The sequence below is a fragment of the Haemaphysalis longicornis genome, unplaced genomic scaffold (assembly GCF_048455015.1).
Source record: "Haemaphysalis longicornis isolate Haplotype H1 unplaced genomic scaffold, Haemaphysalis longicornis Haplotype H1 scaffold_2, whole genome shotgun sequence".
In the NCBI taxonomy this organism is placed as follows: domain Eukaryota; kingdom Metazoa; phylum Arthropoda; class Arachnida; order Ixodida; family Ixodidae; genus Haemaphysalis; species Haemaphysalis longicornis.
In genome coordinates this window covers 274974612-275118790 of record NW_027526295.1, presented here as the reverse complement: position 1 = coordinate 275118790, position 144179 = coordinate 274974612, and the positions used below count along the sequence as shown (strand labels likewise).

Below are 144179 nucleotides of genomic sequence, written 5' to 3'. Positions count from 1 at the left end.
TCCCGCCTTGAAGCTTGGTCTGTCACAAACGTTGAACTTCTTGGACATGAGAAACGTGTTACGCGTGCTGAAATTTTGTCCGCGCGGAAATTTGTTAGAAGTGCCTGTGTTTTTCTTTGGTTCCTGTTGCCCTTCAGTTGTCTCGGTTATTTTTTTATTTTTTTTTATACTCCCCTTAACATGACCACCAACCCACGTGCTCGATTCACTCGAATACGCACTCGAATTCACTCGAATAATTCACTCGAATAAGTTAGCAATAGTAGTTCCCTTTTTACGGACTTACAATGCATTCAAATGCTGACGGAAAAGACGTAACTAAGTGTTTTTGTCGATACAAAGTTGTAGACAGGACTGGGCGTCGCGTAACCAGGAGGGCCCTTCCCGCAAACCACGGCGTCTGACGCCGACGAGCCAATGCCGCGGAGAAAGGAGACGCAGACACAGTGCCGGCGTTCAAGCCTGCCAGCCGACTTCGTTCTCTTTTTCCCTGATCAGAAAGCCTGGCGATGACAATGCATCTGCTGCGGATACTTCTACAAAATATTAAAATAAGAAAATGAGAAGATAATTGAGTCTACAGGGCACCATCACACAGCCCCAAGATTTGTAATTAGATAGTATCGACACTATGATAGATGGTTTCCGCCTGATTTTACGTACCAAGAAAACCAGCGGCACGTTTGAAGACGAAAGCCTTGGATCTCTACGTTTCAAGCACGCTCATGGTGATCTACAGAAGATCGCTGGTACAAAAAAATTAAAGCCGTTCCACTCCATGGGAAAGCTGTCGGAAGTGCAGAGCAGTGATTCGCCATAATGGGCTGTAGCGCCGTTATCCCGTCACTGCTACAACCCGATGGAATTCAAGTTTCCCGCCTTCGCAGTGTTCGCTTGCTCCGCGCCAGAAACTGCGCAAGAGGGAGTTCTCTTCCTTTTGTGTTTGCTTTTCCTCCTGCAAGTGCCGGCGTTGCACTGCCACTTTTTTCGCTTACTATGTTAAAAACCAACCCAACGACTAAATGAACACGGGCGCTACCGGTTAATTACGTATATTTTGCCTCAAGAGTACCTACAGTTTTCTTTGCACTAAACAACGGGGAGATGTATGACAAGCGCCAGCGGTTCACGAGTTTCGAACGTTTATGCTTTTGAAGCTTATATTTCGAAGCTTGGCTTTTGAATCCTCTGGGTTACGCCGCGACGGCGGAACACCATGCGGGTCTACTTGGGTCCACCGAGCGAGCTACGACGACAAGGCGAGCCCCTGAAATGCTCTGCACTTAAAACTTGAAGCTCTGGCTGAAGCGAGCGCGACGGTAGGAGTGATCACGCACAGGGAACGGGAAATATCAGTGCCAGAAGAGGGTAGGTCGCTGCCGCAGGTGCTACACCAGTCGTCTCGAGAAGCGGAGGTAGCGAGGGAGGCGAACAAAAGGCTCCTGGTGATGACTCGAGAGCGACACGAGCTTGCGAGGGTGCTGTCTAGGGTGCTGGTCAAGTGCTGACTGGTGCGGCCGCAAAGTTCAGTAGAAAGTTCAACAACAATGGATGGTCCGAACAGGCTTTCGCCTTTGTATTGTTAGAAAGTTCTAAGCATCACCACCATCACCATCACCACCAGCCTACCTACGCCCACTGCAGGGCAAAGGCCTCTCCCATTATTCTCCAATTACCTCGGTCCTGTGCCAACTGTGACCAATTTATCCCCGCAAACTTCTTGATCTCATCTGCCCATCTAACTTTCTGCCGCCCCCTGCAACGCTTGCCTTCTCTAGGGATCCACTCTGTTACCCTTAATGACCAGCGGTTATCTTGCCTTCGCATTACATGCCCTGCCCACGTCCATTTCTTCTTCTTAATTTCTACTTATATGTCTTTAACGCCAGTTTGCTCCCTGATCCACTCCGCTCTCTTCTTGTCCCTTAATGTTAAACCTATCATTTTCCGCTCCATTGCCCGCTGAGTCGTTCTCAATTTAAAGGGGCACTGACACAAAAATTTAGCATCTTGATTTTTTCGTTGCGATAAGTAGCTAGTGACCTACTTATAACCTGTAGAAACCTCATTTGCTTCAGCGTGCGACGGTTGTTTAATTAGAGGGATTTTAAATGCGGCCAGTCGCAGTTTCGGTTTCAGCGAGTGCCGCGAAACGATGGATTTTGTGGATTTTGTGTGAACAAAGCTGACCACGTGACCGTCGGAGGGATATCACAGAGCAGAGCCGCCGTAGCACTGTCGAATCCGCATCGACGGCACTTTCTGCGAATGTCCCCACGTACTGATCTCGTGAGGCGCTTAATTAAAAAGCGACCGTGGATGTGACGCAGGCGCTGCGAGTGCAAATGCTACCGCGGCTAAAGAACGACGCGCGACGCTCGAGACGGTGGGTGGCAAGACGCGCGCTGGGAGCAGCCGGCCGGTCTGCCTACAGGTCCGCCTACAGATGTGTTCGGCTCAGCACTGCGGCGGATATTCGAGTGCCGCTCTCGTAAGCGGTGCAGATGACAATTTTTAGTGCAACCCGCCATCGCATCATTAACTCCTTTCTCATTTAAGCCACTATGGTCGGGACTTGGGGACAATTTCGTGCAGCGGTAACAAGCTATCACTCGAGCTACCTGCGCCGGCCTGGGCCACTTCGCGGCCGTGGCCGCCGCCTGCACAGCGACCGTGCGGCTAGCTCAGTGGGCTTTTCGTGCCTCCGGCGCGTTTTCGCATCCAATGGTAATAAACAGTAATAGAAACAGAGTGCCTGGAATCGCTGTAGAACTTTGGTCGCGGCCAGCTGCCCGATTAGCTGACGAAATCACGGCGCCTCCGCCGCCAACGATCGGGTCGTTCGTTCTCGAGAGCAGAAGCTCCGCCCTCCGGCCCTCCGATTGGAGCGGCGAGCCGGGCGAGCCCGCGTAAAACGCCGGTAGTGCGGAAGCGGCAAACACAAACTCGTGACGTGTTTGGATGTTGTTTATTTACAATTGCGCGTGGTCCTCTGCTTGCTGCTCGGTTGCGTTTCGCACACTTCAAAATTGATTTTAAATATGTTCTAGGCTGTATTCGCCGCTGATATTTTGCAGATGATGTATATGTGTTCCCACCAATCTATCTCCGACGTTATCTCGCCTTCAAAATTTTGTGTCAGTGCCCCTTTAAGTTGAACCCTCTTAGTGAGCCTCCAAGTTTCTGCCCGTAGGTGAGTACCGGTAAGATGCAGCTGTCGGACACTTTCTTCTTCAGCGACAATGGTAGGCTGCTATTCATTATCTGAGAATGTCTGCCATATGCACCCCACCCCATTCTGATCCTCCTAATTATCTCTGCCTCATGGTTGGGATCTGGGGTCACAACTTGGCCTAAGTAGATATATTCGCTTACCACTTCTACCGCCTCGCCACCTATCTCAAACTGCTGTGCTATCCCGAGGTTATTGATCATTACTTGAGTTTTCTGCATATTAATTTTCAGGCCCACGTGGAGTGGAAGTTCTAAGCAATTCCACTCCATATTTTTTGTGCGCGAAGTGGTTCTGCTTTATCAGCTGAATTTTATACTAGTTCCTCGAGCCCTCTCATGGGCGGTTGCTATGCGGCAAAGACGAGGAAGAAAGGAAACGGGCCCAGAAATCAATCCTTTTGCTTGAACATGCCCTGAGGCCCCAGTTCTCTCAGGGTACACCACCATACTTGGCAGAAAACTTTCCAGCCTCGATGCGGAGCTGTACGCTATTAACCATGCAGTGTGAACTATCGCCTTTGACTGTGACCCACCTCTACCGCCCTCCATACGCATACTCACAGACTCTTACGAGGCCCTCACAGCTTTGCGATCGTATGATTCCACCCACCCTGTCGTACACGAAATTCTGTTTCAAATTCAACTCCTCCAACGGAACAACACCAACATCCGTGTCGACTAGGTACCTGGCCACGAACCATTTTCTTCAGGCAACCAGGCGGCCCATGAGGCCGCTTAGGAGAGTTCCCCCTTCCATCCTCCACTGGTGCCTGGGGTAAGGCCGTCGCGGTTCTCCTCGCCCTCCCCAGCGATGCGTATTCATCAGCACAAGAAGGACCGACGCACACGTCTAAAAGCCCTAACTCCAGCTGGCTACCTCAGCCGCCTACCTCCTATTCCCCGCTCAGGCGAAATTTTTCTTAACAAATATATTGCAAATTCAGCGTACACACCTGAAACACTTCGCAAGTGGCCATACTGCCATACCACCACTCCATCAAACCTCACACGCCTAGTTTGGTGGTGGCCAGCTTTCGCCAGGCACCGTATTCAAATCACCCCAACCACATCCCGATCCACAACAAACTGATGCCCAATTATTATCTGAAACAGCAGTTTATTCAATTGAAAGTGGTCTATCACCGGTTGTCTGAGTGGCTCCTCCCCCGAACGAACACGCACACCTGCACGAACTCTGGACTCTAATGCGATCCCTATTACGATCTTCACGGACTGAACGAACAGCATTTGTTTATTTTCTTTTACCCTTCCTCTCTGTTCATTTAGTCCATCGTGACCAGTGGTCATCCTTTTCTAATAAAAGTTCTCTCTCTCTCTCTCTTTTCGTCCTCGTGTTTGAAGTGCTGAGTGGTCGTTATAGACTACGAACCTGTTTAATCCTGCACTTAGACTCACAAGGGGCATGCTAAGTAGCTAAAGACGCTCATAAAACCTCGTGAAGCTTCTCGCCATCAGAATATCAGGACGAAGACGAAAAAAATCAGCTTGGAATGAAGAACCATTTACCAACGCCTCACACCCCCCCGGAGACCTCCCACAAATAGTACAATCCCCTCGCAACATCCCAATGCCCCTACTGTCTGCCCTAAACTCCTGCAGATCTCCAACATCTCACCAAGCACTGCTTTAAAGTAGTGTGCTATCGACGGTCTTTCCAACCAAACACCAATTACACCGCACTTATCGACCTGTGGGGCACGAAAGATTTAATCCCGGGGTAGGAGCCGCTCCGCAAAAATGGGCAGAGAACATAAAAGGAGGAAAAGTAAAATCAACTAAAGAAAGACAAGGGAACAAGAATGTCTGGACAAGAAACCAATTAAATTTAAAAAAACTGCGGGATCCCATGCTCGCGCCCTACATCATCTTCCCATTGTTTTGTTCATTTTTGTTCTTTCAGAGGCATTGCAAAATGTCTGATCGTCGTGACGGTACCAGGCATCAGAGCCGCATAAGTTGATTCGCAGACTGCAAAAGACGAATCCTTATACATACATCGTTGTTAATTTATTATAGACCAAGTTCATTGCCTCGCGAAGAAGTACAGCTTCACGGCTGAACCCAAATCTTTCAGAAGTGGTTGCTAAGGAGTTATTTGGTGTAATTTAAAGTATTTTCGCATAGCTAATATTCCACCTATCAGCTTTCTGAGTCACCTGTTTCAGGTTTAGCGCGCTGCTGTGCCGGATTTCAGTGCTATGGAAACTGGCCCAGTTAAATATATGAGCAGTAACTTTAGACAACAAATTACACAACAACCTTTCCAGAGTTCTGCAAAGCATACAGTGTATACAGTGTTCATATCCAAGTTGATTTCTTGCTCTATGCGATATAATCACTTTGCTGTAATCGCTTGACTACGTTCGTGGCTCGTCAAAAGTCTTACCGAGAAAGCTGGGATGAAATAGACTAACTCACAACAGCCTTAATGTGCAGACTCCTTTTATAAAACAGAACTAAAGGCACTCCCCGAAGGAGTTTTTGCAAGATTAAGTAATTAGCGCCTCGCATTTCTTTAGCAAGCCTCGCTGGGACCTCTCGTATTTTTTGCAGTCTATCCAAATGCACGTGTGAGAGATTGTATTATAATGAACAGCATGCTTAATCCTAATGTTATACCGTATGCTCAGTGGCCGAATGCATTATTTTTGTTGCACCACAAATAAACCGCAACCAGGCATAATCTCCTTAAATTGGTACGACGGAAAAAAAATATATTAGATGTTGAGAAAACGGCGTCATTTTAAAAGGAGAACAGCGTGGTGGTATGCGCCGCTGTTTTGAGGGCACGTCCTTGCAAAAAAAGGATGCGGAAAATGCGGGCCGTAAAAAACCAGCGCTTGCCGCATGATGCTGACTCAGTTTTTCGGATGAACATATCTAAATTAACGCATACTGTGAACATTGCTTGTGATATAAATCCGTTGTTTTCATAGGCTACCTTGAACAACCTGACAAAACTTTTTGCCTAAGGCTGAGTCTCTAGAACAGAAGAGTGACCGGAAAGCCTACTTCCAATTCTGCCGAGTTGAGACTATCGTGCTGTAGGGAGGTAAGTCGCGAAAGTTTTACTAAGAACGGGCATTAAAGATCATTCCCGGTCATTCAAATTCCTATAGACGCACAAATAAATAATTGGAGCTAGCACAGAAGCCTCCGGGATAATATACTTGTCACCTGTGTACCGGTAATACATGTGAAAAATCGTACATGCGAGGCTATTTTTGTTTTGTAACGGAGCTGTCTGGGCTAGTCTTTCGCCATTTTCCGTAATTTTTTGCAGTTTTCTTATTTTTTGGTTTTTCAAAATCCTTGACGACCAATTATCTCCATTTACGTTATCATAATGATTACATTTGTAACTTTCCCGAAATCGGCAATTTTGTGGATATGCAAGGCGTTACACGGTTCACCAGCTCCGTTAATTATTTTATGCTTTTTTCATCATTTTTCTTAGTTTTTCAAAATGCCTTTACACCAATCATGTACATTTACGGTATTATAACGATTGCAGGTGGAACATTCGCGAAATCTGCATTATTGTGGAAATGCCATGCGTTATACGATTTGCCATTTTCCGTATTTTTTAATATTTTTTCTTATTTTTTAGTTTTTCAACATTCGTCCGACCAGTTATCTCCATTTACGCGATTCTAAAGGTTACATTTGGAACTTTTTCGAAATCTGCATTATTGTGGAAATGCAGGTCGTTACACGGTTCGTCAGTTTCCGTAATTATTTTATATTTCTCATATTTTTTGGTTTTTCCAAAATTTCGCTCCACCAATTGTCTCCATTTACGTTATTATAACGATTGCAGGTGCAACTTTCGCGAAATCTGCTTTATTGTGAAAATGCGTGGCGTAACACGTTTCGCCATTTTCCGTAATTTTTTGTATTTTTCTTATTTTTTAATTTTTCCGGATTTCGTGGGACCAGTTATGTCCATTCACGTTACTGCAGCGATTACAGGTGGAACTTTTGCAATATCTGCAATTTTGTACAAATGCAGGGCGTTACACGTTTCTGGTTGTGGGGGCACCTCGGCAAACAATGCTACGCATTAGAATTGTGCAAGGTTATTTTTGTCAGCTGGCTTTCCCACAATGCGTGTCGCACGGTGAAGCCTACTCCAAATCACTCTGAAAGCTTCCCAGGCGCGTCGCCGCGGTTTGATGGCGAGTTCGTGGTCAACCACCAATAGCCCACAAACAGCAGGTCATCATCATCCGCCATCAGAGAGTGGAATCGCGCTGAATTTTTCTAGCGCCTGCATCTCAAAACCAGCCGCCTGGACCTCGCACTTACACCTTAGCGCGTCAGCCCCTGCCGATCAGCAAGCACAAATATCAGGCGCAAACGTGAGGCACCACGATACATAACATTGCAGCCGGAAAAGAAATATTCATGCTTCATGATGACGCCTGTATCATTTTGAGCTCTTGCCAATCAATCAACAACATGCGTTTGTGCGCCATTAGCGAACATCTGACGAAAACCGCCATTAAACTTGAGTCGAAGACAGCGCGAACCTTAGGAACAACAAAAAAAGGATCTGTAAAACTTGAACGGCCCAACAAATATGTGGGGCCATAGCATTTCCCGAATGTTTTCAATGGCTTCGCTCGCAGAAAAGTAAATTATCTCGAAGACTTACGATGTACGAAGCTACAAATTACGGCCCACTGAGAAGATCTAAAAGAAGGGAACCAACAGGACGTAATGTTTTGAGAAATAAATAAAACTGAGGAGCAAAGAAAGATAACGAAAACGAAACTGAAAATATCACATGGCCGTATTTTTACGGCAAGGACACCCCATTTTAAGCTGCGACTTTTTTTTACCTTTGATATCTTCTAGAAACGCATCTATCCTCCAGCAGCGTATATCAATCTGTTTCAAAGCGATTTGGTGTGATGTATTGAAGCCTATGTATATTTCCATGTGAAGATAACCGCGGTGGTGTGTTTGGCCAGAGTAGGAAGAAGAGGAAGGACTAAAAATGCACTGAAAACTTAGTCGTTCTGCAAGGAGAACATGATACCTGAATATAGGCACGATACTGGTACATGATGGTCGTCGCCATTACAACTGCAAATTGTTGTAAAGCAGCAAATATGTGCGTTAATGTGTCTTAGATATCCATGTAGGCATAGTTATAAGGAGCTCGATGGATGCAGACGAAGCAAGTGATGGCAAAATTATGCTATATTTGTTTCTCCCAAATGTTTGCATGAGTCCTGATTTATCTCAGCGCCAACCCCTGTTAGTGTCCCTCAATCTTTCCGCAAAATCGTTACCTGCCTGGAATTTCGGATGCTAATTGTTTGTTTTCGCTGGCCTATAGGAGGGCTAGAAGACGCACGTATACCGATAAATGAAAAACCAGGGTCTGTATATGGCGACAACGCTTAAGGTATTCATTATAATAGTATGTGGTTTCTTCACTTGTATATGTGGCGTTTCAGTTGATGTTTTAAATGCATCCGCCTTGCTAGAATCGCGAAAGCCCGTTCGGTTAATCGACCTAATGGTGGCCCAGGTCAGAAGGATGGTACGTCTTTCGGTTTGGAAATGATAACCCGAGGCTATTCCAGTACTTTGGCCTGTGCAGGACGGAAGACCAAGGACGACACGCGAAGTAGTGCACAACTCCCTCACCCCCGTACTCTTCATAATTGCTTAAAATATCTCGTCACCCGTCCGGCCCCTTCGAAACAACTACGACAATTACCCGTGCGTGACAACGCGAGCGCATTTAACTTATTTCAATCATGAAAACCGACCGAAATAAAAAGTGACGAGTTCGTTTCTATTCGCTTATAACACCATAAAGTGCTTTAGTGCAGGCATTCACAACGTACAAACAGGCAAAAAACTCCCCTATTTTGAAAGGACAGACGTCCAAGATTTCGAAAACTGTTTTTTGAGAGCTACAATGTCGGTGTGCTCTGGCTCTCGATCACTGTCCAATACCCTTATCTCGAAGTTACAAATAAGCTATGCCACCGTTTTGTCACCAATTAACAAGATATTGGACTTGGCGTGTTACTGCTTTAATGTACATACGCGCGTTTATTTGCGAATAACAATACCTTAAGTACAGAGCAGGTGGAGATTGCCTGTAGGAATTATGGACAAGAGCTTTCGCTGTTTTAGGAAAGCCGTGGAGTGAAAATACTGTAGAAAGGGATCGTGCGATTTAGCGTCCACCAAAAAGAAGGAGCAACACTTAAATGCAGGCTTAGTAACTTACACGCGATCCATTTGTTAAGCTCTGACAGCCTCTGAAAAATCGGCTGTAAAATGTGCATCCAGCTATCTTCTGCCATCCCATTTAGGGGACGTCTGTCCCATTCCGGTTTCCGGTCATAAAGGTTTACTGCTGAATGAAGAGGTTGACTCTTTGGCCCAATCATCATAAAATGATCTAGTGGTTCACCTATACCCTGTTTCATCTATACACTCTTAATCTGCCGAGGGTGCAAGGTGCCGTACCTATAAACGTCTATCAAGAATGAAGGAAGGAGTTACCACTAATTTCGATATTGTTTTGAATTTGTACCAAATAGAGGTCACTTTAACCAGCTTCCGAGAAACTTATCAACAAACGCTCTCATTCATTCCTTGCAAGCCCCGGTATGGTTGTCTGACATATGTTTGTGTGCTTGGGCGCACGGCAGCTTCCTTGATTGAAACCAGATAAACCGACATATCTTTCCGGTAACGGCCTCAGTTTATATTTGTATTCACTACTGCCTCTGCTACTGCTAAAAGTTTCCAAAATGGCTTATTTCCGCCTTACTGATTGTAAATAGCACAAAAGGCTTACAGTAGTTCCCGTCAAGGGTTTTTCACAAGCTGCCGATCACACCATAATTCAATCGCACAAAGAAACTTGTGGGCAATCGTTCTGGTCGTTTTTGAAAACAAACATACGTGGAATAGGAATAGTATGAGTTTATGTTCACGAACGTCAGCGAAACACTCAGGCATCTTTGTACCAACAGAATGACAACGCTTGGGCAAAGGGACGGCATGGCCCGCCACTTTACAGGCGTAGGCACTTTTTCGTGGGAAAATATAAGCAAAGGTGCATGTCAAGTTTGAAAGGCAGAGGAAGGCATTGCTAACACATTACAAAGGATCCACGAACGGATCCCATTATTTCAGCCCAAATTTGGTCAACCTGTCCACACGCGCACGCATGAGTCTTGAAGTCAAGTTCAGTACTGTTAAAGGCGTTTCATGTCTCGTATTTCATTGCTTAACCCCATTTTATACGTTTTCGTGCTCTTCTGAACGAAAGCTGTTAGAGTATTTGGTATTAGGTTTAAACAGCTGAAAAGTACTTTTGGAAAGCAGTTCAAAATGGCGTGAATTGTACCGATGTGCACTGCAGCTGGGGACATGTGGTGAATGAAGGCCGTTACCATGAACTACTAGGAAGCAGGAGTTGGCAGAACAGGGCTACGTGGCTGAAGTTATTACGTCGTCTCTTTTCAGGGCCCTGCGGTCAATAGTCGTCCGTAAATGAGCCGTCACCATTGAAACGAAGGAAGTGTCGCACTATGGCGGCAAGGCTCGGTAAAGCTTAAAGACGACTCGGGTAAAGGCATTACCCCAAAGCCAAAGCACGCCGACTTTCTGCAAATGAAGGATGCGTGTTGCCCGACGCGAACGGCTGCGGCCTAACGTCGGCAGTTCCGCGGTCCGTAGACGACACGCAACTCCTACAAGGCAGCCCGACATAGAACCCCGAGAAGGAACCACGGCCGCCTCGACAGCCGCATGCCGTGAAAGACATCGGAAACGTGGCGCCGGCATGTCGTCTACGCCAATGACGAATCGAATTGCTCTGCCAGTCAATACAATGGTCCGCTTCCCTAAACGACGTCGTCTTTCATGGCTTGGTGGTGCGCCGGCTGGCTGGTGATGGAGGACTCGGGGCACGCCCCATTGTTACGCATGACCCGCACTTACTGGCTAGCTTCTGAGCCCCGTACACATAAGTTTTCTCCTTTCTCAATCCATGAGCAATAGTCGTGTGACAGCAACGTCACTTCACCGTCTGTATGGCCTAGCCATGAGGGTGAATGTGATCTGGAAACTTTTTTTGTACAAATATAGTCGGCAATGGTTCAGGAAAATAAATAAAGCGGTGCTCTTGAGCAACCTAACGCGTGTTTCTTCGACATTCTTTTTGCTTGCCGATTTATGGTAGCAGCACAAACCAAATGAAAAGAAAGGCAAGGAAAATCATGAAGGGGGACTTACAAAGTCAATGTCTCTTTAAAAGAGATAAAGACTCCGAGTGGGAAGGCAAGAGGGTGGTATTTAATTCAAAACAGTGCTGTGACTTTGACACCCGACTTGCTTTTATAGCTTCGCGCTGCATACGCTGCTTTCAAACAATGACAACCCGATTATCTGCAACGGCTAAAAATACACCAATTTAGAGTGCTGTATGCAAATAGTGGCATGTTGCAGTTCTACAACTAGAAGTACGAACAGTTGAAATCCACAGCGTGCCTCACGTGAAACAGATTTCACATAAATACATAATTACTTTGGCGTGGGCACGTGTCAGCAACACAGACCTGGCAACAAATAGCTGCGTTGTGTTAGTAGTGATGTTAAAGCGGAAGCCAATTTCTTCCTCACTCAAGCCATTGTTTCTGGATCAGAGAGTTTGCGAAAGCGGACGAACACAGAACATCTGCCAGTTCAGTAATTAATCAACCTTACGCCTTGACTGCTTATACCGGCAAAGCCCTACCTACCTTTTCGCAGTTTTCGCACGCGTGTTAATTGCTAAAAAAAAAAGAAGCAAAACGAATAGGGTTGCGGGAATACTAATCTTTTTTACTTGCAGCATACTTGCATTTTCTTTCTGCTGAACTTTTATTTTACTTTCACTGCTACGATTCGGTAGCTCCTCTTTTCCTGTGCTTAGTTTCGCCTTCACTGGAATCATAACGTTGTGCAGCAGTTGGGGGTGGTTGCCAAGGCGCTGATTTTGCTGAGTACCCCGTTGTCTCATGCAAGGCGCTTTAATTAACTAAGTTCGATGCCTAACAAGGCCAGTTACGCTAGATTATCATGACCCGAGAGTAAGAAAGAAGGCCCATTTGGGAAGAGCTTTAGGGACCAGCAATTCTTTGAGCGCTCGACAGCGTAATTAAAAGCCCGCTCTACCTTTCTGCCTCTAACTGCATTTCTGATTAATTATATGCTCATTTGCTTGCTGCTGAATATGCACTCGGAAGAAGCATTTTACAGACGTATCTGCGAACAGACCCGCTGCTGATTTGCAGCCTCTTCTATTTATTTTTTACTCTGCGTTAACTCGGTGCATAACTCTGACCCGCAGTTGACTTAATGTGTGTTGGCACTTCCACGCTGTGTACGACTTATGACTTAACGGTTCATATTCCATAGTTTAGAATGCAGACGCCTGAACATTGCTCTAGCTTTCCAGCATCGGGTGCAGAGCACTTTTGTGTAAACTTGAGATGTGAAACTACAGCACGCTACATATTACTACTAAACTCTTTTATTGGCAAGGAAGGTCAAGCGACTAAATAAAGTAAGGAACAGGTGGGAAGAAAGTTAAATCACTGATGTTAGCGGAACAGTTGCTGGGTTTAACTGCAACCATTCTGGTTCAGCAGTGATGACTTGAGACCGGAACTTTAGGCCAAATGCTTTTTTTTTCTTGGGTCCGTATCAAGCCAATTTAACATATAAGCATGAACTAATGGAAGGGGAGCATATTAAGCAATATTTTATTGTGCCTATAATGCCTATTTTGACTATATGGGCTTTTTAGTGCCTATTTAGACTATATCGGCATATATGGCCTTTTTAGCCCCTAAAAATTCCTTTTTGTGTTACATGAGCTTTTATTTGGTTTTTCGAGCCGCTACCCGCCACGAAGTGTTTGTCGCAACCGGTTCGCAAAAAAACATTGGCAGCGTATCTGCTCCTTTAGTTGCAAATGTCGTCGAAAGACGATAGTCTTTATCGACTTTTGCCAAGTAAATGCCTCCCTTCGCTTTCCCGCTCACCTCTCATGTGGTTCCTCTTGCGTCGCGCTCCTCCCAAGGTAAAGACGCCAAAGGTTTGCTTAAATCATTTTAAATTTCCCGCGTTCCACTGCTCCAAACCGGGTGTCTCGATGCCAATGCTGCCGTACGGAGAGGACGCGTGTGAATCGAGGCGCCCTACTTCAACGTTTATAGAACCACGTTTCTCTAGTCTACGTGCGTTCCCAGCAGAACGTGGAACCTATCTAGTGGAACCTCTCGTAACTCTTGCCACTTGATTTCTTCAAATGCCGCCAGAAGCTATATGGCGCGGACGACAGCAGGAGACGGCGGAGTGATATTTTTTTCTTAAGTTCATGAAGTATTTAATCTCGCCAAAATCAAACATGTACGATTTTTTATGAAGGAACGCTGCAAATATCACTTCTGTATTAATTTGTTGTCTTATATATGCGTAATGCCTTGTTGTTCTTCAACAATATTGACAAGTATGAACATTACACCGGACTTAGACGGGCACATTTAGCTGTGACTATAAAGACTATTGCGCAGGCATTGTTTTACTTTGGCCGGGTGGCTGAATCGAGTCACAGACAGACAGGCAGACGGACAGACAGACAGACAGACAGACAGACAGACAGACAGACAGACAGACAGACCAAAATTTTTGGGTTTAAGTAGCCCAAGAAAGACTATCGTCTTTAAAAAAAAAAAAAAAAGAAACCCGCCACCGCTACCTAGGCGTCGTCACATCGGCCGAGCTGCCAGAGGTCCGTACGCAGCGAACCGCAGCCAACCTTACCCCGACGTCACCCTTGTCCACACGAGCTGTTTTGTTGTATGTCCTTCTGACGCGTTGTGTCCGCGGACCAACGGCGAGATCTTTTGCCCATGTGCCCCGCCCATTGCTAACGCTATAAAAACCACGGCACCGATGAATCTATGGGATTCAACGGTGCTCTGAAAAGCTGAGCAGGTCGTTCTGCTCTGTCAACGAATAAATACCTGCAGTTAAGACCTTTCTTCAGTTTGCATTGTGTTTTCAAGTAGCAGTCACCGATTGTGCCTCTTCCACCACATGTCCTATTGCTACGGCTTAAAAATTCGGCTGAGGGCGGAAATTTACTACAAATACACTCTCCGGTGCTACTAACACAACTGCAGACGACAAAAGCGTCGCAGCCGAAATTGTTTACACCACACTACACTTGAACGTGACTTGTCATATTTGTGTGCTTATTTCACACTCTTAGCAAAAATCATTTCCGCAGCTTAGAGCTTTTGCGCCAATCTGACTAAGAATGCTGAGCTCGTTTAATAGGTCCGGGAATTACCGCAACAACCCCCAAAGGACCGGTTTCCCATAGAGTCATTCCTGTCTGACAATCTGCCATTCGGTCTAACATAAAATACCTGGATTCCCTCCGCTAAAAGAGCTGCCGAAGGTTCTGAGCACCAAACATAATTATATTCCAGATGGAATCATGAAACATCCCGAAGAACAAGCCCGCTCCTCGAAATTCAGTGAACGTTGAGTGTTGCTTTTTCACACAAAATTATCGACCGAAATGAGCTACAACTTCAGGCCGCAAATAATTGAGATGGGTGTGCCTTGTTATTGCTTTTAAGCTTTTCTTTTGTTGTCGAATCACCCAGCATTTCGCGTAAATCTGTTAAAATAGCAACTCTTGTGTGGTTGATTTTCACGAATAAAATAAACTTACTTTTCCGCTGCACAAGACTTAAATTGTCTGCTGTTTTTGCTGCAAGTCATAAATTTGTCGTAAATATGCTGCTGAAGTGAATACGAGTTGAGCCTATATGTGCCCTAAACAACAGTATTTGGTGCCTATAAATGCCTAAATGGCACTTTTCAGTCCCTACTACAGGCGCCTAAAAACGTAATTTTTTGTGCCTAAAATTCCGGTCTCTAGTGATGATGGTTCAGTTCTTTTCCCCTACACCCGTGGCGTGAGGCCACTAGGAATGGTTGTCCTCGCCAAATGGTCCGCCCCAACTAGAAGCGGTGAGGTCCCCACTCAGGTGGTTTGTGCCAGATCGCTGTTAGGTAAATTAAGTGCTATTTAATGCAGCATAACGTGTGTAAAATTGTTACAAGCGCGTCAAGGTGTTCTTGTGGTACCAAGGTGTTCTTGTGGTACCTCTGAGTTTTACCACTTGGTAAATCTCAGAGAGAGCAATACCATATAAGTATGGTTTCCTGAGGCAAGTTTTGGACAGAATCAGCATCTTATGGACAAATGGGGTCTATACGTTTTACGATACACGTCAGGAAAGTAGGCCACGTTGGCGAGAAATCTGTTGACAGAGATCTTCCCGAAGCGTGGAAGCGGGGGTAAAGCGCTCAAATATCCGTCGTGACAGGCCTGGCCGTTCCTCCTTATAACGAAGTCATAAGGAGGATCTGTTGTTTTAAGAGGAGCGTAGTTGCATTAGTCGAGACTTGGCTAACCGCAAAAGTGCGCAGCAACAAAATTTTCATGGGCGATAAAACTTATGAGGTATATCGATGTGACAGAGAAGGCAGACACGGAGGTGGAACACTCGTAGCTGTATCTCGTAACATACCGTCGTTTCGTATTAATGTGGCCTCGCAGTCAGAAACAGTATGGGTGTGCATTACCCTCAAATGTACAAAGTTAATACTGGGTGCCTGTTACCGCCCTCCTGACGCGGCACCGACATTTATCGATGATCTACATGATGTTCTTAACACGGTTGTGTGCCGTTACCCTTCCCTGCCGATTCTCTTGCTTGGCGATTTTAATTTCCCTAACAATGTCTGGTCCTCCAATGGTCCGACTCTTGAGCCTTTTTCTTCGCAGTCGCAAGGTTTTGTAGAATTATGTATCTGTTTCAACTTAACGCACCTTGTGTCAAAACGAACCAGATCTACTGCTCAATCTGCCAACACTTTAGATTTAATTCTAACTACACACCCAGATCTTCTATCCGCTATCACGCACCTTCCCGGCCTAAGCGACCACTCTCTGTTGCACTTTACAATGAAAGTTTCTCCTCCACGCAACCCCTGCACTGTGAAACTAATCCGGGACTACAAAAACGCTGACTTTGATGGTATAAACGAAAAATTATGTGCTTACTTGGAGCCTTTTCTAACAAATTTTGATCAGCGCACTGTACAAGAAAACTGGGAATTGTTTTGTGCATATGTGGATGAGCTAACTAACACGTATATTCCAATTAGACGTATTCGATCCTGCGCTCACACGCCCTGGTACAATAATAATCTCAAGAGGCTAAACAATAAAAAGAAACGCCTTTTCCGCACCGCGAAAAAGCGCGACACGAACGATAGCTGGACTGCTTATCAGGCCGCCGAAGAAGATTATTTGAAAGCCGTTTCTGACAGGAAAAAACATTTTTTTTATAATACCCTGCCCAGCTTGTTAGCACGGGATCCTAAGAAGTTTTGGAACATAGTAAATGCTAAGGAAGACAGTTCAATTTCTTTTAACGATGAATCGGGTCAACCCATACATCTCGCCGAATGCCCGTCAGTGCTGACCATTGTCTTTTCAAATTTCTTTTCGCCCGCATGTTCCACAAATGAATGCCCCAGCTTTCCACAGGCTGATTTTATTCCAATGCTTCCTATCCTCATTGAACCGGCCGGAATAGTGAAGCTGATTGAATCCATAACTTTGTCATCGTCCTGCGGACCAGATAAAATTACCTCAAAATTCCTAAAACAAACTAAAATGTAATCATCCATCTTCTTAGCAAATATTTTTCAGAAATCATTAGAATCAGGTTCGCTTCCGACGCATTGGAAAATCGGAAAGGTGGACCCTCTGTTGAAATCAGGTGACAAACATTCTTCATTTAACTACCGCCCCATTTCGTTAACAAGCGTACCTTGCAAACTGTTGGAGCACGTATTGTACACCCAACTTTTCAGTTTTCTCGAATCCAATTCGTTTTTTGTCTGATCTCAACATGGTTTCCGGCGTTCATATTCATGCGAAACACAGTTGCTGCTCTCTACTCACAATTTACATACCATACTAGACAAACGATCCAGAGTAGACTGCGTTTTTCTAGATTTCTCGAAAGCCTTTGATAAAGTTGATCATCGTTTATTATTGTTGAAACTTTCCACCCTGAAAATAGATCCAAAATTATTAACCTCACTGACCGCTTTCAATACGTTACCCTAAACAACTACGATTCCTCTTTGATTTCTGTAACCTCAGGCGTGCCACAAGGCTCCGTTTTAGGTCCACTACTGTTTTTAATATATATTAATGACCTTCCGAAGTGCGTTTCATCTTGCATCCATCTCTATGCTGACGACTGCGTCCTTTATAGAGAAATAGAGAATGATACTGACCAGCTTTTGCTACAGTCGGATCTAGATGGTATCTCGCGGTGGTGCAAAACTTGGAAAATGAAACTAAACCCTGACAAATGCGAACTAATGCGGTTTTCTCGCCAAAATGAACCACCTTCAGTTTAAAATCTCAGTGGCACCCAGTTGGAAGCCGTTTCATCTTATCGCTATTTGGGTGTAATTATAACTTCAACTCTTTCATGGAAAGCACACATCGAATACATAACCAGTAATGCCAACCGCACATTAGGCTACCTCCGGCGAAATTTCCGCAAAGCAGCGGTTTCTTTAAAGCTGTTATTCTACAAAACTCTTGTAAGACCAAAATTAGAATATGCCGCCTCAATCTGGGATCCGAATCAAACTTCTTTGCAATACACACTTGAACTTGTTCAGAATAACGCCGCCCGTTTCATCCTTTCAAACTACAACAGAACTGCTAGCGCAACACAAATGAAATTAACTCTGCAACTGCCGGTGTTATCATTACGAAGAAAAGTTTTCCGTCTCTGCTTATTCACTAAAAGTTATCACCACCAGTGTTTAGCCAGTGAACTAATTGCCAGGCCATCTTATCGCTCTTCACGTGTCGACCACGCCTACAAAGTCGCGAACATTTTTTGCCACACAAACTCATTTTTTATTCTTTCTTGCCGCAAACCTCGACCGAATGGAACCACCTTCCCGGTGACATTTCATCAATAGCCGATTCATATCTTTTTCGCCGATCGTTGTTCGCCTTTTTCGGGTGTATTGATTCCACGTGACGTTCTTTCTTTTCGTGTTGTTGTTATATTGCTTGAATAACGGTTCTTGAGCGCATATTCTGCGCATTTCTTGTGTAGTACTGTGTAAAGTTTGTGTAGTTTGCTTTGTAGCCGGCAAATGCTTTCCGTTTGTTGTTTAGAACGCGAATTTTTCCACCCATTCGTCCAGAAGAACCACTAGCGTATTTTATTATGATCTTTTGTTGTCTGTACTACCAGCATATGTAGTCTCTTACATTCTTGCCGCTTTGTGACTTGCTACTTGTATTTTTTTGCGAAAACCCACTCCCCTCTTCAATGCTTGTGCGATTGAGGGTACTTGAAATAAATAAATAAATAAATAAATAAATAAATAAATAAATATGCTTCATGGTTATGTTCTCTGTTATGGCCGAAATGCTTTTTTGTGTTGGTGTGCGGTCTTCCTGAGTTGAATACGGCTTCAAGGAGCGGGGAAAAAAGACTTGCCGGAGCTTTGCATATGAAAAATAGAAGAAAGATTATGTTCCTGTTAAAACTACAAGGGAGAAGTTTTAAGAGAAAGGCGAATTCTTTTACGGGCATGTTTTTGTTCCTGAAGTTTTAAAATTTGCTTGACAACCACTAAATGTGATGTAGCCTAAAGTTATTGCGTAAGCCATCACTAGAACCCGCGCAAGACCGAGCGCAAACATGGCGTGTTAGCGAATCGGATGCCGGCTTTAATGAATGCATCGATGCAGAGGCCTCACGCTTTTGCCATCAACGGGAAAGCAGTGTCATTCTGGACCGCTTGGCGTGCTTATGAAAGCGGTGCTTCGGTCCCCGCAGCTGGCTTTGTTTGACTGTTGTCCTTTGCACTACTGCCAGGGCGCAATTTGTCTCTGCTTTCTGCCTTAAACATAAATACTGTAAGTAAACACGAACATTATACAATCCCCCTCGAGTGTCATCTGAAAGAAGAGCAGCTGGCACCAGGTGGACGTTTACTCTCCATTTTTTGTTTCGCCTTCATTGTATTCCTTATCTTTACGTAGTGTAGCCCCCTGATCCATTAGCGTGCGCCGACCACCAGGGGGCATCACTGGTCTGAGCCGGCAGCAAAAGTAACAAAAAAAATGGAAGCCAAAACGTCGTTAGAGATGGACAGGGAAGAGAAATTGGACATCAAGAAGGAAAATTTCTACGATAATTCCAAGAGTAGTGCTCTGATTTTTGAGGCTACAACAGTGGGCTTAAGAAATAAGAGCTTTGAGGGGAAATATGCACAAAAGGATGGGGTATGCGTGGTCTGCGGAAAAGCAACAAACTAATGGCACATAGTGTTGGAATGGGAATTTATCCGTCCAAATATACCTGAGTGAAATATTCCTCTTCCGGAAGCCCTAGTAATTAAGGGTAGCATAGAGGGAATTAACTTCAAGGCTGTCGAGACGATCAAAACAAGATTAGAATGCCGGTGGACGAAAAGCCCCGAGGGGAGTATGGCCTTGGACAGCTGCCGCCTTTGACAGAAAAAAAAAGTATTTTTAGCCTGCCGCACGGGCAGCGGCAGAATTAAACGAAGAGTACAAAACATAGTTATATAAGTTTCTTTGGTAAGGTGATACGTCATTAGCTTGTTAATAATGGTATAGCTATTAACAATCAAAGGAATAATTACCGGCAAGTCGGTTGCTGACCACCGACCTCCCGATTCAAAGGGAAGGCCAGTAATGATCATCATCATCGTCATCATAATCTATGTCGAATACAGGAAAGAATACTGACCTCCATGCGCTGTCGTAAACAGCTCGGCCGCCCGAGACGAATAATACGCAATGCTTGGTATCTGCAGAAAATTAGGCCTTCCTGCAGTGCCGTCACAACTGCGACAGCGAGGGCTTGAAGTGAAAAAAAGCCCCACTTCTTCAAAAACCTGCCGCATTTCGAAGTTTCCATTTCTGCTGTAAGGTGCCGCTGCAGGCTTTGTTAGGAAGGAAGACTGCGCCTTCATTCCCTCGTGATGCTCAATGCCATACTTTTATCTCTAGGGCGCTGTTTCTTCGGTTTTATTTGAGGACCTTATGTTATCGTTTTTTCCGTCATCAACAGAAGCAATATTCACTATCGTGATTACATCGCTATTACATCACCAAAAAGCGTCCTGTTAGGCTAGCCACCTCAACGTGGTTTATCGCTTGCCCGCCATTGTTTTAGATGCGACGCTGAGAGCATCTATTGTCGGCGGCCCTGTCCTTCCTGTGTGCGTGCGTCCGTCGTCGTTGTTGTCCGCACCGCAGCGCCCCCTCTCTCGCCGTGATAGCGCGCCCTCTCCCCCAACATCTGCGGCGCGCGCAGTGCGGCGCGCTCTCTCACTCCGCCGGTGCGCGGCGCTGCGCTCGCTGTGCGCATGTGCAGCGCCCTCTCTCCGCGGTCTCCTCTCCTTCGGGCGCGCTGCGCATATAAGCGGAGTGCCGCGCTCCGGCCGGTCTCTCAGTCGACGGTCGTCCGTGCTACGTTTGCTCTCTCTCTCTCTCTCTCTCTCTCTCTCTCGCATTACCCGACGATTGCTCACGCAATTCGAGTAATCGATTTAACGGAAACGCACAATGGAACCCCCTTCAGCGTCGCATCACACCAGGGTTCCCGCGAGGGGAGGTGGGCGTAATTTTGATTGATTGATTGATTGATTGTAGGGATTAACGCGCTGACGCAATGCAGGCGATGAGGCGCGCCGTAGTGGAGGGCTCCGGATTAATTTGGACCACCTGGGGATCTTTAACGTGCGCTGAGATCTCGTACACACGGGTGTTCTTGCTTTTCGCCTCCATCAGAAAAGCGACCGCCGCGGCCGGGACTCGAACCCGCGACCTGGTGCTCAGCAGTGCAACGCCTTAGCCACTGAGACACCGCGGCGTAGTCTGCATCCTCGGCGCGGCAGCTGTGCGCTCCGCCGCTCTCACCGCAGCGCCATCTGTGCGTCAGCGCAGTCAGCTCGCTCCCGTCGCGGTGCCAGCTGTGCGTTAGCGCGCAGCTTGCGCTCGCGCTTGCGCTCGGTTAACACATGCGCATGCGCTGCTATGCGCTGCTATGCGCTGCTCTCTCTCATTCCGCTACATATAAACGCGGTAAGTGCGCCGCTCCGCTCAGTCGTTCCGCCGCCGGCGCTCCGATGACATCGTCCGATGATTTGAATAACGCAACGGCAACCCCCGATGCGTCGCATCTACCCCATGGTTCCCCTCGCGGGAAGATGGTGTAAATTTTTTTGCTTCTTCGCTGTTTTTTGTACCTGTTAAAACGTTTCCGCTACTAATTAGCAGATCGTTCTCGATATTCCAGTTGCAGCCCGACCTTTGTCAAGACAAAATTTTGTGGCCTCGGGTACGTATTTTATCATCGTCGTTCGATGAAGTGCGCCTTCTATGCTTACGTCCGAGTTTCAGGAAAAGAATAAGGAGAATTTAGCAAAGTACAACAGAAATGCACGCATGACCTCTACCCCTTTTTTATATGCCAAAACAGGTATCCCAGCTCTCAATAAATTTTTACATAATTTCAGCATTTGCGCACAGACCAAGTTGTGGGTACTAACTTTGATGGAAAAGTTTCTAAGAGGCCACGCTTCACAGCATTGTTAACGGGTTTGGTGATGTGTGACGGGGTATTGTGTCTTCCGCTTCTTTGTTTCCCACTCCGCGGGTTATCTTGTTTCCCTTCCGCAGTAATCACTGAAGACAGACATGAAAAGGGTAAGCGCAATTGTTAAGCGAAACGCGTACCTCCCAAGCTCCCTTTCAAACCCGCCGGGGCACGGACTGCTATGTAAGCAGCACGCATGTTTCTTAGCTTGTTTGGGTGCTCGGGTTTGCTGCAAAAGCGTGGAGTAAAATAAAAAAACACCACATGTTGAGGCAGTGCAGCTTTCTCAGCGGCCTTTACAAGAGAAACCGACAATGGGTTGTTCACGCAGCAGGTTTACTCAACAGAGGAGGCGTGGGAAAACAATAACTTATACGGCATTACCCCTGCTGTAAAGCGCACAGAGGAAAATGTCTTATTTCATTTATTGTTTCATAACTATGTTTAGCGCTTGTTTTCGATCCCCGTTTAGATGTTATCACAGCTTACGAATCCATTCATGCTACCAGGATACACTTGCAGCTAAAGAGAAAGACAAGATATGCAAGAGAAAATGTCCAAGACAAAGACAACGGTGCTAAGGTAGCGTCTGCGTACTCTTTTTCTTCTAATTGATATCATCAAGTGAGCAGGGAACACGGACGGGAAAAAAGTAGCTAACAACAGTTATGAAAATAAAGTTGCTTCCACGGGAAGCCTTGGAGCACTCATCATTACATTCCTTCCTTTCAATCACTTCCGATGCTTGAAGACTGCAGTGAAGAAAAATCTGTGCTTACCCTTCCTATGCAATGTGGTTGTCTTCCTCGTATACTTCTAGTGGTATATATGCATACTTGTTTACATACCGTTATGTTTTATAGTTTACCTTAGTTATGTTGTGATAGACAATAACGTAAATCAGCGGCCTTCGGCTCGGTTAGTTTCATGATGAGTTCGTTCTGCTACACGTTTAGAGTCACAGCACCCATCCTCTCCATGAAGGAGAACTAAGCGGTGCCGTTAGGGCTCCCGCTATGTCTGGCGCTTGATGACAGTGCTCCATAAATAACGCCGCTTATCTTACCCTCTCTACAGTGCGGCCAATGCTCTTCCACTGTCGCTTTCGACCTATCATTGCGCTTCAGAGTCACATGGTTGTATTTGGAAGTTTGTTGTGCTCTTCTCCCGGAGGTACCCATCCAACCCAGTCCAACAGTATTGCTTCCAAAAAAATTCCATCCGATACAATGCAACTGAATCTACCATCCCCCAGGCCTTTTCGTTGTCCCCCTTCAAACGCTTCCCCCTCTGGATTTACTTTGCTTGCTTTGGTCTGCGTTTTATTACAGACGACTGTGAATAGAAAGCGACGAAGCCTTGTCGATTTTTTTTCGTGATAGAATAAGTTGCTTGAAATTAAAATTTCAAAAATTTAGATAAAGAGTTCATTTGTCCTCCTCCTTCGCTGCGAGGGTTGCTCTGGCGATTAAAACACATATTTACTCCATACTGTAAAAAAATTGCGATTATTTTTCTTTTGCCTTTTTTGATGACAGGGGTCTGTGTGATAGTAGTACGTAATTATTTATTCATTTTTTTATTTACCTTCACGGTCAACAGATATTACAGAGGGAGTGGTTAGCGAGAATGGTAAAAAAAAAACACAAAACAAAACAAACAAACAACAACTACAGTAATAATTATACAGTCAGCATGTTCCTGGTCATACAATTAAACATATTTACAACATTTGCCTTTCAACTCTACTTACGTTCTCTACAGCAGTTTCCCGAAGGAATATGGAGTCTATCCTAATATTTTTTTTATTTCTTTTTATTCTGTGAGCCGTCGGCTATTACGTGAGCCACCGCTGGGCTATTTTGTATGCTGTATGACTGCCAGGGACATCGGATTACCCACCGATGGAGTTCCCTATTGCTTCCGCAATAAAACCATTCGAGCATCACTCTACAAATGAGGAGGCACTGAATAAATGTGGAACACTGCCGACGGTATTCCTCTGGCCTCTATCCTCTCTCCTCGCGTTCGGACTTGTGCGCACTCCTGTGCGCGGCGATCCATTTCTCGCTTCCAACACGTCGCCACCAGCGACAACATTGTGCGCGTTCATCGCATCGTTTCCTCGTGTGTGCCGGGCCTGAGAGTGTTCCGAATGGCGGCCAACCCGAATTTCGGCCGTCAGTGATGTTTTTGTGGCCGCTGGATTTTGTCACGCCCGGAACTCCTGTCGAGGCAGTCGGCAGCGAGGGCCGAGTAGCCTAACTTGCAGTGCGCAAGCGGACTAAGGGAAAGGGTGGACAGTGGCCAGCAAACTCTCCTCGAATGGCTTTCTCAGGAGAACAATAGCAAGGAGGTGGTTCTTACGAGCAGTTTTATATGCATGCACGGCTGGCCCTCGGTGAGTGGTCAGCTGTCTCTTTGAGGGTTGTACTGCGGGACGGAAGGTAATGAGAAGCAGCGCAAGAACATGACCTGACCGCGAACGCCCTACTTACGCTTCTGTTACTGGGCCCTTTGCTCGGCGCCCTAGTGCTCGATCTTATACGAGCGCTTACGTGAAAGTGCTGCTTTCTGACATTTTTTAGCTCGATGTATTAGACAGCTGTTTTCTATTTATACAGGAAACTGCCGCATGCCACATCGTCTGGATGAACTTTGTAAATTGCTCCTGGTATTCCATAAGAGGAGAATTAGGCACAGGGTAATGATCCCGAGGTGTACGAATTGTTTCTAGCGCTCCAGAGCGAAGGGTATCTTACAGTCATTCTAACTTCAGCGCTGTGACCCCAGTTAAGAATTTGAAGCAAATAGGCATCGCGTCCACTACAGAAATTAGGTAGGCAAAGGCATCACATAAACCTGCATACCGCGCAACTTCACAAAAAGGTGGCGTAGCCTCGGTAGCAATTACAGTTTATTGATTGCTTGATCAATCAATTGATTGAGTGATTGGTTGATTGACTGATTGATTGATTGATTGATTGATTGATTTGGAAATATTTATAACAAAAACCAAAAAATTGAATCTGTTCCACTCAACGTGAAAGCTGTCGGAAGTGCAGAGAAGTACTCTTTTCTACAACCCCTTACGCCCTTCCTTTTTCTGTCTCACTCCTTTCTTGATGAATTGAACAGAGGTTTGTTCAATGCAATTTAACTTTCCCGCCTTCGCAGTGCTCGCGCGCCTTTTCTTGCAGGACAGCTCGCGTCTTTTTCTTTATCTTTAGTTTCTTGCTCTGTCTGCAATGGCACAAGCGGGAGTTCTGTTCTTTTGTGCTTCCTTTCATCTCGCAAGTGCTGGAGCCTTTCGGCGCCTGTTTGAACCCGACACGTTTTTTTATGCAGCGTCCACGTTTTTCGCTTAAAAGACTAACCCAACGAGCATTCTTAACTAAGTAAACGCGGGGATTCCCGGTTAATTACATATATTTTGGCTTAAATGCACCTACAGTTTTCTTTGCACTAAATAAAGGGGATGTGTGTGACAAGTTCAAGCGGTTGCAACAGTTTGAAATTGTTTTGCTGATCTAAACCTCTTGATCAAGTATACTCTTAACTCTTTGCAGGAAGGCGGAATCGAGGGAAAAGCGGATATCTTTTCGAAGCCTCTGTCTGGGTGCGTGCGCCACGTGGCTACGGTGAGTAGACAACCTGACCGCGAACGAGACACGACGACAAGCCGGGCCCCTGAAGTGCTCCGCGCTTAAAACTAAACACACCGACTGTAACGGAAAGACGACCGAGAAAAGTAAGGTTTATTTACAAACAAATGGGGCGCTGTGCACCATGCCGTAGAGCAGGCGTCAGCTCCAGTTGTGGTGCTTCCACATCTGTAGCTTCCGCACTTCGTACATAAACGTTGAGTCTGTCTATGAAGAACTATCAGTCTTTGCACACGGCAAACTGTGCCTTGCGTTTATGCAATAAAGGTTGCGCCTACGCATAAATCGTTCCTCAAATCTCGCGCCACCCTTCCCCAGTGGAGGACTTGGAACTGCGTTTATATTGTTCTTAAAATTTCTTATTGGTCGATAGAAGCCGTGCTTTCCCGTGTACATCTTGTACAATTTATGTTACACAAAACTCAAGCTAGCTTCACTTAGAAAGCTGCATTGTCGCAATGACAAAACTGAGCAATTTAACGTGGAGTTAGAATAATATTGCGGGCAAAAGGAACAACAAAAGAATCGGTGACAACTCACCATCCACTTCTCGCCCAATTCTCATGACATCCCACAGCATTGTTTGTGAACTAACAGCCGCTGCGATTGTAGTGGTGGCTCTGGGATTGTAGTGGTGCATCAATTCAGTTCCGATTGATCGCACCACATCAAGGCCTACATGTACTGGCAGACGATAACTCTGTTTCTTCATTTCTTCAGTTACATTGGTGCTGACTTTGTATGGCGCGAAATACAATGTCTTATCAATACTTTATAATTCTCATTGGTGACAACAACGCTTGCCGGTTCCGGATGGGAGTTCAGTGAGTTACCAGGGAAGTTACCAGTGAAATACCAGAGTAAATGATGCCTTTGGGGACCTATTAAGTAATTTTATTGGGTTTGGTAGAAACAAAATCTCACCCCGTGTGGCTGCCTTCGAGGCATTTACGTATTTTTTTTTGGAACAACAGCAAATCAATCTGATTAGGAAGCTTAACGCGCCGACGCTGCACAGGAGAGGAGGCGCGCCGTTGTAGAGGGCTCCGGAATAATTTTGACCCCCTGGGCATGTTCAACGTGCGCCGAAATCTCGAACACACTGGCGTTTTCGCTTTTCGCGTCCATTAACAAAGCGGCCGTTGAGGCTGGAAATCGGACCCGCGTCCTCGGGCTCAACAGCACAGCGCCTTAGCGGCTGCGCCACCGCGGCGGGTAAAAAAAACAAATCCAGCAACCCCGCAGCAAACAAATACAAGATGGTCACAAGCTTTTTTCTTTACTAATCAAGAGAAAGACCAGATGGTAAGGCCAAGGAGTTACAAAAACTACCAAAATATAGTTTGTCATTATCCACCGGGACGTAAAAGGGCCGCGGTGCATGTCAGCCCATCTCTTTCATCTCAGATTCGTATTGGACATTCTATCACCCTTACCGCATCACAGCTCATCGCCAAGAGCGCAGCAATCTGTTCCGAAACGTCGAAGGTACTGAGGTAAATACTCGGTAGGGTTGACAAAATATTGATAATTTATTTTTCAATCATTGGAGATTAGGAAGTAAAAAATAACAGTATGAACAGTTTGACTATCTCCCGCCCCCTTCAAGGCGATATGAAACGTTCAAGTTAAGGACAGCGTAAAATTTCATGATCTCAGGGGATTCAAAACAGCTAGTTCTTTGAAATTCTGCTGAAGTCTGATCCAAACATATTTTAACATCCTAAACCATATGCACTTATTCAAAACAATACGTAGTATTGCTTTGTGACCACTCAGTTTATCTAAAATATGACCAACAGTTTAACAGCACGGAAAAAGAGAGAGAAAGAGAGAGAGAGAGACAGAGATACATCGTTAATAGGCAGGTCGGGTCAGCTAGGTCAGATATGCCATCGTTTTCCCGACCCATCGTTCTGCCCTAAGATGTAACGCGTGGAGTTTCTTGTACTCAACATCAGCGAGATAGTGTGGTTTTGTCAGCTGTACAACTCTGGTGAGGAATCTTCAAATACCTTTCATCTCATTTATGAGATTTTCGCACGACGTGAGAGAAGACTCCAACTCATCAATGGCGGCAGCATACAACCCCAAATTAGCGCAGCTGACTGCGTGGCTTCGATGGCTACCAGAGACATCATCGAGACCAATGTATTTTGGGACATGACCGCTCCTATGCGCATCCACCTCTACGTGGCAATAAGCCGCGAGCCGCAACTGGAGGGAAACAAAGGCAATATCAAGAGCACTTGTGTGGTCACTGCTGTTTATTACAGCAGTCCAGTCTGATGACAAAGATCAAAGAGGCGCCTTCCTTTCACTAACATTTTAAGGCTTCCTCTAGATGGATGATGTGCATTGAAGTCACCAGTCAGGATAAGTGGGAGCGGCGTAGCCTGGATGATGTCCTGAAGGCGGTAAATGTCGAAGCCTGCTCGAGAGAGAACGTACGCAGCGATGGCCGTAAATGAAAACAAACGGTATTCACAGTCACTGCCACGTACTCATTTGAGGCATCCGGAGGGAGAGAGAGAGAGGGAGACAGTGCTGTAAGAAGGTAAGGTCGTTTCTGCTAGGCGAGAAGAACTCTGGTGAGTGTTACTACAGCGGGCGACCGAAACACTGTGTAGCCGGAAAGCCGAATGTCCTCAAGAAGCCGTGATTTTAGAAATTGAAACCACTGGGAAGCGATGCTTTACACAAAGTGACGGAAGTCTGCAAGGCGCTGGCGGAGTCCACAAGTGTTCCACTGGAAAATGGTGGGCTTGTTTCCTATCTCTCGCGTTCTACCGCCACTGCGACAGAAGGGGAGCGGCAAAGACCAGGATTATAATCATGGCCTGAGCGGTAGGGGAAGAAGAAAAAGGGGGTAAGAAAGGCACGCAGACTGTCCACAAGTGACGATATAACTGAACAGAGATTTCCAGAGTTTGTTGCTGGCAGGCGCTCACGCTGCCGTTTCGCTGTTGGCCGGGAACGTGAAGCGATGGCTGCGGGTGCGGTTGCAGACGGAGAAACAGGTGTCGGCGTTGATTCATGAGAATCTACTGCCGCTACCAGTAGTGGGAAGTCCTTGTCCATGTTCGCGCAAGGAGAAGACTAGCCAGGCGTTTAAAAATGCCTGATAGAAGGCTTTTTTTACGATCCTATGTCCTTACATGAAAATACTTGTTCTCACGCTGTTCTTCGAAGGTAGCCTACGCACAGTTGTAATCAGTGTTATTGATGCTGTTCAGCTTGTAAACCGCTTTTTCCATCCGAAGAACCTTACAGTGTGCGAACTTGGACTCGCGCTTCTTTCCGCAATTTGGGCATTGCAGGTTTTCTGTTGTACAGCCTGAACCGTCATGACGACCACCACAATGGGGGCACCGCTCGGGAAGTTCGCATGTGCCAGCCACATGTCCATATCGCTGGCTCCTTGTGCAATGTCGTGGTTTTACAAGGTATGGAAAGACGCGGTATCGCGTATAACTCAAGTTGACGTGATCAGGGGCCGTATCCGTGGCGAAAATAACTCTCACATTACCAAAATTCCCCGTAGCCGCCGGTCAGATCTCACGGTATTCTTTAGAGTAGGGCATCCAAAATATCTACATCGGTGAGACCTGCCGGTATTCCTTTTATAACACCCACACAATAATTGGTAGGACGGGGTTCATAAGCTTTAATCGTTTGCCGGCAAGGCTAGAGACTTTCAGACGGCATTTGGTGGAGTCAATGTCCCGCGTGTCCTCGGCTGAGAGGTTGGGACGATGATTCGGGCGTTCCTGGAGGACTCGGTCAGGGGCGTGGGCTCCAGACCTCCTTTCATTGCAAGCGGATTGAACGTATATATGATTTGGGCTTCTTTAATGGGCTTGAAGATAACTGTAAGGGCATGCTTCGGAGGTTGTATTGCGGAGTGGCTTTCTCCAGCCACACATACCTTCTTAGATTTACGGCGGTGGTTGCGTGGAAGTACTAGCTGGTAGCCTGAGGAAGCCTCTGCACTCACTTCAGCTTCCTCAGTCGACAGAACTGTGGCAGCAGCCGTATCCGATATGTCAGAATGCATCATTCCCATCCGGCAGAGGGTGACTCGCTAGCGAACCGGCAGTTAGATGGACCGCCTGATCAGCAGGTATCGGCGCTGACGACGTATTACTGTGGTCCAGGGCATGTTCGGGAGCATTTCCGGAAACCACCGGTGTGGAGGAAGTCGTTGCCGAGAAAATCACAGGCAACACAGTCACTGACGGCACGGTAGTGGGTAAGAGGCCGGTGGCGGCTGGCAGTATCCTAGATGTTTGCCTATTGAAGAACCCGGCAGCGGTCCGGGCGGTACCACCCACGTCTCTTGCTTTCACGAACTTCAGAACTAAGCAAACTTCAAACAAACGTAAGAAAAGGCGAAAAATTTAGAGACGGGCAGAGTACAATAACGCCCTCCTGCTTTATCTTCTTCCTTCCTTAACACCACGTAAACACAGCACTGAAACACACTGCACGTAATCCATCCGCCGTATAATTACCTTTTTTTTTCGAACAAGTATAACCCATCACGTCGATAACTCTAGCTGAAGTGACGGGTGCGGCAATTAAGTATCTGACGTTGATCTGAATTAGCTACGCGGGACGGGCCTAACTTGGTCGAAAAATGCGGGGGCATTTTAATAAGATATACTATGAATTGAGGGAAAGGCAAAGATGTGTCCCTAAACAAATGTTTGAAGAATTGAAATTTTGAACATAAAAAACATTTGTACTGTAGGAAAGTCTGTTTTCGTGGAGGGTTTCAAAACCGCTTGTTTCTCTCAAATCTTCCTTCAAATTACCTTCATTCAAGATACGCTTTGCAGTGTTGCCATGATTGACAGATTTCTGTGCGCTTAGCAACAGTAACATTTGTGCAATTTATTCCACAGATAAAACTAGGCGTTCGCTCATAGCTGCGTGAGTTCAAACTAATGCGGTGTTACCTAACGGCACTTATAATGAAGATAAGCAACAAAGGCGACATCCAACAAGTAATTGGCTATCAATGAGACGGAGCTAAACTAAATACTCAGAGGATAAAAACGGTGAGCGCCCAGTGATGGCGTAGAGGCGATACGCAGTGCCCGGGTTATTCAATTCCCGCCCCTGGCCCGCACGCTGCACCTGAGCTGAGCGCTGTGGGCCTCTAAGTGCTTGATCAATCGCGTTCTCCTTACTGTAGACTTACCCAGACCGTTCGTACTTTCCCTGCACCACCGGCAGCCCCTGGTGCACGGACTGACCACAAAAGTTGCCGTGCTTGCTGTCAAATCGCGTAAAAGCTGACGCCACACCGATTGCCAAATATTGTTACGTACGCGACCACAGCTCTTGGTTGGGGTGAATCCACCAACTATTCCAGTTGAAAGTTTTTCTTCCCTCAAGCATTGACTTCACTTTTGCCTTCTGTAATATGCTATTCAATTATGATATTTAACAGCGGAGATGTTTAAGCTCGAGCTCGGTGCGGTGGCGTTAGCAAAAAATAATGCAAAAAAAAAAACTCCTCTACCTGGAGGAGCCGCCACGATCTTCACGCAGCTCCGAAGGCGGAGCCGAGCCTCGACTTCGAGATGTCTCTTCGACGACACACAGCGCCTCGTGACTCCGCGCCGAGCACATTGTTTAGACTCCTGCAAAACATGGGCCGGCCGTACAGGTATGTAACGCCCGATGAAGAACACACGCAGCGCGAGCACCGTCGTGTAGCTGCTGGAGAACATATGTGACAGCTATGATCCAACACCGACTATCGCGCTGACGCCGCTTCGTACGACAAGGAAAGGGAGGACGACGATTGTTACTGAATAGAACACTGTACATACTTTAATGGTTTTTGCTTTACATTGCAATCCAAAGCAACTTTTCACTGCTGGAAACCGGCTGCTCTCTTTCTCCTGGGATCCGCTGTCAGTCTGGTGGCCGATTGCAACGGTACGGTGAAAAGTTGTTTGACTTCACTTCGCCTCGCTCCGTTGTACCTTCAGCGTTGCACAACTAATGCAAGGTTCGACTATATTAAAATGTTCTGGGCAACAAAAAAGAAAGTGCTTTTTCTGTTGCAGTGATAGCTTCCGATGATTACAGGTGGTGTCGCCTTCGTCATCATGTGTACGAACGCGATTGCTAATTCATTTTTACCGTTTAGGTCGTTATTTGTTTTTATTAACAGCGGAGCTGCTGTAGCTGGCCGTAATGTGTGGCGCGTAATGCGTTAAAAATGCAAAAAAAAAAAATTCCTAGCGCTCGTGAACACGTGCCTCGCAGCGACCGCCTCGTGGCGACCACCGAGCGGTGACCGCGGAGTGTCCTCGGCTGGCGCAGTGGCTTTAGAAAAAAAAAAGAAAAAAAAATCCCGCGCCTTCCCGCGAGGGGAACACGAGTAAATGCAGAGCATTGGGGGTCGTTAACGCCGCGTAAAGTCGCGTTAGGGTGGGTAGTTGGGTCATAGTTGCGTTGGTGTTGGTTTGGGGTAGAGAGAGGAAAGTAAAGTCGCGTTAGGGTGGAGCGAGCGTCAACCAAGCAAGGAAGAAGCAACGCAGTGACTGAAGGACGAGCGACCGCTAGCCGCTTTATTTTTGCAGCGCGCGCAGTAGAGGGAGAGCAGTACGGGGGGGAGAGCGCGCATGCGCAAGCAGCGCGCGCCCTTTCACACCCAACCGCGCTGCTATCACGCACCTGTTACGCCGAGACCGCGACGGAGCGAATGGGCTGACTACGACGCATGCGCGCGCCAGCTGCTGTTGAGAGAGAGGAGGAAAGGAGGAGAGGCGCACCTGCTGCGGACGCGGAGATGTTGACGCCGTCCGACGCAGGAAGAGGCGAGGCTAAGAAATGCTCTGCATTTAAAAACTGCCGGAAACCGTGAGTAGCGCCTCGCGTTGCCTATAACAAACAACGCCAAAGCTGGCCCCACACCTGCTCCACGGAACCCCGACTCAACTCTAGGAACACCGCGCATGCGCCGTGCACGTACGCGCCGCCGCTGCGATTTGCTGTCGTCAAGTGCTACCGCACTTGTAATGCTTGGCAAGAGGAACCCGGTGCTATCAATGCATATAGCGATGAATACTATTAGCACAGTGCAAAGCCACGACAGAACGTGTAATTAGAAAATTGCAAACTTGTAGGAAGACGCGATGATGTGTCCTTCAGTGCTCAGGTATAAAGAAATACTGCAGCTTCGTTATAGTTCAAGCCTTGCTTGACTTAGTGCAAGATTCGCGTATTTGTTTTTTGTGAGCTACAGTAAACGGATGCTTACTTCCAGAACAAAGACTATTTAACCGTTACCACAGAAATAAGTCAAAACTGCAAGGGAGAGTTACCGGATATGAGGCAGAGACTGCTTCATAAACTGAAGGGAAGTGACGTTGTTCTCACTTTCGCGGAATATTTTTGTTACTTCCAGGCGGCTGTGTTGGCGGAAAACCAATGTCCTGGTTCATTTACTTTTATTTAACCAAACAGCCGCATACAACACTTTAGCCAGCGGTTGTATGATGTTACTGGCGTATGCGCACAGTAATAAGTGTTATGTCGAACTGGCAAAGGACGCCATTCAATCTATTTACACATGGGCAGTCGTTTCGCTTGGCTTGTTAACTAAAAGACACATTTGTCTTGAGTATTGTATCTTTTTTTTCTTCGAACATTCATGCCATAAATTTCACGCAAAAGGCTCGCCAAGGCCCAAAGCACGAAGCTGGCGCACTCGTTGTTCGGCACTTGCGTTAAAGCTTAGCACAGTTGTCACTCGTTATTACGAAATCATAACCTCCTATTGCACGTAAGAAAGCCGAATATTCACGTGGACCATGTTATCGACCATACAAATATATTTCTCTGCGAATGTAATTTCACCTTAAAGGAACTACACCTAGTTAATTCACTCCTGCCAACCGTTCTTTGCTGGACTTTATCCGGGAGGCTAACCTCGTTTTTTAAATGCGGAGCATTTCTTAGTCGCACGATGTCGCGCTTCGGCGTCGGCGCCGTCCACACGCTCACTGCGCATGCGCATCGCGTTGAGGCGCAGGTGCGCGTCTCTCCCCCGTACCCTCCTCGCTCTCAACAACAGCTGCGGCGGTGCGGGGGGAGCGCGTCTGTGCGCGCATGCGTCGTAGCTACCCGTGCGGTGCGTCGCGCTCAACAGTAACGGCGGCAGGGCGCGTACACGTGATAACGGCGTGGTGGGTGCGCGGAAAGTTCTCGTGCTTGTGTACGGAAGTGTGCGCATGCGCGTCTCTCCCCCGTACTCCTCTCCCTCGAACGCGGGCGGTGTGTATATAAGCGGCAGAGCGCGCGTTCGGAATTCAGCCACGAGCGTCTTTGCTTGGCTTTCGCTTGACTTGACGCTTTGCTTGACGGCACCAAGCAATAAAGACAGACTTTAACTTTACACTCCTTGCCTTCGCTTCTCCTTCATTCAATAAATAAGAATAATAAAGACGAAATAACAATTAAGCATTCCCAAACCATACCCAATTACGCAACATTCACGCGATACCCCTACCACTCTGCGACGCATTTACTCGAGTTCCCCCCGTGGGAAGATGCGGGCGGGTTTTTTGAATATACATCGGACTCGCTTAGTGTCTGTAAGACTTGAGGTTATTGAATAAACGACGATGCAACAATTTATCTCGCGGCCAAGAAAAAAAAAGACCAAGTGGCGTGCTTTACGCGCCACTTGGTCGCGCTTCCTGAGTTGAAATTGCGCATTTTCCACGATGGGTATTTAATGGAGATTAAAGCCGAAGCGTAAAGGCGTTTTGTTAACGAAGTGCATTTGGACGTTTTACGTGCTTGAAAAGTTATTTCTCATTTAGACATTTTGGTGTTCGTTGGTTCTTCACTTCTCTAACCATACATAGAACGATCTTTCATCACAACGCTCAGGCAACGCTAGCGATAATCGGTTTATAGACCTGATGTTCTCCCAAAATCTTCTACAGCTCAAGCAAACCAGCCAGCGTCGTCTACCTGATTCCCACTCGACACAATCCATCAACCTCATCTTTTCCCCACTTTTCTTACTTTTTAGACAATGAGAAACGAGTGTCATTCTCCCTAAAATGCGAAACATCGCTTTAAAAAAATCCGCCCGCATCTTCCCACGGGGAGAACTCGAGTAAATGCGTCGCAGAGGGGTGGCGGTATCGCGTGAATGTTGCGTAATTGGGTATAGTTTGGGAATGCTTAATTGTTATTTCGTCTTTATTATTCTTATTTATTAAATGAAGGAGAAGCGAAGGCAAGGAGTGTAAAGTTAAAGTCTGTCTTTATTGCTTGGTGCCGTCGTTGTATTGGACGGAGAGGATGACTGCTTTGTGGTCGCTAAAGTGCACTGTCAAGGGGTCCTTGAGGAGCGGTCGTGCGATTGCGTAACTGGTGAAGACGTTGCTTCCATCGCATCTACTCGAGTCAAGCAAAGCGTCAAGTCAAGCGAAAGCCAAGCAAAGACGCCCTTGACTGAAGTCCGACCCGCGTTCGAGGGAGAGGGCTACGGGGGAGAGACGCGCATGCGCACACTTACGTACACAAGCGCGCGAACTTTCCACGCACCGACCACGCCGTTATCACGTGTACACTCCCTGCCGCCGTTACTGTTGAGCGCGACGCAGCGCACGGGTAGCTGCGACACATGCGCGCACAGACGCGCTCCCCCCGCACCGCCGCAGCTGTTGTTGAGAGCGACGGAGCGCACGGGGTACACGCGCTCCTCCCGCACCGCCGCACCTGTTGTTGAGAGCGAGGAGGGTACGGGGGAGAGACGCGCACCTGCGCCTCGACGTGACGCGCATACGCAGTGAGCGTGTGGACGGCGCCGACGCCGAAGCGCGACAGCGTGCGACTAAGAAATGCTCCGCATTTAAAAGACAGGAATAGAAGACGCAGAGACGGTCGGCAATGATGAATCAACTAGCCCAAAGCCAAACGTTAGTTATTCCTTCTCCCCTTGTCAGCCTGCTTCCCTCTTCTCCAGTTGTCCCCTTTTTTGTCTTCATTAACGCTTTAACCAATAATCTTTGGAAGCTAATAATACCATGTGTAACGCTAAAGAGGCTGATTAAAAGAAACGTATTCTTTCATGGTCCATTATCCAGTGCCAACGAAATTTGTGGACATAGAACGTGACCGCTATCCCGTACGGCACAAGCATTTCCAAATAGTACGATATAGAAGGACGTGTAGTAGGGCTCACTCCCACGGCCCCTATATACCGATGAAAGCATGGGTTGATTTCTGGTACGGGAGAATAACTCATGACCTCTTTACCCGGCATTTGCACAAAAAGTTGCCCGAAATTTGTCCCGTTGGGAAACCAAAAACTGGAAATGTCCTTATTTTTTGAAACTTTTTTGTTGCCTATCAAAACAATATCAGCGCCAGTAATCGTGGTTTGTGTATGTGTGAAGTGGATAAAGTTTAGCAAAAGCAAACCCTTCGATTGAAATACTGTGGGCATGTGAGATTGAACCTTTGTGAGAAAATGTTGTGAAATGGATGGAACACTTTTGGAGAGACGCTCGTTATTTTGTAAACAGCAATACACCCCCTCCGGAACGAGGAATTTGGGAAGTCAGTAAAAGTTCACGACTAAAAAAATATCCGAGCCGAAAGAGACGAAACTGCCGAAAAGCAGAAAAGGTGAGACCTGGGTGAATAGGAGATTGTCGGACCCCGGCCTTTCTTCTGCATGTGTATATAGCGCTACTTTCCTTCCAAGACGAAATAGGTAGCGCCCGAAAGGATTTGGAATGCAGTTTCTTGCAAAAGAAAACAGTGCGTGCCATACGCTAACAGTTCTTCCTGCTATATCTCCTATTATCTGTTCAAAATCGTCATCTTGTCCGCTCCACCATTCTGAGAAACAGTCGGTTATGACAGACACTAGGGCACTCGCTTCCATTGCATTAATCATACGTTTGGTTGTGAAAGGTCGGAGTAAAAAAAGGATGTGTATAGAGCCATATTTCCTTTTGCTGTTTTGCTTATTCCATTTTGCTTTTTACTGCAAAGCAGTATATGTCTAACCCCCCCCCCCCTCCCCCCAATTGGCATTTCGCTGTCATCGATTTACTCGGCACCGCTCCGGGGCTCCTCGTCACCACCGCTGACACCTCTTTCGCAACTATTTTCCCCCTGGCCTCCACCGATGCCCCTTCGGCAAGTTGCGCAGTCGGCAGCTAGCGGAGGTAGGGCGGTTATCAATTATCAAATGATCGCGAAAAAAGACAGAAGCACGGATTGGCGTAAAAAATGCATTGACGATTACTACACTTCCCAATATGAAACTTGTGCGCAGCTCGAGCTGCAATCTTCTCGGTCACGGCGCATTTCTGCTGCCTCTCAGGAAGTGTTCTCGTGACCAGCGAACGTACGGCGGCGTGCGCTACTCTGCTGCTACCTCGCAGTGCACCGCCGCCGGCGGCCAGCATGTTGCAAATCCTGTTTGAACCTCGCGCGCAAATGTAACGTGGTTCGGATTAGCCCCGCACAAGAGAGCACCGAGCATGTTGTTGCACATCGTGTTTAACCTACCGCGCCAACGTCACATGGTTTCGATTAGCGGAGAATGGAACAACGTCTGGGGAAAGTGCCAGGTAGGGCGCTCCTTTGTGGCGATGCCTGAGACATGTGTGAAGGAAAGACCGTGAGACAGATGACGCCGTAGCCACACGGGTCGTACTCCACTTCACCCTTCGCTAGACGCTCCTCTCTGTTTTCTTTCTTTCGTCGCTGCTGCGTTCGATCACTCGGTAACACGGGCATAAACAACGCCGCTCCCGGGAAGCCCGGGTAACGGCTGCCAAAGGGCTGCCCCCAAAACGACGGAAACCCACCGTCAGCGTTTCCGCTGAAATTCCCTTCGCCAAGTAACTGCGAATACCTCCTGTTAGAAGAGAAACTTCCCCAGTTTGAATGCCGACTTGAGCCCATGTTTTTTTCAGCTTGGAAAGCCTTCCGAGTGACATTTTCGCCGGTGTCTTTCCCACCTAGGTATGCGCGATCACCGGTCACCGGTTTATGCGTGCGTGTAGAAAAAGGGGTCATGCACGCTCAGCTAGTCTTTATACCGCTACCGATGAGATGCCCGTTGTGCTGGTGGGAGATTTAGATGTCGAGATTACATGGCTCAATGCGGTTAGTCGGCTGTTCTTAATCGAGTCGTTCAGGTGTGGGTTGATGTGCTACACAGATATCTTACACACACACTAAGATGTATGCGAGGGGGAAGGGAAATGGACAGCCAAATGTTTTTACGCGAGAATAGAGCTCAAGGGTTTCCAGTTTTTAAATTGTTATGGGATAGATGCATGCCGTTCGTTTGGAGGAAGAAGATAAAGAATTGGCGCGTGTGCCCGAACAGAAACGCTAATGGGTGCAAAAACAACGGAAACGTGTCTGCGCAGCCATTGCCGCCTCAAATTCAGCTTGTCGAGTAGAGGCGAATCCCTCCCAGATGAACAGCGACTTGCCCGTTTGGAACGCCGGCGTGAGTCAATATCACTTCTTCAGAGGGCTTTCAGGGGGTATTTTCGACGGCGTATGTCACTTCTAAGTACGCGCACATCATTGATTGCTGGTTTATGCGTGCGCAGGTTTGTAGTGAAGCTATAGGTTTCATGCCCCGTTCAGATGGATCGCATGTTCGTTGTGCTGGTGCGAGGTTTAAACGCCTACGTTAAACGGCCCAATGGGATCTGTCCGGAGTTAGTCGTCGAGCGGATTGGGTTTGTGTGTTAGTCTATGTTCAGACTGCTGACGCTAAAGCCATATCGTGATCTATGGACGTAAAAAAAGGTATGTCATGCAGTTCGGTTGGCTGAGACGTGAAATGATGTCATTCTTTCAAGTTAGTACGACAGTTGCGGCAGCAGTCTGAACCCGGCCTTACACAAACAGTAAGGTGCTTACGGCGCGGGAAGGACACAGGCAGTTCCATGTTTATCTGCAAGAACAAAGCTTGGATCCGTCAGATGTTCATTCAGCTAATTGGCTATGAAATTTGGTGCATCGCAAATTACGATAAACGTGTTTTGTTTCGTGCTCTACGTGGACTGCGTCGAGCTTTTCAGGTCATCTTTCTTCACAGAGTGGAAATGCACTAATTTTGTTTCGCGTAATATTTTAAAACCACACGATGCACTTTTTTATTGCTGTTTTTAAGTGGAAAGACACTTCTAAAAAATATGGCGAGTTTGACGCCCCGATGACACCTCTGCTCCTATGAGCAGCTTATGTTGCAGGTTGACCAAGTAATTTAAACTACGCTGGATATGGATATTTAATGTGCGTGAGAATCTCGACGCATGTACGTTCTCGTTTTCTTCTACATCCAAAAAATGGTCACGGGAAATGCCGAGCGCACCCATGTAATTCTGGTCAGTAGGAAACGGTTTACCCACTGAGCACCTCCTGGGGGTTACACTTGTCCGGCATTTATACTTTTCAGGTGGGCAACCTTCTTCAAAACAAGTTATGAAAGCAAAAAGTTTGTGCACAGTGTGTGGAGCCCCCTTGCATCCTGATTGCTCCTATAAAGTCACAGCGTGGGAAGGGCAAAATCGTTTTATATCGCCTGCGAGCTGCCCAGCATGCCAATTCGTTTGGTCAGCCTTGCACCCTGCCTACCAGCAGCAACATATCATTGCTTCATTGCTGCGCATTACTTTCCTCTGTTGTGACTAAAAAGAGTGCATTGATAGTGATTTGATTGCGCTTGGAGGGTATGAATTTGATTTAACATGAAAGGAAAGGAAAAAAAGACTGAATGGCATTGTCTCCGCAATATCAATATCAGGTGGTTGAGTCGTTTCGTCGTGAACCGGTAGCCGTTATTTATTTTGTCAGTCCAGTTCCGGTTCGGGTTCGGCGTGCTCGAGAAATAAAGGTTCGGGTTCGGTTTCAGTTCCGCAAAAATACCGGTTCGGTTGCGGTTTTCGGTTTGGTTCGGTTCGGTTCCGGTTCGACACCCTGACATATACCGATTGTAACTTCCCCGTACATTGTTCATGTAGTTTAGGTTGTAGACCCTTGCGGTTGATTTTAAATCACTCTGCGTGTTTCCAACACACAATAACCATGTCGCATCGCCCCCCAGAATTGTGTGGTGGCTTCAGATAACTTGCCAAGTGACAGATAGTTATTCCAGAATGAGCATTTCTATGCTTCCAGCAAAACGTCATGAAATTCGGAGAAAATGCGCGTAATTCGTAAGTTACACGAGCGGAACGCCAAGAATAAAGAAGAATTCGCCATGCAATAGCAAAAAATCAACGGAACCAATACAAATACTGTTAAAACCCGATCTAACAAAGTCACCTGGAACCACGAAATATTTCGTTAAATCAATAACTTCGTAAAATCGGGTGTGCCCTATCACAAGTAGTTGATTCTATAAATTCTACGTCTAAAGGAGGCACATTCCCTACCATGCCACAGTAATTGCGGCGGTCGCTATGTTCGCCTGCGAGTAATTTAGGCATGCGCTAAATCTTCGTGGGGCAAATAATAAGCCAAACCGGGCTTGCCCTGAAGTCGTCGTACCTCGAGCAGACGCGCGGAAAACAGCGCTTTTTGTTATACCGCCTCCCTGCTAAGCGCAATGTTCTTGGCTCTCATATTGTCAAACTACCTGAACAGGGCTTCCTCGAACTTCTCGCGTGGGGTGGGGTTGACGTTGTTTTTCTTCGATGTAATTCAAGACGACTTGGCATGACTGCCGTAGTCCTTTTCCTTCATGATTGTGGAAAGCGTGCTGGCCGGAACCCCGTGGTCCGCGGCCACGGAACTGCTGAGTTTATCTTGTAGAGCTTAATTCCTAAAAATACAAACTAAATGCCTCGGTTATTTTATTTCTGAGGTGGCGCAGAAACCTTCGTGGCGTTCTGGAAGAGTAAATTTGAAATTGCTCCTTTTAAAAATGTCGTTTTCTCAAAGTATTTTGTTATATCGGGGATTGTGTTGAACATATTTCGTTAGTTCGAATTCATACAAGCATGGAGCCATATAGGCACCTGCGGGGGAATCCCAATCTGTTCGTGAGATTGTGTAATTCGTAAGATCTGGTTTCGTTAGATCGAGCTTTAGATGTAGCTTGAGGGTATATCGCAGCGTCCCACTGTGCCAAGTTAGTGAACAAAGCCGGCTCCTGAAAACACTCCGCAACGCGGAAGCCGGTGCGTGCTCGCGCATCGCGCAACCAGGCTCCGGGGAGAACAAACGAGCACAACATCGGGCAGTCATTTGTCTCACGCGTCGCGACAGCCGGAAAGCTAACACCTCGGGCGTCCTTTCGTTCTGTGTATCAGGGAATACAATGAACCCCACTTGTGACATCCCTTTCCGCCTTCCATACTTGTTTTGTCTTTTCCTCAGTCTTTCATTCGCTTCCACGTCGCTAATGTCTCCGGTGCAAGTGGCATTCCCCCACTTGCCCTAATTAGAAAGGTGTCGCAAAGAAGCGGGATTCGTGCCGCCGGAAAAAATACTTCATTTGTACCGCTCTGATCTCGAACAACGAAGTTGCATGCGAAATCTGGAGGCTGCGCTATGAAGGTGCCGCATCGGACTGCCTTTTGCTCTCAGGCAATATATTTTCACTTGAAAACGAAAAAGCGATGCTCAGCCGTCATAGCAGCGAGATACATTTTTAATGAGCGCGGCGGGAAGTCAGCCCATCTAAAGTTTCGTTTCCAGTCTCCCGAACTACTCACGGCATTGGGAAGTTCAGGCGATATTAACGTTCCTCCTCACCATCAGTGTTTTCTTCCATTTTGTTTTGTGAATTTGCATTTCCACCTAATACCACAGCTTAGAAGTTGCAGAATACGCCTACCGTTATCCGCCATCAGACACGACAGCGTTGCTTCGTGTCAAAGAGGGGAGCGGTGTGGAATAAAAGTGTACCATAGCCACTATTGGATCACCTTAAATAACATTATATTTTAATTTAAAACGTCCTTATGCTGCTCGAACATCACTGTCATGTCATGTGGGATGTGCGCGGTCGGTCCCCATGACTGGCAAGCAGGTTATTTTATGGATATAAAAAGGATGACGTATGAGGGAGAGAGACGCGCATCTAGTGCGACGTCACGTACTTAAAAATGGACGCCATCCCGCCCTGCAAAGGTGGATGCCCAGTGAAGCTGTTGTAAACTACTACGCATCCTAATTGGGGGAGGGTATGAAATGTTCCTCGTTGTCTCCGCGGTCTTGTCGCTTGTACTCGGCTTCTCTGGCGGCAAATTCTATGTCCTAACGCCGCATGCGCTCGGCGTCTCGGGGAGAACTGCTGGGTGTGCCTGCCTGACGCAAGCGCTCGCCCTCAAATGACGTCAACCCTTTTCCCCCTTTGAGAACAGCTGTAAACCGAATATTTATTCGAAAACATGGAGGTTTGGGGGGGGGGGGAGGCGGGGGGGGCTTTTGTTTACTGGCGCCTTATCATCCATCATGTGGTTTCGATGCTTGTTTTTTTTTATTTTTTCTTTACATGAATACTGAGCTCTATGCTGCACGCCTGATTAGGCTGACTCATGCGCTCGACGTCTTAGACAAGAACTGCTAGGTAATGCCTAAGTTTTTTTGCTTACGATACGAAAATTTCCGATCAATCAGTAGCTAGCAGCTTCGCTATGGGCCTCGTGCGCTGGTATGCAAGCGCAAGCGCCATCTTGCGGACAACGGAGGCATAACGTCTGAAGTCGGTGAGCAGACCATATCCCGGAGCATAGTATTCCGCGCAGTACGAATATTAGCAAGAGAAAGAAGAAATGGCCGCTATTCTGTTGCCATGCGATACGAACAGCCAAACGGTACTTTAATAAACAGAATATGGTCCGCAAAGGCGACAGGGAAGCGATTCATCACACAGAAACCAGTTTTGTACAAGCGAGGCATTGCCTCCGCGCAGCAGCGGCGCCCAAATTAAAGGTAAAATACAAAGACGAAAACCCGCGATCTTACGAAGAGAACGAGAGGAGTGCAGGAGTGTGAGTGTGTGTGTGCATCGCCTCCCGGAAGCGATAATGTATGTGGGAGGGAAGGCGCGATCGCTCCACCAATGGAAAACCTTTTGTGGGGCCGCCGGGCCCCCAGGAGCATGAAATATCGGCATAACCCCCAACGTCCCGAAGCCACCGCACGCCTTGGTTGCTTTGGTCGCTTTGGCCGATTTGATTTATTCAGCTTGTGATCGGGGCATCTGGCATAACGCAGCAACTGGCGGACAGATTATTGTGAGGAGAAGGCCGGCGACGCGACTTTATGGTGCTTGCAGAAGCTAATTTCTCCCGTCTAAGCTCCACTGTGCCTTGTACGTGTCAGGAAGTGTTTGATGTGTTGTGTGTGTGAAATCGCGGCGAAAGATTCGTGTGTATATTGCGACGACCAAGGATATGCGGCTTCAAGAGCCCGAAGATTCAGGTGTGTAGAGGCAGGTATTTGAAAATGCAACTGCTTGGCTAAACTCTACCTCAAACTGCTGAAACTACGATGACTTCGTTGGATGGGCTCGGAAAAATATTGCAATGCTTTTTGAAGTGCTTTCGTAAGTTTATAAACGCGTACTTAATATGCGAATATGTTTGGACGTAGGTGCGCTTGAGGAAGCTTTCATGAAAGCCTCTGAACGTTTATTTACCTTGTTCTTTATCGCTCGGCATAAACACGGGCACAGATATGGTAGATCGCAAAACAGGAGCTTTAATTGTGCACAAATGGTCCCTCTCGCATTCGCAGTGCCGATGAAAAATAGGACCAATTTTGAATAATGGAAATTGCTTCAAAGCTGACAGAGTTGTACGTGATGTTTGTGTAACTACATGCCAGCGTGAATAGTTGTGCTGGTGCATGTTATCTTTGCCAGCAAAAATATTTTGCTCACAAGCTCTACTTGTACTCGTTTTCTTTCACCTACTGTCGCAGAAACGCAACATACAAGTTGTACAGGAACACATGTTTGAGATATTTGAGAGTCGTTTCAATAAAAGTGTAGATGCGAGTCTCCGAATTGTGGCTGGTGTGTCCATCTGTGTACTGTTGTGTTGCTGTGTAGCGTAAACATAGCATTTACGTTTGTTTTCATACTTTCCTTATATTTTGCTTGTATGACTACGTACAATAGAATCATGCACATCCGTGGGATGTTCCATGTATTTTCTGATGCGTGCACAGATTATACTGACACCAAAGGCTATTTGAGGTGCCACAAAAATAAGCACTCTTCACGTTTTGTTGGATACACGGCATTTTTTCGCACCGGTCTTAAGCCAAGTAGCGTGCAGATACGCAAATGCACTAATGGATCTGTTCTTTTTATTTATTTTCAGGTAATATGTGCTCTGTGCACGTCGGCGTCGCAGGCAGCTGATCCGTGTATACTGTCGTCTGCTTTTATTGGAGAAGGGGCGCTTTCTCAATTATTTCAGCTTGTATTCCCGCACAAGTGCTCAGCGGAATATTTCTATGAATGTAACAAATGTGAACACAATAAAATGCGGCAATTGTTGTATAATCATTTTGCGGTTTTGCTTAAATTGAGCCGCGTAGCGAACTGCTGTATATGTTTACTTTGTTCTTCAGAAAAAATTCCGCCGCCGCTCCCAGGTGGCGCCACATGTTTACTTGAAACTGCAGTGCATGAGGCCCATAAAGACGTCCAGAACATTCTGAAGCATCATGAGAGCAACCACCTAGCATCCTGGCAACCACGGCATTACTGTGGACGTCGCGCATGCTAGAACGCTTTGCCCGCTGGAGTATAAGCGCGAAATTTGAAACCACGCGCAATAATTAGCCGTTGAGCTCCTGTAGCACCGCCATTGCTATATGAAGCATAACCACAATACACTGCATGCTGAGAGACAAGCGGGAACAGTCGAGTTCCTTTGAAGTCGGTTTCGCTTTGACAACTTCGTGTTGCTACACTCCAAGAATTCGCCGCAGGTGATCTTAACCACAACGCTACGTAAAGGAATACGTTGCCCAAACCACGCATCTCATTGGACGAATCGCCAGCAAACACCATGGCATCACGTAACGGGACCGCCTCCGTCTCGTACACAGTGATCTACTCAACCGTATCTTGTACCACCTACCATACCTTAACCTTACATCTACTCAACTCGACTCACTTGATCCGGAAGACGTATTGGCATGCACTCCTGCTTCCCCCATACGAACAAACGCATGGCTTACTCGACCTCGGCCTACACAACACCATACGGCAGCACCTAGACGGCCACCGCGTCTCCCAAATCACGCGCTTGGCGTCCTCCCCTACAGGGCACTGCATTCTCAACTCTATAAACGTACTACCACCTACCATCCCAATCCCCCCACTCCCCATTCCACCTCACATCCGTAACAGCATCCGAATTTGCCCAATTCTTCGCCACATGCACCCAAATTTCCACGCAGCCCGCCGACTAGCACGAGCCAACGCCAACACCAAACTATAGCTACCATCCTCATGCACACTATACACTGATGCCACCCCCTACCCTCACAAACCTGCACACTGTGTAGCTGTTGTTGGCCATCACACATCACGAAATGTCACAGCGGCTACCATCCTAACTAGCAACACAACCACGGCGGAGGAGGCAGCCATTGCCCTCGCGCTCACCCAGCGCCCTACCCCCGAATTCGTCCTCTGTGACTGTCAGCAGGCCATCCGCAATTTTATTCGCGGTAACATCTCTCCCATGGCATTGAAAATTCTCTTTAAAAATCCTCCATCCGACATCGTGACCCTGCTGTGGACACCAGCCCACACAGACGTAGGCGCTAATTAGGTGGTGCACGTACGTGCTCGCGAACTAATTCACCGGGTCGCCATTTTCACTACGCCTACTTGCGATGCCCCTGAAGGCAAGCCAACCTCCCTCCTGCAATACAGGGATATTGCCGTGCGTTATCGCCATCTCCGCCGCCGATACCCACCACCGCACCCACACCTCTCTCCGGAGGCAGGCTACATGCTGCGCATCCTACAAACGGACACCTTCCCACACAGAACACAATTGATACACAGTCATCCACACCTCTTTACTAAAGCTACCTGTCCAGCCTGCGGGGCACTCGACACTCACTACCCTTCCCTCTGCGAATGCCCCGCAGACCCGTACCCTCCCCCCCCCCCCCGGTTCCCTCCTCTCACCTCTGGGAGCAGATGCTGCGTGACCCGGGGAAGTCAGGCCAAGTCCTGCCCACCTCCCGGGCCCTGGCGGTCGCGGCGGCCCTGTGGACCTCCTCCACCCCCAATACCAGATCCCGATGGACGAGAAAAATGTATTCCTTCCTTCCTTACTTCCTTCCGGAACGACGAATCAGCGTGACCAAATGTTCGAAGTTGGCGAATAATGGCAGAGCATACGATCAAAAAAAGGAAAAAATCTGTGCAGAGACAAAAGCGCAAATTCACTCCTTGCGCTGTTTCACGAACTCAAATTCTATTTATTGCTCTAATCGCCTGCTGGACCTCGTCATTAGGCAAATTAACACATTCGGCGACGCTGATTAGTTGTTCAGTGGCATTGTGGTGAAGCCCACCTGCGGCAAGTTCTTGGAGTGTAGCGCATCGTGTGGCGTGTTTGGCCTGTATTTCGTTTATTTTTTAAATCTTTTTTATCAGTTATGACGGTACCAATAACCCACATTTGCTCCCCTATAGCGATTACACGTGCTTGGTTGAGCAATTATGTATTATTTCGTTGATATAAGGAGTCAAGGTGAACACATCAAGGTTTATGGTGGGGGCGGGGGGGGGGGGGGAGAATTCGCGAAACAATGATTTATAAGTAAGCGCTCATCCGTTATATTATATTCTTGTCTAATGAATATTCCTTGCTCACATTTGCCCTATGCTGCATATAATGCAGCTTACACCCGTGTCTTTCTGACGTTTTAGCCTTCTGTTTCGAAAAGCGTTCTGAGAAAATAATTGTTGCACCATGCGCTGTGCGACAATAAAGGCCATTGATGTGCGTGACACCATCTTCCTCGTGGGAGATAACGTTCCTAATTGATCTCCTTAGTGGGGTAGGTTCTTTCTGCTCATTTCTTTTTTAGTCCCAGCATTGCAATGAAGGTTTCGCTTGATTTAACTCCTTTCAAATCAACTCGCAATTGTTTGGCATTGCTATTCTGCTGTAAAAAAAAGCTATTTCAGTTTCACAACTTGTAAAGCGTCTTTTTATGATAGCAACATTTTTTTTCCCCCTTTCAAGAACAATTTTAAGCGGATTGAATATTTTTCTTCCGCTTCAGATGGCCGTTGAACCCCGGTTGACTACAGGTGCGTAATAATAACTGTACCTGCCTTTTATAGGTCCTAGACCCACTGCAAGGAATTCTTTAACGTTGTTTAGCAATCACTCGACGCTGTATTGAAGGATCCTGACTGGCATAATAAATCTCACCAGAAAGGGAGCGCGAACAAATGGCAAAAGGGCGTGCATATTAACCGGGGTCTCGGTTTTAACATCAGTCACACCTAGTGGCAGCCTGGTAACCAAGAATCATAGCTGCGTGCTAATGTACAAGTCGTTCGTTGCCAGATGGCATAGCTTGTGCTCTTCTGGCACATTGTCAAGGGAAATCCTGCCCTTAGGTATTTACTGTTCCCCTTAGGATTTTTAAGCTCTAAGACGCCTCTTTATACACGCCACACCCCCAAAGCACAATGTTTGTTCTTCATTCTTCGCACTCGGCTCCTTCCTACAGGAAATGGCTTCGGGCAGCACTTCGCCTACTCCTTGAACATAAAGGGCCCAGTGGGGCGTAGACGAAGGGTGAAAGCAAGCCGAATGGAAGAATTACGAAAGAAAGAAAAGACGCTGAGGATTGGCTTGTCAACTGACTCTAGGTTCTCTTCACCAAGGTTCTCTTCACAACGACATGTGTTCACCAAGGAAAACAAATGCAAGCAAGCCTGCGCTCTAGTGGTGGCCGCCTCGACCATTGTCGCTCCACGTACACCGTTCTCCACAGCCAGCGATCATTCGTAGCTATCGCACAACAACGTGTGCTTCGCTCGGGAAGCGGAAAAAGAAGAAAAAAAGTCGTCGACTAGCGGAAAGGCCCCGACGATTGGACGCTGATCACGCCACCGGCGCCTGGAAGGCCCATTTGACAGATGTGGCGATGTAATGAAAAGAAAGATGTAAGTAAAGCTCAGACACCAATAGAGCTCTAGGACTGGCGATTTTCCTTGTCTCCAGCATGTCTTTATGGTGATACACCGGCGCCAATTTTTTGAGGAAAGTTTTAACTGTGTACAGACAACAAAGTCGGTGCGCACGAGACAAATAAATTAAAAAAAAAAAAAGCAATGGAAAAAATTTGAGGCCTCGTTTTCTCTAGATCTTTCGGAGAGTCGCTGTATCCATTTAGGTCATTACAGAACACGTCACGATTACTGGTCTCTATGGGCCATTGCTCACCTACTCGCAGAAGATAAAGCGCCTTTGTACAAAATACTCTTCTTTAGGCTCTTTTACGCAGAGAGTATAAATTGTTTTCTAACTTGCTTTTTTTTTCTAGTAAGATTTGGAACCTGTACCGCTGTTACGTGACGAAATGATGGTATTGATATTTCGCTTTAACGTAATGGTGTAGAAAATATGACTTCATTCACAGCTTTCGCAGATTATTGTCGACGTGGGACTTTAAAATTCGGTCTTAAATTCTGCATTGGTATCGATCCAAATATGAGCACCTTTTGCACATCTGCTCAGTCATTCAGATTTTAGCGCAATTTCCTGAGTTATATTTTGGTGACGATAGTGACAATTTTAAGGCGAATAAATTAAATGTTCCCTTGAAAGAAAATAAGCATCGGCATTGTTGTCGTGACATGAAAGAGGGGTACAAGTATACGCAATGAAGTTTGCGTTGCAAACACGGAATGTGTGAGACTTAACAGAGTTACACAAAACCTGCTGGGTGAATTCGTCACAGGCTATGCGCTGGGAAAGAGTGAGCGTAGAAATTCAGCGGAAATATCAATTTCCCGTTCCCGTCCATGCGTTGTGTGAGTCCCGGAATTCTTGTAGTAAAAAAACTGCAGGGAAAACGCGTTTGTGAGTGAGAACTTCAAGTCGTCCTTCGGTGGGTTCGCGGTGGGTACAAATTCGTCCGTTTGTTTCACTAATGCAGCTGAGATATCAAGCTTCCCTAAGTTGTGAATCTGTCTGCAGCTTTAAGAACCTATACTTAGCAGCGAAGGCACTGTCTCCAGGATTGTCAGTGCTCTGGCGCTTCTGGTGCTCCAAGAAGCTATGCAGCGAGCATCTGTAATTGCATGATGGAAAGGGGGCTATAAAAGCCGTAGGAGCGGTTCGTTCTGGCCAAGTTGGACATTGTGTCTGGGCTCACAACGTATGCACGCCGGCGCCGTAGTGGGAGGGTACGGGCGGAGCGAGGCTTGCGGCATACGAGCCCGAGCTTCCGGAAGAAATTGTGCAACGGGTGTTTGGGGAGAAAACGGTACCAGATGGTTGGCTTGGAGAATTGGGAACACGTGCGGTTTCTCCGGTGAAGAGCTTCGATTCCAGCAGCAGAATTGATGGTTTTTGTCGGGTTGCACGAGTGGGGCTGAGGTGTAATGCACGGTGTGTTTGTATTCGTGGTGGCTAACGGGACACCGAAACACATAGGGGGGCTCAGATGTTCTTGTATTAGTGGACAGGGTCACATCAACCCTTTTTGTACCACCCTAATTCCACTATATGTCTGTCTGACTTGCTTTATTGCATCTTTAGTCGCAAAAGCCACTCGCTGAAAGCCTTTAAGACTACAGCACTTTTTATTTTCCTAATGGACTAATACGACTGCGTAAATATTGCCAAAACTGAGTATATGAATGGAGTACGCCATGTCTGGCTGTTATTTGTATGGTACATAGCCCGACAGCCACCCTCATTCTCTTTAAACAACCTTCGATGACAACATTTATTAGTGCATAAAAGGGCCATTAGTATACTTAACCTAAGTCCAGAAGGGGCAGGAGAGCAAAAGTTCGGGGAAGAAGTATCTTGTCCACACGGTATATAGGCCCTTGAAACTCAAATGCTATTGTGGAGCTTTATTTGGCGCTAGCACTTAAATGTGTACCTTTTACAAAAGCGTACGTTGATTCGGACGTTAGTTGATTGCTTCGCATTATTAATAAGTCTAACCCGTTGGCGTACATACATTTTTTGATGCGCCTGCCTCGACCGTTCTCGTTTTGATTATTCGTTAACAAAAGAGTCTGGAGAAAGGATGAGCAGCTGCGAGACGGTTGGTGGAAAAAATAAGGCGGATTTATGATGGCGTGGACATGACGACGAGAAAAATTGAGACGGCTCTTCGTCTAACAACAACAATGCTTGAAATACTCAGCTTTCTCTTGAGGGATTCGTTCACTGTGGTTGGGGTTGTGAACTTCGATTGTTGGTGTGGTGGATTTGAACTATGATTGACGGTTTGTACTTTGATCTTTGAGGTCTTTGCTTTGATTGTTGCGGCTGTGACTTTGGTTTCGTCATTTGTTTCGGTATTTACCGGGAAATATTCGCGTTGTAACCATCGTCGACGTTAGACGAAGGGGTGTTTCATACAAGCTTTGCTTTAAAATCCAAGCTGCTTCGACCATGTTGGAAAGGCGCAATCGCATAGACGTCGGCTCCATTACACCGAGAGAACCGCAGGTTCTATTCCGACCACGGGAAGCCTTTTTTTTCTTGAGGCGCTTGATGTACTTTCTCTTATCATCCTCATCGTTTTGCGAAACCCATTGCGTAAAGTTGGCTTTCCTGCAGTGCGTTTTGGGCACGGGACGGTCGCCTTCAGCGAGGCTTAGAATGATTCGCTTTGAACATTTATACTGCCCTTCTTAATGAAAGATTGTTTAAACGCGAAGCTTTCGTAGCGCTGCACTACGTTGTGCTTCCAGACGTCTGTCGACGAAGCATGCAGCTTTTCGGCTATCACGTGCTCCCTCGTCTTGCACACCCTAGTCCTCTCTACGGGTGGACACGTGGGTACGTTACTCCACGCCGTGACTCTACTCCCGCATGGGCTGCTTGAGTAGGAATGACGCTGCCTCCTGGGAGGATATCTCGACAGCATTGAGTATGTTCGTCCCGAGGAACCGCGGCACGAGCGAGTGGTTCATGTCCGCGTTCTCGGCGACTATCGCGACGACCGCCTCGTGCATATTGGACGCACGGTGGTCGGCCTTGTTCACGTAATCTACCACGTAAGCCGCACACGCGTATGGGTCAAGGATCACCTGCAAGTCCATGTTGGAATCCAGGACGGACGAGGTACACAGGTTGAATGGATTTGCCCATTTATTTTTTGTGTTTTAACCATCTTTCGCCACACTCACGATCATTATCATCGTCACAGATAGTTGGCGTTCCTAGGTTCTATTCCGACCACGGGTAGCGTTTTTTTTTTTTTTTTTTTTCTTGGGGCGCTTGATGTTTATTTGACGGGCATGATGTGATGGGACTGTGACTTTGGACTTTGAAGACATTCGCTTTCAACAAGAGAAAGCTTCGCGTTTGGACCACCTTTCACTTCACCCACCATCATTACTATCGTTAGAGAAAGTTAGCTTTTCTGGAGTGAGTTTTGGCGCTCCATCGAGCGGCATCTGTGAGGCATAGGAGGCTTTGCTTTCAAAAATGCTTCACCTGCGCGTCACAAAGCACACCCGTCGCGTCCACTGATAGGATCCAGTCAAGAAAACGTATGTTGATCACGTGCGCAAATACGTTTATTGATTGAAAAGAGAAAGTCAAGCTATTTTAGACAAATATCCTTACACCGAAATACTGAGATAAAAAAAAATCGCAAAGACAAGTTCACTTCACGACAGAAAGAGAAATTTCTGGACAATTTTAGGAGCGATACCATCCTTTACAAATAACCGCCTCCAGCTGTAAAGCGAGTCGTCAAAATTTCAATCTCTCTAAAAACCAAGAGGTGGGACTTTCGGAGCTGGGACGTTGTGAAATAGTACTGCTTTGTGGACCCATCGAACACAGGCTAAGTAAACATTTTTTTTTTTTTTTACGGCAAAACAGTCATAATAACCACAAAATGGAGTTTGCCGCAACTTAGTAACAGATTTTTTTAGGAGTTGTAAGGATGACCTAGTACTGCCCTAGTACTGCCATAGTACTCCAGGCAGTCCAGCAGGTCTCGGTGGCCCAAGGTTGGCAGCGACCGAGCGACCCCGCAGAGGGGAGGGGGAGCGGTGGTTCTCTCCGAACCGATCGGGGAAGCTAGGGCGCAGTTCCTAGGGTCCAGCCGGGACGACATCCAGGCCGCGCCACGGCTGGGATGAACCTCTCGTGAGAGGCTCGTCCGAAACCACTCTGCAGGCGACAAAATAAATTTGCTCTCTCTCTCTCTCTCTCTCTCTCTCTCTCTCTCTCTCTCTCTGACTTTTGAAAAACTTAAAAAAACACTGCCCGTTCGCGCAGCCATTTTGGGTGTGTCCCCACCGGTATACAAGTAAAACGGCTGCTAAAGTGTATGCTGGCCACCATGGCCTCTGATTGCTGTATGGCATACAGCATAAAGTTAGCTAACTCTGCACTCAGCGCAACGGCAGAACTCAATCAGGACGCAACAATATCGAGGAGGGGAGTACAACCATGTGCCGGTTGTCGCACAGTAATAGAATCTACACATGGCATTGACCGCGGAAACAACTGCTGTTTTTTCAGCCATTCATCAAGCAACAGGGGAGACGAAAAAGGAGGTGAGGGGAAGGGAAACTAGGGAGAGCTGGGCTCTGAAGTCGTACAAAGGGCCATGGGATTCTACCAGAGAAAAGGAACGCTGCGCAAGTTCTTGCCCTCTCCCCTCCGTCGCCCCACGAGGAAGTACGAGCACAGAACAAAAAACGAAGTTTTGTTCGTCGGCTAATCGGAAGTCAGCGCATGGAAGCTCCTCGCCCTGGCCATCAGGGGACAGATTCCCGAGGGCGAATGTAGTACGTGCCTGGGACCACAGCCCTAGCTAACGCGATTTCCTTTCGTGGCGCTCCTGTGCATCCCTAGCATGCTAGGGGCCGTCGAAGCACTCATCACAGCTTCTTTATTCGGCCCACCTTCTTACGCTAGCTTGATTGTCTCAGCCCAAGCCCACGCGCTCAACTTACAACTGCTGTGTTATAAACTACCTTACGTTCAATATTCCTTTCTGTGTCTATTTGCCGTACTATTGTATACATTACCGAAAAACTCGTCTCCTTGCTTACTGGGTTCAAGTTCGGTGACCAAGTGACTGGAGCGAAACAAAAATAAAAAATAGTGATGCTTGTAACCATCTAAGAATTAGTCTGGGGATTGGGGGGCAGCCTAACCCCGGCGACTATTGCAGGTAACGCACTCCCTCACCAGAGCAGGCTTGGCCACCCTGGTGTAGTAACGGCCACAACCTCCCATGAATACGCCAATTAACCCACGGCCCTCAGTCTCCAGTGGCTGCGAAGCAACTGACCACGGTGGCGGTCAGACCTGTGACGCTGCAAAGGGTGCTAAGAATCCCTGGACCCGGACAGGCCGCCATTGGAATCTGAACTTGGCCACGTTTAACACGAGAATCTTATGTAGTGAAGCGAGTCTAGACGTGTCGTTCAAGGAATTAAACGGGATTAAATGGGATGTCATAGGGCTTAGTGAGGTTAGGAGGACAGGTGAAGCCTTTACGGTGCTGAAAAATGGGCACGTCCTATGTTACCGTGGTCTAGTGGACAGAGGAGAACTGGGAGTGGGATTTCTAGTCAATAAAAGCATTGCTGGCACATAGAAGAATACTATAGAATTAACGAAAGGGCAGCAGCTCTTGTAATTCGGCTCAATAAGAGGTACAAGCTCAAGGTGGTACAGGGCTATGCGCCCACATCCAGCCACGACTACCAGGAAGTGGAACGAATCTATGAAGATGTGGAATCGGCAATGGTTAAAGTACAAACACAGTGTACCGTAGTTATGGGGGACTTCAATGCCAAAGAAGGCAAGAATCAGGCTGGAGACAAGGCAGTTGTGAACTATGGTCTGGGCTGTAGATATAGCAGGTGCGACCTACTAATAGAGTTTGCAGAACGGAATAACCTACGCATTATGAATACCTTCTTCTGTAAATGAGAGAGCTGGAAGTGGACGTGGAGGAGCCCGAATAGGGACCACAAAAATGAAATAGACTTCATATTATGCAAAAAACCTTGCGTCGTAAAGAATTTGGAAGTGCTCGGAAGGGTAAGGTGTAGTGAACACCGTATGGTAAGATCTCGAATTAGGCTAGAGTTGAGGAGGAACCGTAACAAGCTAGTAGGAAACAAGCCGATTAATGAGCTAACAGTAAGACGTAAGGTAGAAGAATTCAGGATTGCGCTGGAGAACCGATATTCAGCTCTTACCGAGGAAGCCGAGCTTACGACACAGGAAGTCAGCGACAACCTTACACGCATTATCACGGAGTGTGCAGTAGAAGTCGGGGGCACGATTGCTAGACAGGATAGTGGTAAACTTTCACAGAAGATGAAAGGCCTAATTAGGAAACGGCAAACCATGACAATCTTCACTCCAGCTGACAGAATAGTACTAGGGGAGCTTTGAAGTCAATCAATAAACGTACGACAGCTGACATACGCAAGTATAATATGGAGAAGTTCGAATACGCTGTAAAGAACGGAGGTAGCCTGAAAGCAGTGAAGAGGCGTCTTGGCGTGTGGAAAAATCAGATGCATGAACTTAAAGATAAGCAAGGCAGTGTCATCACAAATAGGGATAAAATAGTTACAGTGGCCGAGGAGTTCTATAGGAATCTGCACAGTAGCCGAGACATCCAGAATAATGCCGAACGAGAAAGTAGTTCAGAGCAGATAGACATCCCACCAGTAACGACCTAAGAAGTAAGGAAGGCTTTGAAAGAAATGAAAGGGGGCAAAGCACCTGGTGAGGATCAGATAACAGCAGACCTCTTGAAGGATGGCGGAGAAATTGTACTTGAAAAACTGGCAAATTTGTATACGCAATGCCTAATGACCGCAAGTGTACCGGAATCTTGGAAGAACGCGAACATAATCTTAATCCCTAAGCAATGTGACATGAAGGACTTGAAAAATTACAGGCCGATCAGCTTACTGTCAGTCGTCTACAAGTTCAATCGTCTACCAAGGTAATCGCTAACAGAATTTCTGCAGCCTTAGATTTCATTCAGCCTAAAGAACAAGCGGGGTTCCGTAAGTGTTATTCAACAATGGACCATATTCACACGATCAATCAGGTGATAGAGGAGTGCGCTGAGTATACTGAACCCCTATATATAACCTTCATAGATTATGAGAAAGCATTTGACTCGGCCGAAACCTCAGCAGTCATTCAGGCATTACGGAACCACGGGGTAGATGAGCATTATGTAAGTATACTAGAGGAGGTCTACAATGGGTCCACAGCTACCATCATCCTCCATAAGGAGAGCAGCAAAATACTTATAAGTAAGGGCGTCAGACAAGGAGACACAATCTTTCCAATGTTATTCACAGCATGTTTACAAGAAGTATTCAGAACATTAGACTTGGAATAGGTGAAAGTAAGGATTAATGGAGAATACGTCAGTCAACTCAGATTTGCTAATGACGTAGCCTTGCTAAGTAACTCGGGGGACGAATTGCAAAGCATGCTTTCCGCACTGTACGAACATAGTAGAGCCATGGGCCTGAAAATTAATATGCAGAAAACCAAAGTAATGATCAATAACCTCGGGACAGCACAGCAGTTTGGAATAGGGGGCGAGGTAGTTTAAGTGGTGAGCGAATATGTCTACTTAGGCCAAGTTGTGACCCCGGATCCCAACCATGAGGTAGAGATAATTAGAAGGATCAGAATGGCGTGGGGTGCATACGGCAGACATTCTCAGATAATGAATGGCAGCATACCATCGCCGCTGAAGAAGAAAGTGTATGACAGGTGCATCTTACCGGTACTCACCTACGGGGCAGAAACTTGGAGGCTCACTAACAGGGTTCAACTTAAATTGAGAACGACTCAGCGGGCAATGGAGCGGAAAATGATAGGTGTAACATTAAGGGACAAGAAGAGGGTGGAGTGGGTCAGAGAACAAACGCGTGTTAAGGACATATTAGTAGAGATTAAGAAGAAGAAATGGACGGGGTCAGGCCATGTAATGAGAAGGCAAGATAACCGCTGGTCATTAGGGGAACAGAGTGGATCCCTAGAGAAGGCATGCGTTGCAGGGGGCGGCAGAAAGTTTGATGGGCAGATGAGATCAAGACGTTTGCGGGTATAAATTGGTCACAGTTGGCACAGGACCGGGGTAATTGGAGAATAATAGGAGAGGCCTTTGCCATGCAGTGGGCGTAGATAGGCTGGTTATGAAGAATTATTCATTTATGCTGAGTCCTAGGGATGACATGATTATAAGAAAAAGTTTACTTGCCAATAAAACAGGTATTCATTTCCTTCAAGTATATCTGCAGCTTACTGAAGATAAGTGTTTAGTCATTTTATAGAGGCTCACAAATTCCGCTCCGTTTAGTCAAACCTTGAGCGCTGCACGTTCGTCTTTTTTGTGTTTTCAAATCCTCATCGTCCTCCTGTATCTTCTGAAAAGCTATTATTGCTCATAATTTCGACATACAGTAATCCCTCATTATAACGAAATGGCTTTACTCGAAATATCGCTTTATTCGAAATATCGTCTGGTCCCGACCCAAACGCATGCATTTTAGGCCGCATTACTCGAAGCGCAGGAAGAGCTGGACCCGCTTAGAACGATGTGGGGAGCGGAGGCGTCACCGAGTGACGGCGACCCAGCGGTGAGTCAGGCTGTCAACATGGCGAGTCAGCGCAAGCTGGTGTTTCCCCGGCGATTTTCTCGAGCCGGTCATCCTCGATTTGCGCCATCCGACTTAAGACAAACGGTCCAAATGCGTGGTAGGGTGATTGAATTTTGTTCCTAGACATTCGTCGATGGCGTGGAGGCGACGGTGCGTGAGCACTGACACTCGAAGCGTAGAATTAGAAGTGTTGCCGAAAGCGGGGCACCGAAAAAGGCGTTGTGCAAACTTCACGGCTGCACACCTCGAGAAAAAATTGTCCAGTAATCATGCAAAGCCCCCAGTGCAAGACCGGTCAGTATCCATGATTGTGCTGTGTACCCACAATGAGCGGTTAATTGTTTTTTGAGCTCAAGAAACATAACCTCAGGTTCGAGCCGTGGAATATGCGGCGCTTTCCAGCGGGAAACTCTCGTAGTATTCCGTGACGCCACCTCCCCCGCCCCCAATAAAAGTGGCCACTGCCTTTCCCTCGTCATTCGCTCTGCAGTCTGCGAGGCGTTCGGACGCCAGTCACTGCTTGGTCAAATGTAGAGGGAGTTGCTCGCGCCCGGCAACAACATGAAGCAGCCGAAGCTCACTGCCTTTTTTGCTCCTGAATAAAGTTTTGCTTCACTGAATACATTGTGTTTTGACTCCTCGTAGTTGAGGCGGAAATAAAGCTCAACTACCTTAGTTTTCTCTAGTGGTCGCTTATATCAAAATACTGCATATAACAAAAATTTTCGCCATCCCGCTGACTTCGTTATAACGAGGGCTTACTGTAGTCTGTGGAGGTTCTTATTATAGGCAATTTATTTCAGGCTGTAGCTATGTAGATTTTGTAGCTGCGTTTTGCTCATGCAAGATAGCTTTAAAGCAGGGCACTTTTTACAGACTGTTTGTACAAAGTCAGGTAACGTTCGCCAACGTCCCCAAGAATAGCGCCCAAGTGCCCTTATCGCAATCGCCGCAGCACAGAAATTGCCATAGTAACAAACATAAATGCACATGTAATTGTCACCGCTTACCTTCTTGAGATATTTATTGCTGCTGTATTCTATTCTTAACACATTCTACGATTGGGGAGAAACTAGATTCGAACTCTGTGATTTAGGAGTATGCAGACAAGATTTTGAGAGTCTACTTCTTTCTTGCCGCCCTGCCCTGACGAGTCCTCAATTAAAGTTTCAATAAATTAAACACTTGGAGTTCACAGTTTCAAGAAGAACCACCATAACAAAACTACTGCAGAAGCTCCCTTACTATACTTCTTCTGAAAGCAGTATTTTATCCGTTCTCTCTACAAACATCTCGCTGTACTATTTCGCTAAGAACAGCGGTTAATATTCCGTGCACTAAGCCAGCAGCATTTTTACGCCTCTTATGATGAACTATCAACAACTGTTCGCATCAAAACGATAACCTCCAGCTTTCTCTAGAAAATATCAGCGCGGTAAACGGTTTCCCTACTCTCAGTAGGTTGGGGAGTGCTGTGGTGGAGTTCCTTATAGACTAAACTAGCGCATCAACAAGTGAGTTATCTGCTTGTCGTCTGCAGCTCGGGTTACGACATGTAGTGCCCTGGCTACAGCGTCTACTGCGTGTCTGGCACTTGGGCAACATCTTCGAGATCGGGCAACATCGGGCAAACAAAGACGTAAAACGTTGGGGATATTGAAGATGTGGCAACCTCCAAAATAATTCTGCTTCTGAGGAGCTACTTGTTTTGCGCATATATTTGCCAATAAATATTTTGCATTAATGCACCGAAAGCAAGCAAAATGAACGTATTTAACATCAACTCGTTCAAACTTGCGCCTTGCTTTACAACGCATCACAAGGGTGGATCGTCGACGCCACACCATCACCCCATTGGATGGGGACTGGTTATGCCATGCCAGGAAAACCAGAAAATAGGAGAAGGCCTCCGCTAGCCGGAAATAAAGCGCCACAATACGCCTGCGAAACTTGCCACAATTTTTTTCCGGCAGTAGGCAGTTCCGACACGAATTAACGCGCCTTCAAACACTCAACCCATGCACGCATACTATGACGCCACCCATCCGCGCCATCTAGACCAAGCCCACCGTGGAACTCGCCCCACGTGCTAATTAATTGTCGTGCTGTACTAAGCCTACGAAATTTCTGTCGTCGGCTCCGTACCCGGACCGTGCAGTCGGCCCTTTTTCCACTTTTTGATGAACATGTCGGTAGCAGTCTACGGTCTCTCAGCCGTTTTATCCTCTCATTCTCCCCTTTGCTGCTTCCGCGTCTAATTATTCCTCCAACCCGTGCGTCCACAATAGTTGAGGAACTCCCTCGTGTAATTAACGCCTCGTTACGCGCGCGCTGCCACGCAGACGACCATTAATTAGACCACATTCGTGCCAGTGGCGCCCGAGTCCCTGATGAACCTGATTCAGCTTACCAATTGACAGATATTGTTGCGGCTTCCGTCGTGTTGCCGGAATACTGCTTCGTCGCTATTGTTCCTGCTTTTGCACCGGGTTGTACATGTCGAGACGGGAGCTGTTGTCATTCATCGCCCGTTCCTCCCAACGGTCCTAAAAAGTGCTAGAGTCGCGGTCTACCGCATTAGTGTAGAAGCCATAGTTAATCCTTGCCAATCATCGCAGCATAATCTATCTTTGATAAGGTGGCAAAATGGGCGAGTTAGATAGCATTCATTGGGGTCAGCGCGAACAGAAACAACACACGAAGAAGAGAATAGACGACACAGGCGCCTATCGCATAAATAGATGAGGAAGTAGATTTCCTACACAAGTCATGTGTGTAAGTGCGTACGTGATATGTGTGTGTTACTCGTGTATGGTCATCATTCTTTTTAATCTCTTCTTAGTTGCTTAAATAGCACGTGTTCTTTTATAAAATTTCAGTTGCTAGACAGCGCCTGTGTCGTCTATTCTCTTCTTCATGTGTTGTTTCCGTTCGCGCTGACCACCATGAATGTAATCTCTCTTTTTTGCTTGTGGCTTGATTTTTCTCCAAGGAAGCGGGGATATTGTTCATTCCTTCATTTCTTATGTTTTACCAGGAAAAACAAAATAGTAGTTTGGGAATTTGTGTAACAAAAAACAAACACTACTGTTTTAGTAAGATCGCGTTGGTCGAGTTTTAACTGGAGCATAAAGTCTACCTGTGACATCGTCCTGCTAGTTTGTCCTTGTACGAAGCGTTTTGTCGCCTTTATTTTCATAAAATTAATTATCATGCGCGGCGTGTACCCTGATACAGACGACAACGCCGTAAAAGGGATTGCAATGACGCCGCTAGTATAAGTATCCTGGGAAAGCTAATACTGACGCAGATAGCAGCATTGCATACCATTGCATTTAAAAAGCGGCAGAAAGAAATGTAAGTATAAATACACAGCATATCTGCGATATGTTTAGGCTCTCTCTTTCACCATGAGATGGTATTATCAACTTCGGGAATAATTTGTAAAAATACAAACAGTTTTACCGAAGGCCTTTTTTGATACGCTATGAGGTTTGTTATGCGCTTCGGGACGACAAACTATGGTATCTGTACATTCGGTACATTTACTTTGTTGAACGGCACTGGTTCTGAGGTATCGTAGTTACGTTTATTTATGCTGTTCATGTTTTAAATTTTGAACTGGCGTTGAAAAACTGGGCAAGAAGTACCGAAGGCAATTGTGTATTTTGTGCTTTCTCTCCATAAAAAATAATGTATCCGTGACCATAACACGCCCTGCTCTGTTTGTGGCTGGTCGCTAGGCTGTGGCATTAGCAACCTCCGTTTGTGCAAAGGCACATTTCATTTTAATTTATGGGAGGGCATACTTGATTACCATTGCCCCAAAACGCATCGACAAATTTTACAAGCCTCGGAGCCTTCAATTCTCTCAAAAGTTGCATCATCCGCCGTTTCGCACGGCCGGCGGAAGGAATTATAATTACGGCCACTTGTGCGTACCAGTATGAAGACAAAAAAAAAGGATCTTTATTGTTACATTTTAGCAAGTACCAGCAAAATGGCATTTATCGGTTTGTTGCACCAGCATCACCAGTACATGTATTTTCGAACAAGCAGTACAAGAAGTAGTACGTGCATTTCTCTTGCAATGAATCCAACACGCTGTATTTGTCCAAACTCTTTCTGAAGCAGGCTTGTGAGTCGCACGATATAGGACAAAAGAACAGTAAATATAAAAAGAAAATTCCAGTTTTTTTTATTTTCATGAGGACGGAGTTTCAAATTCAAGTAGCACTGCTGCGATTGTGTGTTATGGGTGGTGTTTATTTGTGTGTGCAATATAACTAAACGGGCACTGAAGGCTTCTACGGCAGGCGCCTCGAAGCAGACAACATCGTGGCGAAGAAACCGCCACGTTTGCACGTTGTGGGGGCAACGAACCAGATGGGTAGCGCTACCAGAACCGATAAAACAACAGCAAAAATAGTAATCTATACGGGCATTGCGCTGCGAGATGACAGCTTCAGCGCAAATGCCGTATAGAACTGAAACATATTACGTGCATATTATTACAGAAGAGCGTATCGTCGCATCGAATGAGAGCACCGCACCGGATTTACGTATGCACATCTGAAGAGCAGTGAAGAAAAAGACGAAGGAACTAGCGAGCCGACAGCAGCGTTCGTGAAAATGGTTAAAACTCCAAGGTCGCCTGACTTTTTCTGTTGCTAAAAACACAATAATCTCGCAGTTTCAACGTTTCGTGAGCAAAAAAAGGCGCAGCATCAAGTCAATGTCAGATGAAATCACGGCGCAACGTGAAGGAACAATGAAATAACTTATGCTGCTAATGCGCACCACATCGCCAGTGATTACACGACATTCGTTTGTATTTCGCATCCAGTGAAAACTAAACCAGCGTGAAAAGAAAATTAAAGGGCGAGCTTCGCCGCTGTACGAAAGTGTACGCAGTGAAGCACACTTGGAGTTTTCCGGCCCATATGAGCCGAAGACGGACAACCCGCCTAGTGTACTGACGGTGTACAATAGATCCGGATAGGTTATGTGATAGTGTCCAGTACAGTAACTGTCTTTGGCTCACAATTTTGGTAACATACTAGGTTGACTCCTGATAGTATACAAATTCTATTAACAAAATTGATTTGTATTTGTTGGAGCTAACTTTAGTTTAGTCTTTCTATTTAGAATACGTGGAAGCTGTTTTTTGTCCCTTTTGGGACCATTATTAAACGGCATCATGGGAATTCTTCACTAAGCGTCAGATTGTACGATTTCTCGTGAAGAAAATATTAGGGCAAGATATGTTTCATTATTAGCAACGAAGTACATAATACTTCAACGGGATGGCGACCATGGCAACCTATTTTTGCATTTTGGTGGGTTAGGAAATCATCTAATACGACGCATTGTCCTTCAAACAGTGCATAAAGCCAAAAAGTGTCAGATCAGAGAATAGTAGGGTGACGAGGAAAACACCGAAAGCAGCAGTGTTTGCGAGAAATTTGGGAGCTTAGAGAAAATTTGAATGCTTTAAAGAAAACGTGCCAACTTCGAAAAGCCAACCGGCGGAACATGCGTTGAAGTGCAGCGCGTCTGAGCACGCTCTCGCTCTGGCCAATCTTCGAGCTGGGCCCCCGTATGATGTCCCCGTAGTTATAAACCGGGGCAAGGGGTTGAAGAACCATGCCTTGCGAACATCTTTTTACATTTCGTTCAAGCGGCAATAATTCCCACCAGTTCCAGCAGTTCTGGCGAACCTTCTCTGCTCAGCCTTCTTTTGAGCTTAAGGAACGTTGTATTGCGCAAGGTTTGGTGAAATCAACTTATCAAAATTAAATTGTTTTATCTGTACCAATTCTCAAATATTCCAACCTTCAAGACAGGCTAAGATGGTTCATGCTTCCCTGAATTATTACAATTTACTTCGCTCCTAGAAATACAAAATCGCTGAATATAATCCTTAGCTGAAGTCACTCGAAACACCCTGCATAAATACACGGAAACGATTTTATTTGACAATCTGTGGTGACGTTAGTCGTTGTTCACCAGTATTTGGAATCTTTCCTGCATTTTTATGATTACGTGGTTTTCCCTGGGTCCTTTATTTGCCCCACCTAAGATGGCGTAATGTTTTCAACATGCTTAAAATCTCTTCATACCAGTTCGAATTTTGAAACCAAGATAAACAGTTGCAGGCGTGCATGCTGTATATAAGAATACTTCTTCCTCAAAGCCTTCAAGAGCCCCTTAACTATCAACAGGATACGCGAAGGCCAACATACTCTGTCCGAATTGCAAATGGTGGGGATCTCTCAAGACAAGCTCCCATTACACCCAGCACGATACTCTATGTAAACGACAAATTTATGCCGAGGCCCTACACGCACACACACAAAAAAAGGTATATATCAAAGTTTCTTTTCCCAAGATGCTTTTTTATGCAATTACGAAAACTCTGAGAAAGATGGCGTGGAATTATTTTGCGAGAGGCTATAAATTCGTCCTACAGGATTAACGACACGAATGAACCACGCTACCATATAGAAAGCTCATGTTTGCGCTCGCAGAGTAACCCGAACGTGAATAAACCCTCTTATCTCTAATAAACAACAGCAACAACAAAACAAAACACAGTCTTGCCGGGAAGTCTCGACACTCTAGAAAAAAAAAAGAAAACTGAGCATGCAACGAGAATACGTGTTTGCCACAGCCTCTCAAAACAGACTCAGTGAGGCTTCTAGATAACCGAAAATGACCTCTAGGAAAACTCCTTGCCGGAAGCAGCGACTATGAGAAAACAGCGGCAGACACTCCCCTTTCAGGCCACAGCCTCCCTCCCTACCTACAGCACCCCCTAATGGTCTTTATTTGCTTCTACATTTTTGTTGGTCAGTAGGTTTCCGGCCGCAAGCTAGAACTTTCGCCCATTGCGAGCCGCAGATAACGGTGCGTAGGTCGGTGTATAAGCCATAAAGGAGACATGTTCGCCTGTTCTCAGCCGCCCCGCTCACTTCCTAAGAGGCCTCGAGCTATGCTGGTGAGCTTCTAAATCACCCTCTTGCCGCAGGGTCACCCACATCACAGCTGCTTAGGGCATCAAGAGGGTGTGGCTCTCTTGGAGAGTTGCAAGCGGCTTGGGGTTATGTTGGGAAGGAGCCGCCGCTTGAAGTTTCGCAGAGAGCCTCACCGTCATCGACCGCCAAATCGGCAGGCCTCTTCATTTCGTAGCTGCTTTTAGACCATTTTTCAAGACCTGCCGTGATGTGAAAATAACTGAGCACCTGGAAATCCCCTTCCGTGTAGAGATGGTCACATTCTTTTAAAAGCGCTTTCTCTCGTCACGAGTTTGATCTTCTGCTCCACTGATGCAATCCCTTTTTACCATACCGCTCTACCTTTGCTACGTGGAGTCCACATTCTCAGTAAAGAAATTTTTGGGAACGTGTGGCCTTGGAATAGCTTTCACACCAGCGCGTCTTAAACGTAAAGAGGGTACTACTAACGTAATTAAATATATTCAAGGAGTAGTGCCACGAAATTTCAAAGTGAGATGACTATGTAAAATGATTCTTTTTTATCAGGAAATATATCACAACAAGTTTCAACACTAACCGTTCAGTATAACATATTTTTAAATACATTTTAACCTTTGCCGGCACGAGAAAGCTCAGAGCGGGCCAGCATGACATCATCCGCTCCTTGCCCCAAACTGCCGGCGTCGGGCTGCAATCGCGCAGTCGACGCGCTGGCTACGGTTAGCGCGCGCTACTACGGTAAGGTGGCTGCTGCGCAGTATGTACACGCTATGGTCTTGGGACTAACGTCATGCTGCCCGGGCGCATGGGGATGGTGAAGACGTAGCCGGTCTGGGCGCGCGCGTGCGCTCGTGCGCGCGTCCAGATTGGCAGCGGTGCGACAAGAATGCTGACCTCACGGGCGGCCTCCTGTCATGGCGGCCGTTCGGTGTTCGTCTTGTCGAAACCGAAACTGACACGAATAAGCGACACCGTAAATGGCTGTTTACGCTGCGATCTACCATCTAATGTGCCATTCTATGATTAGTGGGCTAGTGGGCACCCTTAGCAGCCAAAAAAATGTAATACGAAAATTTCGTGTCAGTACTCCTTTAAAAGCCTTCGTTTTTCCGAACAGGAAGACATCATATTTCGTCGGAAGTTTGGATAGCTGTTTTTTGCTGCTAGGTGGCGGAACGCCCCCAAAAAGACCGCACCGTGACTAATGTAAATCTGAGTGACTCTACGTGGCAATGCAGGTGACAGTAGACAGACGTGGAAACTAAAACTATTCGTCTGAAGTCTGGTCACAACGGCCAGTGTTGTGTCACATAGCTTGGATACAAACGTTTGAATTGCTGGTGGAAGACGCGTATTGCGAAATGCTGGAGAACAGCTTGTCTTAACATAGGCAAAAATGAGGCTGGCGAGTACGACGCAAGGGAAAGTAGAAGGTATCCAGCGCAACAGGAAATTCGTAACGAAGTACCATACACATGTGTGGAGTGTGGAGAAACATGGCGCTGCGGGTGTTCGGTTACTCTATCGGGCTGTGCCGTGTTGTTTTTGCCGGCGCTGCTATGCAAACGCCACCCAGGCAATGCAGAAAAAAACGTCACAGCAAGCCGGCCTAGTTGGAAACGATTCATGATTGGACTTGCGCAAAACAAACGGGGACGAGGAAGGAACGACAAGGACGAGCGTCCTTGTCGTTCGTCCTTGTCGTTCCTTCCTCGTCCCCGTTTGTTTTGCGCAAGTCCAATCATGAAAAAAAACGTACCTTTAGGAAGGAGCTGATGGAATAAAAAATGCTTATACAAGCGTCACATTGTACTCAAGCGCCGTTAGAGAAACCATCTTTGGAAGGCTTTTCAATGGCCTTGTTAAAAAAAGAGGTTATATTGATACAACAAAGACCTGAACCGGCCCGGAGAAATTTTTTGCTCTCTGGGGACGAAGGTTTTGTGGAAAGTACGCAGACACATATGCTTACCCGAGTGGCCCACAGGTTACGCTGCAAAAAAGGAGAAGGAGGAGGTAGCCTTTATTGTAGCAGGAAGACTCTACATACAGTGAGGGAAGTGCGAGTAGATGAAGAATGTAGTCAACAATATTAACAAAAATTATTGCTAGTTACAATTATCAAAGCTTTCAAAGGTTCAAAGTTCACAAAGATAGAAGGCGCAAAAATGCAATGTTAGGTATATACTTGTGAAAAATCATTCGTATGGAACTTAGTAAATCCCCGACCACTCTTCCTAAATGTAGGCCAAATGAATATTTAAGCTAGGCCACTAGTTGTAATCTCAAGTATAACAACATGAGGTTGAAGGTAGGAATGCTTAAATGTCAAGTTTATAACGTCATTGGTTACAAAACGTGCCTGTTACACAACATAGGAGCCAGCCAGCTCTCGTTCATTCGATGTCTTAGTGTATCGAAATGATTTCACTTGGATAATGGTCCGCACAAATAGGAATATGAGCTGTGCTGAATGATTGCTACTTGATGAATACGACTTTAAAAAGCTTCACACACAGGCGGCGACTATACTAGCGTACGAGCCCTGGAACAAAGCGTTTCAAATTATACAAAAAGGCACCCATTAGTACTAAATGTACCATAAATCATCTTTATTCATTCATTAGGCTCAGATCTCTCATCGTACATCGGAACCTCCCCCAAAGTGGAATAGGCTTGTTAAAAATATAAAATGTCTTTTCTGGAAAAAAACTTGTCGCTACCTTGTTGTGTCACGGTTGCCCCCTGTTTCTGCCCTTTGCCGCGTCCTTCGCCAGGTCGATTTGCAGCGGGATGTCGGGAGGCGCCGAAGCAGAGCAGGTAGAGAAGAGAATAATAGGACATGGATTTTGAGCAGCCCGGCGTGTCGGTCCGCTTTGATCTCTAGTAATAGCTTCCTGATGGTCCCACGTAAATTCTGCTCGCAGGAATTACGCGGTAAATCCCTACGATAGTCCCTGATTTCCCTGTTCATTCCATACGACCCGGCACTGCAGTGTTCTCTGCGAGCATATATATATATATATATATATATATATATATATATATATATAGTCATCGTCGTCATCTTGTTTGTGTTCATTGAAGGGGACGAAGGCCTCTCCCAAAGATTTCCAGCCACGTACATCAAGTGCAAGCTGAGTCCACTCTTAATAGTCATCCCTCCATCGCGTCTTTCGAAGACTCGTGGCGCGAGTGTATAAAGCTCGGCGGTAAAAGTTAGCGCAACCCTAAAAGAGCTCAGCGGGGCAGCTGTCACTACGTAATTGTTCGGTTGTAAATTGGGCTACAAATAAAAGAAATAGTTATCAGAGAACGAGTAAAAGAATAACACGAAACAGTAATCATCGAAATGAGAGCAGGCTCGTGCGGAACACATGTTCACTTTGTGTAACAACCCTCGAATGTTATATTTGTGGGAAAGCCAGATATTTCAGAAGTGTTTTGCTTCCTTTACCAAAAAAAATTTCTCTAAAACAGTAGCCTCGTGGAGCACATCGGAAACGATTTAGATCACGCGAAGTGTGGATAAAAAAATATAACTCAAAGACGTTTCTTCAAATCTGAGTAAGAAAGCTCGGTGTTGAAATAAAACCCGTTTCGTTGTTGTGCAGCACTAATATCACCGAGAGTTATAATACTGCTTGACCTAGGCAATATAAGAGGACGCCATTCAAAACACCGTGCTCAGCCTCGGGGTACTGCCGGTCTAAGCAAGGGTGGGTAATGTCCCGGAAAATGTAGTTAATGTTCTGGCTTCAGAATACAGCTGAAAACCAAGGAAAATGCATTAGGAAGGTAGAATAAGCAATTGCGGAATGCGTGACCATGTAGGGTCAGCATAAGAAATTTTAGCTTTGAACGAAGGAATAGAATACCCTGTAATGAGAAGAAAACGTTATTCTTGCGCCCTCCTTGCAACGTTCTACTCAACTTCCATAATTGAATCGAGGCTGTCTTCGGCTCCGTTTTTCAAGTCGGTCTGCCGCGAGTCTCAGTGAGAACAAATAGGTGGGGAGGTGGTGTGTGCTGCTTTCTTGGCGGGACGGAAGCCTTGCAATTCTTTTGGACAGCAAGGAGCGACTCTATCTGAAAGGGAGCAAAAAAAAGGAATAAAGGATGGAACCGTTTCTTGAGCGCGGGGTTTTAAATCTGGGTCACTGCCTCGCTATCTCCGAAAACGGCACGCGTGTCCAAACATCGGGTTTAAAATAGAGGGTTGTTTACAAAGCATACTTTTTCTGTCCAGTTGTGAGCATTTTGACTATACGTATGTACATGCAAGGATAGTTTTAAGCGCACTGATTGAAAAATTATTCTTTCGTATGTTTTCTGGTGGTTCCTACGTTTCTTCGACCAGAGAGTTTTAGATGACATAATGCATGAAAGGTATATCACATGGTCTTTAAATGTCCAAAGCGGAATGGTCTGAAATTTAGGGACACACAGCAGAGGTCTTTTTTTTAAATCGGTTCTTTTAAGTGCAGAGTCAGAATGTGCAGTACTGAACTTCCTTAACTAATTCGCATGGTGTCTGGTGCTCGTGTTCACATTACAATTTCTTGGAATAGAGAACCACATAGAAACATTTTACGCAATGCGCGAGTTACATTGGGCCTCCTGGATTATCAGCCCTGGACCATCCGCGGACCGCCCTAGGCGCGATCCCCCCCTCGATTTTCCCATGTAATCCTATACGACTTCCGGTCCGAACACAGTCCCAGGACTGCCCGCAGACCGACCGAGACTGGTAAATCGAGGAGACCCATTAATTGTGTGAAATTTGTGGGCTCAGGGATGTCAACAGGAAGACCAGAAAGCGATTCCAACCCGCTCAACTGATTTCACTTTGAATAAAACCGAAAAAAATCACCACAGCTGTATTGAAGCTGTACTATTGAACGGTATTAATTACTTTAGGGCAGCGAGATCATGTTCTCGTCCAGTCTAATAAAAAAGTGTTAGACAAGTTGTTTGAGTAGCTGCATCAATCAGTGGCGTTAGCTTAGAGCTTTTGGAGACGCGCACTTTAAATTTGAAATATACGTTTATGGGCGATCAGTGCGGCAGAGTTCATGCGATCCCGTTTTCTCTTTCATTGATAATCATGATGATGATATAATTGGTGCTGATATATTTACTTGTCTCTAGTACGGTGTGTCGACCCAGGGATGGGGGCGGGGAGGGAAAACGAGAGCTATTTATTTGGAACAAATTGTTTTACTAAGACATGCCAGGGAATGAGAAATGACTCTGGAGGATTTCCCTTGGGTGAGTGCTTTTTTTTTTTGAAACACCAATATCAGCATCGGGGTTGCACGCGTTGTATAGAAACGCATTCATCAAATTTGTAACTACGTAATAATAAATTAAAACAACCTCGTTTACTGCGCAACCACTAACGTAGCTGGCTCCAACAAACCTGTGCGCGGGCCCTCAACCGAGAACGAAGAAACGGGGAAGACGAACGGCAGTACAGCGCGAGCACCGACAGGGAGAAAACGAACGGTAGAATAGGGGAGAAGAGAGCGGAGTGGCGATGTCAGCAAGCACCGCGCCTGCGCTGTGGGGGAGTGCGGCGGAGTTATGGTGCCTGGCTAGCCGCGATCAGCAACGGCGCGTGATTATAGTTACCGCATTGACATGGGTAAAAAGAGATAGATTCTAAAAGATAAGTGTGTGTGGTAGGCGAGCCTGGGCTGTGTGAAAGAGACACAGAGCCCGTTTAAAGTCGCAATGAGGCGCCGATGGTTAATAATATTTAATGGTTGCTATTATTTTATATTGATATGATTGGAGGCACATTCAAAGGGGAGACATTCTATTCGCACTCATTCACTTGTTTCAACAGATTTTAACGACAGGCCATCAATGTAACAGCACTTAGAGCGCACTGTACGGTTTTTGCACTGCCAGGAGGACCATCAGCTACACTGTTAGTCTTGGGTTCGGCGCATCGCAAACGCGAGGCTTTGAAATTCTTCGATAATACAAACTCAATTTTTAGCTGCAAAGCCCAACAGCCTTTCTACTCTGTATAGCCAACACTTGCCAAGCAAAGCTTGTTCTCGTATACTAGTCAGGTTGAACCACATTTCAGATGCGGTGACCTGTCGTGTTCGTAATGTTCGTAATGCCATGATAGCCCTTTCTATTTCAACTTCTGTCTTCTTTGGAAATATATACTGCAGAAAGATATATGCAAACGTCTTGTGATGTGCATGAAGAATACTAAAAGTGAGAGGGAAGTTGTCGGTGCACAGGAAAAAAAAGTCACCACGTGGTTGGGGGGCAATAAATATCTTCCATTAAATCTTCAGTCAGTGGTAGTAGTTTGGGGTGAAGGAGGGAACCATTTCGGGTGAAGGGGTGAAAGGCACTGAACAATTCAAGAACCCGTATTAGACTTTTTATTTTCAAAATGAACGCGAACGGTATTGTCTTGCGGTCGGCGATTACAAACATATGTATGATTTGGTATAGCTGTCCCGGGAAATTCCAAACTATTTTTCTTCCTTTATCAAAATTTGAAGTTTTCAGCGTTTTCCCCAAATAAAAGTCAATCAGCACGGCAGCCAAGGAGCGTAAAAAACTCTGGCAAAGAAAAAACATTACGTAGGTGTAAGGGGGGGGGGGGGGGGGTTACCAACGACAGGACATGAGATAGCCAGATGCTGCATGAACGAAAAAAAAAAAAAACATCGCGAGAGGTGTTGTTAGTAGTAGCTAGGTGTCTTTCCTTGCAACGGTGCCCATGATGAACATGATGAAGTGTTGCCCCCGTTACCGCACGCTATATGTGTTCCCACCAGTCTTGCCAATCCACTTTATTAACGGTATTTCTTCCTCTTGGCAGCGCCGTGTAATTCCCGAGCCGCCTGTGCGTGCACTGCGCGTCTATCGTTCTTCGTTTAATTTATATGGCTTTGTCACCTGTCTTTGTGTTTTTATTTTATTGTGCCTCCTTAAACATTTTTATACTAAATGTATTGATCTGTTTACAGTGGTTGAAATGTCGGGAGCATTTGCAATAAGAGCTTCAGTTCCCCCATCTGTTGCATTCGTCTGGTTTTTCAGCAGATCCTTTCGTTACGAATTTTCGTTGAGGAAGTTGCCAACCATCAGTTATCCACTTTCTTGCTTTTGTACCCGTTGAAGAGATTGACCATGGAAACAAAAATTTTAAACAGGGTAATTCGATGTTTTAATGTGTCAACAAAACACCGCTATGCCGTATATAGACACTTGAAGCATTTATAAAGAATACAGGGAAAGCTCGTTAATTCGAACTTCATTACCACGAGGAGGTGGCGAACGAAGCACCAGTGCGACCATCGCTCAGAAATAATGAACGGATAGAATGCTACCCGTCTCTTCTTACGTTTTGGATTCCGCAAATAGACGGCATTCGGCTACATTCACTCTTTAGAGAATGGAGTTCTAGCTTTCGCATTCAAGCATAAAAGGCAGGTTTAAGACGCGGCCTATTTCCAGCATTCAGTTGCTGACATGTTCTACTGTTGCACAATCGCATTGCACGGCTTTTGTGCTTCGCTTTCGTTAGTTCGAACTTTCATTAACTCAAAATGAAGTGGCGTCCACGTGCAATTCGAATTAGCGAGGTTTTGCTGTATAAAGTACAGAATGGCGTTCTTGTATTCTCAGTTTATTTGCTAATTTACATGCATACATTGCAAGATAGAGGAAGATAGAGACTTTCTTTGTCCGAAACAGGGCTACTCTGGCCGTCTACTTCGCCGTCGCATCTGACTGTCAGTGACGATTTGAAGCACCAATGAAGGTAACAAGCTAAGCGAGTCGGTATGACTGCATCGTTCAAAAAGAACGCCGAAACGGTACACGAAAAGAAAGGAAGAGGGCGGGCACTGACTTACGATGAAGTTTTATTCTGCAAAAAACGAGGCATAAATATGCAACATCAGAACAGCCCCTATGTGGTAAAACATTCTCCAGAAATTCAGAGAATTCTCTACTAATGCGTAAAATTCTCATGTCACTTATCTTGACGGTGAGTTTTTTTCACGCAGTATTTTTGGTTTTTCTAAATCCTGTCCGAAAAATTATCGCCGTTTACGCTATTATAACGATTACAAGTGGAACTTTCCTGAAATCTGCATTATTGTGGCAATGCAGGGCGCTAAACGGTTCGCCATTTCCCGTATTTTTACATTTTCTTATTTTTTTTTTAGTTTTTCAAAATTTCGTTCGACCAATTGTCTCTATTTACGCTATTATAACGACTACAGGTGGAACTTTTGCGAAATCTGCATGAAAATACCATGCTTTATACATTTCGCCATTTTCCGTAATTTTTAATGTTTCTTATTTTATAGTTTTCCAAATTTCGTCCTATCAATTATCTCCATTTACGTTATTTCAACAATAAATTTTGGAACTTTCGGGAATTCTGCGTGATTGTGGAAATTCAGGGCATTGCATGGTTCACCATTTTTTCAGTCAAGTTGAAGTTTATTCATCAAAAGTAAACGGTTACACAGAAATGTGAAAGACAGAAATTTTTTTCCATAGTTATTTTATATTTATTTATTTATTTTAATTGCTCAAAATTTCTTTCCACAAAAAGATATATGCATTTGCGCTATAATACTGATTACAGTTAAAACTCTCGCGAAATCTGTAATATTGCGGAAATGCCATGCGATATGTTTTGCCTATTTCCTTATGTTTATGTTATTATGTTATTATGCTATTATGTTTTGCCTAATTTTGAAATATTTTTCTGAATTTTTTATTTTTCAAAATTTCGTCCGACCAATTATTTTTATTTACGTTGTAATAAGGATTACATTTGCAACTCTCGCGCAATCCGCATTATTGGGAAAATACGGGGCGTTACACGGTTCGCTATTTTCGGAAATTACGTTATATTTTTCTTATTTTTTAGTTTTCCAAAATTTCGTTCGACCAATTATCTCCATTTACGCTATGATAACGATTTAAGATGGAACTTTCGGGATATCTGGCTTTTTGCGGAAATGCAGGGCGTTACACGGTCCTTGCTGGGAGGGTACTTGGCAAACAATGCTACGGATTAAAATGAATTAAAAACAAATAAGTCAGCCTCATGACCGGCACGCAGTGGCTTCACCCGCGACACTGGGAGCATCTATATATTTTCTAGAAAAAGGATTCGAGGCACACTGAAACTCAGGGTCCCTTGTAGTAGATTGTACTTGTGACGGAAGGAACCATCAGTCGTCTGGGGACTTTACTTGAGTCTTCCAGATCTCCCACCAGAAGGCAGCGTTCTACTCAGTCCTATCAAACGTGCGTATCGCTGGAATACTGCTTTGCTGGTGCGAGGATTGCGTGTGCGTGTGTACCTCGGTTAATAGGGCGGCCTGCGCGAGGCAAAGCCCGGCGTTCGGGGCAGGGTACTTTTTTCTTACGGTGATTAGGACGCCACCACCACGTCGACTAGTACGCCGCCACCACGTCGATTGCTGTGGTCAAGACGATAAAGCTTCAAATTGAAATTACCGGAAAATATTTCGCTATCCTCTATGTTCTCGAGCAGCCAAGTTTCCGTTGATAGGATTTTATCTGCTGCGACGTCTTCAATGGAGCTGTAAACTGCATCGCGTTTTGGAATAACACTGCGCACGTTAGTAAAGGCGATGTTAAGGGTCATAGAAGGTAGGGTCGACTGGCGGAATGGAGGAGGTGGAAGATATGTCTTAACGTGACATTGGCCATCAGCTGCAGCACTTTCTGGTGAATGCTAAAGCGTGGTTTAATTAGAGCTATCGACGACTGTTTCTGAAAGAGGGTCATAAGAATAACACTTCGAGCCAACCAGGAGCTTAATAAGTTTTAGTTACGCACTTTTCCGGACGAATAATTTGATTAGCTTAGCACGTGCGACTCGTGTTGCCACAGCAAAGTCTTCTCTAATGGCAAAATCTGTTCACTTAAGTTTTCGGCCACACGCAAGAATGGTTTCTTTTATTTTGAAATGGGCAAGCTTTATGATTACAGGGCGCTTTTTGTTATCGCAATATCTGTCCAGGCCCGTTCAATGTCATTTGAGTTCAGCTGAAGTTCCAACTTCTTAGCCCAAAATTCTAGAACCTTTTCTGTCGATTCCTTCTGCGTTTCTTTTTCGCAGGCGTTAGGGGTAAGAACAGATGGTTATTGCAGCGCATACGGTTATTCGAGTCGATGTGAGCCCCTTTCAAAACCTCGAGTTCTTGTTTGATTTGGGAAGTTTCAGTTAGTTGAGTGGCAGACGTTGGCTGGGCCGGTTTTAATTCTAGCTTATTGATCCGCTTACTCAGTGATGATATCAGCTGTTCATGGGCGGCTTGTGCTGCCTTGACTTGAACTAGTTCGCATGAATACCTGCTTGCCCGTCTTCCAGTTTTTTGACAGCAGCAACCAGCGAGGCGATGTCAGGCTTGGGAGGCCCAGGGTTGACCTCTACGTGGCCAGAGAGTAATAGCAACAACTCAGAGAGCAAGTGGCATGCAAGAGCATCACTTAGCAGGCGAATAACGCTACTGCGCTGGAGGTCGCTGGGGCACGACACCGCAACAAGAAAACGGTTGCTGCTTCGATAGTGTTTAAAATAGTTAAGGTAAGAAAACTGAAACAATAGAAGGGCTGTGAACATGTCGCGAACGATGTCGTGCCCCAAGCATCCTGCGTGGCTGTCCAGCATATATGCACTATGATGTGGTCAGTGACAGATGACGTAGACGAAGGAACATGTTGCCAGGTGACGAGTTGAATCCGGACGAGAACTGGTGGTTTTGGTTTTGGAGTGTACGGGAATTTTCTACGAAGCCAAGTGACGAATGCCGGGGTCTTCGGGTCCTCTGGGGTTGGGAGTGGTCCAGGGAAAAGGCATGCTGTCGGGGAAATCCAGTAGGGCCGGGCCTGGAACATTCGAAGGGCGGTGAACATGTTATGTGGAACGATGTCGCCTGTAGCAGCGTTTCGGGAGAAGTCTGTCCAAAGATGCCGTTTTGCTGCAACTTCACGGCGAGACTATACATGCGGCAATCCCGCAACACTGATAAACGCCAAGATGGGCGCAGTTGCTGTCTAGCGTGCCTCAGTGGCGATACTCTAGTACGTTATCTACTGTCGTACGCTCGGCTTCTTTGGCGCCAAATGCTGGATCCTGCCTAGCCTGACGCATGCCCTCGGCGACTTAGCTCTTGGCGGCTTGGCGTTTTTGCAGATGAAACCGCTGGGGGTAGAGGTATACAGTTCGGTCGTAAAAAATTGATTGATTGTAGGGTTTAACGCGCCGACGCAACGCAGGCGATGAGGCGCGCCGTAGTGGAGGGCTCCGGATTAATTTTGACCACCTGGGGATCTTTAACGTGCGCCGAAATCTCGTACACACGGGCGTTTTTGCTTTTCGCCTCCATCAGAAAAGCGGCCGCCGCGGCCGGGAATCGAACCCGCGACCTCGTGCTCAGCAGCGCAACGCCTTAGCCACTGAGCCACCGCGGCGGGTTCGGTCGTAAAAAATTACCATTTCTTCCAAAAGAAAGTTAAGAGAAGCACGAAAGCTCGCTAACATCAAAGCGGCGTAAAAACAAGTGCTTCTGATCGATTGTCAAACCTTCAAAGCACCAAATCGCAAACGCTAAACAAACACAAGCGACGATTTTTTCCGCACTAACTGAACGCATCCACGGACGATTTCAATGTATACGGATACTTGGTTTACGACATATAGGTATGCTATATTACTCATTTCTTATGATCGATGCGTGTATTGTCTCTTCTAGAACCCGTTCCATTTCGCGGTTTTCAAGTAATCGTTTTCCCACTGTGGAAGTCCAGTTTCACGCACGCGCTGTGTGTCGTTCAGACATCATATCAGAGATTTTCCGGGAACCAACTGGTCCATAAGTAAATGCCTTGGTTTTTTGACGGGACGCCATCGGTCCCGCTAGGAAAGCTTTCGCTTTAAAAAGGGCCATGATGAGAGCCCTGCTCACCCGACAACGAAAAAAAATAATTTATTTCTTTTGACATTATTACACGCGGTGACGAGAGCTGCTCCAAGAGAAAGAATTTAAACTAACAGGAAGCGGGAAGTACAAGGCAGTATCCGAAAAAGAATATACCCCGACTATGTAATGTGTTTACTTTGGCAGTCGACAATCAACGAAGGCTTTTATCGTTTTGGCGAGCCAGCGTACCACTGCATGTGGAATTTTACATGAAAATTATGATCCGCACGTTAGCGCTCCGCATTTGCACATCAAAAACAAAAAAAAAAGCCTGAGGTCTGTGTTTTTCTTTGTAGGTTTACCAGGTATGCTGCAGTCCTATTTAATTTACCTAATAAGGTCACATCAATTGATTTCTGATAAAGTCCTAAAATATTATTCTAATATTGTGCAACAGGATTATGGCTCTTTGGAGATGAAAAAACAATTTGTGAAAATCACAACCCCGAAGTTAGTCGCGCAGAATGCGTGGGCATCGCGGTATACTGCTTTTGTTGGGGCAGGTTCGTACGAACCACTTTCGCACAACTGCGGCGCCGTACTTTTTCTGTGGAGTAGCGCCCTCTGCATTTGTGACTTCTAGGCTCAGGTCATCCGACTATGGAATGTGCTTGTCTCGCCATAAATAACGTGACCTGAGGGGTGACCTCTCCCGTCGTGACCTCTCCCGTCGTATTGATTTACGGGAGGAAGGCAACACATTCTGGCTCTCTGTAGTACAAAAAAAGTGCAGCCGGGTACAACCACCGCACAATCCGACAGTGCTGTTGGGATTCCGTGTTCGACGATGCTGTGGCGAGGTTGATGAATTCTAGGAGGTGCGAGTGTCAGTGCATATGTTTGCTCTGACTCGCTTTGGTGACATGGCAGTCAAATTACAGCACGTTGGCGTATCGTGGCTTGAGACTATAAATTCTTTGAACTGTTAAGATTAGAGTGCCAACGGATACGGGTTCAAGTATGTCAAGTATTAAGTACAGTGCAAAATAAAAAAACACCACTGCGTTCTTCTGCAGTAGAAGACCCGCCAGATGTAAGTTTTGCAAACTGAATGAATGGTTTCCTCATGAATTCTCCCCAAGAAAGGAATCCTTAGTAAAAGCTTTTCTCAGAAGACGGGAACTGTGTCCGTCTTTACTTTGTCCGTGTCTCCCCATTTTTGCGGAATCATTTTATTTAGCAATGGAGTACCAAAATTCGCTGGAGGCAACCCTTATTTACCCTCAAAACTGGCCCCGTGCACTCCACGAAGAAGGACAGAAGGGTGTTTTCAGCCTTCTGCCCTTGTGGGCGCCGGGGAAACGTTAGGCAGCGCGGCGAAATTTGTGATGGTTTGGCAATTTTGATGGCGACACTTTTGCGGCAAGGTTGTCAGAGACGCTTGACACCGCTATGGAAACTATTGAAAATGGTTTAATTTAATGCATACTGTACGAACTTGATTGTCTTGAAGTAACAAAGGCTTTTTGAGTGCCTAGTTGGTATTGTCTGGAACTCAATATTAGCGTGCCCTGCACATTTGAATGAGGGACAGGGAGAGTAAAGAAGACAGAACCAAGCGATGGACAAAAATGGATAACAAATGATGGACAACAAAACGAAGCTTTCTTGTCCATCGTTTGTGTTTTGTACTTTTTACTGTCGGTGTCCCTCGTCCAAATATGCAGCGCACGCTAATATTGAATTCATTGTACAGTGGGTGGAAGACATTCTGGGAACGGCATGGACGGTGTGTGCAAAGTCACTTGCAAAGTCGGAAGAAACACTGGCTATCAGAGTTTTGTTGTCCGAAACGTGTTTAGTCATTGTAGCTTCGCTTCAAGCACAGACGCAGTTGTTGCCGATCAAACCAAGGTCGATGCAGGGGTGTTTCGCGTTGTTGACCAATCGGGGCCACAGCATAAATGAAATACCTTGACTTACAAAGGTACTTCTGGGCCAGTTGAGGTTTCCGATAGACAAAATATAGCTCGTGCTCCCCACCCTTCTCCTGTATGGACTGTACTCCCAGCACCAAATCAAACCTTGCAACTCTCGCCTTTGATGCAACCCTCCAATCATTCCCACGGCACTTTTCTTGAGATGATAGACACGAAAGGAGAAGTAACTTCGCGGCCATGCCATCAAACACAACGGGATCTACGCACGGCATCTCATCCAAGCACCGCTGTACAAGCAAGAACAATCAAAAAGTTACAGCAGAAAAAAAGAACGAAGGTATAAGCGGACTCGGTGAAGCTCTCGCCCTCAACTTATATGATAGCAACAGTTGTCCACATCGATAAAATGGGTGAGTGAATGGAACAGTGGATAAAATGAAAAATGTAATGTCAGGAGAGCAGAACCGTACGTGAGAAAACTGGAAATGGCGGGACCAGAAAGGAACGTGAACAGAGCCAGCCACGGAAGTGCTAGCATTCTGGCGAGAATTCTCCGGAAAGAAATAGCTCCAATCTATAACGTGAGCCGGGGGATCATGGATGCGTGGCCTGTGGTATCGTCGCCCACAATTTGTCATTGACCGCTTGGAAAAACAAGCACACAGGCGACACATACAAATACCGCGCTTTACGCTATTGTTTTTGTTTCTATTCTGCCCTATTCACATGTTCTTATTGGCTGCCATATTTTTACCCGCTGCTTCATTTTACATAACTTTTTTTCAGAGCCCCGAGAGTGCAAACCAAAGGCTAGAATCCCGCTCGCAATTTTGTTTTCCTCTTCGTAGTTGGTACATATATTACTTGGCTGTTCTTTCGAAGATGTAATGGGGACAGTAGACGCCATATAAAAGAGGTGGTAAGAATTGCAGTAAGCCCGTTTTAAACCATCGCTTGCCAAAGAGGGTATGAAGAGGGGGGTATTCGCTTGACGCTGGAGCTGCCGGACCGTAAGGAGACGAACGGCCACTGCCGCCAAAGCTAAAGACTGATCAGCAATGGGCTTTCCTTGTAGGGCGCTTCTTTCTTATTCTTCCGATTCCTCTTCTTTTAGTATCCTCGTGTTAAGCTGCTTTACGCCGAGCATGCGGCCGCATTTCTTTAGATCGCAGCTCTTAAACAGCCGATCCAGTGGTTTCGCGTCGTCCCTCGATGTGGGCTTTGTTGTAACCGAGAAAACGAAGACGACATCGAAAATAGAACGACCAGGAAAGCGGATGCGAAAGTATGGCGAAAGTGTGAAGGGAAGGGCGCTATGTCGAGGGCGCAAGAGACATTCTCCGTGGCGGTAACGCGATACGAAATAGCGCCACAGTAGCGCGCGCCGCGGTCCGCTCGCTGATGCGTGATAGAATCACTCCCTGAGAAGCAGCCGCATCCGCCGTCACCGTGAAGACCGCAGGTAGTGCTGCACTCTAATTTCGCACTAGAGAGTGTCGTAATCGTCAGACATTTTTTTTTATTTCGTCTGTCTGTATGTCTGCCGTTTTGTGTATGGCTCGATTCAGCCACCCGGCCAAGGCGAAACAGAAACTGCGCAATAGTCTTATATACCCACAGCCAAATGGGAACGTCTAAGTCCTGTGTTAATGTTCATACTTGTCAACATTGTTAAACGAGAAAAAAAATATTACACTAACATCAGGCAGAAACTCAATAAATGAGTGATACTTGCAGTATTCCTTTATTAAGGAATTCACGGATGCTTGGTTTTTGCGATAGTAAATAAAATACTACATCAACTGCACAAAACCGTCGTCTGCTGTTGCCCGCGCTACCTGGCGGCATTTAAAAAGAATCAAACGGCAACAGCAACGATAGGTTGCACTAAATAGGTTCCACGTTCCGCTTGGAACGCTCGTGGAGTGGGGCAACGTGGTTCTATAAACGTTGTAATGGGGTGCCTCAATTCACGCGCGTCTCCGCCTTACAACAGCGCTTGCATCAAGGCAGCCGATTTGGAGCAGTGGAACGCGGTAAATTTAAACTGACTTGTGCAAACCTCTAGCGTGTTATCTTGGGAGGAACGACGCGGTAGAGGAACAGCTTAAGAGGTGGGCAGGAAAGAGGACGGAGGCATTTAATTGCCAGGGGCGCCAGTCGACTATCCTCGTTCGTCGATATTTGCAACGAAGTGAGCAGATACGCGGTCAATTATTTCTCTGGAGGATCTTGTTGGGATGACAATGTTCCCCTTGTAACTTTTGATGGATTGTTATTTTGGTTTTGTTTTTTCTTGGTTTTTTTTTTTTTGTCTCTCATGTTGCCTCCTGGCATGTGTATCGACAAATGGACTGGCATATTCTCATTTCCCCTACCCGTAGCTAGGGTTTCAATTTTAGGTTTTTATATTAGTCGCGCCCTTATTCTGAGAAGGGCGCGAAACTTATTCTGAGAAGCTTCCCATGAGGGTTCACAAATAAAAGGTACAATTGTCTGTTCAAATTCTTTTGGACTCCTGGTCGACTTTTTTCAAGATCCTTTTTGTCGAGTGGCTCAGGCTACGGGGGTAGTACCTTTGACTTGCTGTAGGTGGTTTAGCATGTAAGAAATTGGCTGCCTTCTTTTCGAGTGGCTCATATTAAATGGAAGATAAAGTAGCAAGTAACAACGAACCAACCTGGTGTTACTGGTGATGTCGCAAGTGATTTCTCAGCACTAAAAAAGAATTTGCGATCACATGCCACATCATGATTTCTGAGCTCATGGGGTATATTAGCTCCAAGTATATTAAAAATTAATGCATTTTTCTCAAGAGCAGTTTCATTGGTTCATTACTTGCGATACTTAATTCACTGAATAAGAAAGCCCCATGAAATCCCCTGATCTGGCAATTAATAATTTTTGTGATCAAACCGCGACAAAGCATTCCCGTTATCGCATTGTGCCTCTTGCAAAAGTTGATGTTTCACACCTCGCCGACTTATCTGTGTGGCTAAACGAGCAGGAATAAACTGTGTTTCATTTACTCAAAAAAGTGGTTAATGGAAAATAGATGCCCAAGATCTTGAACGGCAAGAGGAGCATGCAGAGTAGCCAGCAGTTTCAAAGACAGAGTCGTGGTCGTTAAGGAATATTATGTATGGAGTACGACAACAAAGAAAGTGGTACTTCACAACTTATAAACGTATATGAAAGCATGGAGAGTTGGGTGAAATTCTAAAAAGAGAGAAATGCCTTAAAACTGCCTTGTTCAATTGTCAGCAAAAAAAAAAAAACGAAGACCATTTTTTATTATTACACTGCCGGGTCCCCGTGTGCTTAAGATGATATACTAAGCACGTGCAGGGGTCGTTTCCCCGGAAAAAGGGGAAAAATACAGAACTCGTCCTTGCGAAATCTCCGCGACGTCAGGTTAAAGCGACAGGCGGTAATTTTTACGAATAAAGGCGTTAGATTGGGCTGGACAAATGCACGCTCTGGGATTGCTAAATAGGGCGAAGGAGAGCGGGAATCGTGTTCGAGCGGGGCTAACAATAGTCGTAAAAAAATAGCCGCCCCGACATTTATTTCTGCGCCTGGAACGGACCATCCTTTCTAAGCCATAAGTAAAGAGGGGATCGTTGCTTAAAAGTTAACACTATGCTTTTGCAACTTCAGGCCTTCTTTGTGATGGTGTTCCGATACGGGGAGGTTCAATCTTGCTTTCTGTCACAAACAATGCAACATATTACTTTTATATTAAACCCGCAAAACAGAAAGACAAGTGATTATCATACTGAATTCTGTCGTTCGACAAAAACTGTTTGAACGGGGTCACTGCTTTAAAAATTATGCAATATCCCATTTGTTGAGCCCTGTACAAGAAGAAACCAACACACCCACTGGTGTGGCTCAGCGACGAAAGCCTTGTGCTGGTGAGCCCAAGAACTTCGGTTGGGTCTGAGCAGCTGCGGCCGTTTTTCTCCTGGAGGCGAGAAATTTAAACGCCAGTGGGTCGAGATTTCGGCGCACGTTAAGGACCCCAGTTGGTCAGAATGAATCCGGAGCCCCCCAAGGGCTACGCGTGCTTCATTGCCCAGGTGTAACTTTGGCGGGTAAAGACGTCAAGACTATAAAAAAGGAAAATAACACCCGTTACAGGGACATTGAAGAGAATATGCCGAATCTTCATTTGACGCTGCGTTGCGCAGTTTAGTTCATTCAGTTTACTATTTGACGATTGAACAGAAACGTTGCCATTTGGTTAATTACTTGGCGGTATGTCTGAAAACTGCACGCGTCAGTTCCGGTCGCAGTGCCATCTGTTACTACAACTTCACACTGGTGTGCAACTCGTTCTTATGCTAACTCCAACATACAAATTTAGAATTCCAGTCATTATGTGGTAAATGTCTGCCTTTTGTTGGTGCGCCTTAAGGTCGTACACCTTATTCATGCTATAATTCCGCTAGATGTACCCCCGAAGACTTGCTAGTGCGTAGTAATAGCTGGCGTCAGAATGGGTGGGGTAATCGGTACAAGAACGACGGCACTTTAGAACGCCCTCTCGTTTTAAGAATTTGCGCAGAAATTGGCTTAAAGATCTCAAAATATGTCCTGCGAGTTGTAGACTTTGATCTGGTGAGGAAATTCGAGTGCATACTTGAGTAGGAACACACTATCTTAACTTCAAACAGACGAGACGGATAATAAAGCTTAAGGGCAGAACTATTTAGGCGATCTCCAGCTTTTGCTAAGAGCCGTCTCTTTAAAAAATGGTAGACTTCGATGAAGTAAGGTAAATAAATTAGGTTTACAACTGCATTGAGTATCGCTATAAGTGGGAATACAGTTTCTTTACGCTCCCAGTATACGACACGGAAGATCCCAGGTTTTGCGGCAATTTCTTTGTCTTACTAAGGGCGGTCTTTTCAACACGACGGTTGGCTGTTTTTAAATTTGCCTATTCCGTTTACCTCTGCGTATTCGAAGCTCCAGTGACATGGATAGACAGTTGCTTATTTTTCAGGCTTATGTTGCACTGATCGCCACAGCCGCTTCCATTATAACGTATGGTTGACGTTACAAATTATATATCCCGCTGGTTCACCCAGTAGACGTTTTGCCATGAAATTACTGCCTCCTACGCTTAGCCATAGCGGAACCATTTTTCAGGGGGAATTGTTTCGGGAGTTCACACAGGAGATATTAAAAAAAGAACTACAAGCATTGCGACATATCTACACTGAATATTTTCGTCGTCAGGTGGGGCAGTATGCACGCAACAACATACGGCTGTCCGGCTGTTTACGGAACAGCTGTAACGTTACATTCGAACAAGGCAGCGCACCGGCTGGGAGGGAAAAAATGGCACGCGAGACGATTGACCAGTGCGCTTCTACCCCGCGACTGGAATAGAGTTAACTGACGGGGAACAGTTACTGTGGCGTTGTCGTCGCAGAAACAGTGGCGGTCGTTTAAGGGCGAAGCACCTTAGGGGCTCGGGCGGTCGGCGTCTCCTGTCGTCGTCTCCTGCATTCACGGCACTAAAACGCCGGAACGCTCGTTTTCGAACACCTCGCGCTAGAACGTAACGCGTACTAAAAGAGCACACCGGGCGCTCGTTTTCCAACGCCTCCCGCTAGAACGCTACATCTCAGTTGGCAGGTACGCGTCTCAAAAAACACACTGAGACACTCGTTTTCCACGGCCTCACGCTTGAACGCTTCGTGTTTCAAAAACACTAATCTTTTACAGCAAAGCTGTATACCTCTACCCCCCAAAAGTTTCACCTCCGTTCGCAAAAATACGGCCAATCTGCCTCTCATTTAATTTCTTAATGTTCAACACAAGAAAGGGCGCCACCGCCTCAGCAAGCACGCGATTGCTCGTCCCACTGGCAATTCTCTGGCGCCCAATCAGTGCGTGCCGTTTGGCAAGAGAGAGACTTACAGTCTTTGAATACACACTGCGTGCTTCGCCCTTCCCTAGGTTTCACGTTAGCGGAGATGGCCCGGTATTTTTTATTGCTGTGTTTCATACAATAGGCACCGCGACCTCCGTCGAATGCTGTGTTAAAAGTTCACCTCGTAAAGCCTATGTTATACGTATGTTGACAATGTTCAGTCCAGTGAAAGTTATTGAGGAGAAAAAAGGGCAAGAAGGAACAAGCAAGAGAGCTTTTCTTCATTCATAAAAAAAAAAAACCCGCGAAGGTACAATTGGACAGCTATTCAAAATCAAGCTAATACTGCCTAAATAAAAGCCTTGTGGCTCCCATCCCCGATATATTCACCAAAAATGTCGTCGTACATTGCAAAGTTTTGTCAAAACACAGCATTCTAAAGTTACCTAGCCCTTTTAGGACCCCTACAATAGGTAGGTGAGAGTTTCCGCTTGTATATCATCCTCGTCATTATGCAAACATGAATATGAATATATTCTTTCTGAAAATGAAAAGTGCAATAATTGAATCACGAGATTTTTTTCCCATGACCGTAAGCTATTTTTCAGTATCAGGTGAGGCACTTCATGCGATGTTTATAAAATTATTCTCGGAAAACAAAATTACTTCGCTCACTTCTATGTGCAATCTTCATTGAATATAAACACGATTTTATATTCTTGATCCGAAAAGATTTAGTATAAATATTCTATAAAACACTCAAAAAGTTTTCAGCTTCTTTCTCATATTAAATACGGTTCCCAGCAATTAATCATGGGGCCACGCATTCTGGAAACTTATTTTCTCTGCCCCTTTGTTCTACGCAATAGGCGAGAGTGGTTTTCAACAAAATCTAAATAGGGGATACTTCCCATCTTTTCTAGTGTACCCGCGAGGAGTATTTTACTGCCAAGAGTCCTATTTTCCAAAATGAATAACATATGCAAAAAGAAAAGAGCAGTCAGATTTTCTCCCCGATGAATGTCACTAGACGCGAACCAAACTTTGTTATGCGACAATAGCTGCTCGGGATTACATCACAGGCATCAGAAAAGGAGGAACCCTGGGTTTTAGAGGAAAGGAATAAAGTTTTAGCACGTGTATACTGTTGCTGTAAGTAGTGCGACCAGTGTTAGTGGTGAGAATAGAAGGAGTATGCTTCGGCGGTGCTACTCGCTTCACGCGTACTTCCCCACCACAAAACCCTTTGGGCCGTGATGCACCCTTTACAGGCATGTCAGTGGCAGATGAATTGCCTCAGAGCCAGCCAGATACCGCAGTGTGGGAAAAATAGCCAATGAATGCTTCGCATAACAAAATTTCAAGAGATTCCCCCCAGGGTTTGCTCTCTGATGCGAGGCATATAATTAATCAATCGCATGAAGTCTGTTGCCGTTAGTCACCGTTAGTTTCCATTGACAACGCAACTCTGCATGTAATGACTCTAATGATTTATTTTGCCGACATCCAGCTTCCGTCGAGGGGTGCTTGGGCAGAGCGAAGAAGGACGCATGCGCCAGCAGAATACAGCCCAGCGCTGTAACGACCGTAGCTTCACAAACAGCCGACCTTTCTGCCCCACTCACTATCGCAAACGAGGGAGGCCACGTAACCCGAGCCATGACTCGGTGCTTGCGTTGTACTACCGTTCGTTCGCTCTTTTTGGGGCTTCAGAGTATTTTTTAGAACCGCAGTACACGCACTTTATAATTTCGGTCGACCCTCTTCGTGCTCGGACGCTAGAAATTTGTTCTAGGAAATTGTCACCAAAAAACTTTCTCTGGTTGGGCAAGGCGTGCGTTTTGCATAAAAAACTACTAGCGTGTGGCCACCGCTAGGGTTATAAATACTTTTTTTTTTATTTAAGGACACCTTACTTAGTCACACTAGCTACACCCAGTCAGGACACATCTTCAGGAGGCGATAATGGGCTATAAAAAGCGCTTTGTTTGTATGTCTGTGTGCGTGCGTGCATGTGTGCGTGTGTTTGTGTGTATGTGTGTGTGTGCGTGCGTGCGTGTGAGCGCGAACGCGTGTGTGTGGGTGCGTGTTGGTGCGTGTGCGTGTGTGCGTGTGTGTGCGTCTGCTTGTGCGTGCGTGCGAGTACGCGCGCATGCGAGCATCCGCGTGCGCGGGTGTGCGAGCATACGCGCCTGTGCATGTGTGTGTGTGCGTGTGCGTGTGTGCGTGTGGGCGTGTGCGTGTGTGTGTGCGTGCGTGTTTGAGTGTGCGCATGCGTGTGCGCGTGCTGCGTGTGCTCTCTCTCTCTGCGCGTGCCCGTGTGCGTGCGTGCGTGCGTGTGTGCGTGCGTGCGTGTGCGTGTGCGTGTGCGTGCGTGCGTGCGTGTGTGTGTGTGTGTGCGTGTGTGCGTGTGTGCGTGCGTGTGTGTGTGCGTGTGCGTGTGTGCGTGTGCATGTGCGTGCGCGTGCGTGTGCGTGTGTGCGTGCCTGTGTTCGTGCGTGTGTGTGTGCGTGTATGTGCGTGTGTGTGCTTGAGTGTGCGAGTGTGTCAGTGCACGTATTAGGGTGCATGCGTGTGTGTGTGCGTGTGTGCGTGTGCGTGTGAATTTGAGTGTGAGTGTGAGTGTGCGTATGCATGTGCGTGTGCGTCTGTGCGCGCGCGTGCTCGTGGCCAGCGTTAAGTTCAAGTGAGCAAGCCAAGTGTTACTCCAGAGAAGGGATGCAACCAAACAAACACATGGGCTTTCGCACCGTGCGAACGCTTATTCGGCCTGTTTTCTTTCGGTTACAAAACAAAATAATGGCAGTGAAAATAAAATCTTTGTACTTTATGTAAGACTTAATGTACATTTGGGTTACCGTCAGCTGCTCATTTGGAAAGACAGAATAAGGAAAAAGATAAGAGAATGAGGGGGCGGGGGGTGTACACGGAATGCCAATATTGTCTGTAGCGAAGCTCGGCCCGTGTAACGTAGGGTGATCAGGCATACGTAAGGGCCAAAAAGTGAATGAAAATGATTTGACAGCTGTTGTACCGAGGTACTAATTCACAGGAACGACATTATACCACCTTTACTTTGAGCTGTCCTTCAGACGCCTCCGCGAAAATTCCCGGACAGGCAGTGTGGTCTTAGCGTCAGTGGAGCTGTGCCCTGACTGTTCTTATTTACCCCAGTTGGCTGTCCACACATAAAAAGTCGTCCGGAGGTTTCAGTAATCGTTATCGGTGAAGCCTTCCTAGGCGTGCAGGTGGCGCCATAGACAATCGAACAGGAATGAGCATCGAACGGCCCTACGGTGTCATCGGTGGCAACCCACGAGCCTTCATGCCGTCTTTGGCCGCCTGTGAGGAGGTCGACAATTCTGGCACTAAAAGCTCTTCTTTTCACAGCTTCTCCGCGTGCGAATTTTAACCTGTTTTAATTAAACAATGGACATCATAAAGAGGTAGGCAGAGACCACTAGTGATTGAAGGTTGTGTAGATAAAAAATATGTGTAGAACCATGAACTAAGCACTTGTGGAGCAGCGTTTGTGTATTGTGCATGAATGCCGGGTTCTGAACTTCAGCATGTGGTTCTGGCCGCTGCGGAAAAGGCACCACTTAAATGCGTCTGGGGCCATCATAAGTTTCACTGTGCCGTTTCGTAGCGCACCTGTAAAAATAGCTTTATAAGAGACGTTCATAAAGCCCAGAATACCAACACAAGGAATACGGCGCTTCCATAGAGCTTTCCCAAAATGAGAAGGAGAAAGCCTTGTTGAACGATTTGTTCATCTCCTGTTAAACTTTCTGTTGACGTTTGCGGCCGCGCCCGTCGCCATTTCACCAACCCAGTGGACAGCACCCTGCGAAGCTAACGTGCTTCCGGTGGTTAGCTTTTTTCGCTCAGTAAGACACCAATTGCTTTCCCTTCAAAAAAGCTAGCGAGACAGGTCCCGTTTGACGGGGTAAAAAAGTAAAGCGAGCCCTAACGCTCGAAGCTGCATATAACGACGGTGTCTTTTGCAGGCGAGAAAAGAAAATCATGTTAGCAAGCACGCTCTCGTTGAAAACATATTAGAAACGGCGCTCACGCGCACTGCGATGTCTGTACAGCTGAGCCGCAACGTAAAACGGTGCGGAGAGGGACGAAAAGAGAAAGAGAGAGAGCGAGAGAATATTTATTCTGATTGGGAAGGGGGTGAGGGGGAGGCTAAGAGCCTCTTCGGTCTAGGGAGCTCCTGGTGGCCCCCATGATGAAGCCCACCAGACGCCTCTGCTCCTCCAACTTTGTTGAGGTAGTCAGCCACTCCCTAGCGTTGTGTGGTCTAATTGGCGGAGTGTTTGGGCAGTCCCACGTGCCGTGGGCTTTGTCCTGCGGTACTTTACAGAGTGCGCAGTTTGGGAGGGGTGTGTCTATATGGTTTCTTTCGCGGTGAAGTAGAGCTGGTGAGAGCACAGGGTTCGTCTGCGCTTGTAGAAGGGTTACCTCTTCTGCCAGGTCAGTCTGGGGTGAGGTGGCAGCAGAAGCCTCTTATCTGGCGAACCGGTCCTAAGAGTGAGTACGACGCGGAAGCGCGTGCCAGAACCGCTCGAGTGCAGCCTGGCTTTTGTTGCTGGTGGTTTTACCTTCTGCAGGTTTACGTTATACCAATGCAAACAGAATCACTTTGTGATATACCGAAGCTTGTACACGGTTGGTTTCCAGCTAAACACGATGAAACCGCCCAGGCTTTAACCACAAACCGTTCTTATGATATCTGAAGCGCGAACAGTTTCATGAATCTACGTCCAGTTGTTCTTCCGAGTGAAAGCTGCTCCCTTCTGCTGAACATTACCAAGTGTTTTTGGAACTTCCAGTGCGCGTGATTTGTATGTTTGTTCTACTACACTACCTGGTTTTTCTAGAATAAATTCATAGGTCGTTCTATCGGTATGTCATTATCATATCTCGGAAGTTATTGTTCGAATAAAAAACTATTAGTAAGAGGAAGGGAGATTTAAGTAAAGAAGCTTTGTCTGGGCTACACTGTCAAATGGTCTACATCTTTCTTGTCTACAAAAACAATATTGCACCCTTTGAAAGAGTGTAATCACTATAACAGCCGTTTAAAAGCATATATTCTTGATATTTTTTGCAAAGGTGTAATGGTGCTACAAACAAAACACCCTAACAGGGTGTTTTTATTTTTACTTTTTGCTTAAGTCTAACGGCGTTAATTATAGACCGTTACTTACAGTCTTGAGGGTGTAAATCTTTCTACAGTGTACAGGGCAGGCCATTGCGGGAAGCTACAGATAAAATTAGACCTCATACCAGTTTTTAATGCGAACCAAAATGTCGCACGCTGAGCCACCACGGGCGGCAAAATGTGTTCTCATGCTTGTTTTTCCTTCCGAATCAACTAAGGGCTAAGTAGATGTCCATCAGCTCTCAGTACTGATATTCCGTTGGCCTTGCTTAGGCCTGAAATAGAAACAAATGGGTTGAGAAATGCACATAAGTAAAATGCGAAGCAGCGGTAATTGGAGACGCGGATCATAAAAGTGGCTGACCAAATTCCTGCGCGTTGGTAAGGCCCGGGGCAATGGCTGTGCGAAATGCTTATTGGGCAACGAAGGAGCAGCTGGTCAAACGGAAGAGCCGTATATTGGCAAACATTACAGCCTGAAGAGCACCGGGCACCATGGGTACAGTACGCATGAAATGACAAAAAAAAAGCTGGATGACCACTAACAACTGAAAGAAAGCGTGAAGTATAAAATGAACAAAAATTAAACTACCGATAATCAACGGAAAGATCTTCCCAGACTCTAGGTGGCGTGGTCCATAAAAGAAATGACAAAAAAACTTTAGAAAAACGGGATATAAGGAGGCCAGATAGCCGAAAAAGTGATAGCACAGAAAAAGAAGATAAAAGGATAGTGCGAAATCAGCACATTTTCCGCTTCGCAGTTTACGACTGCGGACGGGAAGACTCCATTCCTTCCCAACAACTGAACACATCATGGGTTTTCTTTGTATGTGTGTGTGTGCGCGGTTCGATTGGAAGCCACAGCCGGTTTGGTCTCTCCAGTCGTCGTTAGCGAGCGGTGAACTGAACAGGCAAGTTTTCAGACATATTTCCTCCGTTATCCTTGCAGAAGACATTTTTTCCCCACTAGACTGCACGAAAAGTACACAGGGCAGGGGAAGGAGTGAAGGGTAAGGAACAAAAGTACGCTGCCTTTGTCGCTGTGATATAACAACCGTGAAGAAGGGAGAAAAAAAGACGTCAACCGTAAGAAAGAAAATGGCCACAAATGAAAGGTCGTGAATGGTAGAAAGAAGCCGAGCGCCATCACCTCAACGATGAGTGGTGCTCGCTTTTGTTTTCTTCGTCTCAAAGAAAAACAACGGAACGGCTGATAGAGTGACCGCCAGCGCAAACGAGGCTTAACTGTCCCTGTGCCGCCCGCTCTCTCCATTTCTGCAGTTTCACCTCCAGACTATGCGCTTCTCGTTATTTTTTGTCGCTGCTTCGTTTGCCGTTTTTTTTGTGCTGCCCCTGCGCCTGACCCTGCTATAATCTTTCTGCTGTCTCCTGCTCGGTGCGTGCGCCTTCACTTCCTTCTAAGGCAATTACCATTCCTTGCCGACTCAACCTTCTTTGCTGTTTGTCTGCCCTTTTCTAGCATTTCACCTTTAGTGGAGAAATACAGCAGCCGGAAGAAATTATCAGTGACGCACTGGTAGCAATGCAACCCACCGCTCAGGCGTTGGAAATGGTAGCACGTTTCATTTGGCAATCAAAGGGCGTTAAGAATAATGACAAGTGCTTGAGTTGAACGTCAGTGCGTAGACGCTTACGAAACGCGGGACGGCACTGGATTCGTTCTATGCGCAGATGCAGTGATGCTCCGGTAACTTAATTTTCGTGTGTATGCTTCTTATTCATGCAATTAGCATTGTTGGTTTACTTCCCCCATTGGCGAGCATGTCAGTCCTTGTATAGCCACTAAAGTCGAGCCACTGGAGGGAGAAGCGTCGGCGAAGGTGGACAGGAGAACAGAGCGGAGGGGAAGGAGCGGGGGAAAGGGAAGGGGCTGGGAAAGGACGGGAAAGGTGGGGTGGAGAGGATCCAGAGAAAGAGAACCAACGGCATGAAAGCATAATGTGGAAAAAACCTTCATTCCAATAGCCATTCGGATCTTATTGCCACTTCCTTGCGTACAATCAGCGGAAGCTGGTTCTCGCCATCGGGGCTGGTAAATTCTCCTTTCCACTGCTCAACCAACGGAGTGGAGGGCATCGAGTGGCGAACAGCGTGAGGGAGTAGAGGGGTGGTGAGATTTATAGGGAAAGGAGGGAAGATGAATGCGTAAAAAAACACAGAGATGGGGATGGCGAAGTTATTTCAGTCCGTCAATCCAAATCTGTCGCATAACCTGAACCACACTGCTGGCACCAACCATACCGAATTGGTCGGTATGATCGAGTAAAATCTGTTGTCCATCTAAGTGTCGCTATGTGGTAAGCGCGCCCTGCGAAAAGTCCCTTCGAAGGAGAGTGGTCGTGACACTTAGTAGTCAAGAAGGGGTGGCGCCATCTATCACGTTGCCACCACCACCAATACAAGGCCAAATTGCGTTGACGTAGACAATCATGACACAAACGATGGGTTCTTAGTAAATGTTTTAGAGCACGAGAGGGCTATTGATGCGGCATGAGTAAAAACTTCGGGGAAGCTTGCATTCACGCGCAGAACTCGAATGGCGAAGCCGTTGTAGGTGAGCATTGCCGGACACTTAGTTAAGTTTCGGTATCATTGTTTATTTGCATACTTGCGGTGCTATTAATCTTCGCCATATGCACCGAAGAAATTACCGCCTTAGCTGCGAGTCGTGGATGCAAAGTCATTCTCAGCATTGTAGACTTCCACCAGTTCTTCGCCGTCGACTCGAGGCAGCAGTGGCGGGATCTGCAAAAGACGTCTCGGGAAGGATTCCCACACTCGCAGCCACGTCCCCAATTATCCATAATGGCTTCGAGAAAACGCGGTGGCCGAGGTGACCTCACAAAAGCAGGGGGTCTTCTCATCTTTAACATCAGCGCTGAAGTGTTTTTTACGTTACCGGTAGTTCCTGACGACATCGATGGAGTTTTTGTTTATGCAAGCCACTGCGCGAGCCGGGGACTCGGCGGTCGCCCCGAGGCACGTACTCACGTTCGCTCGGAATTTTCGTGATATTTTTTCTTGCAACTAACGGCCAGTAACAACAGCGCTGCTGTGAAAAAAACCGTCTAATGTGTCAAGAGGCCTGAACAAAAAACTACCCAGCAACCAGAAAAGAGGAGCACATTTCGGTTCCTTTAAAATGCCTAGGCGCACAACGACCAGCTCGCGTGCTGAGGGAAAAAATCTTCAGGCAACAAGAAAGAGGATGGCACATTTTTCGGGCACAAACTTTCCAGGCCCTGTGCTGCCCCACCTTGTTGTGGGAAAATAATGTAACAACCATACCAAATTCTCTTCATCGGTATCAGCGATAACAAAAAGGTGATGACCGGTAGACTAGGTATGAGTTACGGTGCATCGCCAATGGTGTACAAATTAAGCACCCATTAGCTCCCGCACTAAGCTGAAATGGTCCAATTCAAATTTCATTGCATGCGCCCAAACTTTACCTTGGCTGTGATTGGCATCGCAGCGGGGGACACGGGTTAATTTAAACCACTAGGGGTGTTAAACGTACACAAAACTTGTAGACACGGAAATATTATTCGTCTTCAGATGATGGGTGCCATATCATGGGACCAGTTCCTAACCTCGTGCTCAGTGGTGTGTCCCTTTTCCTCCGAGCCAATGCGGCGAGAGCAAATGCTCGGACGTTCTACGAACTGTTTGCCTGAGAAAATAGAAAAACCACTGCTGTATGAAAAATTAAAAAATAAAAGCTTCTTTCCCGAGAGAAAGATGGTTAAAACGTGAAGCTGTCTACCTTGCAACCTGAATCGAAGTCGAAGTCCAAACTTCAAACTGCTTCGACATGTCGGAATGGCACGATCGGATAGACGTCGGACCGAGGTTCGATTCCGACTTCAGGAAGCGTTTCGTTTTTCTTGAGGTGCCTGATCTGTATTTGCTTATCAGAATTATTATAGTTTTCAGAAAATCAATGTAGAAAGTTGCCTTCGGTGCAGTGCGTTTTGGCGCGACAGCGAACGCCACCAGTGAGGCATGGATGGCTTCCCATAAAAAAAAAAGCTTGGTATACGTAAGGATGGTTTAAGAGACTAAGTATGGATGAGATGGCCCAACACGCCACAAAATAGTCGCATATTTTATTTTATTTAATAGGTAATACATACTGCAGACCGCAATTGTGGTCCCGGCCGGAAGAGCACTTCAATATCACAAGACGACAAAAAGAGCAAAAGGGACAGAAAGTGAAACAGCGGGCATAGCATTCAAATTTCCGATACCACGACACAAGCATAAAAAATAGGGTTGCACAGAATCTAACGAGTGTGGCCCACTGAGAGAATTCGGTAATCACCGTACGTGGGAAAAATGAAAACTTGTAGGTGTCAGTCTTTGCATTGTATTGTGTTAGCGATCTTGGGTGGTCGTGCCGCGTGTGTCTTGTAGTCAGGGCGGAAATATACAGGTAGGGACCGATAGCCAATTCATGTTTGTTAAGTGAGCAGACGAAATCCAGACGAAGTTTCTGTCTTCTTTACTGAAGCTTGGGAATGTTATTGACAATCATTATTTCAGATGAGTAATCCATGCGAAGAAATTTCAGAAATAAACCTAAAAGCTTTCCTATGAATCTTTTCCAATTTATCAATGTCATTTTAGTGTACGGGTCCCATAATACAGCAGCATACTCAAGTTTTTGTCTAATTTATGAATGTTAGCAAAGAAATGTACCAATTTGAGGCGAAATGCGAAGTTTGTGTCGCAGAAACACTGTTTTCGAAATGATGAAGAGCAGATGTTGATGTGGAAGTTCCTGTAAAGATTAGCAGTAAAAATTACGCTTTAGTTTTTGAACCTCTGACACGTGATCCCAGTGTGTTCTCGAATTCTAATTAAGATTTATGACGCGTTATGCGGGGGAAACAGTTTTGTCTGCGTTAACAACCATGTCCCATTCTTTGCACCAATAGTATATAGTGTCCAGGTTTGTGTTGAGTTCTCTTTAATCTTGCCTTGCGCCATTAAACACTAACCATCATCATCATCATTCTCTTTAATCTTGCATGCTTCTGATTTTATAGAACAAAATAAAGTCATCTGCAAACAGTCGGTCATTATTGGTTGGTGTAACTACAGTGACGATATAATTATTAGAAAAAGAAAAAAGCAACGGCCCCGGAACACTACCTCCGGGCACTCCGGATGGGACTGGAAGACAGCTCGAGCCATGACCATCAATCAAAGCATACTGCTCTCTATTCATCAGGTACCTAGACACTCGTGCAACTAAAGTTCCTGAAGATTTATAATCTTAATTAGGTTGTCCCGACGAACTATATCAAATCCTCTGCTAAGATGAAAAAAAGATGTGTTTACCTGAACGTTATTGTCAAAGGCCTTAACAAACTCGTGTGCGGCGGTGATCAGTTGAGAAACAGTCGCATAGGCTTTCTTAAAACCATTTTGGAAGCCTGTTAGAATCCTGTGTCTTTCAAGGAATTCAATAATGTGGTTGGCTATATTGTCTTCTATTAATTTTCAGCATGCTGATGTCAAAGGTATAGGACGGTAGCTATCCGGAATTAATAGGTCCCGTTTTTTGAAGATAGCCATCATCGTGTCCGCTCAGACGTTTCACCTCCTCTCGCATCAGGGTTATTTTTCCCTGCATCCCTTCATTCCATCCTTGCTTCCTCGACTCGCACCATCAAACATTACGTTATACTTCTTCCGATCAACGCCTATACAACACGCAGCCGCTGTTGAATGGAAAAGTTTAACTGAGCATAAGACAGACGTTATGCACGATATTTTTCAAACACCCATACATCTTATGGCCCTTTCACAGGCATGAATAACCCTTTTGACATTCGACAGCAGCTCGAACAAATTGTATTTTTACATGATGTTGTCCTGACAGGAATACTGCAATAAGATTTTGGTATTCTATTTGTGCAACTTACATACCCTTACTCAAATTCCGAGGTACAAAAAGCGCTCTGAGCTAATTCTGGTATCTTGCGAATACTTTTTCGTCTTCGTAGGTTGCTGGTAATACTAGTGTGTGCTGTCGCCCAACTATCGCGCATTCAGAGTGTGAGTAAAAAAGACACGGCGATGACCCGGATCTGGTGCCCAGGAGCATCGGCTACAAAGGGAGCAAGCCAAAGTACAAAGTGATTTCGTGGTGACCGTACTGCGTCAGGGCCGCAGTTCCAAAAGTTCGTGGGAAGGCCACTGTGGAGAGGCAAAATTCGGGTGCGCCTGGCTAATTCCATGACGGCTGTAAGCCACGGGAGGCAACATAGGTTGAGATATATCGATTCTGAGCTGCGCTTACACGCAGAAAACGAATAACAAACTTTTCCTCGGCTAAACAACGAGGCTGTGTGCCAACATGTGTTCACAGGCTGCCCATATCCATTTCTAAAGGAAAACGTCGACCACTTTTGACCAGATGCTTGTTGGAAACTAAAAATTTTTAAACTTCTGCCTTAAACTTGCCCTATCAGACGACAGGAGGCTCAAGCTTGCTGGGATTGCGGCAGCCATTTACCGTGCATGGTCTGAGGGTGAGGTGCTATGCATTTTCCTGCTCATGTGTTCCCTGCGTTTCTCCAACACGGTGGCCGCCGACGGGTTGGAGTGCCACACTTTTGTACTTTTAAGCTGTCTTACTATATTCTGGTGCTTTCTGCTTCACTGAATGACCCCAACATAAAGTAGAGTGAAGCTTCGTGCTTTTTAGGATCGCTCATGGCTCCTTAGGCACACCACCTAACTACCTCGGCGCCGACTTCTGCACCTCTATTGGTCGGCCGCACTTCGGTGTCGCGAAAACCGCCGGGGTCAGCCGCACAAATCGGTGCTTGTTCTGCGGTTTCTCGCGTTGTTGGTGGAAGCTTTTCAGATATTTTACAGCGCCTGTACCCGCCGCAACCACAGCTTGCCGCACTGTAGAGCGCCATTTCCGCGTAAATTTAGATTAGTCCGAGTTGCGAGACCTTTAAACGAATTCTTTGAAAGTCATTTTTCGGTCTACCTGAACGTCTGTGATTTCCTGACCGTAAATTTGTAAAACAGGGACGTTGAATTTCAGCCTGCTGTAGCAGGTTAGCATTTATTCATGCATTTACATAGGGATCGAAGGAACCCAGAGCAGGGTTATGCCGAGAACGCGCCTCATGTACAACGCGCACACACAGTGCCATCATTCTTCTTGACTTTTATCGAAGGGCTTTTATGAAGGTTGTGTGTTACGCATCAGCAAACACAAAAAGAAGAATTATTTTACCCTTACCTTCGCTATGTACAAAATGATAGGGAAACCAAAGCTCGCAATATAAGGTATTCGTTTTTGCGCGGAGAAATCCCGGAAACACTTCGGTCACAACCATCAGCAGCTCACACAAAAAAGCGAACAAGCAAACAATAGCTTCAGCACCCTCAGGCTATAAACGTCTGGCAGACATGTGCCGGCAACGGAAGACCGATAAGCTGGTGGAAAGAAAGGAGACAGGCTATGAACGTAATTATGAAAGCATAAAGCACCAGGCACCATTGTCCCGGTCGAAAGAGAAGGGCGCAACTCAAACGCCCATAGATACGTAACATACAAGGAGAAGGGAAATATAAAAACGTAGAGAACCGCACCAAGCGGGAACAACATACCCGAAGGGCAAACTCATGCATGACCTGCTACCGCTAAGGAACAAGAACATCTCTCAGTAAAAGTAATAGCAATGCTGTTACAGCCAAAGAATGTAACGGAAGAGGAAAGAGGTAAACTTCCGCAATGCGAGGTCAACGCCTCGCTGAAATGACGGATGTACTGCTCCTTCCAAATTTTCTGCGTAGCAGGAATCGAGGCCTCTGTCGGCTGCTGCGCTGTCATTGCCACCGGAGAGCGACGATATCTAGAGGTCTTAAGGCAGCTGTCCTGAGACATCTTGCTTTAAGAATATAATAAAAAAATTTGGCCCGGAATTCCCTATGGGGGAATTGGTAAATAGTGCGAACCAGTTATACCTATTCTTTACCTTTAGTTTTTCGTACTGAGTTTATTTTGCTGCTTATCAACGCCGTCTTTAACCCAAACAGCGTCTTCTGTTTTTTTAGCAATCGCGTGAAGATAGGCCTTTGGGATTTGGTTTAATTTTTTTTATTTTTTGCCTTTGGCGCAAGGGAACTGACTGACTTATGGGGCTTTTTCGTTTTCAGGCTTCTTTTATAGTTTTTTTTACGTTTAATGTAATAGAAAGCAGCATAATTAGAATAAGCAAAAGCTGCTGCTGCTGCTGCCACCGCCACCACTGTTTTGCACTTCCGCTATAGAAACACCCTTATTTTGTTCTCGTAAAGCTTATCTATGGCGTAATTTGCTCGTTGGGAGCAATATAAAATGCACAATCTTGAATAGAAGACATAACCTGCAAAAGAAGGTGGAAAATTATGTAGGTAAACTGTTCTAACGTATGCGCAACACTTTACCGATGCGACAATACTAAACATACGGCATAACATGCAACGCGACAGCTTTCCGTTAAAGGGTAATTCAGATTTCATTCGAAAGATTGTGTCGTTAGAATAACACTCACACCAGTTCCAACGCAAACTTCGCTCATATAAGCTATTCATTGGGAAAAAAGAGTATCGCCCTTCCACCCACTAGCTCATTTTCCGCCCTGGAGCCTATGACGTATTTGTACAGCTGTAAGATTGGCCGAGCCTGGCAAAAGCAAACGCAAGTAAGGCAGGGCTTATAAACTTGCAGAACAAGGTAAATGCGCTTACATTTAGTGCACACTCTTTTTATAACAGTAAGAATGGTGGGGAAATCAAGTTAAGCTACGAATGAAAACGAAAACAAGAAGCACTCATGCGTACGGCGTGCAGTTTGACAGCCGAAGCTGCACAGGCTGCGTGCGCGTTGGGCTCGCCTAACTCGACACTGACCAACTGGCATAAGCGACATTGCCACTTGCTTCACCCTGTTTGTCGAGCACAACCAAATTTTCACGAACGATTACCTTCAACCGTGACGAAAGTGCGCTAAGTAAAAATCGGTTTGACACAGAGCAAGTGTGGGCAGCGGCCACTTTGCGGAATAGCGGCGCCATCTGTGAACTGACACGGCATACGGAAAGACGTTTCCCTGTCCGCAGCAGTTCTTCAGCATTTTGCCGTGATACGTCGTAGCGGACGTCCCGAAATACACGATTTAGCGGCAAAATTAAAATTTTGGATTAAAACGTTTAATTTCTCAGTAAGTGAATCATCGTTTCCAGGTGGACAAGCTCTAGGAGCACTATGAAACATAAAATCTTTCGAATAAAAGAAACGTATTTTTCCTGCATAACCCATTTAGGACTGATGTTTCCCGTATAACAAACCAGCTTTCAAAATCTTCAAGTCAGGTTTCTATATTCTATTGGATTTTCAGTTTATTCTGCTATATCGTATTATATTCCATACTATTTCAACATAAAAACACAACGTTGCCAACGCAAAATATTTCAGGCGAAATCAAAAAAATATTTTTTGTCGCGGTTTGAAGCTCGCATACGCAAGTTTCTCGAAGACCGCATCACTCCACTTGGTTCTGGAACTTGGGTAGCGACTCGTTGGGGGTGACACGGTGACCGCCGCGTGTCCTGGAACAGATTCGGGCATGCTGCTCGGCGACAGCATGATTTTCCGATCGAAGACGATGACCACGTTCCTGGAGAGCACGCCCTATCGTTGACTGTTGATGCCTCTCCCAGAACGTATATGCTTGAACCTGGAAGGCAATAGGGGGCGTTATGTATTCGGTGGTATTCGATGGGGCTATGGTCCCCTATGGCTGCAGAAGCTGCGCTGTGCCCGGCCACTGCGAGCTTGCAGGTTTTCCTCCAATGTCAGCCATTGGAGCTTACATCTACATTGTTCACGCTGATCGGGTGCCCCTCCTTGCGGTCGGCATTAACGCAGCCTCCGCAGAGCCAGCTGCAATCATCGATGACAGCTCCACATGCGTACTTCCGGGGCTTCCCTAAAAGTTCACCCGTCATTCAGCTGCAGAAGAAACATTAAAAAAGAAAACTTTATTTAGGTGCTGCTTGTGGAAGGTCAAGGAATCTTGCCTGTTTTCTTGAGGCGAATACCGGAGAACGTCGGAGACAGCTGAGTTTTCGCCTTCAGACATGCCTTGCATCAACAGTACGTATCCCTCTTTAGCAACCACCGCCATTCCCATTCTTGGCTCCGACATAGAAATAAGAGGCCTCCACGTGTTCTTAGTGACGTCATATTCCTCGGCCGGGGCAAGCAGCCTACGAATAAAAAGGTATTTTAAGTTACGTGGACATAACCATTGGTTTGCCTTACTCTTCGGGCACTTGACAAGGGGCCTTGCCGTACCTTCCATGACGTGCTCAGCCACCAAACACGAAGACTTTGCCGCCTGTGGCAACCGAGCCATGATGGGCCTTGTGTATCAGCATGTCTGCTAGCCCCTCTCAGGCACCTGTTTCTACGTTCATATTTAAGGGGCTCTTTGTTGCCACCAGCTCACCATTTTTTCTGATAAGCGTTGAGTAGCCGCCTGCACGAATAATCGTCCATATTAGTCTCGAAGTCTTCTGATTAATTTCACGCCATTTAAACGGGTATCTAATCCAAGTACACAATACTTGCATACTCTACTCTCAAGAAGTAGGCCCAAACATATCTCCGTTACAACATACAAGTACAGAACGTTGGAAGGTTACAAGGTGGGCAGCCACTTTGAGGGGGCACAAGATACTGGCTTTGCTTCGTCTTGGAGCTGAAAGACGCATAGCGTCAAAACCAATGAACGTAACATCAGATCCACCCGAGGGTTGGTCATTCCACAAAACATAAAGGTTTAAAAGGGGCTCCAGTCACAATCGCGCAACGTTGATTGGCAGACAGACTGTTAAATAAAATGCTACCACGCATTTTGAAAAGAACGCTGATTTGGTGACGGTTGATATAATATGGTGAACGCCAGCTGTGCAGCACGTGGGGAACTAAGTAGCACACCAAGCCTTATTACACATGTTAATAAGACTTAGACTTTTGCCAGATGGGCCATTAAAAAAAATGCGTCTTGTGTGTCTGTCTGCAAGGCCAGCATCAGCAAGGAATGGTGACACAGCGAGACAGACAGCGAGACAGACAGACAGACAGACAGACAGACAGACAGAGAGAGAGAGAGAGAGAGAGAGAGAGTGGGGGGGGGGGAGCAGTGCCTACAACGCTCGGCAACGCCTGTCTGTGCGTAGAGCGCCTCGCTCTCTGAGCAAAAAAAAAATGCTGTGCCAGCAGGAAAGAGAATGGCACGTATTTTTTGCTCGCATGAACGTTCCTGACGCTCCGCCGCTCCGCCTCTTTCTGCTGTCGCTCTCCTTCGATACACCTTCAGTTCAGCCGGTTTTGATCCGGTTAGGCCTAGGAGTCTGGACAAGTTTCAGCCCGAGAGCGGTAGATGTGTCACTTACGAAATGTTGGCGCTAAAACTCCCGGAATTTCCGCTAACACCCAGTCGCAGCCCCTGATGGCTCCTTGTGCTGGTTTGCGAGGATGAGGAAACTTTGATTATACGCTTAACCTGAAATGACCAGGCGGAGCCACTCTCGTCCGAGCCCTACCACTCGCATTCATTACGTGAAACGAGCCTTTCTTTCTATCTAAATGACATGCGCAAAATTCCGTCGTGCGATCATGGTCGCTCTCCTACGGCTCCAAATTTGGGCTTTCTTTTTAATTTTTTTACTTCTAGTATGGGTGTTCCGAATGCTGCACCAAATTTTGTGCATGCTCTGTTTCTGCCGTTTCGTTTCTTGTCTCGGAGCTTCCGATGTGTCGGTCACAGGAATGGTCGCTTCGGGGTCGAGGGATGTTTCATTCCCTCAGCACAGACTCGAAGAACGTGGGGACATTGAGAAGCAAACGACTCTCTAGGGTGATATTTTCTGGTCGCCTACCCCTCGGGTTGGTTGTTCTTTCGGGCACTGTTCGCTGTTGAAACGCTCAACAGTGAGCTACTGCTCTGTTCATTACGTCCTATTTTCCCAGCTGGGAATGCAATACGTGGCAGACCGAAGGCCACCTCGTTCTGCTGCAGTTGCTGTGGTAGCTTCCATCGTGTGTTTCTGCTATCGGGACGTCAAAAAATACACGGCCACTGGTATTTCTCTTTATTATAGTCAACAGGTTTGTCATCCAGCCTTGCTTTTTCTCTGAATTCCTGCACGTCGTAAGCGCACATGAAAGTCGTATACGTGGACGAAACAATGGCTTTTAAACAAAGTCTGTTTTGATGAGTAGCCCAGGAATCTTTCGAAAATGTGGTTCCGAATGCTAGTTTACCAGGACGCGAGGGAAGAGGCAATAACAGTGGGCTATGTTGTCGCACTGTGTGGTATTTTATCTCCAACGTCCTCCCACAATAATTCTGCCTACTTTTCCAAGCTCCATCAGGAATTTATCCAACAATGTTTATTGCCAAAAAATAAAGATTGGGCTAAATAGCTTTTTCCCTTAGCGAATGAGTGCTTCTATACGCAAATGTGTTTCATGTTGGGATTGCCGAAGTAAACTTGGCAGTTACCTGGCCGTTTAACAAAGAAAGGGCATGAGAAAATGCCACGTCGAAAGCAGGTGAAACCAAACTCGAATTTGTGAAGGTACTTACTTTTAAGCGGTGCAACCCACTAACCTGAAATCACGGAGAAGGCCTACAGATACCGGTCTGTTCACCATGCCGAATATATTTATTTATATTTATATATATTTATATTTATTTATTATACTCTATATTTATTTCTGAAATTACACCAGTTAGTTCATGTAAATACCTTGGCTTTACCAGAACTTCAGATGTCACCTGGTCATCCCATGTCATGAATATTAGCAATGATGATAACCGTGTACTTGGCTATCTTCGAACAAACTTGCGCCTCGCTCCGCCTTCCGTTAAACTTCTTACTTATCTAACACTTGTCCGCCCAGAGCTGGAATACACACGTGCCGTTTGGGATCCCCATCAAATCACTCTTACTAACCCACTTGAATCGATCCAAAACCATGCGGCCAGATTTATTTACTCAGATTACTCCTATCTAACCAGCGTAACCGAACTTAAGTCTCGAGCTAATCTTGTTGACCTAGCGTAGCGGCGCAAAATTCCCAGACTGTGCCTTTTTCATCGTTTTTATCATTCCATACACCTAAACCAGACTTTCATTCCTGCTCATCGCCTTTCATGTCGCTAAGCCATTCGAAAGATGTTTATCCCGCTCGCGCGCATACTGCCACCCACCATTCTTCATTTTTTCTTAAAAGATCTAGGGACTGGAATGATCTGCCTTCTGACGCCATGCACCATGCCTGAATCGCTCATTTCAAAGAAGCCATCGCACAAATCATCCTTCAATGACTTGTTTACCCCCTCATGTAACGCCCTTTGAGTTATACTAAATGAAAATAAAATAGGAAATAAAATAAAATAAATTGCTGCTTAATCTAACGCAATCGCGTGGCAATTTTGCAAATTACCGATGTACCACAAGCAAGCAAAAGAGCCGTTCTAACTACGTAGAAAAAAAAAAAAAACATGAACCGAGCATTTTAGGCTATTTGTAGCAAAGTGAACGCGGAAGATGCATAAACTCCGGGTAATTAGAACACGCTTATCTTCTACTCAAAAATATTCGAGGAAAAAAGATGACAAGACGAAAATGCTGGGAACTTCATCTTTGAAACTTGAGGAAGTGCGGGGTTTTAAGGAATTATACACTCTCTGAGCTTAGGGGTAACAAGGCGTGCTCAGCAACTTCTTGGTCCCAAAAGACCTTGCGAGCAGAATAAACTGCTGCATAACGAAGTCTAAATAATAAAGGAACGAAAGATCGGAGACTAATCTTTCATACACGTGGCGCCCAAACTGCGCCCTTCAGTTGCAGGAATATGCGCGACCGCTAATTTGTCGTGCTGTAGCAGAATGCAGTGCAACATCAGGCGAACCTGAGGTATTATGCCTTCCTTCCTTAATTGGGCCCGTGATTAGAGTTCAGTTAAGTACTCGTTCTGCAAGGATCGGCCGAAAGCGGCAGAAATCAGGGAATGCGCCACAGCTCTCTCCGACCGCCGCATTTCCACGGAGTTACCAAAATGGCTAAGGAATGGCGCTGGAAATAATCAGAAGAGAGCGAATGATCGCTCAGTACCACTATAGAGTACATAAGAGGTTGTATATGAACACGACAGGTGAAAATTTTGTTTTCAATATTTTCCTTGAGGTATTTCTTATTACCGTTCCGAACCTTCCCCAGTAACCTAATATTTCCAACTTTTCGCAGGAATGGGGAAGGGGCGGGTGGTGTTGTGTACTAGGAGAGAAGGCAAGACGGTGCAACGTGAATTCTATCTAGTGGGGCAGCTATTGTATACATGCGCATCCATTATAGCCTCACAGGCTTCAGCTCGCCAATGCGCCACTGCAGTCAAGGCACACAATCGGACGAGGCGACTGTTGGTAGCTGTTGTATCCACCAAGTAATTCTACAAATAGCCATCATAATATTAGTACCGCTACGTCTGTGGGTAGCTCCAATCATAGTCGACTATCGAAGTCATTTTCGCAATGCAGATAGAACCTCTATCAAATTATTGACAATTACGGATTACAATCTAAGACGTCCTGTAGGGCGTCTCTACCACAATGCTCCAGAATGGCCAATCGAAGTGGCCTAGTGTGCAGATTCAACGAATGGCGTGGTCGAGCGTTCAATTCGAATAAAAAACTTCACCTGCACAGGTACATTGCTCAATGCAAAAAGCCATTCAATCCTTTGGTGTTGTCACTGCGCACATGCAGTTTTTAAAGCGAAGCTTTTCTAATCTCGTCAAGCGGTTTCGCGTTGCGGGGAATTTGATCTTCATTTGGCCGCAGCTGCACCGTATCTTTGGAAACGCATGACGTGACTCGCCAGAACGAGCTCCATCGACGGGCGCGTTCACTAGCCGGCTTGACACATGCGCTTTCCGCTGTTGGGTCGCGACCTGATTACGTGACTCGCCGAGCGCGTGCACGCTTTGCCTTGGATGAGAGCGACACCGGCCTCTGAGCATTGCGTGGGAGCTGGAGGCTTTAAGAAGGCGTCGGCAAGCAGAGTTTGCCCATCCCGCGGGTAGCGCCCAGTGAGCTGCTTCACTGAATAGTGTCCGGAATGTCAAGCGTGCGACGCTAGCGTCGAAGGCTGACGAAAAGCTAAGTGTTTGGCTCGGGAAAGCCTTCGACGCTAGCGTCGAAGGCTGACGAAAAGCTAAGTGTTTGGCTCGGGAAACGCCGGACGCGGGACCACAACTGAAGACAAAGGAAGGGTTTGGTCATAGAGTATAATAATTACAGCTAAATCAAAGGTTAACTAAGTGAAATCAAGACTTAAGCAGGCTAAGGAAAGCTTTCGCTTTGCGTATCCAAGGTTAGCTGAGCTTAGTCGCAGCAATTGTTTTACTGAAATCGTATGTTGGGCTTCGTCATTCGCCAAATTTGCGCACTTTCTCACTTCGATTGGACATTCTGAAGCGCTGTGATGAAGGCTGCCTGCGAGGACTGGACTTCTCAAACGGTGCTGCACATATTGCCCTAGCGTGCAGAGGGGGTTCAGGTGGAGTGTCACGTGATTTTAGAGCGCACCTCTTGAGCGCCAAACCAGAGAATGGGTTCTGTGGTTTGGCGGCGCCATCGGCCTCATAGTAACCGAGCTAACGAATGGGGCACTGCAGATAGACACGACAGGGCTAGCGAGCAGCACGAGGAGGAAAGTAAGGTGAAGAAGTGCCGCAGAAAGCGGTATGCCGAGGTCCCGTGAGCCGTTTTCGGCGGTGGCGACGCGCTGCGAGTTAACGCCACAGTAGCGCGTGCCGTCTTGCGCTCTACGATGAAGCTATCACTTGCAGAGACGAAGGAAATGATGCGTTGGGCACTACAGCTAAACAAGCCGCCGGAGGAGAGGCTCAGCGCCAGTGGCGTAAATCCAGAAAAATCACAAGGGGGACACACATCTTGCCAAGGCGGCCATTTTGTTTTGTGCTTTATTTTCATTTATATACAAATTACTATCGTGATTTGAATTAAAATAAGAAAAACTAGCATGCTTTCATACCCCACGTAATTGCACTGTGCTGTTGCAGACGTTAAAAAAAGATCAATAAGAAATACTCTGTAAATATGAGTACTGATCACCTATGACATGTTTCCTAGCTTTCGACACTTCTAGAGGGTCCAAAAACGAGAGCGCGGTTTTTGCACGCACTGACAAAGTTTTTCAACATCCCTGGCAACGTTATCAGGTCTATAATGTCTTGATGAACGTGTGCCAAAGCCATGCAGTTGAGGCGTTCCTCCCCCATCGTACTACGCAGCCATGTTTTCAGTCTTCTCAAGGCACTGAACGATCTCTCTGCTTCACAGGAAGAGACCGGCATCACTAAGATAATCCTGAGAACACTCTCCACTTCCTTGAAATACTGGCGGGTGGACGTGTGCATGTTCCGGAGTACTGCTGCCACGTCGTCGACGGACTTGAGGTTGCAGTGTTCTTCGTGCAACAAGCGCACGCGAGACACGACTTCACCGATATCGATGCTCTTGTGTCGTCGGATCACGTCCAAATCTGCTTCTGATGACCGATTCAGAAGGACAAGTTCCAGTGCCCTGTACGTCACGATTCCCCCAGAATCTGGATTAAACCTCTTCTCAATGCCCGCTACAGCTGCCTCAATTATTGAAAAAAAATATTCGTCGAAAGTAGGCCCTTGCTTCAACTGGGGCGTCACTGGCACTCCAGTTTTCGTACCGCGCTGGGCGCCGTCGGGACCTCGGCGGTTCCACAGGATGCACTTTTCCATCTTCGGCAGCTTTGGCAGTCTCATCCAACAGTTCACCGAACATCTCCACAGAGCGCAGATGGCGAAGCTCACGCTTGGATGTCTCCACGACCTGGAGCATTCCGTGGACGGTTGACGAACGTCCTTGCAGGTATGTGTTCAAGTCCTCCAGCACAGAGAACACTCTCAACGCTATTTTCAAGAGGAGACGCGTGTTTCCCGACTCCATGCTGAGCAAAATGCCAGATATCTTCGCAGACTGCTCGGCTGGTGCTTCCTTCATCATTTCGTCAAGAGCAGCAATTATGGTATCGTGTTCGTCCAACGCGGCAGATATAGCTGGCTTTCGGCACAAGAAGCGCGTTGGGCAAAGGGGTTTGATGTTTTTCTCCGACTTTCTTTCACAGAAAAGTTGCTTGAACTTTCCAGAGCGTGCTGCGAGCACACCTAATTCCATAACGGCCATGAGTGCATCGCGAAGTTCCGGACAGCAGTTGGAGACATCACCGGCTACACGGTTGGAGCTGTGAGCTCCGCAGTGAAAGTAAACTGCAAGCGGGTTTTCCGATTTTATAATCGCCTGACAGCCATTATACTCCCCGCTCATGTTGGCAGCGCCGTCGTACGTCTGCGCACGGCAGCCAGAGAGTAGCAGCCCCACCGTGCTCAAGAAATTAGTCATGGCTTCCGCAATGGTCGCTCCTCTGGCATTCGGCAGGGCACAAAGACCTAAAAACACCTCGACTGGTCGCAGATCTTCATCAACATAGCGCACACATAAGCTCTCTTGTTCGATGCCAGCAATGTCTCGCGTGCCATCTACGATGATAGCGTAGATGTCTGTTGGAATGTTGTTGCTCAGTTCATTTTGGATTGCCTTTCCGAATAGATCAATTATTGCATTTTGAATTAGTGGAGACGTGTACGTCGTGTTGCGTCTCATCCAGGCCGTGAATTCTGCATTGTCTTCTTCGCGTGACATGAGGTACTGGCAGAAGTTTCCTACCCTGTTTGAATGCCCACGAAATGGCAAGCCCTGACGTAAGAGATATTTAGACGCTTGAAAAATAATCTTTAAACACCGCCTGGCCACTTCTTGCTGCTTCGCAGTGTGTGTACTGATGTAATCATGAACCGACGTCGATTGAAGGCTGCTGTGCTGGTAGACGGCGTTCTTGTGGCCTTCTGAATTCTCATGCTTCGAAAATTTTTCTTTAGCCTTTTTGCAATTTGAAAATCCAGTTACAGTGAAAGAGTCCGGAGCTGGCTGTCTCGATGGCTTCAAAAAATTATGTTGTCTGGCTGCCGCACAGTAGTAGCTGACGACTCCGGAAATTTCTGTAGCGTAGTGAAGCCATGGGAATGCGTCGAACCACCTTTGTTGAAATGTAAGGCATTTCTTCTCGTTTGTCTTACTGCCATCCCCGGGTTTTGTGACAATCTGAGTCGGCATTAGATGGACGTCTGGATGAGAAGGCGCCCCCGCAAGCCTCACTGGGATCCTGCTTGGTTGTTGTGGGCCTGGGCTAGATAAGGAAGGTTTACCACATTCCGGGACGTTGCGATGAGCGGGAAATTGCCTGCTGGGTCCGGAAGCCTTCGCAATGGCGACATCTTCAAAAGGCTGGGATTCTAATCTTCCGCTCGATGTCCGTATGCCCAGGGATTCTTGACATTGTACCTGTGGTAAGAAGGCTACCTTAAACAAAGAAACAAGAAAACCGCCTCGATTAAACTTGAGTAGCTAACCGTGTGATACCTACACATAGCCTATTCCAGTTTAAATAACCAATATTTCGACGTACGAGGCGCACAATACATAAAATAATTCATGGCACCGGAATGTGTAGACTATTTAACATAAAAAACAATGTGAGATCGAGTACAATGTAAATAGTTTTTTCTATATGTGTGTACACACACGCACATTAGCGCACCTATACTTTTTGTCTGGGGGATCTGAAATTTTCATTTCTGCGCTTGTAATTGCTGCAGCTTATCTTGACCTGCACATCCGCAAACGCGGTCAACTTCGCGCTCGTTTTTTACGTAATCAGAACAGAATTTCGACTATACCGAATTGATCGCACTTACCGACTTTCCATCGTAGACCCCAACGTCGGTAGTGTTGACAGGCTCGGGGACTGGAGCAGGCCCGGAAAAAATGGATTTTCCACAGGACCCCTCTGGGTGTGATGGCACTTCCTGGATCGCGGAATCCTCGAAGATGGACGCCTCACATTCGGACGCTGAGGCCAAGTCCGTTCAATCTGTTTTCCGAGCCTTCTTTGAAAAGTAGGTTAGTAATGTATTTGACTGACGCTTCAATGAGGTAACGTTGGTCATGCGGCTCATTTTCACGTAATTAAGCGTGGACACGGCACCACTGCATCGTTGCCTTAAACGTGTCGAAATCTCCGATCGCAAAGAAAATCGGGCAGCAGCGAGCACAACTGCACCGGTCACCCCAAAGTAAGTGAATGAACAACCAGACGGTGTTTTCAGTGTTGCCAAATGTTGACGAGCAAAAGTAGCTAGATGGCAACGTGAAAGTAGCTAGAAGTAGCTAAAAAATCCAGCAAGGAGCTAAAAGTAGCTAAATATTTTCAAGTGCTTCTTTAACATATTCTGGGTGTTTAAAGTATTTATTGGCAGCTGTATTTTCTTAAAGGGACAGACAACCGATTTTTGTCGCGTATATGTTCTCTAGCTCATATGAAAGCCAGCGTTTTATATAGCCCGGTAACCGCAAGCAATTTCAAAACAAATTGGCGGAAATAATTTTAATTTATTTCGGCGAACCACAGCGGAAACAGGTTTTACCTGCTTTCAGTAATTCCGCTTGCACCTTGTACACGTCGCCGATTGTGGAAAACGAACCTTCTTTTTATTTAGCGGGAACGGGATGGTTATTTCAGCTCGTGCAGTACTTATTAGTGACAAAAACAACAGTTGTTTTAGCTTTCAAAGGTAAATGAAAGATGAATCTCAAGGGGGGGACACTTGCAGGGGGTGCAAGAACCCAGAGAGAGAGAGAGAGAGAATCCACTTTATTTGGAACTCTGGTTTTAGGGTGGGGGAGTGGCGGTGGCCCAGAGGGCCGCCACGACGTCGCGGGCCCGACCGGTGACCAGTTCTTGGCGGTCGCGGTCCGAGCCCCCCAGAACCTGTTCCTAGAGGGTGGGGAAGGGTAGAGAGGGGAAGAGGTCGCGCGGACATTCGCAGAGCGAGTGATAAAGCGTGTCCGGCGCGTCACACAAATGACAGTTGGGAGAGGAAAACACTTGTGCACTAACAGAGTGCGGTGAGGAAAGAAGTGCGTCTGAAGAAGGCGCCACATGTGGACAGCCTCGGCTGTAAAGGCGGGATGGGGAGGGGGAAGTTGTCTGCGAAAGAGGCAGTAATGTTTCGGTGATGTCCCGGTTGTTCGCGCCGCTGAATGAGCAGTTATGCGCCTCACAGAGACCGCAGCAGAGTGACGGGAGTGGTCATGTGCTTGCGTATGGGCCCGTCTGCAATGCCCGTCGGAATCTTCGGCACTTCTTATGAAGTTGGCGAGCTGTGAGCCGCAAAGTTGCGCACCGGCTTGATGCTATGTCTCAACACATCTCACTTACCGTGCTCACCGAAATACGTAGTGCACCTGCTGCGCCTTGCATTACCCGTCCATAGATCTATACCGATCGATGCTAGCAGTGCGGGACTTTAATGTAGATATCAAGACAACCATAAATTTCCTATTAGTTATATGCGACAACATCCCGTCCTCCCTGTCGTAGTGCCTACCAAAACTGGCATTACCTCGCGAAATACTTACATAGACACCGTCTTTGAGAACCAGGCTATGGTGCAGTAAATCGAAAATTTAACTGTCCATTTCTGCGATTCCAAGGGCTCCTTCGTATCAGTCAAGGCCTGAGAAAGGAGTGTTTCTTGGAGAAGGAGTAATATGAAGAAGAAAAGTGGTTGTGCTCTGTAACCATGGACTTATATTTCTCGGCAATTCAATCCATCAGCATATTTTACTCAGTCGAAATAGCTGAACAGCTGCGCTGAAGTTTCCCATTGGGAATTATCGTAATCGTCAGCCACTTTTTCTGGTGTGCATTTCTGATGATTTTGTTTCTTAGGACGACGACAGAATCACGTAAAATTTTGCGGACATACAACTAACACCTTGACTTTGAAAATTGAGGCCTCCACGCTGTTTTCTCGAGAGATGCGCCTGCCAGAGCTCCAACAATAACGGCCTTTAGCCGTTTTAGCCGCCCATATTTCAAGCCCACCATTATGCAGTTTTGTGTTTCTTTTCATCTTGTTTTAAACCGTACTTCCGCAGGCAACCATGATTCACTGCTGCGGCTGACGGGGAAGCTCTGGACTTTATCGAAGTACTTAGAGACGACGCTACTAGAAGAACCGTGTCCAGGGGTGTCATTGTGTCCTCTCAATACCGCTGCCCTGATCCTTTCGTTTTGGCATCGTTTTTTCCCGCCACTTTTTTTTTTCTTCCCCCTTGCTATCTCTGCACGAGCGCTTTAGCATGAACATGTTTCGCTACTTCTTGAAGGAGCATGCTCAAATGACTTCTGCAGGCATCAGTGCATATCTCCAACGGACGTTTCTGTTTCAAAGGCAACAACGCATTCACAAAGTCCACCCTAAACTTCCACCGAGTTGCAGAAAATGCTTTTGAACTCGTCTTGCGTATTCCGTCGTTTGAATTGTAGACATAAATTCCTCTGGTTGTCTTTTCTTTATTTTTTTCTATTTCCACCGTCAGATTTTTTAAAGACGATAGTCTTTCTTGGGCTACTTAAACCCAGACATTTTGGTCTGTCTGTATGTCTGCCTGTCAGTCTGTCTGCCCGTCTGTCTGTCTGTCTGCGACTCGATTCAGCCACCCGGCCAAAGTAAAATTGATATTGGGAAATAGTTTTTTATACTCACAGCCACATGTAAACGTGTGAGCCTTGTCAACTTTGTTGAACAAGAACAAGACATTACGCAAATATAAGACAGGAAATTAGCACACAGGGGATATTTACAGTGTTCCTTTATTAAAAAATTCATGGATGCTTGGTTTTTCGATAGCAAATGATATTCTACATCTACTGCAGAAAACCGCCGCCTCCTGGTGGCGTATGAAAAATCACGCGGCAACAGCAACGAAAGGTTCCACTAGCTAGGTTCCACGTTCTGCTTGGAACGCACGTGGAGCACGGCCACGTGGCTCTATAAACCTTCTAGTCGGCCGCCTCCATGCACGCGCGTCTCCGCCGTACTGTAGCGCTGGCATCGAGGAACCCGGCCTGTAGCAGTGGAACGCGGTAAATTCAAATCGCCTTGCGCAAACCTTTAGTGTGTTTACCTTGGAATGAGCGCGACGGTACAGGAACAGCATGAAAGGTGAGCGGGAAAGCAAAGGGGGGCATTTCCCTGGAAACTGTCTACAAAGACGTCGAGGGCCCGACCGGTGACCAGTTCTTGGCGGCCGCGGTCCGAGCACCCCAGCACCCGGACGACATTTGCAACGAAAGGAGCAGATACGCGGCCAATTTTTTTTTTTTTTGACCGTTGCTCGCTCACGCCGCCGCCGGCTGCCGCATTTTCTGCGTAATGCGGCATTTATTGCTTTCTCATCAGCAAGGCCAGGCCGCCAACAGTTGTTAAACAGCTGGCACGTGCATCACTTCGTTCACGGATCAGCCACCGATAACCATGTTTCACCGCACGTGCTTGCAATCCGCCTAACTCAGTGCCAGCTCGCCCATTTCCTTCTTTTTGTACGTGTGTCGCTGAATTCGCGTTACTCCAGCGAAGCATCGCTGTAAGCTGAGGCTTGTGGGGATAAACTCGTACTAGTCATGGCTTACGTACTCACTTTTTAAAACAAAAGAAATGGTTGTTTACTGGGAATATTCTAACGCTATTTAGAAGAGCTCCGCTTCTAAAATCCTTTGCCCCCTTTCGTATGAATCCGAATATTTTTTCACCTTCTGCTTCAAAATAAGCGAAATCCCTCACAGATTCCGGCTCCCAGTTTATAGAACTAGAAAAAATAGTTACGAAAAGGAAGTGGAAACTGACGCTGCGGGAAATGATGAGACAGGGAGAAGCAGAAAAAACACCACGTTTACCACTTATGTATTATGCATGAGCACTTGGCGTTCCTTGTTACGAAAGCTCTCTCTAGTCCGCACAGCCTTCTTTGTACCAAGCTCGTACTGTTTGGAAATTCGCGCCAGCAGGGTCCTGGTAACATGCATAAGTTGAAGCTTTTTTATTACTTCGAAAGATTTCTTTGAGTTTCTTTGCTGTTGTTGGTTTCGTGCCTAGTTACCCTACTTGCAACACACTTTGCCGTACGTATTTCTTGTTTAAGTTGACCGGCTTTTTTTCCCACTGGAAAAAAGAAAGATGTGTTTCTTTTCGCCCACACAGTGCTCACTGAGATGTGAAAATCATAAAGTTTAGAATTTCAACACATACAGCGTAGGTTGTAAGGCGAAACGTATTTTGCCTACAGCCACTCCGCCTGAGTGGTGCCGTGAGTTTCTTCTCTGATGGGCTTCATAGACTGTTTCAATTGCATCGGTGCTGTCTTGCGCACGTGCAATGGCATCCCTTTGCTAACGTCCGTGCCTTGCAGTTTCTTTCAACGCGCCAAATACACCATTCGCTCGTTAGCCCTGCTGAGTTCTCGCTGAATTCGGCCTACGTTTTCTGTAAAAAAAAAAAAAAAACCGTCGCGTGCGCAAGCCGACGTTGCGTTGGGCCATGGGGAACAATCGCCCATTCGTACGAAAGAGCGCTCTAATGAAAACGCTCACGTATTACCGAGAGCAGATGAAGTCGGGCAGCCACGTAGGTTTGTGCTGGCCGAACTACGCGGCATGAAAATTTGTTCGACTGTTTCAGCGGCAGATTTCTGTGCCATATGAAGCTAACAGATTCCATAATTAATGTTTTTCGGCCCAACATTCGAGAAAAAAATGAAACCATACTCTTTGATGGTGACGCAGGCTTGACTAGGAATAATTGTCAAACGAATGTTGAAAGTGGGAGAAAAATACATTGTCTTCGAGTTCTTGCGAATGGGCACCTTGTGGGGCATTTGCCTTCTTCGCGGCTGTGGCCCCATTCTCTCGACCTTTCCTTATGTAGCCCTGGAACAAGGGGCACCGGCACACTGCTCCGAGCCACTTTCTTTCCTTAAGTATAGCAGTCACTGCTCACCATTCCTTCGAATCTTAGGTTGGCGGGCGTGCTTTTAGCGCAAAGTAGCGCACCCCTTGACCAAATGGGACCACCGGCTTTTCCCCGCTTTGCTGGCTGGATCTTTGTTCTTGGGGGAGGTGGGAGAATGGGGTCTTAGATAGACAGACAGAGAGATGGACACACGGACCGACAGACGGACGGACGGATGGACAGGCAGACACAGACAGATGCGAACCGAACGAACGGGTAGATGGCGGGACGGGTGAGCAGGCATATACCAATAGGCGGACAGGCGGACTGATGTACGGACGGACGGACTTATAGAATACTTTCATTCGAAACTGGTGAAAAAATAACCACAGGAGCATGAGAATGTTGTATGGGCCTCAGTTATAAGAATCGATTATTAACCGACGAGACACTAGACTTGGAATTTAGTGTTCACGCGAAGGTATGCACGAACGAAACTGAAGAAAGCTCACACTAACGCGTAAGGCTTGTACGCAATCGTCACGACAATCACGACGGTCTAAATACACCATTGCAGCAGATTTGCTTCTCCTTCGCTGCGGCAACGACCTTTACTCCATCTTTGATGCCATAACCGTGGAGAAGAAGCGAATCGGCTGCAATCGTCAACGACTCGCAGATGGGGTCTTCTTCAGCGAACGAACTAACGGAACGTGCAAAGTTAAACTGGGCACCACAGCCGCACTGTATACGTCATCACGTGTTCTGGCTAGAGCAGGTGGCATGATTCCTCTTCCCTCAGATGCGGCCGAGTGAGTAACCCGTGTCTTTCTCGTTCCCAGCAAGTGTTGTTACGATACGGTGAGCATTGGAGTGTTTTTTTGGTGAATGTTGGCCAATCGCCGTAAATGGGCAATGCTTGGCTTGACGAACGCGCCCTCAAGGCACGCGTGCTCGGGAGCTGGGCATTTTCTTGGTATTTTTAACTGCGGACACCGTACAAACTATTTTCGTAACAGCTTCGCTGTTAAAAACAGAAAACAAGTTGGAGGATTTCCTATTATTTATTCAAATTAGAATATTCTTCTCTCGTCCAAAGCTCCCTCCGCCGAAATAACCGCTATTGTTAATCTCTGTTTCATTCATTCAAGTTTCACACTTACCCCTAAATCACCATTAAGTTTCATTCATTATTCATATTTATTTGCAAAGTAATAAAGGAAATCGTGAATTCTAGGTTTACATAGTATATGCCGGTTCTTTCTACTCGGTCTTGTGCAAATGCACCTGGTAAATACCTTAGTCTAAAAGTACAGCAAGGACAGCACTGCTTCACTATATGAGAAAGGTGCTTGCAACCTTCGGTGAATAATGTCAGTGATTCAAGGCGAGAATGCACCGGAATTTCTACTCAGAGTCCAATTTTTAACGCTGGAAAAGCGCAATAATGCACGAATAGAAATCAACTAAGCAAACTGTCGTTTCGCACGGATATACCGCTATTCGTATCCGCTGCATTCACTCACTGTTTGCACCCTTTCATTACATTACCAGTGTGCGTCATAGAAAAGCAGAGCATTATTCAACTTGTTTTGTGGGCATTGCGTTTCGCCCTCTCTAATCAACAAATGTTGTGGGAAGGTTGTTCTTTCACTCAAAACAATAGATCACGTCAGAACAGCGCTTACTCCTGTTTCCTGTTTTTGCAAAAAAAAAAAAAATTACGCAGCTTTACATTATTTGAGTAATATGTAACTGACTGCTCGAAGTTTGTGAGCACCGCCTTTGTTCACTATGTTCACGTTTTTTAATGTGGCAGCCGCCTCATTTCCTTGGCGCTACGTTTTAACAACAAACTTGTGTAGGCCAAGGCTTTTTCGACCGTCACACCAAAAAGCCTCAAAGACTGAAAAAAAAAAAAAAAATTCTGCATCTTCCCGTAGGGAAACATCCATGGGTTGTATGCGAACAGTATGCGAAGCAGCCATGGGGTCGACTCAAGTTTCAATTAGTTTTCAGTTCGATCTCGGCGTTGCGAGAGGAGAATGAGGGGAGCGGAGCGCGCGCGCGTCATTTATTCTGCGGAGCTACAGTGGCGCCCCCAGCGGAGTATGCAGCGGCTACCGTCGCGTCTCTAACCCTAAGCTGCTTCGCATTATCGCACGCGGAGCCGCAGGCGTTGCCATTCGTTTCGAAATCCCGGAGAGGAGAGGAGGAATGCCTCGCATACTACTCAGGGTTCCCCTACGGGAAGATGACGACGGTGGTTGAACGCCAAGCTATCTCGTGATGGATTCTTTGGTTCTCCAATCCCTAGGGGCATCCTGCCACAATCATCATCAGCGGTGCCTGGCCATGCATGCGCAGTGGGGATGTGGACGCGGCACAACGGCGCCCGCACAACGGCGGAGGGAACAGGCTCGACCATAAGCTCCTTCGCATCGAAAAAAAAGTGACAAAACAGATGCCTTGGGAATCGAATTTGGGACCTTTCCGCCGTGAAACCAGCAACCTAGCCACAACCTTAGCAGGGTTGGGGAACAAGAAAATGTGGAGCCAGTTGGAAAATTATTATACGCTTCTTCACCTCGCATTTGCACCTGTGGTCGGAATTGAAACTGGGTCCCTCGCGTTATGAAACCGCCTTTTACCATTTTGAGCATTTCCTTTGCCTTCTTAGTGCAGGCGCTGGCTTTGAATTTGGCCTCGCATTCTAGCGGGTGCTATCGCTTCCAACGTTTGGAGAGATGCGAAATCCCGCCGATGAAACGATCCGCGCCTGCCAGTCATCGAGAACTTTCAGCGGCAAGTTCAGAAATAAATGTGACGTGCAGCAGCTGGGTCTCCGAAGAAGGGAAAGGGGCAGCCAGCTCTCAGTTTCTCCAGCCGTGGACCACTAGTGCAAGCTGTGCCAATTTTTTCGTCTTCTTTTTTTTTCTAGGGAAAATAACGTTTCTTTGAATACTGAGGTGGGATAATCGAAGATTGAGCTCGCTCTGAAGTGAGAGAAAAAAATAATAATGTAAAAAGTTGGTTCCCTGGAGCTGGTGGCTAAAGTTTACAGTCCTTTATACAAAGTCTTTTAAAACTACAAAACTTTGCAGCTATTCTTGGTACACAACGTGTTGTAAAGGTGATCATGAGAGAAATCAAAACCACTGTGCGGGGAGCTTATGTGGTTTTCACGTTGTCTAAGCGCAGTTGCAAAAAAAGTTGAACTACTAATAAACAAGAACATGGTGTGGCTAGCGACACGGTAGTTTTGAACAATATTTGCTAGTATTTATTACCGTTATTCACCATATCGCATTTCGATGCGTCGTCATCCCCGATTTTCACATGCCCACTTAAGGAGATTGGCTACGACAATGGCATCAGCCGTGGGAACTGCACGGACAATTCACGACTTCCCTTTTGGCTGCGACGGCAACATAGTTGCCCACAAAAATAGGCTTCATAACTAAACAAGGAGTGATACTCACGCTGTCTGACACCACACGATAAATCTTAAATGAACCTGCAATTTATTAGGAAGACTTTCGATGCCTACTGTCGTTTGAGATTGTCGCAATTGCAAATTTCGCTTTCTAAATCTTAACAAAATGGCTTCTGAAAGCTGGTCACTTCGATCGTATGGACCAACTTTCTAATACAGAAGGAGCAAAACCAGTACAAAAAAACAGAAGGCAAACGTCCTTGTGTGTCGCCTTCAAAGGAGCCAAAACAGCCAACACAGCCGCTCGTGAAAGAGAGTTAAACGTTGCGTTGCCAACCCCACCAAGAGTCTGTTATCAATATTCGGGACGAGGGCATCCGTCAACCAAAAGCATGTTCATTGTCGATATAATTAATATTTTTTTGTAAAAATAGTATGGAATAGGAGGCAAAACAAGTTCCCTGCGGGAAGGGGGGAAACCACGACTTATGGACAGTCGCCGTCGGTAACGTACCGACATCTGAAGGGGAGTTGAAAACAGTCTTGTCATCAAACACGCTGCCTCGAGCTACTATGGTGCCACTTTCTGAAACTGGCTGACTTATGTTATCACATCTTTGTTGTTACAGCCCTGCGCCTGCGCCGAAAACTGGAGGAAAAAAATATTTCCCGTCTGAATGAACGTTTAGTAGAGGGACCTTTCCCAGCATTTCGGAATAATTCAACGCTTCGAACCTTTGGTTGTCCTCTGAACTCTCCATAGAACTTCAAAGCTGCGGGTACAAGCCGCAGAGGCTCAGTGGATTAGGCACTGTGATGCGGAGCAAAAAGACGCTAATTCGATTTCGACCGCTGAGGCCGTTTTTCTGATAAAGTCGAAAAACGGAAATGATTGGTTGTTCTGTTTTGGGGGAACGTAAAGGATCTCTAGGTGGCCATAACTAATCGGGAGCCTTCCACTAGAGTGCACCTTATTCAAAAGGGGCAGCTTTGATGCGCAAGATCCAAAATTTGAATTTTCTTATGCTGTTGGTTACGCTGAAAAAAATAAAATTTCAAGGATTTCAAGACAAGAGAGTGTTTTTGGAGGTTGAGTCTTCTTTACTTTTTTCACTATATATTGCAAGGCCAAATAATGATGGATCGCATCGTTGGATACGGTGAAATGCCCATATTATTCTGCGCAAAAAAGAAGAAGGAAGCTCACATTAACGCGTAAGATTTGAAGGTACCGAAGCTGTACGTAACCTCCACGACCATCGCGACGATTTAAATATACGATTACAGCGGATTTGCTTGGTCATCGCTGCCGCAACGACTTTTGCGCCTACAGCAGCTGCGACATTCTAGTCGCGGCTTTTCTACGGTACAGAGCGCATGCGCACGACGACACGAGTACGAACGAGCGAGGGGCGCACGCTATGACGCGTATTTCTCGTTCCGAGCAAGAGTGTTTCCAGGATACGGTGAGCGCTCGAGTGTTTTTTGCGGCAATGTTGACCGTTCTCCCTAAGTAGGTAGGCTTGGCTTGACGATAGTTCGATTGTTTTTTATGCGCTCATGAGTACGCTATGACGCGTGTTTCTCGTTCCGAGCAACTTTTTCCACGATGCGGAGAACCTTGGAGTATTTTTGTGGCCAATGCTGGTCAATCTCCCTCAGTGGGTATGCTTGGTTTGCCGATCGGGCGTTCGAGGCACGCGGCGAAAGCTGGAGTTTTCTTTTTGGGTAATATTGGCAAATCTCCCTAAGTTGGTTTTCTCAGCTTGACGAACATGCCCTTGAGGCACGCTTGCACGAGCACTAGTCATTTTCTTTGTATTTTTATCTGCGGACACCACACAGAAATCATATGCTGAACAGCGTCACTGTTACAACAAGAATGGAACCTTTCCACTTCGACAAAAGCGTTTTCAGCAGAAAATACAAAACGCGCAGTTGGCGGCTCTTTCGAACAAGGTTGCCGGTTGCCTTCATCCACTCTGTTGTCTAAAATTGCTGAGAGCGGGGTGCGCAATAGGCGAAGCTTGCTTTGAAAGCATAATCAGGTTCCGCCTGTAACTTCATGTGCGAAGGCAGCTATTTGGGTGCGCTATCGACGAAGTTTAACGCTTTTTTTATTGCGAATGATTCGTCATCCGATGAGTTAGGGTATTGCCAGCGGCCATCCAATGCCAACGGGAGCCTGCTTGGAGTTGGGCCGGGCGTGCCCAACGGTTCCCTAAAACGCGGAGGTTCAAAGCCACCAAAAGTAACGGCGGTGCTTGCGAACGTAGCGAGATGTTCGTGGAAAAGACCATTGCACACAAACGCCATGAAGCAGGCCTACTTGCCAAATTATTTTTTGCGAAAACAGCTTTTTTGTTGAAAACAGCACCATGCGGAGTGCCACATCACACAGCAACGTGCAAACAAACGGTCACAGCACACGCCCTACATCATAAGTTCATAGCATGAAAAAATGGAATGCGGGCAACAACAACGTAATAATACCTCAGTGGTTCCTAAAACTATTACAGCTAGCTAAAACAGCTGACACTCTCATTGCGCTCTTTCCACTTCCCTGACCCCTCCGTGAACATGTGTTGCAATCTGAGCACAATTGATGAAACACATTTCACTCTCTACATGCTTCCGATTTCTCGAGAGAGTCAGTGTTTATAGAGTTCGTTAGTTATGATGTACTGTCATACGAACAGGATCTCGACACGAGATAGCCATCAACGCTGACGTAGTAAAGAAAAGCAAAGCAAACAAGTGGGCGACTCGTCGAGAACGCAAGCAAGAAATCTCAATCAGTGAAATGCAGCCGCGAAATCAAGCACATACTCGAAAAAAAAGAAACGCTTTTCGCTCCTTTTGCAGCAAGAGCTTCTATGCTTTAAGTTGAATTTGGTTCTATAATACAACGGCAAGCACATTCAAGTAAAGAACCTGTGCCACGCGAAAAAAAAAGACACCGCACGAATTAGCTGTAACGGTATAAATGGCGAGATAAACTTCACCACATGTACTGCTATGACGGTGCGGTGACTAAAATTCTCTATGAGACCATGTGCACGGTAAATTTTTAGAAGGATGTCTAACTAAGCCCCTTCTCTTTAAGGAACTCCCAATTTATATCGCATTGTCACCCTGGTCGTAAAGAAACCGGCCAAAGCTCTCGCACATGCGAAAAAGTTCTACCCTTTTACTTACCCAACGATTTGAGAACTTCGCCAGTCAGACTCGGCTTTTATTTGAAACCATCGATTGTGCTTTCAGGCTGTGTCCAATTCAAAAGAATTACGACTCCTTGTACCCGCAAGTTCGATCTGGCTCTATAACTTACAACCCGTACGTGCACTATAAAAAGCACGAACGAAATTAACAGGCACTAAGTTAACACGAATTCTTTACGACCAGGGTGACATTGGGATGCGTACTTTTTGATTACTCCTGGTTACCTTCCACAATACCGCTTTACTACTTTGGGGCAGGGACAGTTGTGGCTGAATTCCATCTTCTACTGCAAATAACTTGCTCATTTGTGATTATTCGGTATGCGAAAGGGCGGTCATAAATGAAAAAGAGAATGTGAAATAAAATACAGGAAAAAGAAAGGTTATAGCTATGAACTTTTCATTTTATAGGCGAGCTGACCTTTTCTGTGCTTGCCTTGGGAATCGAAACAACGGCGGAAAGGGTTTTAAGATTTCATCCACAACTGGCAGGACTGTGCAGCCACACCTCCTGTTCGTTTTCTTGAGAGTTAACTCTGTAAAACAGCGCTTTGAAACAGCGTCCCACAGCCTGGCTTTTACTCGAGTACAAACGTGGGTATCATAAGCTGTGCATAAAAGAGGTGTGACATACACACAGCAACAAATTAGGTTCACGGCACGTGAAATGGCGTAAAAGGTATCTAATGGCTTAAGTGGCTGTATGCAACGCAAAAAGACCACAATTTCTTGTTGCTAATTTTCCATTGCGCATTGCAAGTGTACGAAGTTTTATTTCGCCCGTTTACACTCTAGCGATTGAACTATATCCACCTGTTTAAGTCAACGAGAATATTAGCCTACGCTACACTGGGACACAAAAAAATTGTTTCATTTACAGTTTATTTGCAAAACAGTTACTGTAAAACAGCAAACTGTAAAGCAGTAAGACAGAAACAGAGCGTTAGTTTCCCCTTACCTTGCTAATTTTCCCCTGAGCGATTCCAAGGGTTTCTCAGAGAATGCGAAGCCTGTGAATAATCAATCGCGTAGAGACACTGACCGCGAGTGATCATTAGTCTGTCTTCAATAAAAAAAGTATGTGTCCTATGACTAGTACGAGCTTCTTTTCACGAGCTTCAACTCACGCCGAGGCATCCTGTGACCAAGCCTATGAGGTCGCGTGGACAAGTAGAATGGAGGCAAATGGAGGAGGCAAATGGAGAATAGAGGCAAATGGAAATAGGGGAAACATTTTTTTTTCTCATCAGTTGTGATTCTGGTCTCTCCGGAATATTAAGGGATGTCCTCCCTCCAAGACACCCCGGCCGTAGCCAGCCATCCGTGCCCTGTTCACCAGCCGATACGTCGCCGCCCACTGTGAAGTGTTAGGGATGGGATTGGGAGGGAGATCTAGCTTGTTTGGGCAGGCGGAAAACGACCAGAGCTGTCTAAACCGCTGAACAGTCTGACTTCGGCATTAGCAACAGCAGTTATTCCACGTGGTGTGTGCCACGTCGGTAGTGCGGGTCATACAGGCAGCAGCAGCACAAGACTATCATTTCTTTCCTGAACTAAGCGTCGACCGGGAGGAATTGACCAAAGATATAGTTTGAACTACCCGAATGTAGTTATTGGCGCCACTCTAGAGGACAGCGCGTAACGGAGCCTCTTCCTTTGTAATATACAGTAAAGCTTTAGTGTCCTCAGTCATGCCGTTGTACTGTCGGGAGTAAAAGTCTGGATTCCACGCGAGCGGCGGCCGAAATGCATTGCAGCGCCACCCTGCGAAAGCTCGCCTGCTGCGAGACACCGGCTGTAGGGCCTATCTTAACTGCACGCATGTTCGTTCGATTCATTCGATAAAAGCAGTCGCGAAGCGACACGCTTCCTTAAACCACTTTGAGACTATTGTTTTGCGGTGCAGTCGCAGATAGCAACTACTTTCGATGTGCAACGCTCATAAAGAGTGACGAAAAACTACCCGTTCAACGCATCAGTGGCCGCTTACTGCCACTCACTGAGACCGTATCGCAAATGCTACACGCCGACGGAATTGCCCAGTCGTAAATGCTAGACACGGCCGAAGCAACACCGTTCGGTCTTTCCGTGAACAAAAAGCGTATCAGACTCGTGCGAGCAAACGAACATGCGTGCAGTTAAGATAGGCCCTACAGCCGGTGTCTCGACAGCAGGCGAGCTTTCGCAGGGTGGCGCTGCAATGCATTTCGGCCGCCGCTCGCGTGGAATCCAGACTTTTGCTCCCGACAGTACGTCAGTACGTCCTGCAGGGAAGCCAACTTTCTCTGATGGTGATGAATGATCGTGGGTGAAGTGAAAGAAAAACGCACTTCCCGTGGCCGGAATCCAACCTGGATCCCTCGCGTTATGAAGCTGGCTTTTATCCCATAGCTCGATTTCGAGATGGCCGAAGAGAACGCCAAGCAGCAGGTACCTTTTTGCGCCGTACACCCCTAACGCAAACGTTAGGGGTGTGCGCTTGTATACAAAAGCTTGTATTACTGGTTATCTACTCATGCACTGCTTCAAATCAGCAAAAAGGTTTCCATTCCTTCGAACGTTGGTGACATGTATGAGCTTTGCCATAAGTGCTGGTAGTTTGAAGCTCCCAACTATGGGCTTTGTTATGCTCTTCATGCTCTTTGTTATCGAATATGGGCTTTTTACGTCAGAATACCTGTCCTGGGAAGTGAAAAAGGCTCAAAATATGATGCCAATAAACATTCCGCAATTCTCGGAGATATAGTACGGCAAATAAAGTGTGAATAATACCATCCAACCAGCCATTTTTAATTTCAGCCGTATTAAGAATTAAATATTCTCAAGATAACACTGGTGATTGACAGTTGTCCATGCAGCGATAGTCTGCCAGACGACAATATACAAGAAACACCAGAGAAAAAAATTACCAACAGAAACATGGAAACGCTGTTCTCAATCGACAAGTTCACTTCTTGCGTCTGTGATAATTTTTTTGTTACGATTTCGTAGTTGTGAATGATAATCCTTAAATAGCAAGCAATTCACACTCGGGGTGGTGCGAGGCTGGATTTGTCGTTTTTCCTAACAAGACTCCTTGCAACTTTATTTCGAAAGGCCGGGCGGTTTTTCTACTATGCCTGCCCGCTCCAAATAGCTCAATAGTCCAGATAGCGCCTGGATGAACTCTCCTGCCTTCAGCTTCTGTGTCTGGACAAATGGCAGCATTCTCTATTAGATTGGTTGTGAACTAAACTGTCGGTTGATGTGCGAAGTTGTATGATCGCTTTCAATCCAGTGTCATGAGCTTGGAAGCTTACAGAGACACGTGGAATGTTTTTCTCTTGGTGGTGGTGTCCATTTCAATATCTTGTATGCCCCTATGAGAGAACAGGTAGAACGTTCTCATTCCGAAGCTGATTTGAAAGTAATCTTGCTGATTTATACTTCTGTAACGTACCGCTGTAAGAGTTTCATTGAAGTGCTGAAAATGGGGCGGCTGACCTCACTGCCACAAGCATGGCCTTGTAACCTTCCAACAAAAGCAGGAATTATATCGATTATTATACAGTGCATTTTGAGGGGGCTAAGCTTAAGAGGGTTTTGATAAAATCGGGTGATTTATCGATACACACTTGGCACAACTAGATGCGTGCTCAAATGGGGTATTAGGTCTACTATGCTACACTTAACTCAGTGCCACAGTCAGGGAGCAGTATTGGAGGGGCAAACCTTCGAAACTTGTAAAAAACTTTTTGAAGATTCACACTACGTACCTCTTTTTCTTTTATCAAAAAAGCTTACGGTGCAATTGTCAAAGGTTGGCTTCCATATACATAGACCATTTAGGCCTACAAGTTTCAAGCTATAGGGCCATTTCTAGTAAAATTTCGTCATTGATCTCTCTGTCAGACATAAAGTGGTATTGCTCCGAAAATAACTTCCTGCAGCAAAGTATAAGCAGTCAGTTTAGTCAAGCAAGTAATTTAAATACAGGGCGTTTGTCTTTTATTTTTTTATTGTAATTGCGTCATTAAATCGCTGAAAGAAAAATGCTTTGCGGTATATTTTCTATTCAGCCTTTAAACTCGTCTTTGCGAAAATGTCACTCTAGTCAAGGCAACTTTAGGCATTAAAATCAATCTTCATCCATTGTGCGCATACATGTGGCCTTCCAGCTCAGCATGCCAGGAGTGGTTTTTAGGCATGGTATTCAAACCTAGCTTTTATGCCCTTGTAGCTTCAAAACTTACAACGCTTCTTAGTTCATTACGCGTTACCTCAAATTTCATTACGATTCATGTGATATCGCCGTGGCGTAAGCACATCACCTTCAATGAAGTGAGCTTCTGCTTGCCCGAATCAGAGTAGATTTCATTCGACCGAGATCGAACAAAGTGCGGGTGCGCGCTTTGCAGGGAACGAACCGGACCGGGATCTTTCCCGGTTTCGCATGCGAAAGGAGGCTGCCTTTATGTTCTTTTGAAGTTGTAAAGCGCAGGCCTGGCCTTGTTGCCAACGAAAACTTCTCAGAACTCGGGCTCTGAATATTTCACTAGCTTTAAAAGGAAAAGAAAATAAAGTCACGGCTACATTTCTAAAAGGAGAGCGAAAAAGCGCTTCTCGTCTTTTTTCTTAGCAGCATACCTGAGTGGCCGCCTGTGAATATTGCAAAATGAGGCAAGGAGAGCACGCTGAGAATAGTTTAAAGAGCAAGACTGGAAACTATTCGTCGCAAAACAGAGCCGCGTTGAAAGGGGTGCCTTGTGCGCTGCTAGGAAAACGAGAGGAAGAGGACGACTTTACAGCCAGCGACCCGAGTGAAGTTTAATCTGTTTATTTCTTGTAGTTCCCATGAATGCCTTTGTGACGAAAGGTTCAGTTTGGGAAGTTGGTGGTTTTCCTCTGGCTGCTCAACTAAAGTGATCATTTTTTTCGGCAGCCATGTCCAGCGCCTACATGTTTGATGTAAAGGCAGGATAAACGAGACTTCTCTAAATTTATTCGGAAGCTTTCCTTTTCAAAACAAACGATATCCCAGCATGGGGCGTAATTTGCCGCCTGCTACTGACCTCCCCTGGGTGTAAAGCCGACCGCAACGGATTTTGTACTGGTTGTCAGTCACCATCAGCTGCGCAGCCAGTCATAGCTATGAAAGAGAACCGTTGAAGTATGACGCGTACTTATTTACTGCCTATCTCAAGCGAGTATACTACCGAGAAAAGCAAGTGATGAGCAGTAAAATACTTTAAGTTCTTTTTTTATGTCGTCGCATAAACGCATGGCGGTCAGGTGCAAATGGCTCTCCCATACCCAAAAAAGACGGGGATCGAGAAGCATCAGTAAAAACCATGCGCTTTCCCATATTTAAGAAATTCCAGTGGTGTGTTGTAACCAAATTTTAACCTCTTCAACGACGGTTCTAAATATTTTATGCAGGAAGAAGTGTGTTCTATATTATCCTGTTAAACAGCCGCCCAGCAATGCCCTTCACATGCTTTGTTGCCCTTACCTTCCCCTAAATAGTGCAGTGAAAACACCCGAAGTGGTTGCTTTGTATTTCAAATTAGTATATTGCGACCAAAACTTATAACTTTATTGTTGAACACACTGGTAGGTATTCTAGACATCAATCGCCAAGTTTCGCTGCCGTTCTGTTTCAGTTTTGTTTTCAACGTTTATGCCGGTTTCACCATTGAAAGGGCAGTCTTATCAAGCCGGAGCGCAAGATTGTGTGCGAGCGCACAGTCCCTTCCTTGTCAGTCTTCCCTTCAGGCTAGAAGCAAGCAGCGCCTGCGCTCCTCTTGCGGAACACCAAGTTCCGTTCATGCGCAATGATATAGTACGTGCGTCCTCGTCTTGCGTGCACTGTAGAGGGAATCGGTAGCTTGTGCTTTAACGGCCCAACATAGAAACAGACAAAAGAAAATTAGTTTTGCCACACTAAACTTTTTTACACCCTTTTGGGCCGAAAAGGGTGTAAAAATCTTGTCCCATGGCTAACACCCTTAAAAGGTGTTTTGGCAAAAAAAGGTGTATGGATGAAAAAAGGGTGATGAGCTCAACACCTTTAAAAAAGGGTGTTGAGGATTCTCAACACCCTAAAAAAAGGGTGTGGAGTCTCACACCCTTTTTTTGAGGTGATGGCATGCGCAGAGGCAATGTCAAACGGCGGAGCGCGCAGCATTCAACACAAACAGCCAATACGTACAAGTTACAGTTGGAACACGGGATGCAAGCGGTACAGGGAGTGCATACTTACTTAGCATTACATGTGCTGTTCTTGCTTTTATACCCAGCAGAGGAAAGCCCCCAGATGGAGTCGGTGGGCTTGTCGCAAAAACTGATATTTTAGCGCTAATTTTGTAAGTATGGATTTTACTACGAGAATATACAAATCAACACGTGGATTTGCAAAAACTTTTTAATTACGCGGTAGTTTTTCTGATCCGTAACTTAAAGAATTTTATTAAATATCATACAAATCTTCCCTGCCACCTCAACACCCTTCAAAAAGGGTGTTCATTATTTCAACACCATTTTTCCCAGAAGGGTGTAAAGCTACAAATTAGGGTGTTCGAAACTAAGAAACAGGGCGTAAAGAAAAAAAGGGTGTGAGAAAAGACCGCCAACGAAGAAAAAATGTGGAGAGACCTCCAATTTTGGAGGCATTTTGTACATGTTTACACGGGTGGACTGAACATTCTCTACAAGCGGGCGGGGGGGGGGTGTGCCTCACGATGTTTACAGCAATATGAATTGGCATAATTTATTACCAGTGAAGCTCTTTAAGCTTCAGGAGGTAGTTTCGGCAACATTAGCAAAAACATACAAAGAAAAAACTGGGGCGCTTGTAAAGGGTGCACCACCGCAGATAGGGTATTATGACAGTGAAGTCGGCTTTCGAGCTTGTTAGAGTGTGAGCACAAGGGGCGTATGCGTATCCGCACCTCTTACTGTACCATTTCAAAGGTACTAGTCTTTTTTGGATTCTAAAAGGTAAAAAAATTCGGGCAGCTTGCAATAGTGGTGCAAGACTGGAGAAACAGCAACGCTGGGGGCCGACCTACCTTGTTTCGCTCTTGGATCTCCTGGAAATGGGGAGGGGGGGGGAGGCGGGCACACTGGAACAGCCTTGTAAAATCTGGTTAAATTTGACCTCATCCCTGAGCGGTCATCCTGGCTTAGCAAGAACATTGTAAACCTTAGCAAACATAACAAAACCTAGCAACACCGGAAGAAACTAGGTCGACCCCCAGCTCCGCTGTTCTTTTTTTGCAACTGAACACCTATTTCACACCGTTTCAACAACCTACAGAAAGCCAAGCGTGTTGCAGTTCGTAAACATCCTTTTCGCCACACGACTACAGTCTTCTTAATTTTGAAGGTTCAAATTGGTGTTTCACGTGCCAAAGCTAAACTTGGGGCATGAGGTGCACCCAATAAGGAAACGAGCGATCATTGCATAACAGCAATTATTTTTTTTGTTGCGTTTGGAAATTTCTTGCGAGTAGAGGAGTATATGAGGGGATGTATTCTTCTTTACAGTGCTATTATGCATCCGAACATGGCCTTATTCAATGAACAGCTGAACACCTTTTCCACACCCTTTCAACACCCTAAGAAAAACCAAGGGTGTTGAAGTTGATCAACACCCTTATTTTCAAACAAAAAGGGCGTAGAGCTTGAAAAAGGGTGTTGAGACTCAAGAAAAAGGGCGTAAAGGCCTCCCAACACCCTTTTTCCACCTATGCTACGCCCTTTTTGGCTAAAAGGGTGTAAAAAAGTTTAGTGTGATATATACTGTATCCCGTTAAACAGGCACTCACTTGACCACCTCAAGGCGAGCACCCCATACCACAAACTTATACTTTCCTCCGATAACACCGGAAATCATCACCAATTCCACAGACGCATTTATTTATTTATTTATTGCTGTAGTGGAGCAGTTGTGGCGAAAAATGCCGACGGTACGATACCCATCCTGAAAGTACGCGGATGTCGAAAAAATCGGCATTTTCAGCTTGTTCGCGAACAATTTACCAAATGGGCCAAATTTAAGGCGGCAAGGGCCCCCACCTCACGCTGCCAAGCCTATTTTCGACGCTTTCGTTATTGAAATTTACAGAATGAAGAAATTCAACGTTTAACCTCCCTTCAGTTCTTTTTTAATTTGGAGATCTCCGGATAAGTACGGTTTAATGAACCAGCCCTATATTCTCAATGAAGAAAAGCAATACGCCTTACATTGGAAGGCTCCGGGCTCCCAGACGCCTATTGGGAAGGAAATGGCCAGTTGGCTGGGTGGAGGAAAGTAGGCTTTCGACAAAGATAAAAACGAAACTGCACAACGAAGTTCCTGGGCAGGAAGGGGCGAATGTCCAAAGGAAAACCGTACGAAGCTTCTACCAGACCAGTAGGCGCAAGAAAGGTATATGATCATAAAAAAAGAAGGGGGCAAAGCGCGAAAGAAATAACAAAGAATGAATGTCGAAGACCAAGCCTGGACACGAAAGTGTCCTCAAGTAAAGTCTGGTGGGGAGAAGCAAAATAAGAAGGGCCGGAAAGGGGAAGGGGTAGGAGTCTCGGGAGCTCACAAAGTGCGATCGAAGAAGGCTGGAAAGTTAGCACGGCAGATCTCAGCATGCTTTCGGGTCCACTTTTTATGGCGTTGTCGGCGCAGACGTGCGTTCGTACAGCCATTGTCCGGATCCGAAAAAATCGTGTGTTTGTTTGGCCGCGTTCATATATTCTACGGCTCCGGCGCTTTCAACCATCATTGGTCGGTGACGCGCTCACAAATTTTCCAGGCATCTGTCTCGGGTTCTGGTTGTTGATGTTTGCGATTTTCAAGCCCACTCTAAATAAAAAAAAGAAAGGGCCCATCTCCCCGCGAGGGGTACTCGAGTAAATGCGTCGCATAGGGGGTGGGTGTATTGCGTTAACGTTTAGTGTTTGGGGAGTTGATGGTAGTGAATGCGTTGTATCAGCAGCTTCTTGACGTAGTTTGAATGATTCAAGGATATAAGGCGCGTTCGTAGGCTTTCATTCTGTGTCGGTTTTGTGGCGCAGTGGGAAGAGCACCATGTACCTCGCGTTCCACCCACAGGTGGTGAATGCGTTGTATCAGCAGCTTCTTGACGTAGTTTGAATGAGTCAAGGATATAAGGCGCATTCGTAGCCTTCCATTCTGTGTCGGCTTTGTGGCGCAGTGGGTAGAGCACCATGTACCTTGCGTTCCGCTCGCAGGGTCGTGGGATCGAAACCAGGCGCCGGTAAGTATTATTTTTTTATATAGTGTAGGGGGAGGGGTGCGGACCTGTTGTTGAGAGCGAGGAGGGTAGCGTGATGCGGGAGAGTAGGAGTGGGGGAAAGGGCGCACCTGGAACGGCTGTTGCGGACGCCGAGGCACGCCAACGCCGACAACGCCGGGTGACGTCGTAAGTTAAAGAAATGCTCTGCATTTAAAAAATCCGAAGGCCGAATTGGAAAGAAGAAAAAAATTGTGGCAGCTTCGCACTAGTAGCCCAAAGACTGGCTAAAAAATGAACGAAGCTTGACGGTAAGACTTGAAGGTAGCGAAGCTGTGCGCAACCTTCACGACCATCACGACGGTTTAAGTCCGCGATAGCAGCCGATTTACTTCTTCTTCGCTGCAGCAACGACCTTTACTTATCATTGTTGCTACAAGTGCGAGCTTTCTTCACTTTTTTGGAAGTGATAATCATCGGACATCAATTTGGGAGGGCGGGGAGCGGGCGTACGCGGTGACGTGTCTTTCTCACTCCGAGCAAGTATTGCCACGATTGCCGCGAACGCTGGCGTTTGTTATTGCCAATCTCAGCCAAAATCTTTAGGTTGGTATGCTGGCCTTGACAAACGTGCGCCTGGGACGCTGGGCGGTCACTGCGAGGCACGCACACACGAGCGCTTGGAATTTTCATGGTTTTTTTTAACTGTCGGGTGGTCGCCGCCAGGCACGCGCTCACGTGCGCTCGACATTTTCTTTGTATTTGTAAAATTGCAGACCCCATACACAAATGATTTGCTTAACATCTTCGCTGTTAAAAAGCGACGCTGGTGACCATGCTTAGCTTATACTTGGTTCAGCTATGTTTATGCGTGATTGTGCTTAGAGCCTCAGCCAAGATCTCTGCGTGGTTATGGTTCGAGATTCCGTCAACGTTTCTGCGAGGGGTTGTAGTTAGACCCCCAAAAACAGCAATGAACACTTGGTCATTAAAGTATGTACTATGTACGCGTGCCTCCCGCCTTTGAGGTGACTCCCATACAGTAGCAGAGGGCGCAGCGGGACAATCATTTGGCTCAAAAGTTTTCAACTCGTTCGGTGGCCACCGTTCGGTTTGCGTGGTCTGGCGTGTAGGGCCCTAATTAAGAAGTTTATTAACGTTATCGCTTTTCGGCCTTCGGCATATTGCATTTTGACGTTAACTCACGTTATTGCACAGTTCAAACTGCACCACTCATCGCAACCAGCTATAAAGCGAACCACCGCACCACGCGTTTCCAAGGCTGTGCCTGTACCAGCTGTAACACGCCTCGGACAGGTTGCACCACAAGTCCCGCTCAAGCGCGGCAAGGCAAAGTTACGGTAAAGCTTCGGCCCCGTCGCAAGCGATGAAGTCATCTCTCTTCGAGGTTTTCTTGCGCACGTTTGCCGGCCCAACCGACAGCTGGAAGAGCTTCGCTGTTAAAAATACTTGTTTGAAGTTTTTGACAAAGCGTGACATTGCATGGCGTTGCGTAAACTAAACATAAAGAAGCAAGGAGATCGAGCACATTTGGTAAGAAGAGCTGGTGGAGGAGTAAACTTTATTCATGGGAGTCTTAGTTGCTGATGTCTGGGCACACTCCCGGTGGGGGGGGGGTTCCTCTAGTCCGGGATGCCTCGTCATGGGCTGGCCACCCGGGCCCCCTCAACGAGGCTGCACTGAAAGGAGAGGTCGGAGCTGGTCAGCCGTGGCACCCACTTTTCGTAAGCAGGTTGGAGATTAGGGACGGGGTTTGTGGACACTCCATACCAAATGGTATAGGCTACCAAGCTGGGGCAGTATTTGCAAGTGGTGGGGAGAGGGTGGCTATTGTGGACGTAAGAGTTTGTTTGTAGTCGTCAGAATATGCTCGCTTCGGTTCTGCATAGATGTGGTTGGCGTGCTCGGTATTGTTGGCGTCCGTGCCGGTAGTCGGCGAGTATGTCGGCGTACTTGCGCAGGGAAGGGAGGGAGTGGGAGGGCTTGAGGTTGTGTTCAGCTTCTACGTTATGTCGCTCTTGGGAAACGGCGTGGTGTGCGAATACGAGGACAGCTGCGTGTGCGAACTCATTGCCTTTGAACGATTCGTGCTAGAGGATCAGGCAAGAATACAGTTGTGGAAGTTTAATGCACTAAATGATAGCAAATGCTGGTAGGGATACTCTTCCGATCAGGAAACTGCGGCATTCAGCTTAGGAGTCGGTCAGTGTTACTATATTATTCGCAAGTGGTGGCGTTTAAAACGATAGTAACTTATTCGGCTGTTTCTATACGCCTCGAGCGTTGCCTGTAGGGGCGACACTAAAATCCCCCTAGCGGCCATTTTCGAAATAATCCACGGGAGGCTGCTGCCCGCTCCCTGTTGTCGACATGGTTTTTGCGGCACGCTCATCACCGAGATTGACCATTTGTATGCTCTGGAAAAACATATTTATGGTGGAGCTGTCACTCTGTTTGCAAATGTGGTGTGTTTACGAGAGTTTAATTGTTTCTGACGCTGTTTTAGTGTGGTGCAGTCGGTCTGTATAAGCGCCAGGGCTCGGTCACAGGCCGGCATCGGGAAACCTGCTAATGAATAGAGCTGATTGTCATTCCAGTGCCCTGAAATTTACTAACCATGTCTCCGTAAACAGCGTTTCATCAGATGGTCATGCTACGGCTATACAATACGATGTAAATTGCTTTTGTGCGTGTATGCTTACATGACTTAGCGGAGCACTTATACCTGACAGCATGCCATTACGCTTTCCAGTATCATACCTCAGATATTGATCACTACCCCTGACAAGCTAATCTGTCATAAATTTCACGACCACTCTACCACAGAAGTACGATGGATAATTCAAAATATAGTCGGAAGTCAGCACAAGACGAAAATTCAATGCTGGGTCGTCTCGACGTGAAGTGAGCGCTCACAAAAATCCATCTATTACATTTATCCTCTACGACCAGCGCGGAAACGGGCCCATCGAATAATCCCCGCCCGCGACTGAACTCTTCTTAGAAACATCGTCATATGACACAGAGAGCCTGCAAAATCTGGCACAAACTGAAATCAGAGGGCCTTATCAGATACCACCGTCTTCCAAAGACACCTTTCCTCGCTTGTGAACTGCCAACCTGGTATTCCTAAAAAAAATACATCCTTCGGGTGATCAGCCGTTCGTTGAACTCAAAAAATAAAAGGAAAAGATTACGCCCACCTCCCCTCGCGGGAACCCTGGTGTGCTGCGACGCTGAAGGGGGTTCCATTGTGCGTTTCCGTTGGGTCGGTTACTCGAATTGCGTGAGCAATCGTCGGGTAATGCGAGAGAGAGAGAGAGAGAGAGAGAGCAAGCGTAGCGCGGACGACCGTCGACTGAGAGACCGGCCGGAGCGCGGCACTCATATGCGCAGCGCTCCCGAAGGAGAGGAGACAGCGGAGAGAGAAGACGCTGCACACGTGCACAGCGCCGCCCACCGGCGGAGTGAGAGAGCGCGCAACACTGCACGCGCCACAGATGTTGGGGGAGGGGGCGAGCTATCACGGCGAGAGGAGGAGGGACGCAGTGGTGCGGACAACAACGGACGCACGCAGGAAGGACAGGGCCGCCGACAAGAGATGCTCTCAGCGTCGCATCTAAAAAGTGAACGCGCAGCTTGTGTGTGTGTGTGATTACAAAAAAACGTTAATTCCTTGATTTCGCTCCACATTTGAACACAATAGTTTAGCGTCCCCCCCCCCCGACTTCCCCCTTATGTCTTGTGAAATACCAGTGCATTCCGCATGTAGTTAGTCTTAACTGGATTAAGTTTAGATGAACGCCTTTAGCATTTCAGAAGCTTAACTGGTATTTTTGTTTCATTCCCGTACGAGCTATTCCATATTTTCTGCATTTGAAGACCATTTATTTTTCTGTGGATTCATTAAATTACCTTGGTTCTTGCTATAACGCGTGAGTGGACACATATTTAAATAGGCACAGCCTTTGTATATAATTAAAATTTTGGCGTGGCTTATAACTCCCCATAAATGGCACAAGCAGGATTTGGGTAATCAAATGCTCGAAACATTTTTTTCTCTGACGTACATATTTGAAATGAAGCCGCATTTGTTGTCCGCGCTGCAAGACGAAACGCACCCCTCATTGTGCCAGTATCAGGTCTGAGCAGAGCGACAAAAAAATTCACTTGTGCCCGACGTATTCGGAGGTGACGGTGGTGATATGCTGCTGCCGTCGCTGGCGCCCATTAGAGTGGTTTAGAAGTGAGCAGAATCGCTTCCCCTCGTAGCTTTTGTTGGCGTTCGAGCACTCTACGAAGCCGCAACTGTTTTTTAAAGTGCCCTCAATGTACTGTTCGCTTACAGACATTACCATAACACGTTTTCGAGGGCGCGGAAAGACAAAAAGGAGCGAAAAGGAACCAAAACACTGCATAAGCCCCTATCAGCCGCGCAGCGCTGCTCCCGTAGACGCCACGGAGAAGTGGCAGCAGGCAGCGCTGCAGCCATCGCGAAGCTCGATGCGTTTAGATATTGTAAGGGCCGTGATTGATGTTAAAAAAATAAATAACTCTACCGGCCACCATAGCTTTCTCTCATGACGTGAGAATTTCGTGAGCATGACTTCTCGCTGAGTTATGTCACTGTGGTTTTGGGCGGCTGAGTTTTGCATTGCTGATGTATCACGCAGCAAAACACGCAAGACGACGAAGCGGCCATATTTTGACCATATCACCAGCACCATTTTTTCTTGGACTATTTAAAGCTGATATATTTTATTGGCCAACCTGAATACCAAAATTTATTATCTCTCTCTCCCTCGAATAACCCAGTTGTCCCCTAATCACCGCCGAGGGAAGACTCACTGCGTGAGCGCCTGCGATATGACCTCCCGTTCTATCTTTGACGAGATATTGCTAACGCCTTAAATTCGCCAAACTGTGTCTTGTTTTATCAAAGCTAATCCCGTTCTTTTCTTTTCGACTACGCGAAGGCAATAATACTATTTTAAAGCAACGCTTTATATCAGTAGTCGAAAGGGAAATGTGGTGGTCCCATGTGCGAAGAAATCGTCTCTGCCGCAACCTTATGCGTGCAGAAAAAAGCCGGTATGCTGAGAATTTAAAAGTAAGGGGAGAGCGATTGGCTGCGTTTATATATGATGTAGCTACGCCCTCGCATCTACAGACAGTGTTAAGGGGAAGGAGCGCATCGGAAGGAACGAAAGAGACTTTTTTTCAGAAGGGCGCACACGTAGTGATCGACTCCATGAAGCACAGCTCAAATGACAACGGCAAACAGGGGCTGTGTGGTGTGGGCGGCGCAGCTTCGACATGATGATGCAAACACCGGCCGCACGTTACAGCTTCGCTAGTTAACCATCTCTACGGAGTGCATGGGCGCATTTCCAAATAGTTTATTTATTTTATTTACACATTACCCTGCAGCGCCGAGGCATTACAGCAGGGGAGTGGGTACCATAGTACAAATGGCAATAAAGTCACTAGCACAGTCACTGTTTGTCAATATATAATAACTAAAAGGGAGCACACAATAAAATAACATTTATACAACGACAGCATCGCACTTCGCTAAGCACGCGAGTAAACAGTGTAATACCTAAAAGAGAGCACACAACAGCATAATATTTATACAACTGAAGAATCACAATTCACTAAGCACGCGAGTGAACGTCTCAACACTATTCGAAACGATGTCGGCTGCCAATTCATTCCACTGAGATATAGTGAAAGGGAAAAAAGAAAACTTTTTATAATTGGTCCTGCATTTTATCTCTCGTATTTTGTTAATGTGGTCACGTCTTTGGGATACATAGTGGGGGGTTTGCAAATATATCTCCTTCATTATTCCTGTTAAATTGTTATATATACAATAGAGAAGTTTTAATCTATGCTTTCTACGTCGCTCCCTGAGAGGTTCTACGCCTATTGATGATTTCATTTCTGTGACGCTTGCCCCCCAAGTGTAATTACTGAGAATAAACCTGGCTCCGCGATTCTGTATTGCTTCAAGTTTTTGTATTAAATACTCTTGGTGAGGGTCCCATGCGACACTCGCATATTCTAGGATGGGTCTGACCAGTGAAAAATAAGCGGCTTTTTTCACAGATGAAGGAGCATTGCGAAGGTTCCGATGGAGCAAGTTTAGTACACTAACTGCTTTCTTTACGGTGTTATCAATGTGATGATTGAAAGTCAGATCCGCACTGAGTGTGACGCCAAGATATTTGACTTCAGATACTTTTTTTAGAGTTTCAGTACCAATATGGTAGGAAGAATCGACAATTTTTTTAATTTTACTGAAAGAAACATAGTAACACTTAGCTGTGTTTAGCCCCAATTCCCACGTGTGACACCACGAGTTAATTTTGTTCAAATCCTTTTGCAGGGTTGACACATCATTGAAGTCACTCACTGTGCGGTAGATGACGCAATCATCTGCTAACAGCCTGATGCAAGATGAAGTCGTAGATACAATGTCATTAATATAGACCAAAAATAATAGTGGCCCCAGAACCGATCCCTGAGGTACGCCGGACGTCACGGCTTCAGTTCCCGATTTTTTGCCCCCTACAACAACACATTGTTTTCTATCGGAAAGGTAATCCTCAATCCAAATTAAAACGTTATTATCAATTCTTAAGGCTCTCAATTTGTGCATCAGAAGGCTGTGTGAAACGCGGTCGAATGCCTTACGGAAATCAATGAAGATAGCGTCCGTCTGGAGCCTATCCTCAGCAGAAGTAACAAGGTCATGTAATAGTTCAATTAGTTGGGTTCCACAAGAGAGCCCCTGGCGAAATCCATGTTGATTAGGATAAAAAAAACTATTTTTTCAAGGTGCTTTGTGATGTTGCTATAAAGAATATGTTCAAATATCTTGCAACAGATACAGCAAAGGGAAATCGGCCTGTAATTCTCAACAACATTTGATTTTGGTCCATTTTTATGAATTGGCACAACATATGTCATTTTCCAGTCCTGCGGTAGCCGTCCGGATTCAAGAGACTTGCGGAATATGACATAAAGATATTGTGATATAACTAATATAACGAAATAAAACTAATATAACGAAATTTTAATTTTCGTAAAGTAAAGAAAACAACCTTCGTAATATTTCAACCCCGCCTTCCAACTCCGCTGTTTAGGTACAACTACTCGTTACAACGGCATAATTCTTAACATGAGTCCTAATATTCAAAATACTATAGGCCTAGAACGAAAACAACGTCCCAAATGTTTTCTTTCGCAACTTGGGCATCCAGACATAAAAGCTAGGCGTCAACACCCTGAACGCCCTAACTTCTAAGCAAATCAGTCTAAGCAGAAACAAATACCACCCCTATATCTTCTCTACTACGCGCACTTTACACCCTTCGGGCTACCCAGACATGGGTTTCTTCAACTAAACAATGCAATTAAAATTCCAGCAAAAACATGTGGTTACGCTCCGTGATACGTTCCGGGGTGGCATTTTTTGGGGGGAAACGACAAGAATCATTTGTGGCTCACACAATAGGTAAACTGGTACTAAGGGGTACTGATGATCGTAATACGTGCAGCTGACAGGTCACCAAGAGTAACACAGCAAACCAAGTGACTTCCGCGTTGACAAGAAAGCACTGGGGCCCCTTTCTGTTAACACTTATTATATCTCTACAAAACAATTGCTTATCGGTGCTATTACAGCGTATCTGTATATGCTTGGTTACCACATATGATGTACGTAAAAAAATCGGCGTAGTACTGCGATTTTTCTCTCTTAAGAGCTCGTGTTTTGTGTTTTGTTCTTCAAGGGCTCCCGGAGGGGCATTTCGGCAGGTGTATTGCCCCTTTATGCAGGCGCACATCACCGGTAGCCCTTTCTTACGTGCAGGAGTGGGGTGCTCGCGCAACCTGACTTCAGGCACTCATTGATGACATGCCAGTTGGGCTGGTGTGTGATTTCAACGTCGACGTCTCACGGCCCAATGCGACCTAACTACTGTCCTCGGTGGTCGAGCAGTTAAGCCTGGTTTGTTACACAAACATCAGATTCCTACGACACAGGAGGGAAATGTACAGCCCTATGTTTTATCAGATAGGATGAACCTGCAGTCCTTACAACCTTTATTCACTTAATTATCTAGAAGGTATGCGCAATTGCAAAATGCAAACAAACGCGTTTTCTTTTGTCCACTATATGAACTGCGCCCCACTTCGCTTGTCACTCTCCTCCCCAGAGTGGAAGGTTACTGAATTTTTTGGACTCTGCAATTTGAGCTATCTTCCCACAAATTGCGAAGTGGGAGAAAATTTGGCTAAGTTCGCGAAAAGAGGGACAGCGTGATTTTCCCAGTTGAGTTTAGTTTGCTATCTCTCTGTTACTTTCGCTCTTACGCCTCTTTGCGTAGTTTTGGGCTGAATAGCGCGACCACGACTATACTCACTTCTACTCTCTCTTTCTCTCCTTATTTCTCTCGCTGCAGTGTTTTGCGCTGGAAGAATATTCTGTCCATTAGGCACCAATATTTCCCAAACTACAGAATTTCAGAAATATATCAGAAATTAAATATCTCCAGGAAGTTTTGTTGAGCTCGAACGGTGCTTAATTTTACCCCGTGTCGGAGACAAATTGTTGCACCCATCGCCGTTACACAGATGTTTCATTCCGCTGTACTGTTGCCGTCTATGTGAACGTATGTCACATCCAATAACCACGGCAAGGAAATCTACTACGTAGTTGTTGCTAAGTACATGAGCCACACGGTATATCTTATTTGCAGCTCAGGTGGGCATACCTGGCGCGTAGCCTTTAATCTTACTTTTCGCGTTACTTGTGCTTGTGACGCTATGATCAAATGAACAAAGAAATTTTGAGGAATCAGAACCTTTATAGCAGATTGCGTGTGACATCCTTTCTATTTACGAAGTTTTTAAAAAAAAAAGAATAAAGGTAGTAAGCAGCCATAAAAACCGGAAAGGAGCATCAACTGTGATGCGTACCTGCCCTGCAATAATGCAGGTATTTTATTTCTGCAACTTCCGATGCCTACGTATGCTGCTTTGCAGACGCTGTCGGGCCAACAGGGCTTGTGGCACACCACAAGTGAAAGAGGAGAGCAATTTTTATCATATCTCATGTGGAAAGAAAGGTGGTATACTAAGTAGCAAAGCAATTCCCACCGTGAGAGAAATTATTACTCGCTGCTGAGCAAGAATACGTGGGTTCGATTCTCGGCCGCGGCGGTCGCTTTTCTGATGAAGACGAAAAGCGAAAACGCCACTGTGACGACGTTTCGGCACACGTTAAGGATCCCCAGGAGGTCAAAATTAATCCGGAGCCCTCCACTACGGCACGCCTCATCGCCTGGGTTGCGTCGGCGCGTTAAACCGTACAATCAATCAATCGATATTTCGCGCTACACCTATGGCTTCATGCTCTTGCCTTGTCGCGTTTCGCCCATATTCTTTTCCGTGGTGGCGAAACTTGTAACACCCGTTTTATAATGCATGATTTGCGTTTTGCATCAAAAGCTTGTGTGAAAACTGATAAATATTGGTATCAAGATGCGACATCCGCCGGTGCGACATTAGCATATTTTAGTCGCACGGTGGGAATATTCAGCACCACTCCTTCGGTGAGTGGGCAGACTACAAAGATCATTACGTAATCCCTATAGGTTCATCTTTAGTCAGGTAGTGCCATGGCGGCAGAAGTAACGCAGTTAATAAAGAAAGTAAGCATTTGTAATGCACAGGATGCAGGTTCGACTAGCATTTTGGAGGCCATGAGTTCGATTTCCCTCCCGTCCCTATTTTTCCTGATTTTGTTTGTGGCTTCTAGTCTCTTTGCTCAATAGCTCCTTTTTCGCTCAATGGGTCATTTGGTGATTTCCTGTTATAACATGCGGTGCCGTTGTAGTGGCACGCCAATTGAAAAAGAATAAAACAATTATTCAACACAGTTATATTACCGTACTACGCTAAGGGATTACATTAGGCGAGTTTTCTCCGTGCGTTTGAAAACAGATTCTGACGGATCAAAAAAAGTAAAAGTAGCGGAATATTGGCGGCGAGTTTAGGTTATTTCGTAAGTAAAGGCTTTATGCGAATAATGACCGAACCATTTTGCGCCTTGCGGAAAAAAACCCACTAGTAGAAAAAGCGTTTGTTCACAGCGAATATGTAATAAAGAAAGCTCGATAGTAACACACAAAGAACTCCTTCCTTCAAAATTTTGCCTTCATTAACGTACAATCTTTATGTGGTAGTGGTAGGCTGTAGCGGCAAAAGAGAACTTAGCTTTGAGAAATTGTTTAACCCAAAGGGCCCGGATGTGCAATGAGAGTGGGGAAAATATTTTGGTTCTTTTACAGAAAATTGCTGAAAGCAAGCTTTTCCTCTAGTGCGATTAAGTATTCATCAAAGCGATGGGGCGTATGAGCATGAATAAATTTAAAAACGCCGAGTGCTCCCTGACTCAGTTATGAACGCTGCGTTAAGGAGCCTTGCATTATGGTATTTCCACCCCGGTAACAATATGAAAAAAAACCTTCTTGAATCTCAGGGACTCAGCTGGTATTATAAAGGTCCTATATTTCCTCCCGCAGCCTAATTTTGCGCAGCAAGCCGCAGCTGAATGCAACCTTAGTCTGTGCACGGGCACACTCGCGGTTTAAGGCGAAGGGCCTCATTACAGGAAGTTTCTGGAAAGCCTGGCCGGCAGCAAGAAAGTGGATGCAGAGAACTGCGAAACTTTAGTTTTTTATGTCTCGGAGAAAGAAACAGGGGACAGGGCTGGTATTCCTTGCTGGAAAGTTATGTGTAAGGACTGGTGATTTATTTTGTACCTGTGGTGCGGCGAAGGGTTCATTTGCATGAAAGCAATTGATGGGTTTACTTGTTCTACCTTCATATGGCGGTAAAAAGTTTTCAAATATTTTTTTCTTTTCTGAAGGGCCAGAGGGAATGGGATAAGGCTGCATGGGGGAGTACGGAGATAATAGGGACATTCCAAAGACCAACTAAACGTCATCATTCCTTAATTGCTGTCCGATTGAGCCTTCAAGGAGAACAAATTCGGGCCCCATTGCATCACACTCCACAGTGGCAAAATCCAGAGCCAAAGTTCGCCCCTGGAACAAAAACTGAGCCAACGAAACAGCAAAGATCGAACAAAAACGGAGAGGAGTGTCTGGCGAAAGTGTCAGGGGGAGGGCGGCACTCGCAGCTATGGCTTCATCTCTCTCATTACCTTCCTTCACCCTTTCGTCACTCGTCGCCGCCAAGCAGCAACGCCAAAAACAAGGAGCAATTTCCCTCGCACTTTCCCCAGGCGCGGCTCCGTTCGCCACTCATCCGAGCCACGTGACATTTATTCGGGAAGTTGAAACACGATTTGCAAAAACATGGAGGCGGCTACGCGCTGCCAGGTAGGAAAGTAGCGTGCGTCACCGTGCATTCGCTGATCCCGCGGCCACTTCAAGAGAGGCAGCAGATAAGCGTTGTGACCGAGAATACTGCAGTACGCGCTGCACAGAAATTATGCATCAGCCAGTATAGTATTAGGAAGTGCATTTTTTTTTCTCGACCAACTTCGTACTAACATGCAAACGTGGCACCTCTCAGGCAGTCGATCAGAAGGTGTTTGGGGATGGTCTTGGCAATAAAGCGAATGCCAATACCATAGTTAACAAGTGATAAAGTACCGCATATCACCAGCGAAATGAGAAATCGTTTTGCAGTACCTTCGGCGACACCGGTTTGGGATTATCTGCATTATTAAGGAACTGTTGCTGCTGCTGCAAAGTTGTATTTGTATTTCTGATGCTGCAAGCGACCATATGGGCCAACTTGATGATGATGGTTGGATGTTAATGGCACAAGGCCAACTGGGGCAAAGCGCGCCAAAACAATGTTTGTATATGAGAGGTGAAACCGTAAACACTAAGATAAGTCAGCAAAAACAAAAGTAAAATCAGAAAACGACAATGAGCATGGCTGGTGTATAGGGCCTTTGTAACAGAAATTTGGACGCCATTAAGAGTAATATCTGCGTCCGGATGAATCCCGCGCTTCGTGGAGAACACAACGCAAGAACACTTTTCTGGATTGAGTATAAAACCATTCTTGTCTGCCCATCTGGCATGTTTTTTTAACACCAAGCTGGACCTGACATTCACAGATTGAGATATTACGAGATTTCAGAGATTTCAGGGATCTGCACGTCGTCTACGTACATAGAGTAATAAATGGTAGGTGGTAATGCCTTACCAAGAGAGTTCATTTTAATTATAAACAAAGTACCGCTTAGAACTTCACCTAGCGGCACGCCGTTTTCTTGCACATGAATCCTTGCAGTGCATTACCAAGTCTTACGTGAAACGTTCATTCAGACATGTAACTAGCAAGCGTGTTTAGCATATGGCCCGAAACACCGGAATACTTCAGGTCACTGAGGATCCCGTAACGCCAAGCGGTGTGATAGGCCTTCTCAAGGTCAAAAAATGGGGCCCATCTCCCCACGAGGGGGGACTCGAGTAAATGCGTCGCGTAGGGGGTGGGTGTATTGCGTTAACGTTAGTGTTTGGGGGGTGGTGGTGGGGTGGTAGTGAATGTGTTGACTATTATTGCTTATTACTATTAATTATTATTATTTCTTTCATATATTAATTATTACTTTCGTGATTTTGCGACTCGAGTCCCCCCTCGGGGAGAGATGGACCCAATTTTTCTTTTTTGTGTGACGCAAGAAGTGAAGTCAAGGAGTAGGTTGTTGTAAGTCGTTATTTATTTATTTGTTGCTGTTGTTGTTGTATTGGACGCTGAGAACGACGGCTTTGTGGTCGCTAAAGTGTACTGTTAAGGGGTCTTTAAGAAGTGGTCGTGCGTTGCAGCAACTGGTGAAGTCGAGATCGATGCAACTGCCGTGGATGGTGGTGGGCTGTTTGTTGTTGCTGACGTTGCTGCTGTCGTCGTCGTCTTTGCCAGTGGCGTTGCCGGTGGCGTATGCGTAGGAGACGCAGTGCAGGCCGTAGCGGGTCCACATGTACTCGACCAACCAATCGTCCTTGCGTATGTCGATGTTGAAGTCTCCGACGAGCACGAACGGATCAGACTTTCGCAACCGCAGATACACGCTCTCCATCGCACGGTCCACGTACCTTGTGACCATCATGCGACTGAGGTTGGGTGCGAGGTACATTGTCATGACGGTAACCCCATCGCCGCTGTAGACGTTGGTGTATACGTTGGTATATACGTTGCTGTCAGCGTCGTTGGTGTTGGTGTCAGCGACGGCGTGCGAGGTACAATCGGCGTAGACGTTGCCGATGAGGGTGACACCACATCGCAGCCTTGTCTTCTGCGTTGCTCGGTGTTGACGACAACGTTGATGGTGGGGTAACGTTGCCTTCAGCGTGTGGTGTGACGCTGCTACTTCGTTGTGCCGCACTACTCGTTAGATGTACTGTTGCTTCCATCGCTTTCTACTTCATCGGAACACCAGTCAAGCAGGGGTCAAGTCAAGCGAAAGTCAAGCAAAGACGCGCTTGACTGATTTCCGCACCGCGCTCCTCCGCTTTATAAACCCGCCACGCGCGTTCGAGGGAGAGGAGCACGGGGAGAGACGCGCATGCGCACACTTCCGTATACATGCACTCGACCCTCCACGCCGCTATCGCGCAGCTATCACGTTGCTCGCACGCCCCTATCACGTGTACAGCACGCCGCTAGCACGTCTCTATCACGCAGCTGGCACACCGCTAGCACGCCGCTATCACGTGCATACCTGTTACTCAGCACGCCGAGCGCGGGGTACAGGTGCGCATGCGCGCGCAGACGCGCTCCTCACGCACCGCTGCACCTGTTGTTGAGAGCGAGGAGGGTACGGGGGAGAGACGCGCACCTGCGCCTCAACGCGACGCGCATGCGCAGTGAGAGCGTGTGGACGTTGCCGCCGACGGTCGAGGGACATCGTGCGACTAAGAAACGCTCCGCGTTTAAAAAACACCGTTGCGGAAAACGTTTTGTGAATGAAAGCGTCCTTGATGTATGATTCAAGGGCGACAAGTTGGTCATTCGTGGATCGCCCCGCCCTGAAGCCTGCCTGGCAGAAGACCGTTGTACTCAAGATCGTACACAAGTCTCCTCTTTATCATCTTTTCGAGGAGCTTGCACAGGCAGTTTGTAAGGGCGATGGGCCGATAGCTAGGGGGACAGGAAGGGTTCTTCCCCTCCTTCAGAAAGGCTACTATGATGGCCTCTCTCCAAGACGCTGGCAGGCGCCCCGAAAGAAATATTTTGTTGTAGAGGTGAAGGAGTGTTATATCATACTGTAATCGTACTGTATCGTACTGTAATGTTGTATCGTACTGTAATGTTCTCTGTAATGTTCTCTGTAAATGTTCTCTGTAATGTAATGTTCTCTGCGCCTGGAGCTGAAGGTTTAGAAGTACTGAGTGCGATCTTATACTCATGAAGTGAGGAGGGGGTGGTATAAGATAAAGTCGGCTTATTACTATCTCGCAAGGTCTTCTTCTCACAGGATGGTTTGTGTTTTATGAAAGTGTTGGTGTAGAGTGCTGAACTGGGCACATGTTGGAAGTGTTGTGCGAGTGTGTTAGCCTGGTCTTCCACTGTGTCCCCCGTTGCACTAACCAGGGGCAGGCTGTGCGTTTGTTGTCCTTTGAGGTTTCGTATACGTGTCCAGACTTTGTGGGTGTCGGTGTATGAGGTAATGGATGTGAGGAAGGTAAGCCAACTGTCCCTTTTTGCCTCACGGCAAGCGTTTTCCAAGTGCTTTTGCCTGTTTGAAAGATACAAGGTTGTTGTGAGTGGGGCACCGGCGAAGGACACCCCATGCCTTGTTTGGGCCTTTCGTGCTCGCCTGCAGTCCTCGTTCCACCAGGGCCTCCTTGGGTTGCTCGGTGAACCGGAGTCCTGAGGAATGGACTTTCTGGCAGCATTGAGCATGTGGGCCGTGAGGAGTTGGGCGGGTTCGTCTACGTGTAAGTGTGCTATGATTCTGTGCTCTATTTTAGATGTATCTGTGAATTTGCTCCAGTGTGCTTTTGATTTATTAAACCTGTTATGGAAAGATGGACTGGATGGACCTTTACCTACATATGTTAGTGACGTGGAGAAGCGTTCACTACTATATGGCTCCGTGCCCACACCCCACTCAAGACAAGGACAGAGAACTGCGGAGCCAATAGCCAAGTCAAGATGTGAGTATGTATTGTGTCCTAAGTTATGCTATGTAGGCTGTTTTTGTTGAAAAGGCATGCTCCAGAGGATGTTAGAAACTTCTCTTTCAGGTGACCTCCAGCATCCGTTTTAAAAAAACCCAAAAGAGAGTTGCGCGCATTAAGATCGCCTGTGAGGATGTATGGTTCGGGCAGCTGGTCAACCACTGCCTCTAAATCAGGGCTCAGAAGTGCAAAATCAGGAGAGATGTAAATGGAGCACACTATTATCAACCTATTAAATATTATCGTACGGATTGCTACAGACTCAAGGACAGTGTTTAAAGGGAGAGGATGGCATGCTAATGATTTCCGGGCGACAATGGCCACACTCCCCGAAGAGTGTGCAGCCAACCCTGTCCTTTCTGAATACCATGTACCTATTTATGA

General features: G+C 46.3%; 1 protein-coding gene across 1 annotated transcript; it reads right to left on the bottom strand.

Annotated features, from left to right (window-relative positions):
- Positions 1 to 105350: 105350 nt before the first annotated feature.
- Positions 105351 to 106403, bottom strand: LOC144168649 (zinc finger MYM-type protein 1-like). The gene has a single exon (XM_077697593.1). It carries the CDS (start codon positions 106401 to 106403, stop codon positions 105351 to 105353), a length of 1053 nt encoding a protein of 350 aa, XP_077553719.1.
- Between the last annotated feature and the right edge of the window lie 37776 nt (positions 106404 to 144179).

Excerpts from the sequence above, each read along its gene's own strand:
- LOC144168649 (XM_077697593.1), bottom strand. The coding sequence starts at position 106,403 with ATGAGACGCAACACGACGTACACGTCTCCACTAATTCAAAATGCAATA.